The sequence below is a fragment of the Diabrotica undecimpunctata genome, chromosome 7, assembly GCF_040954645.1.
Source record: "Diabrotica undecimpunctata isolate CICGRU chromosome 7, icDiaUnde3, whole genome shotgun sequence".
Classification (NCBI taxonomy): Eukaryota; Metazoa; Arthropoda; class Insecta; order Coleoptera; family Chrysomelidae; genus Diabrotica; species Diabrotica undecimpunctata.
The window spans coordinates 7,049,563-7,193,741 of NC_092809.1; the positions used below are offsets into that span (position 1 = coordinate 7,049,563).

The following is a 144,179-nucleotide window of genomic DNA, read 5'->3' on the forward strand; positions in this document are numbered from 1 at the left end:
CTTTCATGCCAAAAGGTCTTAAATTTATTAAGATGCTTAGCAAATAAGTCTTGGGGATCTGAAGTTCCGATGCTACTAAAAAATACAGAAGTCTTATTCGTTTGAAAATTGTTTACGGATGTGATTCATATACATGTGCTCGCCCTTCAATAATAAAATACCTAGATACTATACTGCGAACTGGGCAAATCATCACTATCTTTCGTACAACAAATTCTCAGTTTATCATAGGCCTCAAGAGTAGCATCGCTTCCATCAATTCCTGTTCACAAAAACACTTTTTGCAATCGTTTCAAATTATTTTTTCAAAATAGCACCTCCCCACCTTCTTTATGTGCCGAGCTCGATTATCGAGCGTTAGCTATCAAATTGGCTATAGTAATTTTGTTGACGGCAGCTCGGAAAAGAGATGCAGAGTATGTGTTAAACCAATCTCTCAGGTTTCTAATCCGTGACGTTCTTCTTCGACCTGGCCCTCTTCTTCCGTCTACCTTGCCTTGTATTATTAAATGGAGTATATTATATCTCTCCTTCCCACCACCTTTTTATATTAGAATTCACCGCTACATATCAACGTTAAATCTCCAAAATTTTCCCAGAACATGGTTAATGAATGAACACAGCATTCCTCTGTGGATTACCAAAACTCCACATGTAACCCTCGAATTAACGCAATATAATAACAAGTGATACCAATCCACATCTTATTTATCAAAATTATAAATCTCTCGGTTCTGGTGTCATCATAAAGATGGATTCCTAAAGTGTGGTCCCAGTAGTATTTGAGTGGCTATTCTATACATAATTCGGTCTATAAGAATCGTTTTCTTTAAATCTCAGTATAGGGGCTACCCCCGAAATATTTATTTCTATCGAAGGGTAACCTGTGATAGCCTCTAAAGGTCCTGTTCCTGTACTATTCAAGGCTCCTGTTACATTTAGGAGAGCTTGTCTTTATAGGGTGGTGAGAGAGATTTCACAAAATTAGAAAGCCGTCTTTTTTCACCAAAGTACCGAACCGTATACCTTCCTCTCCGGGAAATCATGTCACAACCCATAAAATTCCTATCTACCCCTTCTTTTCCTCCCTATCCTACCCAACAAAAATATGAAAATACAAAAATCCGTAAGTTAAAGTGGAAGATATCTTGCTAAAAACTCAGTAATCTCACCTCACGCGGCGTCTAACGATGCTCTTGAGACACTGGGCGATTCCCATTGAATATCAGTCTTGATCCTGTAAGCGGGGCTCTACAAGAATCGACCAAAGGTCCTTAGCTACTCGTGGGAATAAATATGAATACTCACCAATATGCAAGGAAAGCACGGTGTTTAAATGCCAAAAATCCTACCACTGTTAACCAACCATACTCAAAGTGCGCCAACAAGATAAAACTGAACATCGCCACGTATAATACTCGGTGACTCTCTACCTAGGAAAGATTCGAAAAAATGGAGGAAAAACTCTCAAAAGTGAATTGGGATATTGTGGGTGTCAGTGAAGTAAGGAAATAGAGAGAGAATCCTATCACACTCCTATTAAGTCACTTCTAGTACCACAACGAAGAAAAGAAATCGACATTCACAGGCGTCGGTTTTTTTGTTTACAAAAAAATTGGCAAAAACAAGCACAAGATATATCATAAAGATCGTTCAAGTGTACGCCCCTAGCATCGGGCATCCAGGCGAAGAAGTCCGAATATTCTACGATCAAATATTCTGTGCAATCAGGAAAATCAAGAATGTGCACTTTTTAATAATGGGTGGCGATTTCAACGCCAAAATATGCACCAAGGAAGAACACTCCGAAGGGATAGTACTACTACTACTATCGGTTTACAGCGTTCTCCGACGCCTTCCGACTCCTAACCGCCAGTCTTCTCTATTTCACCATAGGCCTGGAGGGATTTCTCTTTCCTCTAGTTCTTTTTTAATTCCCTCTCTCCAGCTTCTTCTCGGCCTTCCTCTTTTTCTTCTTCCTTGTGGTGTCCACGTCAAAATCTGTTTCGGAATACTGTCATCTGGCATTCTCTATACATGACCGTACCATATTAACTGTTTTGTTTCTATGTCATCAACTATTGTATGCTTGACTCCCATCATTTCTCGTATTCTCTCATTTGGTATCCGATCTCTTCTTGATTTGCTTGCTGCTCTTCTCCAGAAGTCCATTTCTGTTGCTAGTAACAGTTTCTCTGTTCTTTGTTTCATTGGCCAAACTTCACTGCCATATGTGATTACACTTTTAAGTATGGTGTTGTATATGAGTTGTTTGTTCGCTTTAGTTATTATTTGGTCCCGCAGAATGCCGTTCATCATGGATATGGCTTTTCTACCCTGTATGTTTCTGTCTTTTATTGCAGCATCGAGTGTTCCATCTTGAGTTATCTTTATACCCAGGTACTTGTATTCATCACAGTGTCTAATTTCTACCCCATCGTCTAATATAATGGACTGCTTTGTCCAATACACATGGTTTCAGTTTTCTTAATGTTGACTTCGAGACCCAATTTGTTATATTCTTCTATTAGCTTCCGAGTCATTAAGAGGAATTCCCATGCCATTACATTTTCTTTTCCACAGCTTGAGTGCTTGTTACAGATAAATTTTAAAAAGGGTAGGCGAAATACAGCAACCCTGCTTTAGTCCTTTCGTGACCCCTAATCCTTCTGTTATCCTTGATCTAGTTTTAATTTTTGCAGTCGTTCCATTATACAGACTTTGGACTGCTTTGATAAGACCATGCTTAATGTTGGTTTGCTGTAGGGTTGACCATAGTTTACTGAGGGGTACACTGTCATATGCTTTTTGTAAATCTACGCGTACACCAGGTGAACTTCTTTATTGACGGCTGTCGAAGCCGTCGAAGGGATAGTAAGACTAAAATAAAGACAAGTAGATAAGAAAAGTTATTGGAATGAAAACTAAGGCAAGACACAGTGGCGCACCCAGAGGGATTTTGGGGGTTAAACCCCCCCCTCGAGTCCTATTCCGACATTGTTATTTACACATTTTATGGACTCAAAAAAAAAATTTCGGTGATCAACCAAACCCCCCCCCCCCCCCCAGAGGCAAAAAAACTAGATTAGCATGGTGTAAGATGGAATTGGAAACACGAGAAAGAGGCCTATGTTCAGCAGTGGACTTTTGGGGCTTTTTTTGTCTTTATAGAGGGGGGCTTTGGAATCTTTCAAAAGACATCTCAGTCTAGGACGCCGCTTGACTGACTTTAGTGCAGTATTCGTTCTTCGTACTCCCGGCGATAGTTCCCGAGGTACTCTAAAATGCCCTCCCGTCTCGCCGAATCTACGCCGAATGCCTACCTGCTAAACTAGATTCTCCTCTGTCATCCATCGATCCGTAAGCGAAATAGCTGCTACAAGGCCGGCATCACTTCTGAAGCACTACCTTCATTCATTCATTATCCATTCATCCACATCCATACTCCATTTATTAGCAAGGAGGCTCCCTGTCTAGTTCCAGGTAGTGCGTAGAAGACTATCATCGCTCCTAGTACAGCATCATTCCCAGACGGGCATTTCCTCCTTCCCCACAGTCTGACTCACGCATTCTAACTCATACAGTCTGATCCACTTTTCTAGCTTCAACTTCCAGCATCTTTTACTCTTACCCTTGCTGTTGGTTCAGCTGTCTTTCTTCCTCTTCTTTTTTCTTGATCACTACACGATATAGTTGTGTATGTTAGTCCAACCTGATTTATTTTCAATCATTTTCTCAATCATTTCTTTCACTGTAACAAAATTCACACCTGTTTCACTTTCCATTATGTTCCTTTCTGCTATCCATCTGTTGCAATCTAACATAGTATGTGTCACAGTGTCCGAGTGTCCACAGTATAGGCATTCATCTGTGTCAGTCTTTCCGAACCTAGAGAGGTAGGCCCTAAAACACCCGTGTCCTGTGAGCATCTGCATCAGGAAATAATCCAGTCGCCTGTGGTCACAGGATTTTTGAGGCTGGATGATGACGACTGAACCATAAGTAACTGTCGGTGTATCACTGATGTGTATAACCAACAGATTACCTTTGGTTTCAATCTCCAGATTTTACCTACAACTCGTCTGCAGTTTCAGAAGGGTCGCGTAGCCCTGTTAGTTATATTGTTAATATGAGTGCTCCAATGCTATTTAGGGTGGCTCCAATGCTATTTAGGGTGGCAGTGAATAAAATTAAGATACCTATGATGGTAACCAACGTTCTGAAAGGACATGGTACATGAAGAAGAAGTGTTCCAATTGAGTTTGAAGTCCAGGGTTACCCCTAGATACATTGGTTCTATCTAGTTCCTCTCCAGATAATTTCAGCTCACTGGGTCCAGTAAGCTTTATCTTATTAGCAAATACTACCAGTTTAGTGTTAGAAGGGTTCAAAGAGAGGTTCTCTTTTAGACACTAATTTTCTATGTAATGGAATTTTGATCTGTTTCGCAACAGTATTGGGAAATCCAGAGCAGCACCATACATAAAAATGTATAAATCTTTCTCTTCTACATCTATCCTATTAATAATTTCCGTTTACAACGTCTACCACAGAACATTGCACATATTTTTTCCTGTGCTTTTAACAGGTAAATCTTCCATTGAATCATTTATAATTTCTCTCGTATTTATTCAGTTTTCTCAAATGGATCTTTACAATACCTAGCACTTCTTTATTAAGTAAAAAGAACATTATAAGCTATCAAGTAAACATTCATCCTTAATATATTTAAGTGATCTTGAAAGGCGCAAACACTTCACACAAACGTTCTTTGTAAGAATAAGTATGACTTATTCCTCAAATAAACTACTTTGCCTGACATTAATAAGATCAAAGAAGGCGCAGTAAAAAAAGTAAGTAAATATAAAAATCAATTTATCGTAATTATCTATTGTGTCACAAATAATTATTGTTCTAATTTCAATCGGCATCGTATATAAAGTTCCAGGTACTTATTGCATGTACTAATTTGAATAAAAAAAATATTTATTGTCTTGCAGCTGATAATTGCGATTTGTATATAAATAGGTGGCGGTGCATTGAATATGGGTTGTAAATCCTAGAAAAATGGGTGACATATTATTGACGAAAACTGTGGTTTTTGTAGTGTTCTTGTTAATACAATTCACCAAAGAAGATGTCCCTACGAGGTTAGTAATATTATGTTCGCTGATACCTGTGGATTACGAATAATACACGAGGTCGAGGCAATAAGAGACCTAAACCTCATTTGAAACATTTTTGGTAATTCACGTTTGAAGTTTTTGACAAAATCCTGAAAACAGATTCTTGTATTTTATAATGTTTACCTTTATTCCTTACGTAATAAATTATTAAATATATTTTTTTTATATATAAAAGGGCGCAAAAGAAAACTGCATTAAAAAAAATATTAAAATAATAAATGTGGCTTATGATCTTTTTGACAATAACAAAACGAATATAAATTTTAAATGTAAGAATATGCCTACACTATTAGTTTTTATCAAAAAGAAAATCGGTTTATTTATCACCGTCTACTTCCTCTGTTTCATCTACTTGGTTATAGTGTTATTTATATTAAGGTAGGTAAATGTACCATAAGAAAAATACAAATTTTGTATATAAACGGCTTATTTATTTGAATAAATAAAAACTTTAATAAAACCTAGCCTAATTCGATACTTTTAAAATAATATGTTTATAATTAGGTTAATGAAAATTATTCAGAAAATAATCAAAACTATGGGGCTGCAGATGTCTCTGTAGTTGATACTAAAACAAATGTTGTGACCGGTGCTTATCAAAATAATCTAGTGGTTGACACTGAAATATTTTTATCCACTACCATCTCATGGCTTGCTCTATTTGGGAAATCAAGCTGTTCTCTTATTTGTTTAAAATCGATGACACTTACATCATCTGAATTTAATTTGAAGCAAGTTCTTTCCATATTACAGCAAATATTCGCTATTATTTCAGCTTCAGTTTTTTAAATAACTTCCTGAATAACATAGACGAATTTATGAACTCTTTTTCCTCCTGGAAATTTAACTAATACATAGTTCCCTTCTTTATAAGTATCTTTAGTTTTTTCAGAATTATTCACTGCATTCCTCAATTTAAAACTTATATCGCTAATATCTTCACCTGATTCTACCCACCGATCATCAAACTCTGAATCAGAGGAAATATCGTACGTTCTTTTTGTGCTTGCATTTTGTTCTATTTTGTTCATTTTTATTAGCTCACGTTCTTCTTTTTTAGTTTGTATTTCTATGGCTCTTTTTTCCTTGTTCTCTTCATGTCCCATTTTAGCTTGGCTCTTTTTGGCTTGTTTTCTTCATGTTCTATTTTAGCTTTTTCCTTGTTCTCATGATACTCCTGCCACTGTTTGGAAGAGGCCACGGATGGTATTTTTCCCTCTTCTGTTTTTTCCTTTTGATAGTTTTGGCTCAGACTCAGGCTACAGAACTTTTTTAAAAGGTGAAGCTATTATAACATTTGAGACATTTGGTGTAGGGGCTTGCGTAGTTCACATTCTTCTTTTTTAGCTTGCTTTCTTACTTACTTAGTCCTAAGCCTTTCTACCGTTAGGTGTAAGGCTGGTGGGGTTAAGATTTGCAAGTTAAGATTAAGAGGAGTTGACAGGATTTGATGTAATAAAGGATATGTACAATAATAATACAAATACGGTGAGAACCAACAACGAGGAATCCGAAGAATTTACTACAAGTCAAGGCGTCAAACAGGGATGCGTGTTGAGCCCACTGCTGTTCTCAGTGGTACTGGATGAAGCAATAAAGAAAGCCAAGAGAAGAATGAGAAAACTAACATTAGGATACTGGCAAATGAAACAGACTCAACTATCAGAGCTTCTATTTGCAGACGACATGGTTTTGATAGCAGAAAACAGAGAAGACCTACAGAACAACCTTGAAATCCTAGAAGAAGAACTGTCAAACATAAATATGAAAATAAATACAGAGAAAACAAAAACAATGATAATTTCAAATAAGAGAAAGACACACGCAATACAATTAAACAGAAAACAACTAGAACAAGTGGAACATTTTAAATACCTAGGAGCAATAATTGAATCAAACGGTAAACAAGACATGGAAATAAATGAGAGAATGGGACGAACAGGAAGCTTATTTAACACTATGAAAACAACATTTTTGGGGAAAAAAGAAATACCGGAGAAGGTAAAAACGGCAGTCGTTAAATCAGTAGTTAGACCTACAATCATCTATAATAGCGAGTCATGGACATTGACTGGGAGACAAAAATCTCGAGTCAATGCTATGGAAATGAGGTTCCTGAGGAAAATAGTAAGTAGAAAGAGGACAGACAAAATACGAAACGAAACAATCAGACAAAACCTAAAACTAGAACCAATAAACGAAAAAATAGTAGAGGGACAACTAAGATGGTTCGGGCACGTGTGTAGAATGTCGAATGAAAGATTAACAAAACGAGTGTTTGAAACGAGAATGCAAGGGAAAAACAAACGAGGAAGACCAAGAGTTAGGTGGGTAGACGAAATCAGAAAAGAAGTTGAGAAGAAAGGATTGACATGGGAAAGTGCACGAAATCTAACACATGACCGGATAGCATGGAAACAATAGTGCAAATCTAGCTTGTTTTCTATGGCTCTTTTTTGCTTTTTCTCTTCATGCTCCATTTTAGCTTTTTCCTTTTCCGATGATACTCCTGCCACTGTTTGGAGGAGGCCACTGATGGTATTTTTCCCTCTTTTGCTTTTTTTTTTCTTTCGGTAGTTTTAGCTCAGGCCAATAGAAAACTTTTTTAGAAGGTGAAGGTATTATAAATCTGAAACATTTGGTGAAAGAGTTTGCGTCTTTACTAACGGGTTGTCAATTTGTGACGTACTTGGTGGAAAAATGTCACGTGAAGTCGAGGAACCTTGAAAGTAAAACGTTGACTGAATTACATTATTATTAAGAATGCTATGATGTTAAATTTAAGGGATCGGTGCTTGAGTCTGTAATTTTTTGACGGGTGTCATATGTACATCTGATGTGATGGTCACGTCATATTCATTTGCAGAATTGTTGGGGATTTCTTCTAGCTGTTTTTTTCTGTTTATCATTTTCTTTACTCTTGCGGTCATCATCTTGTTCAGTTTCTTCTCTCTCCTCTTCTGTTTCCTTGTTTTATAATGTAGTACATTTTGCCTGATTATTATCATAGACAATTGTTTTGAAGACAAAAAAAGTGACACATATTCTTTATCTCCATTCCATTCTTGAGTCTCTCTAAACTGTAAAAGTTTTTTGAATATTCTCTTCAATATTTCTTAAAGTTCGATTTGAAGTGCCATCAGAAAGTTAACTCCTTGATTTTGTCTCACCTGTTATGGTAATTTCCTGAGAATTCCAAGGCACTAACTTGGATGAACTACAATTTTTTCTTCTCTTGTTCCAGATCCACTCTCATTCTTCGACGTCGTGGCGTAATTCCTTCAACCTTATATTTCAGAGTGGCACGAGAAACTTCGCATCTTTGCTGCCCTTGCAACGACCTCACCGAGTTCGTTAGCTCCTTGGTTGCGTTAATAAAAAAGATTTTATTCTGCAAAATATTGGCGGATATTAATTTAAATAGTGAATTAATTCAAAATGTCAATAACTTCGCAGCATATCAGACACATTACACAAGAGCTAAAAATCCTAACCGTAAATATTTATTATCAACAACTTATGCAATCACTCTTATCTATAATTTGTACAAGAAATTCCTGTTGCGACAGATTTTTTGTTGCCTATTTTTATCGACAATTATTATCGTAGGACATTTAACAATGAATTTAATCTCCATTTCCATGTACCACATACCTGTAGTAAATTTGATAGCTACAAAATCAGAAAATCTATCTTGACCGACGAGGAACATTGCATTATCCTTATTAAAGATAGTACTTAGTTACACCAATCAGGCCGACTCAACTGATCTAAAGTTTATAGTGAATGGTCATTCATACCTACCCAACGATGCAGACTTTGAATCAATAGAGAATTACTCCAGAGAAAAGGAAATTTATGTCCCAAACGATTGGTATCGTAATGAAGTCACGAAGACATGAATCGTTCCACTTCACAGATGGTTAGCGGAGATTTTAAAAGCGCCTGCAACCTCAAAAAAGCACTCACAAAAACTTCACTTCAGAAAACACTTTAAATTATATTAAAAAGAAACACTAAATAAAGAATGGGACTTTTCCAGCGAGTAAAGGCCAAGCTCAGAACTAGAATCTCAACACAAACAACAGACAAACAGATGAAGATCGAAAGATGGAATGTGTCTAAATTGGAAGAAGAAGAGGGAAAGAGACAATACCAACTAGAATTGAGAAACAGATTCCAGGTGTTGGAAACGAAAGAAAATGAAAGAGAAAACATAGACCAGAAATGGCACTCCATTAAAACGATCATTACAGAAACAGCAGAGAAGTGTATAGGTCGGAAGAGAAAAGCAAAAAGAAATAAATGGTTTGATGAAGAATGCGAAGATACCTTAAAAGAAGCAAACGAAAGAAGAATCGACTACCTAGCAAACCCGACGGATGAAAAGCGTGAAGAATACAATAGAGGGAGAGCCATAGCCAGAAGAACAGTAAGGAGAAAAAAGAGACAACATTTACAACAACAAATTGAAAAAGTAGAACGTGAACACAGAAGCAAGCAAAATAAAAAATTCTACAAAGAAGTAAGACAACATAAGAAAGGTGCATATAAAAGAACACCGAACTATGTGAGAGATAAAAATGAGCAAATGATTACAGCTGAAAATAAAATAATCGAAAGATGGGCTGAATACTTTGAAAGTCTTCTAAATGTCCAGGTAGACGCGGATGGAAATAAAGCAAATTGTGAGTACCAAACGGCCGAAAAGAAAACCACCAAAAAGAAATAATGCCAAAAGAATGGAGTGGCTGTATTATCGTGCCAATACATAAAAAAGGCAGAAAGGATACATGTGGCAACTACAGGGGAATCTCACTAATCGGTATTACATATAAGATATTAGCTTCAGTTGTACTAAAACGATTACTGCCATATACAGAGGAAATTATTGGCGATTGTCAATGTGGCTTTAGGCCTGGAAGATCAACAATCGACCAAATATTTACTATCAGACAAATGCTAGAAAAGTATTGGGAATATAATAAAGAAGTACACCAGATCTTCATAGATTTCAAACAAGCATATGATTCTATAGATCGCTTAAAAATGTGTGTCAACAATTCCTTTGCACAAGTTAGAATAGGAGGCAAAACTTCAAAGGCTTTCGGCATAAGCACCGGACTCAGACAGGGAGACCCGCTGCCCCCATTACTATTTAACCTAGCATTGGAATATGCAATGCGAAAAATCTATACCAGAGTCAAATCAGACATAACTGCCAGAGGAGCAAAGATTATTCTCGCATTTGCAGATGATGTAGATGCAGTAGCACAGACAACACTGGAAGTTAAGGATATAGTATCGAACTTTGAAGAAGCAACACTAAGCGTAGGCCTGAAAATAAACGAATAAAAAACTAAATACATGGTCGTATCAAAAAAGGAACAACTGCGAATAAGACAAAACATTACCATAAACGATCATAATTTTGAGGTGGTCAAAGAATTCAAATACCTAGGAGCAACAATTACCAGTGAAAACACAGGAGAACGGGAGGTTGAAATACGAATACTGGCGGGGAATAAATCATTCTTTGCCATTCAACATCTAATGAGGTCAAAGCTTCTCTCAAGGCGTGCCAAAATCCAAATGTACAAAACCATAATACGACCAGCAGTGACATATGGAAGTGAAACATGGACATTGAGAAAGAAAGAAATCAATAAGCTATTAGTATGGGAACGCAAAATCCTGCGAATTATATATGGTCCTTGCAGGGACAGCGTGACAAATGAATGGAGGAGCAGATACAACAATGAAATAGAGACTCTCTTCGGGAAAGGAAACATCGTAAGATACATAAAAGCCAATAGATTAAGATGGGCAGGCCACGTGGTACGGAGTGATGACGACAGACTGATTAGCAATGTGTTTTGGGAAAGACCAGATGGTAGAAGATCGACAGGAAGGCCTAGAAAAAGGTGGAAAGACGCAGTCAGGGAAGACCTGGAGATAGAAGTAAGGCCATGGGAAATAATAGCACAGGATCGGAATCAATGAAAGGCAATAGTAAACGCGGCAAAAATTCACGAAGAGTTGTAAAAGCCAATGATGATGATGATGACTTTTTCAGCATAAGCATTCTGACAAGCACAAAAAACGGAGGACCGAGATTATTGAAAAACATTCTACAAGACCGACTTTATAACAGTCCTCGACCAGTGATTATTCTGAAAAAAAAACGAGATATGTCTGACTTATACTGTCACTTATCTAACCTGTACATTATAGTTATTTCAATAATCTTATTACATATGAATCTCTTGCACGCGTTAGTGATTCAGGAGCACTGACAGATAATGAGTTTCCAGCGAGTAATGAACCTGGTGCATAAATCGTGCAATGTTGTTTATAAATGATATTGATTTGATTTTCTGTATCTTTTTCTATCCAATAAACTATTTTATAATTTTTTAAGTCATTTCAATTCTTTTTCGAAATCATCTCTGTATAAATTAGTTCAATATACCTCCATCAAGAGGTTCACGTACCCATTACTGATACTGACATATGTAAGGGATCTTCTTCCTATGCCGTCCCCATTAACGGAGGTTGGCGACCACATTTATAAAAGCTTCTCTGTCTTTTGCAACGTGGAATAATTCGTCTACAGTCATGTTTGTCCAGTCTCGAATATTTCGCAGCCATGACTTCCTCTTTCTACCTATTCCCTTTTTGCCATCGACTCTACCCTGCATGATGACCTGCAGAAGACTATATTTATTATTTCTTAGTATGTGTCCAAGGTATGCAGTCTTGCGTACTTTTATCGTTCTCAATAATTTTTTGTCTCCACCCATCCTTCTCAGCACTTCCTCATTGGTGACCCTGGCAGTCCATGGGATTCTCAACATTCTCCGGTATATCCAAAGTTCAAAGGCTTCAATCTTTTTAACTATTTGCGCTTTTAGTGTCCATGTTTCTACCCCGTACAATAGTTGCGACCAGACGTAACATTCAACAAACCTAAGTCTCAGCGCAGTATTCAGATTTTTGTCACAGAACAATTGTTTGAATTTTAAGAACGCTGCCCTTGGCATTTCTATTCGTACCCGGATCTCTTGGTCTGGATCTAATTCTGTGTTGATGCAAGCTCCCAGATATTTATATTTTGTCACTCTCTCTATTTGCTGTCCACCAAGAGTTAGTTGTTCATTATTTATTGGACTCCTTGATACTATCATAAATTTGGTCTAAATCTGTGTTGATGTCAAGTCCCATTTGAATGCATTTACTATTTATTGCATCTAGTAAAGTTTGTAGTTCTTCTATACTCTCAGCCATAATTACCGTGTCATCTGCAAATCTCATGGTGTTTATGATTTCTCCACCAATTCTTATTCCCTCTTTTCTTTCCCATAAGGCTTTTCTGAATATGACCTGTGAGTACACGTTGAAAAGCGTCGGAGACAAGACGCATCCTTGCCTAACCCCTCTCGCAATCAGTATATTATTTGTTTCTATATCGTTCACCTTTACTACTGCTTTCTGGTTCCAGTATATAGGTAGCCTTAATAAACTCAATGTAAGGGATAATTAATATGATTTGTTTGTAGTGAATTTAAAGTGATCTTAGTAAAAGCTTCTGTTTCTGAAAATGATGTTAAACTGACATACACCACTGTTATTATAACCGCCTCATATCATAATGATGGTAAAATCAATATAGCGTGACAGAAAACAATAAAATATCGTTAAATCAACATTTTAAACTTTACAAAATCCCTCGAGCTAGAAATATGTATTATTCCGAAACTAAACTGTTTACACATTAAAGTTTTACATATTATTATAATCTTTTCAATAAAAATCAAGATATGATGCACCTTATATTTTTGCCAAGAATGTGGCATTGATTCAAATATATCCTAAAAATACGAACTAATCGATGTTTTTCCAATAGTCTAGACGAGTTTAAACAAAAGAAAATCCGGAAGAATTATTGTAATTCACTCACACGCAGCGGCAAAAAAATGATAAAAATTGGATTATTTCCAGTGTTAGACTCGAAATCCGTGACGCAACAGACGGAAAATGGTGCCAAGATTAAAAACTAGTGCAATAATATTAAAGTAAATTAAAAATAAACATTTTAAAATGACGTAGGCAAAAGAATTACAAAATGCCAATCTTACAGTTTCTAACAAAGATTTGGCTATGTCGTGCATTGTTAAAATACAACTTTACAATTTGTTGTGTCTTATATTTTAGCAGAAATATTCGGCTGGAGCCCCCATTACATGCGAAAAGCAGCAGACAGCGAATAAAAGCATACTGGAACATTCCAACCTTCCAATGTGATACTTATAAGTTGAATTTTACTACGCTAGCCCAGAAATATGGAATAATTCAAAATGAAGATGACAGGTTTAGGGGAAAATTTATTAACATTTTGTATGATCCTGGTAGTTTTCCCGCAATTTTAAAGAACAGCAATACGACTTTGTTGAGAAATGGTGGAGTGCCTCAACAGGGAAATTTGACGTTGCATTTAAGTATTTTTGAGAATATTCTGAATCAGCTAATCCCGAACAAAGGATTCTCAGGTATGTTTTATGATAAAAAATAGTATCCGTATTATCCAATGGGCCAACATTCAAAATCTTTTTATATAATGCATCTTAGAGTGAAGTGGTTGTATGTTACTTAAATTTTAAAAAGGCTTTATTAAAAGTAATTAAGTATTATACCTATAGGAATTGGTTATTTTTCGTTGCACGCTAACCACTACGGTGGTGAAGCTTTAGGAGACATTCGTTGGACTTTCTGAGTTTGAATTTGTATCAGCCCAAGTGTCTGATGAGGCCGGGATAGGCCGAAATGATTCTTAACACATTATTGATACCAATTCGAGCACGGGAAGTTTAACGAATTTGTCCTCCTAGGCCATATATTTGGCCATTTAATTCAACAAAGGGATAGCAGCTTTCGCTAGAAGATTTAATATTTTATAATTTATATATATATATATATATATATATATATATATATATATTTATATATATTTATATATATATATATATATATATATATATATATATAAATACGTTCGAATTATCGGGTAAAGTGGTCTGTAATGAAAATCTTTCTTTTGTCTGAGATACTCAATATTTCGCTATTTATTTAATAGCTTCCTCAGGAGTAAACTAAAACAATTTGAACATTCCAAAAAATGGCGTACAAATACATTTTAAAACACTCACAGAAATTAAAAGATTTCGTAAATAAAAACTGACATTGAAGTATTCGAAATATTGAATGTCAAGATTAAATTGTCTTAAGCACGTTCGTTACAGCTATACGATAAAAAATTAAAATTATTTCAAATGTAAAAATAAAAATAACAATAAAAGAAACATTCTTCTTCTTCTTCTTCTTTTGGCATCATAACCCAGGGTGGGTCTTTGCCTGTCTGGCTATGTCCTTCCATTCAGATCTCTCTTGTGCCCTTCTTCTCCATTGTATTATGTTCATTGTTTTCAGGTCGTCTTCCACGTCATCCAACCATCTCGTTCTGGGCCTTCCTTTTTTTCGCATTCCTATGGGCTTCCATTGTAACATTTTCTTTGTTGTTTTTGCATCGTTTTGTCTCTGCACATGTCCCAGCCATGACAGTCTTTGACTTTTCACAAATCTTACAATGTCATAACCTTCATTTAACTCATTAACCTCGTCGTTTCTCCTGATTCTCCATGTGCCATCTTCCTCTTGTACCGGGCCATATACTTTCCTCAGTATTTTTCTCTCGAATGTCCTGAGTTGGGCTTCATCTTTTTTCGTCATTACCCAAGTTTCACATCCATAGGTTACTACGGGTCTAATCAGTGTTCTGTAGATAGTCATTTTGGTTCTTTTGTCTAATAATTTCGATGTCATCAATCTTTTATTGGCCTAGTATGTACGATTCCCGCTGGAAATACGTGCATTAATTTCGCTACTTACGGAGTTATTCTGATTGATTTATGTGCCGAGATATGTAAAGGCATCCACTCGTTCGATAGTATAGTTGTCTATTGTGATATTATTTTCATTGTCAGTTATTCTTTTGACTGTCATATACTTCGTTTTTGCTTCGTTTATTTTGAGACCTCTTTTTCTTGCTTCAGGATCAATTTGTTTGAACACTTCCATTAGTCGTGGCTTATTCCTACTAATGATGGCTACATCGTCTGCATATGCAGTAATTTGTACTGATTTGGTGTTTATATGGCCGGTTATATTGGTTTTTCTGATGACTGCCTCAAGAACTAGGTTGAATAGCATGGTTGATAGGGCATCTCCCTGTCTTACTCCCATGTTGATGTTAAACAAGGGAGTCAGTTCCCTATCTACTCTGACTGCGGCTTTTAAACCCTGCAATGTCATTTTTATGAGGCTGATGTATTTCTTAGGTATACCTAGATTACAAAGGTCTTCCAGCATTTTGTCTCTTTTCACACTATCAAAAGCTTGTTTAAAGTCTATATACATATTATATAGGTTCATGTCGTATTCATAAGCTTTTTCTTGTATCGTTCTTAGTATGAATATGTTATCTGTAGTGGCTCTATTTGGTCTGAATCCATTTTGATAATCACCAATTATATTTTCAGAGTATTCTAATAATCTATTGTAGATTATACCAGAAAGAATTTTGTATATTACATTTAGCGATGTAATTGGCCTATAATTCTGGCATTCCCTCTTATCTCCTTTTTTATATATTGGCTGTATGAGGCCAACTGTCCATTCCTCTGGCATTTGCTCCTTCGTCCGTATTAATGTTATTAGGTAATGGATTCTTTCCCAGAGTTCGGATCCTCCATGCTTTAATAATTCTGCCGAAATTCCGTCCGTTCCTGGTGCTTTATTATTTTTTAGTTTATTTATTATCTGAACTACTTCTTCATAACTTGGATTTTCGATGTGCGGCTCCGCCGTATAATATATTGTCTCGTCCTGATCATTTTCGTTCTCTGCATTTAGATTTTCTTCGAAATATTGTTTCCACCTCATTATAATTTTTTGCTTCTCTGTTAGTAGATCTCCGTCCTTGTCTTTGCATATCGTTAGTTTTGGTCTAAATGACTGTGTGCTTTCTTTTATGCATTTATAGAATTTTCTGCTTTCGCGTCTGTTGTTATGCTTTACGATTTCTTGTACTTGTTTTTTCTTTCTTCTGCATATTCTAGTCGCTTGTATTCTTTTCTCGCTATAAATCTCACTGCTATTTCTTGTATTTCTTTGAAGTTGGTTAAGCCTAGCTTGCCTTTTTTCCTCTACTGCAGTTCTGCATTCATCATCATACCAATCCGCATTTCTTTGCCTTTTGGCTTTTCCGACAGTTTCCTCTGCTGACTCCGTTATAATTGTTTTTAATTGTCTCCATTCCTTCTCTGCAGTATCTTCCTCTCTAGTTCGGTTGAGTTTTATTTGGAGAGCATTTCTGTAATCTTGTCTTTTTGTTGCGCTTTTGAATCCTTCGACATTCCATTTTTTGATTTGAATATTTTTCCCTTTTGCTACTGTCGCTATTTTCTGCCGTAATTTTGCCCCTACAGGGCAAAAAAAGAAACGTTAGAAGAATGATATTTCTTTGATGAATTATTAAGGTTTGTTGTTATTAAGATGAATGTTGGCTATTTTGAATATTTATAAATTTTGTTCAATATGTTACAATATATGTTACTTAACTGTCCAGTGTCCGTTTTATAATTTAAAGTGTTTTTATTTTTGTTAATGTAATACATCTCAAGAAATAATCTACTTTTGTAGTTATCAGTCTGTGCCAAAATGTGAGCTTTGTTATAATAACAAATAATAATTAATAATAATTAATAATTAATAATTCATCAAAGTTATATCATTCTTCTAACGTCTGTTTTATAGTTATTTTTATTTTTACATTTGAAATAATTTTAATTTTTTATCGTATAGCTGTAACGAACGTGCTTAAGACAATTTAATCCTGACATTCAATATTTCGAATACTTCAATGTAAGTTTTTATTTGCGAAATCTTTTAATTTCTGTGAGTCTTTTAAAATGTATTTGTACGCCATTTTTTGTAATGTTCAAATTGTTTTAGTTTACTCCTGAGGAAGCTATTAAATAAATAGCGAAATATTGAGTATCTCAGAAAAAAGAAAGATTTTCATTACATACCACTTTACCCGATAATTCGAACGTATTTATAAATTATTTTTTGGTCGAAATATATATATATATATATATATATATATATATATATATATATATATATATATATACATATATATATATATATATATATATATATATATATATATATATATCGCTCATCCGGAAGAACAGTGTCACAAGTAAAAAAACATCATTTTTCAGGAGAAACAAAAATAGATTTTTTCGATCATAATTTAGATGTCTGTTTTAAACTTTAATTGCTAAAATTTTCAAATCAAAAACGATGAATATGGATAAGTGAATGTTTCTAATTGTGTAAGAAGCAAAATCAAAAAAAATATGATATCTGATTTAACAAAGAAAAAAAGATGAAAATTTTGACTTATGTCACTTTTCTTTCAAAATGTTGGTCACTTTTTTAAAAATTAATGAAAATAATAACTTGAGAAATGAAATATTATTTACAATATGAAAATTATCTTACTAGTATAAAAAAATAATATTAAACATATAAAAGAAAATAAAGCATCATAGCATGTAATTCGTCTTTAAAAATACAAATATATGCCATGATGACAGTAAAATTCTCCTGTTAGTGATTCCATAGTAAATTATGAGGGATAAACAAGGAAAAAAACCTCATAATACTATTCCGACATGGTAAGTATTTGTTCATGCATTTAGTTTACCTTCAATAAACACCAAATTCTGATTTTATATGTTTGTTATTTAAAAAACATAAATGATGTGTCCTCTATATGTTACTGATTTACCAATACTGGTATTTTCCTTTTAATAACTTCCTCTTTCAATATGGGTAACCAGATCCTACTACATTCTGCTGAGGAATTCGCGACACATTTGGTCTCATTTAACATAATTTATGATTTTTTCTGACGGATATTCTCAAGTTAAAGTTGATTTCATGTAATCGAATGAACTATCTTATAAGTAAAGTCGTCCCAGGACCGCAACTCAACAATATTGACAATATCATTTTAAAGTCGTCTACTTTAAAATCTATAATGTATGTCTGAATTGTCAATAAAAATGAGTCAGATAAAATTAAATTATTAGAAGAATTTTTGACTAAATAACAAAAAAAAACAAAATTTGTTTAATTTACTATTTGTATTTTGAGAACGATTTCCGAAGTGGAAATTGAAACGTCAATAAACGCACTTTAACCTTTAATTGTGGCTTATTCCCATTTAAATAGTAATTACTTTAAAATGCCACAAGAAAATAGCTTCAGAACAATATTAAGATATATATATATATATATATATATATATATATATATATATATTATATATATATATATATATATGTATATATATATATATATATAATATGTATAATATGTCGTATAAAAGCAATACTTGAAGCAACCGGTTATTTTCAATGTCAGGTACGCGCGCGAAATCAATTTTAAATAAAATTTATATCAATTCGACTGTGAAAATTCGATATATTTTGATCAGAGTGTCCTATCGACAAAACAAAATGCATTTTAAAGGTGAAGAAAGCAGCAATTTTGGTATTCTTTTTTTTTAATTTTTTAATACTACCATTGTACATTTAATGCGGATATAAATTGTTTAATTGTTTGTGGATTCAGTGCTGTATAAGTGTATTAATGGAAAAATGATTATTTTAGGTATAGGTATAATAGACTTCGAAAGTTGGAGGCCTATTTTCAGACAGAACTTTGGAACCCTGCTAGAATACAAAACTCTCTCGATTTCCATAGAAAAATCGAAACATCCTTTATGGAATCAAAGCCAATTGACTACAGAAGCTACCAGGAGATTCGAGAAGGCGGCAAAAATTTTTATGGCTAGGACGTTAATACTAGCCCAGAAAGTGAGACCTAAAGCTACTTGGGGCTATTATGCGTACCCTTATTGTTTCAATATGTCTCCAAATAACATGAAGAGTCTTTGTCCTTCAGAAGTAAGGGTAGAAAACGATAGGTAAAAATTTACAGTAACGCCATTTTAACAGAACATAGATCTTAATATACTTATCAGATACTCGTCGACTGATTTTAAAATAAGTAAATCTAGAATACAACACATTATCTTTTATCTTTTGGTATCTTTTGGTTTGACAAAGAAAAAGAGAGGAATTATAATCTGCATGACAGCGGCAAAACACTAAATACAATGTCATGAATACAACACTAAACGTTGAAATTAAATTTTATTTACTATATTTACATGAGCTCTAATATATTCGTTAAAATTCAGTCGGGTTAGAAAAAAAAAAAGGCCCAACTTTGCATGGCGAGCTGTCCCAAATTTTATTATTCTAACCTTTAGGGAGATCAATAGGAATGTAAATTTAAAATCGCGACTGAATCCAACCGTTGCGTTAGCGGCCATCTTGAATTTCCATTTTTCATCCTATAATGCTCTTTTGTAGTCCTATTTTCCTTATTTCTTTAATTTTGCCCTACACTTTAAGTTTATGTTGAAAAAATTTATTCACCCCATCTTTAAGTATCTTTTATTTTCCGAATCTAGATCAAAGACAGTTATTACCAGATTATTCTTAATTCTTTCGTTCTCTTTTCGCTACTTTTTTGCTTAAGTCCATATTTCTGCCCTTTTCTTTTTCCATTTTATCCATATAGTTGTTTAAGCTCCTATCTAAACTGGTTCTGTTCACCTTTTATTTCTTGGACTTCTATAGTTATTTTTGTTACATTGGCAGTCAGTTTTTCTAACATTTTTAATGCTAGATCCATTTATTTTCTTTTAGATTGTTTTCACTTCACCCCACTATTAGCTTAAATTAAATTTAGAAAATGGCGTTGGAAAAGACTTGGCGAGACGTTTCTTATAAAAGAATTAAAAAATTTGAATTACAGGTAGTGGTTCCTGAGATACAACTGGTCAAAGTTGACCCGCATTTGACACCAAGTTACAAACAATAGGATGGTAATCTTTACCATTACCTTTTTCTTTCGGAACTCTTTCTCGATAAATATTTTCATATCTCCAAGGTATTTATAACATAGTATAGTATAATAATAAAAACCATCGGTATTGCACGTGAAAAATACCAAAAAAATTAGGTTGAAGAAATTGAATTTCAAATATCAAAATCGGTACCTATACGTAAAAAAATATATTTTCTTGGCTTCTAATAAAGCAATTTTTGACTTAATTTTTCTTAATCCGGCGTAAATCCAATAGAGCCATGTAAAAAACGCGTTATCAAATGCCAGACATGCTTTAGTTTAGTTATAAATAATTTTATTTATTTATACCTAGAAAGAATAGAAAAGGCTAGAGCAAATTTCAACAAAATGAGAAGAGTTCTATGTACCAGGGATTTAAAACTGGAACTAAGAGTTAGTTTGGCGAGGTGCTATGTTTTTTCGACTTTATTTTATGGAATGGAATCTTGGACCTTGAATGCGACATCAATGAAAAAACTGGAATCATTTGAGCTGTGGGTGTACAGAAGAATTCTGACAATATCATGGACAGAACACGTCACAAACAAATAGGTTCTGGGAAGGATGAACAAGGAAAGAGAAGCATAGGGAGGCGTAGAATGTCATGGCTGCGCAACCTGAGAGAGTGGTACGGATGTACATCAAATGAACTTTTCAGAGCAGCCGTCTCGAAAGTCCGAATAGCTATGATGATTGCCGACCTCCGCCGCGGAGATGGCACTTGAAGAAGAAGATTTATACCTACTCCAGTCGTCAGAGACGAAAATGCCACTGACGCGAGCGGTTCGAATTTATATAAATATATTTATTTATAAGTTTACAGTTCGGTAATGTCTTATCAACTAACTCAAGTCATAACAGCGTTGCATATATATAAAACTTATTATATACTAGAATTTTCTGGAGTAGTCCACCTCTAATTCGCCTCTTTGACGGGTCGATCTCTCCCGCGCTCGATATCGCTGGAAGCTTCTAGTCGCTTTCGAGATGCAACCGTTACATGGGCCACGCCGTATGCATGTTCGTAACAATACGAACAAGCTGAATTTTTCTACGAATATTAATTTTAAACCGCAAAAAATACGCACAAATATTTTTGTGTAGAATAAACCGTTGTCTCAAAAATATCGCTTAAAGGGACCGGTGATGTCGAATGTCTGTCTGTTACGCGCGCGAAATCAATTTTAAATAAAATTTCTATCAATTCGACGGTAAAAATTCGATATCTTTTGATTAGAATGTACATCAGCAAAAATCAAAAAGCATTTCAAAGGTGATGAGTGCAACTAGCATATATTTCGCATCTTTTTGTTTTATGTTTCGTCAATTGTTTTTTACATGTACCTACATGTTGACAGTCAATTAAAGGCTATTCATTTCTTGGTATTGTTTATAGTTCTCTATGTTTGTTTGATCATATTTTTAATTTTTTCTTTTTTAACTACTAATCTACATGTTGACAGTCAAGCTAATCCCATTCATTTCTTGATATTTTTTATAGTTGTCTATGTTTGTTTGGTCTTATTTTTAATTTTTTCTTTTCTGATTTGTTAATTTACCTTACATTACGATTTAAATCTTATCCAACTCCCAACTCAGTTTTTCTTGGTACTCCTATCAGTAATGCTTTCAATAAGTTTGTTTATAGTTTAATTTTCAGTATTTTGTAAAACACACATGTTGCTTAATTATTATGTTGTTTTATTTTAAGAAATTTCATACATCTCGAAGATGTCAAATTCTTCGATGTGATAAATCAAAATATATGGTCAGAAAGTGAGTGAAAATCAAAACTAAATTCCATTTTCTAATGCTATTTTTATGTGTTTGTACTTTTTTATTAATGTGTCTGTTCCTTGTACATAGTTTCCTGTCTTATAGAATTTCCGTATTATGCTAATGCAAGCCATCTGTACCCTAATCCTAATCACATTTTTACGGTTTCATTTTTTATAAATCAAACTAACATTTGTAAATATTCATTTCTGTCAAATTGTAGCTGTTTACTTTATAAATATATGTTTCGTCCTACTAGGACTCATAGAATTTGTTTTATTTGCTTTATTCTACAGAAGAACTAAAACTTACAATTGACAGTTGACAATCGGAATCACTCACGACATTGTGAACTAGTGTTGCCAAGTAGTTACAAAATTCCAATAGGTATTCCTTATAATATTACAATTCAAATAACAGTTTATTAGTCAAAGTATCAGCTAAAATTAAGTCCTTTAAAAAATGTTTTTTTATATCTATGTTTTGCCCTTTTGGAATTTTCATTACTCTTAGACATTAAAATCGTACTTTTATTATCACACCATAATATTTCTTATAATAATTCTTTTGACAATTATATACATGAAAATTCCCCAGTATACCCTTGATATTGATTAAGTCTTGAGCTGTTTGTGCTGCTGCAATGTACTCAGTTTCATCTGAGTTGATAATGCCACGAAGTTCTGCTTCTTTGAAAATTACAATACTGGTTTACTAGCATGACACATCAAATCAAACGACGTGAGACGTATAGTACATACATATAATGTAGGTATATATCGTACCATCAATATGTATATATATATATATATATATATATATATATATATATATATATTAATGTGATATTAAAAGTCTGAGGTGCGCCAAGCAATTAATTAGCTAATTAATTAATTATTTAAACTTATTTAAATGATACAATTATGATTCTATCACACTATTTAATTTTCTTATCTCAGGGTTATACTCGTGCTTCAATATCTATGCTTTACATATGATAGGTAAGGTCCAAAGAATACCGGAATAATAAACAAATATATGATACATTATATATTGAAAAAAAATTCACACTCAAATATCTTCAATAAAAAAATATCTCATATAATGATTATCAAAATTTTGTTCTACGTACGTGAACCTTCAAAAATTAATGGTATTTATTTAAGTAAATTAAAATTTCAAGTCAAAATTGTTGTTCTAAATCTCCTCATCAAAATATTCCTATCTTTTCTACTAAAGCAATTGTTAAAAAATGTGTTGTTAATAAAGAAAAACTGACAAATGGTAAAAACTATCTCTCTGATGATGAGTTGTCCAAATCCTTGTTCCTTGTAGCCTACACTATCTATTCTTAGCAGTCCCCTAGGTAATCAGCAATCTTACAACAAATTATTGCGAACCTATCGTCTTTAATGATCTTCAAATGCAAGTATCGTTCAAATGATGCTAGCCTCCTCTCCTCTCGATAAACTGAATCTCTCTTTCCGTCCTGAACAGTGACTCTTGGAATATAAGTAGAATAATATACCTTACAATATTTTACTGGATAAGCTTCCGTCAGATACACTTACTCCAAGAAAACTCACAAACATTCACTTCTACTGCTTACTACCTATGGAGAACCACCAGAGAACAACGACTGTTCGCCTTGAACCCTTGGAAAAACAACTGATTATCTTTTCTCCCTCAAAAATCTAGCTAAACTCTCATTCCTACATACCTATCCCACTTTTTTCAATCTCCTCCAATCAAAGTTCGTCACACTTATCCCCATCTACCATTTAGATAACAAACAACAATTTTACCTACAATTATACATTTCCTAAAAACTATTAACATGCTAATCGGTTTCTACAAATTCTTAAGAACTAACGGAGAATTATATTTTCTAAATATTTCTATTCTATTGTCTTATTCACTGTTTATCGACGTACAAGTCTATTTGGAAAACCCGCTCGCATTGTTTACGATTTCACTAAGCTCACTCACGTCACGCGAATATATTTTACAAAGAAAATAATTTATGCATATCTTTAAATTTTGTGTACTACAGGTAATCCAGGATAATGGACTTTCACTGAATATTTTTAGTTTAATAACACTAATACGTCGCCAAAAAGAACTTTGTTTATATAAACGTTGACTTAAAACCTACAAATTAAAGGAGTAACGCAGAAAACACAAAAAATCGCACATTTAACTTAATTATCCTAGGAATTTTAACTGTTAATGGTCAATAGTGTCAAAGTTTCCTAATTTACTGGAGTAAACTTGCCTGCGGTTGCATCAATTACAAAAAGCATTACAGCGCGGTAAATTTGAATTACTCCTCCAGTTTAAAAACGAGTTATAGTCACATTTTATCTCGAATAATCGTAGGAATTTTCATTTCAATACCAGACATGATTTTTTAATATTGTCGTAAATTCTTATGTATTTTCTCTTCCAAATCAATTTTCATCTACAACTAACTTACTGTAAGATTATATTATTAATTATGTTGCAGACTTAAATGGCTGTTTCAACTGTCAGATAATTATTATCCATCCATTTATATAGGAAATTCATCACTTACTGCAACTCAAAAAGTACAAATGATCGAGGGAAGAATAGAGGAGTCCCTTAGAATAATGAAAACCCTAAATATTAGGAAAAATATAATAATCTACTTTTGGTATAAATATCAAGATACAAATAAATTTCTGACAAAGGTAAGCTTATATTATACGAGGGCCATTCGTTATACGGTTACGTCGTCATAAGGTTACCATGAGTTTTAAAAATAGAGTGGTTTATTTTTGTTCTTAGCCTTATACATAATTTTAAAACTTAAAACGTAAGCTACATGTGCTAGTTTGAAGGCTAGATTGTGCTAGGTCAGTGGTTCCCAACCTTTTTCCCATGATCGCCCCCTTAGACAAGTTTCACCAGTTATGAATACTACAATCGCCCCCCCCCCCGCCCCAACACCCAATTAAATTGAAACAAATAATAAGTCTATACAAAAGGTAAGTATCCATATTTATTTATTTTTACATTTCGTAAAATGATAAATGGTTATATGTGTGTAAAAGAATTGTTAATGGCTTCCTTGGGCCTGGTGTCCCTCACATAATCTCTTTATGTCTGGCTCAATGTTGTTTAATAACAACCTCAAATCCCCTCTTTCTATTATGTCGAGCCTATTTCTTTGTCTGTTTTTCAATATACACACAGAACTAAAACCTTTCTCCACTAGATATGTAGTGGGGAATGCCAATAATAATAATTTGATTGCATTCAACAAGATTGGATACACTTCTTTTATCCGCGGCCAAAATCTTTCGTACCCACACTCCCGAAACAAACTTTCAATTTCAATATCTTGTCTCAAATCAATTAAGTTTTCTTGAAGAGAAGGACATACCGTTGAAACTTCCACGCTGAAAGGATTGATAAACCAAGTTGGCACTTTCAGACTAGTCAAATCTTGGAATCGGGACTGCAGATCTTCTTTCAGTGTTTGAAGGTGGAGGCAGTATGTTTGAAGATCCTCAGAATCACCACAAGAAGATTTCAAGTTGGGGAATTTGGTCAGATCTCTTCTCTGCATATTTTCTTCAAAAATAGATAGTTTGTCAATGAATGCTCCGACTACTCCCTTCGCTTTGGCCATATTTATGTTCTTCCCCTGTAGTTGCAGGTTCATTTCATTTAATTTTTGAAAAAAATCTGATAAATAAGCGATGTCATTTCGCTTCTCTTGTAGTTATGTACTCAGTGTGGGGTCAGTAGTATTAAGAAATTCAATAACAGTATCGATGAGACTGAAGAACCGCCTTAAGCAATTGCCTTTAGAAAGCCAGCGGACTTCCGTATGTAGTAGTAATGTATTAAATATCACATCATTTTCTTCACAAAGTGTACGAAATATTCGATCATTCTTTGGTTTTGCTTTAATTTTATTTACCGCATCTATGACAAGTCGAAGAGAATCGTGTAACCTCCCACTCAAATTCTTGGCAGCCAAATGCTCTCTGTGAATGACGCAGTGAACACACAAAATTCCAGGTACTGCTTGTTTCAGATGTGCAATAAATCCCCGATGGCGTCCTGTCATCGGCCATTTCTCCATTGTCGTCAATGAATCGGACATATGACAGCAGCAAAGCTGTGCTCTCAGGGTACTCTCGTCAAGTTGCACAGTAAACTCTCTGCTTTTCAATTTGTTGCAGAGAACATCTTCACCGTCCTCTTCAAGTGATCCATAAGCCCAGACGGCTTCACGGCTTCGTTTGACAAAGATTTTGCACAAATGAGACACAATGGTAGATTCTTATTTCCTGGCAATTCAATGAATCCATATTTTAAATACTCCGTTGAGTACTGCCGGCACTTTTTTTTAGGTGCTGACATTTTGGGAGCAAAACAAAAGAGTAATTAATTACACCTTATTGAGAAGGCAAAGAATAAAAACACTATCTCGCAATTCTCAATAAATGATTATATTGCAACGCGTCGACGTCTCTGTCCGAATTCTAACATTGTGACTAATAATGATTCTAATATTGTGACGCCTTGTGTTCGATAAGATAAGTGGTTATGTCCGAATTGAAAGACAGACTTAACAGTTTCACAAATAAATCACAGTATCTTTATTAAAATAACAATTCACTGAACACAATGACTGTCAGTTGAAACAAAACAACTTTATATACCACACTACAAAACTAGGGAACGAAAGAGTCCACATTTGAAGTGACGACAACCGACAAACGTACTTCTCATCATTCTTATTTCACTTCTCTCTCTTTCTCTTTTGAGCGGATGATCGCACAATACGAAAGCTCGATCAAAGGAGAATGCAGAATTCGTTATAATGTATAATTATAACGATAATGTATAGAATTAAATTGTAATATGATTCATAGCTCTCTGTGACTAGACGAGATGTTTGTGTTATTATTACCTGCATTGGTATACATATATTTACTTTTTATTATCCTATGGATATCCGATCGAAAGTATTGTATTTTTCTTCTCTTTTCTTATTTTTCTCAATTACCCATTTCTCGTTTTCCGGATGCTAAACGCCCCCCTTATCGCCCCCTTCGCTCTATCGCCCCTTGAATATCTCAAGCCGCCCCCCGGAGGGCGATCGCCCCCAGGTTGGGAATCACTGTGCTAGGTTGTATGCGGGGTGGGGCACAACAGTCCAGGCATCACACCACTTGACAATCGTACTTGCCGGTGGTTTTGGATCGCGCATCTTTGTCTTTTTAATGTCTAGCGATAGCTGTCAGAGTTAACTATTGTTCCAGAAGGCTAAAAGTGGGCCAATCCTGGCCCAAAAGACGGTTACTATGACTTTATTTTTATAAATAAATCTTAGTTAGATACAGATATTCCTTTAATATTTATTGAAGTGGTTACTATCGTTAGTTTCACACGAAACCGTTGATTATTCATCAGTCTCGTTTTTTCTGTTATTCGGGTGGCCTATTTTTATATATATTTGTATAATAAAATAAAACTTACTTTGATATTTATTTTTTAGTCAGATGTATTCAACATATTTACTGTCCTAGCTAGCGCCAATATTGACGGAGTAATACTATGGGGTAGCAGCAATGATGTAAATACTCGAAGCAAGTGTGTAGAATTATATAATTATATCGATGATATACTAGGGCCAGCTTTAGTTTATAATTTTTCTTAAATATTTATATATGTTAGGTACTACTTCAAAAAGCTACATTACGATGATTTTAAGAAAATTATTAAAGCACTTACTTTTTATAAGTTTGTTCAGACAATTTTTTGTTAAATATATAACTCAACAACATATAACATTTTAATTTTATAATGATTTCCTCAGTCTGACGCTTCTAAGAAATGAAACGAAATCAAGAATGAAAATTAAAAAGAAATAGTAGAGAAAAATTTATAATATTTCAAGTAGAACTATTAGCAATAGATTTATGTGCTGAAAAAACTTCCAAATTAGGCCAAAATATGTATTACCTCTTATAACCAACTTCATCGGTGACACTGACAGTCAGTAACAGCTTGGAACTGCAAACAGTCCCTTAAACAGCTGACGAAGCACAATAATATTGCTGATATTATTACTAATGAAAGAGCTAGTATTAATAACAATCATAATACTAACAGATCTATTTAATAGATGTCTCCTTAATACCAAATCACTAAAAACTGAAACGAAAGTCTAGTAATACTTCTACACAAAAAAGGGACAAATTTGACCTAATGATTTATAGACCTGTACCGTTGCTCAGTCAAGTATAAAAACTGTTTATAAGAATTATTAATAACCGGATGACTTACAAAATGGACGTGTAGGTTTTTGGTATAAGCCATTCCACACTTACTGACCAACGGCTTCGGGCGGATGAGTTGGTAAGTGGAAGGGCACTCTTATGTCCTGGCGATAAGAAATTGGCACCGAAGACGAATGAATCAAGTAAATGGTCAACGACATAAGGATGCAGAAGTCAAGGAGAAACCACAGCATTAAAGATCCAATTGGATATCTCTAGTACAATTATCATGGCAATGAGTACTAAAAGAAAAAAAAGAAACAGATCATGGGAATCGGAGCCCAAGATCCGACAGGGGAGGAACAGACAATAACTTCCAGTTCGTTAACCGGCGAAACTCTTGTCAAACATCGAAACAAGACAAAGTAAAATTACCAAAAGCAAAAATAGGTAGGTGGAACGTCAAAAGCATGTATCAACCTGGTAAAATGCATAACATCCTTCAAGAAATGAGAAGAATGAATATAAATATATTAGGTGTAAGCGAAACATGGTGGCCTAACTCAGGATACTTTTCGACAGAAACCGGTACCTTATATTACTCGAAAAACATTGACAATCAGCATAGAAGTGGAGTAGCAATTATTGTCGATACAGAGGTCAAAAGTCGGCAAGGGAAGAGCTGGAGCAATAATGGGAGATCAAGGTCTAGGAGACGGTTATATACATGGCGCTCACCAGCAGATAACCCGGAAAAAGTGGTAAGAAACCAAATCGATTATATAATGAATAAAGAAAGATATCGTAACACCATCAAATCAGTTAAAACAATGGCAGGGTGCAAAAAAGAAACCACAACATAACTCTTTTAGATAAAAATTGAAATATATGATAACGACTGATGAAAAGCTAAAACGATGGAAAGAATATATGGAAGAGCTCTTCGACTACGCAAGAGGAAACCTACAAGACATATCTTTGGAGGACAGAGAAACAAGTATAGAAATTACAAAGAAAGAAATATTGTAAAAACCATCAAAACACGAAAGCTGCAATACCCGGGGCATGGTATGCAATATTAATGAAAGATACAACATACTTCAATTAATTATACAAGGGAAAATCCAGGGCAAGAGAAGTGTAGGAAGGAGAAGAATCTGATGGTTGCGTAACTTGAGGGAATGGTACGGATGCACATCAATCGAACTATTCAGAGCGGTAGCATCTAAGATCAGAATAGCCATGATGATTGCCAGCCTCAGTCGCGGAGATGCCACGTAAAGAAGGTTTGCGGTGGCTTCCCCTATTCTTAAAAAATTTTGTACTGACAATAGTGACAATATACCATTGAAAATAATCCTGGAAATAAGCCTCTCAGCACAACTCCTTTTATTATCAATGTCAAGAGTTCGCACTTACCATTTCTTTCGTCAAAATACTCATGTTAAATTTTTAACAGTAACTAAAACTATAAGTTTTTTATTTCTTCAGAGGACAATAATACTAGTTGTCAGTGCGGTCCTGTTTTATTGTACTTCTTCATGGGTTGTTTTTAATTTGAGAATTTGTTGTGCAAATCGATTGTAGAAATTACTATTCTAATATTAATTTTATATAAGAAAACACTGCTTTGTAACTAGAAAAATGTTTAATATTTACCTTTTTTACAAACCTGTTATGTACAAATTGATAATAAATATTTTACAAATATAACTAGTAAATTTTATAGAGAAATTACCTATAAAAATGTTTATGAATGTAAAGAATTCTGAATGTCACCTTCTTTTTAATTTGCGAAAGAAAATATTTAAAAGGAAAGCTGGGAAATCGCTACAGGAAAATAAAAATAAATTTGGAGAATCGGCAGTTTTCTTTAAAAAAGTTGCTAATGGTACAAGATGCTGTTTGGTTGTAATAAAAAATTACGTCCAGGCCCGATCACAACAGAGAAATAAAAGTAGACATATTATTTTCCTAGGGTACCTAGATACCCTATCTAGGTGGTTTAATTAGAATAGAAGATTGTAAAACTGATAAACTAGTTCTCAATTGTTTATAGAGTTAGATATAGGGGGGCAAAAAAATTGTAGAAAATGTAGACAAAGATGGATCTTATACTAAAATGATGATTTTTATCTAAAAAGTCTATATAAAGCACTGAATACGAAAATACTGAAACATGGTTTATAATACAGTGTAGGGTTAGGTATGTAAGATAACAACTGATAAAATTCTATAACTTTTTTATGAATAAAAATTTGATCAGATTAAATCCTTACTTAAAATCAAAAATTTATTCACGATATGCTGATTTCAATCATTACTTTTAACCTCCACTTGTTCATTAATTCCGTGTGACATTCAGGTTTTAAACTTCGTAGGTTAAAAATGAACATTTCTTGTTGTTGTCCTCCAAGTCATCTATTTGATTTATTGCATAACATGATCAATTGCTGTACAAAATCATTTCGATGTCATGATGAACTATCGGAGCTGTTGGAACTTTCTGATTCAGACTTCTTATGACGTTTTTTCGATTTCTTTTTTGATTTAGATTCGTAGCGACTTTTTGAGTGTTTTCTGAAAAAAAAAAGATAGAGTATACATCAATAGATGAAGGAAGACAATAGAATACAACATAATGTACAGTTTGAGTCCACAGCATCTAGTGTATTGGTAAAAATCAAACGGGCACAACTAACTCTAATGGTTTATAAATACACTAGTGTAACAAACCAGGTTAAAACTCATCATAATTTCATCTAGTGTACTATCTTTAGTTATATGTCACAAGAAACAATATAGGCCAGGGAAATAAGCTAAACAAAGTTCCCTGTTTGTGACACTTAACCGGCCAGGCAAACGACAGTTGTTTTGAGTAGGGATGGTGACCTGATCCCGTACCAGTTACTTTGGAACAGGTATTTTATTTATACTTGTGGAACTGATCCCTAAACACCAATATAAACGAGTACGCGTACGCGTACATTGTACTCGCTCTGGCTGGACTTGTGACTTTGGACGGGATCGGTATCAATATCAATACTTAAACCTATTCGATATCTATTTAACCAACTCAGCTGTACGGGTGGACGATAAAACAGTACTCGGACTCGGACGCGTACCTACATTTACGAATGTACTCATACTCATACTTGGATGTTGGAAGTGATGCAGGACTTGGATTTGATCGATGTGGATAATAGATTTATATATATATATATATATATATATATATATATATATATATATATATATATAATGTACTTAGCACCTCGGTATATATTTTTAAGAGAACTCGCGGTAGGTGAAATATGTACTTGGTTTTTTTTTGTTACTGAACGTGGTAAAATAACTTATTAATCATTTTTGTAGATGTATGCATCCGGATGAAGTTTAAATTTATCTTAGCTGAATGTAATATGATAGACGGCATTTACCAAATAAATATTCTAAATTGAATTGCATAAAGATCGTTTTATGGCAAATTTGAACAAAAATGTATATATATATACATTTTAATGCAACACAAATAATGTTCTAGTTATTCCCACAAAATCATGGGAATGCTACAAACAAGTTGACGTTGCCAAATTCATTCATCCATATCTATAAAACCACCGTTGTCAAAAATTATCATTAAATATATAAAATTTTATTTGCAAATATTTATTTTTATGTGTTCATGTAGTACTTCTAAAATTTATTATAATCATATTATGCGTTTTCATTTGTTGTTATTCATATTAATCAGGAAATTGCATAAGCTTGTTGATCAGTGGACTATTCGACAAATATACATAAAAAATAAATAGCAATTTAATTGTTTCATTGCATTTGTCCATATTTTTCTCGTGCATACTTACAATTGTGCACTCGTTCATACGCTTACAAAGCTTTAGAGAAATACCAACAGATGGCAATTGGCGTGAAGTAGACAAGACTATCGCCATTTTTTATAAATTTTTTATGCAATCCCTCAATAACAGTAATTTAAGTATGTGTAGTCAAACAGTCATTTTAATAACTATAAAGAAATCTAATAAAATACAAATAATGATATGGTTATGCTTAGATGTCTATTAAACGAATGATAACAAACTGATTTCCAAACCAGTATTTTTTAACAGGTTTCTTAATATTGTTCTTTTTTTTTAACAGGTATTTGGAACAGGTATTTTTGTTTACGCGTATCAGTTTGACCTGATCCACAAAAATACTTGGATCAACCACCTCATGGACTTCTGTAATAAAAAACCTATATGTTTCCTGCAGTCGATTTTAAACGGTTAATTTTCAGTTTTCGTCTGTGAGCAAAAAGTGGAGCATTTGAAACAAAAAATAATAATAAACTTAGTGATATAAAAACCTTCAAAATGGCGTTTTTTTAAATGTTTTTATCCTTATTTGTTGCTTAGAAAATTACAAAACAAGTCAGAAATTTCGGTGTTTTATAAATGTTAATAACTTTTTTAAGAATGAGCTTACTACCTTATTACTACAGGAACATTTTTTTACAAATTTAAGAGAGGAAAAAGCTGTCCTAGGACAATTTGGAACGACGTTAGTCCTTTTTTTTAATTGATAGCAGATTTGTTTAGAATAGTTAAGAGATCTTATTAGTGCCATTTAAAAGAACATATTTTAAAATTTTTATTGGCAAAATTCGAAAAAGATTGCCTTTTAATAGAATCAACCACAAAGCTTCAAAATGTGGTCCTCAAAATCGGCCTAAAAAAGGTTGTTATATGACATATATTTATTAGTCTCAAATTTGTTTCAAATGATTCACTTTTTGCTGATAGACGAAAAAAGTGAAAATTTACCGTTTTTTTACCTAAATTTGTTAATAACTAATTATGTCAAAAAAACCAACTGCAGGAAACATATAGGTTCTTGTTATAGAGGTTCATACTACTCAAAACAAATATCGTTTGCCTGGACGGATCAGTGTCACGAAAAAAAAAAAGAAAAAAGATAATTTCCCTGGGCTAATAGTAAATATAAATTGACCAGAAGTACTTTATCGATTATTTATACGGTATTATTCTAACAGTAGTTTTTCCATTTAGTGTTTATATACATAACTATTGTTCAACTAACGGAACTTACACTCACAGGCGTAGAGAGTGTAGTCAGAATCCAAAACGACTTTTCCAGACCCTTCCATTGTAAAAATGGACTGAAACAGGGAGATGGACTGTCGTGTCTCTTATTTAACCTTGCACTAGAAAAAGTAATTCGAGAGTGCCATATTAATACGAATGGCACCATCTTTAATAAATCTGTACAAGTGGTCGGATATGCAGATGACATAGACATTATTGCTAGGTCCACAGAATCTCTGATCGAAGCATTTCGATCACTAGAATCTGCGTCTGCACTTAGAATGGGATTAAAAATAAACGCACAGAAAACCAAGTATATGTATTGTACTAGATCAGGCAACTAGATAGCTTGACTATTAATTGATGATCTGGAACTGGAAGGTGTGGACACCTTCGTCTACCTGGGCTCACTGCTGACCAAAGACAACAATGTCAGCGAAGAAATTAAAAGAAGAATAGTGCTTGCCAATAAGTGCTATTATGGCTTGAGGAAACATATGGCCCCAAAACTACCCAGAAAAATTAAAGTTACCATATATAAAACACTAATAAGGCAAGTGTTAACATACGGGTCTGAAACGTGGTCACTTACACAGAACTACCAAAAATTGCTTAAACGTTTCGAGAGAAAAATTCTAAGGAAAATATATGGAGGAATCCAAGAACAGTAGGCGCTACAACTTTGAGTTATATAGAAGTTTTGGGGAAACCTGACGTTGTAAAATGTATTAACTTAGCACGCCTTCGATGGATAGGACATGTAATTAGGCGAGATGAAGATGCAACGATCAGAAAAATTTTCGACCGAAGAGGACCAATGGGAAGACGAGCCAGAGGAAGACCAAAACTTAGGTATCAAGATAACATACAGGATGATTTAAAAACCATCTGAGTTAAATCATGGAGAAGAGTTGCCAGAGACAGGGGCGAATGGAAGATTGTTCTGAAGAAGGCTTTGGCTTATAACGAGCTGTATTGCCACTGATCATGATGTTTATATACATAACATTAATGCTTTTATCCGTTTATAATTTTGTATAGACTCTAAAGATGTACAAAAAGCTAAATAAAATAAAACATTTTTTAAGGATTTAAATGGAACCATTAATAGTCTCAATTCTTAAATTATTTTAACAACAAATTTTAATCTTTATTTACCTTTTATGGGATTTTTTCCTCTTTTTCTTCCTCTTTTTGTTTTCGTCCTCCTCGTCATCACTCTCACTTCGCCTTTTATCCCGGTTTTTGTGTTTCTTCTTTTCTTTTTTGTGATCTCTTTCTCTAGACCTCGATCTACTTTCATCCCGATCTTTGGTCTTATCCTTCTTGTGCTTCTTTTTCTTGGGCGGAGAATCTTCAGAATCCAACTCTATCACTTCTATACAGTCAGAATCCCTACGCAGCGGGGATTTTTCTTTCTCTGTTCTTTCGGGAGTTTTCTCGCCGGGGTGGTGATTCGTTTCTGCCGACTTAAGTTTTAAAAAGGCCGCAGCCTTTTTCTTTCGTTCCAGCTGAAGAGCTTTATCTTTTGTCGCGGCAACAGACAATTTGTCTCTAACCGCGGCTAATTTGTCCTTGGTCTTATCTTCAGCTAAAAACAGTTCAAAATTTAAACAAGATATATTTTAGGAGATTTAAGTATTAAAATGTCAGTGCATATGATAAATAGTATTGCCCCATTGATCGAGTTAGTATATCCAATGAAAATGTGTGAAATGTGGTTACTATAAACTTTATTAATTTTTTTTTATTTATTTTTACGTGTCTCGACAGCGTAGATCACTGACACAGGTACAATGTTATTACATTACATTACAAGAATATACCGAGGGCTGAGAACCATAGGGTTCCAAGCGACAGTTTGTACAAAACTCGTTTTTTAACAGAAATCTATTGTTTTTTAAATTCTGCATAGAATGGTATTGAAAGTTCTGCGATTCGTTGACAGATAGCGCCACAATCAACAGTGAAATCTAGTTCCAAGCGCACGAAATGGTTTAAAGTTAGAACCATATGGTTCCATGTACTATAGTGAGAGTATTGGTGAAAGTTACATGTGAGTTTTATCAGTTAAAATTATCATTTTCTTGTTTACAATGTCCTCTGTGTCCGAAAATGAATCTTGGGAGGATTATTGTAGCTCCGGTTCTGAATATCTTCCAGAAAAAGCCCATATATACTGTGCATTTACAGAAGAGTGATTCGGGCACACCACACTCTGATAAAAGAGGGAAAGGGGCCAAAGATCTTATTTCAAGCAAAGAAAATAATTTTCAATTTTCCATATGTAGAAGCGCATTATTTCAAGAAAGATTCAAAAAAACGATATCTAGACCCAACACTTAACGTACAAAAAATGTATGAATTGTACATTGAAATGTGCAATGCAAACAATATACCTCCACAAAAGCTGTCGTTGTATAGACACATTTTTAATTTTGAGTATAATCTAGAGTTCTTGCAACCGAAACCGGATAGGTGTGACGTCTGCGAAGACTATAGATTGACCAAAAAAGAGAAGAGGGTGCAGGCAGAAGAGCAACAGGCATATAATTCCCATATTAGAAAGAAATTAATAATGCGCCAAGAACGTGAAAATAACAAAAAAACAGAGAATTCAAACTGTGCCATTATATGTTTTGATCTGGAAAATGTCATAGATCTACCTAAATCTGAAGTCTATGTGCTGTTTTACAAACAGAAATTAAACGTATACAATCTGACAGCTCAGTTCTGTTAATTCAGAAGTTTACTGTGCAGTATGGCCAGAAACATTATGTGGGAGATCAGGCAATGATTTGTCTAGTGCCCTAATACAAATTTTAGAGAAAGTAGTTTTAAACATCCAGAAATAAACAACAAATAGTTGTGGTCCTCAGAACAGGAACTCCCTGATTTTAGTAGCAATCACTGACTTCCTGAACAGACATCCTAATATCCAAATGGCAACTATGAAATACTCCATACCTGGTCATTCGTGTATACAGGTTGTCGATAATATCCACTCTCGCATAGAAAAAGTTATGAAGGTTACGAATATTTGGTCTCCACTAGCGTTTATTAGACTATTGTTAAAAGTCAACAAACGAAAGCCATTCTGTGTGATTAATATGAAACCAATACCCTTTAAAAACTTTAAAAAAACAGCATCAATATACCAATATAATAAAATACCTTACACTAAATTATGTCAACTACGTTTTGTGCAAGGAGACATGTTTACTTTTCAGTATAAGCTGAATGATCACAGCGCTGAATTTTCTACAGTCAATGTTAGTAAAGTTACCAGCAGTATTAGGAAGAAACAGAGAGTAGTTCCCATAAATAATTCCACTGCTAACTTTGTAGTAGCTTCAGCCGATAACACAAAACCCAAATCTCTGACTGCGAAACAGTTTATAAAAATAAAAGTTAATTTTCTACTCTTCGTTAATTTTCTTCTTCCTTTGATCCTTCCAACGTCATGGTATAGGCTATTATTGTTAAAGGCAATAAAGTCTACAATGATGACATAATATGTCATAATATGACATTTTTTAAACTTCAAATTTATTTAGGGACACAAAGTTCCAAGTACAGCTGTTACAGTGCCCTAAGGTTCCAAGTACAAGTGTAACATTTTGAAAAAACCATGAAATTTGCATTTTATACCACAACGACAACATTGTTTTAAGAATCACTGTATTACCAAATCCTTAAACAATAATATATAACATATTTGACAAAGTACAATATTGTCGAAATCGTTTTATTTGACAGCAAACTTTAAAATACGTCTCCTGAAAATTTTTGTAAATGTCGCTTGGAACCCTATGGTTTTCAGCCCTCGATACAGTACAGTAACATTGAAAAAGTAACACTGAATATACCAGTTCTCGTTCGATCACCAATGTCAAGCAGTGCCGGTTGCGGTTAGTTCATCCCAAACATTTATTTTTTTTACTTTTTAAAGAAATTTTTTTTTTATTTTATGTTTTTATGATGTGGCATTAAACAATAGATACAGCCCTTAATTTTCACCCTTTTATCACCAACCCCTATTTTTTAATAGCAAGATTAGTGTGACAGATTTAGTAGTGTCACAGAATTGGCCACACTCGCTCCTTCGAAACGGCTTGACCGATTTTTATAAAATTTTATATGTATATTCGGTTCAATATACTACTCTGAAGTTCCTTCCAGGAAAGTTGTTTTTGTCCACTGGGCTCAGAGATATAGCCCTTTAAATATAGGGTAAAAAGGGCTATGTTTGACTCTTTCGAGATGCATATCTTACGCCTAGAGACCCCTAGAGGGCTAAAAAATAGCTTTAGGCTACTATAGAATTAAAACATGGAAGAAAAAATGTGTGATATAAGAGACGTAGAAGAAACTTACCTTTTTTAGCACCATGCTTTTCTACACCATCCAGAAATTCCATCATTTCGAAAATGGGATCTTCTTCGTTAACATTAACAATTTTCTTTCCTATTTCCTTTGGGTTCTTAATTTCTTCAGTAGGTTTAAGTTTAGCTTCTTCATTTTGCGAAACAGTCTCTTGAACTTCTACAGGTGGAATCACCGGTTTCTGTACATCACCAATCCTCCACAAAATATTTTTCAATAAATGAGGCGCTGCAGGAGTAGGAGATTTTTGTGTTTCCGTATTTTCAGATGGTGCCGCCTGTTCCTCTTCGTCACTACTTTCCTCGATAGGTAAAGCACTTTTTATCTCTTTGGGGAGTTCTTCTTTGGCTTTTTTAATAGAAAAGCTTACGGGTGCTAAAAAATTATTTAATAGGTTACAATCTTGCAGTCAATATCATAGGCGATATCGTAAGGATCACAACTGTCCTCAGCTCAGTAATGACTGATCTGTCTATACCACGTTCAATAAACCCCGAAAATAATCTACTGTTTTTTTAATAAAATGAATGTATTTTTTAAACTTACTTTAATTCCCCATACAATTAGACAAATATAGTATTTTTTTAATGAATATCTTGATTAAACTCACCTATAACTTTCCTTTCCTTTTTTTCTTTTGGTGGCTTCTTCACCTCTTTTTCTTTATTGCTTTCTTGTTTTTCTTGTCCGTTTTTATTGTTTTCGTCCATAAACCGCTTTAGAGTTTCTTTATAATACTTATAAAACTTATGGCTTGGTTGCAAAAACTCAAATCTCGAATCATTTTTAGCATTAACAATATCTTCAAATTGTTCTCCATTTTTGGAAACGTACAGCGCCATCTTGTCTATGACAATTTTGGTTTCATCAGTCGGTGCTGCTGCGGATTCAATTTTCGTAACAGTTCGTACTTCTCTGTCGTCGCTTTCTGTGCTATCATCAGAATCACTGTCTGAGCCGGATCCATAAGCAGCGAGGGAAAGGAGAGGTTTATTCACTTCTATTTTCTTCCGTTCACCAACAATTGTGACTGTTCTTTCATCTTCTTGATTTTTAACCGTTTCCGGTAACTGAGGTAGTTGAGGTACATTTGCTATGTAGGGATTTGTTTCCTTATTTACATTTGATACGATTTGTGCGTATGAATTGTTTGATTGTTGAAATTGTTGCAGGTACTGTGAGTACGCCATTTGTTGGATATAATGTTGCAGAGTCGGATCCAAGCTTTGGAAATCTGCCGGTGGTACGAATTGACCTTTAAAAAATATTATATTACATTTCTTATAACCAAACTAAGGGTATAAAATTCTGTTTAAATGTTTTTGTTGACTTTTTTACAATTTGTAAAAACTATACGTCAAACATTATGCACAAAATATGAACAGCTGTTTAATATTATAATTAAATACAAAAAGTACTAGAAGAATGGGTAAAAGATTAAATCAATCCTGTCAACTATCGTGTAATGATCTTGTTAAGCACCTAACTAAAATAGTTTACAAATATTCTTACTGAAACAAAAAGTCAACAGAGCCAACGCAAATAAACCGAAGACGCCACTTGTTTTTCATATACCTATTCATTTGTCACTCTGTCAATCTACATGGGATTTCGAAAGCTTGAAGTTTATTTAAAAGAAATTCAGTGAGCGTCCAGCTTTCAACTACTTACAATAATGTCGACAAGATGTAACATTTGACAAGTCTTATTTTCAGGTTATTATTCCATTCCGTCCACATAATACTTTTGACTACCATCTATTTAGTTTTTACTAAAGATAGTACAGATTAAAAAGTAGTACTGACCAGATATACCCGTGTCTAACCCCAGGGATAATTTCAATTAATTCGGAAGTATCTAGTCCAATTCTGACATTTGTTTGCTGGTGATAGTATAGAATGCTTCTTCAAAGTCTATAAAGCACATGTACATAGGATGATTGACATCTCTACACCTCTGAACCTGTACTTGCACAGTAAATAGTACCTCACTTGTTCTTAGATTATTACGGAAACCAATTTCCATATCAGTAATTTCTCCTTCAATTCTACCATAAATTCTGAATTATCCGAATAAAGATTATTAAAACGTGGGTCATAAGACTGATTCTTCTATAGTTGGAGCACTTCTTAGTATTGTCTTATTTGAAAGCCACAAATAGAAAGTTGAGCAAAATTTCATTAAAAAATAAATAAATTACAAGTACGAAAAATGTTATAAAGTGTAACAATTACAGTACATTCAACCAACTTACACAAAAACTTTCTAGGAGCATTAACTTACCTGATGGAGAAAAATTCCGAGGAATTCGCGACACAATTGTAGTAGGATCTGGTTACCCATATTGAAAGAGGAAGTTATTAAAAGAAAAATACCAGTATTGGTAAGCCAGTAACATATAGAGAATACATCATTTATGTTTTTTAAATAACAAACATATAAAATCGGAATTTGGTGTTTATTGAAGGTAAACTAAATGCACGATCAAATACTTACCATGTCGGGATAGTATTATGAGGTTTTTTCCTGGTTTTTCCCTCATAATTTACTATGGAATCACTAACAGGAGAATTTTACTGTAATCATGGCATGTATTTGTCTTTTTAAAGACGAATTACATGTTATGATCTTTTCTGACGGATATTCTCAAGTTAAAGTTGATTTCATGTAATCGAATGAACTATCTTATAAGTAAAGTCGTCCCAGGAACGCAACTCAACAATATTGGCAATATCATTTTAAAGTCGTCTACTTTAAAATGTATAATGTATGTCTGAATTGTCAATATAGATGAGTCAGATAAAATTAAATTATTAGAAGAATTTTTAACTAAGTAACAAAAAACAAAATTTGTTTAATTTACTAATGTTTGTATTTTGAGAACGATTTCCGAAGTGGAAATTGAAACGTCAATAAACGTATTTTAACCTTTAATTGTGGCTTATTACCATTTAAATGGTAGTTAATTTAAAATGCCACAAGAAAATAGTTTAAGAACAATATTTAAAATTCCATTTGAATTTTTGCTCCTCATTTTATACAAATTAACTCTAACTGATAATACAGGCAAAAATATTCTAAACAAAGTAATTAAAAAGATTATGGAGAACTCCAGTGCAGTTTTACTACAACAAAAGGTTTTCTGCGACTTCCATTATTCGTTTAGAGATGTATGTTGGTTGAATGTACTGTAGTTTTAAATTATGTAATTTCTATTTTCAACGTTTTATTACAACAGAAAAATAGAAAATTGAAACAATTCAACATTCTGATCGTCGGAAAACTTACCTGGATTTCCAGCCTGGCCTTGATAATGTAGCGCCAGCTGCTTGTAGTACTCCAGATACTGTTGGACGTAGTAGTACTGGTAGTATTGTTGCTGCTCATAGGTCATCTGCTCGTACTCCGGTATTTTCTGCGTCTCTTGGTTCTCCGCCTGGTTACCCTGGATTCGATTGACCAGTTGACTGTAAGCGCAGTTCACTGACGGCTTGTACGGTATCTGCGGGATCGATATGGCAGTGGTACCCGCCTGTTTGACAATAAATTAAGTTACTTTTGAACGACAACGTAGTGTATGGGATGTATAAGCGATGGTTGGTTTTTTTCTTCAACGATTTCACGTATATTTATTACCACACATTTAAATTTTACGTAAGTGTTAGCTAGTTTACGCTAGTTAGTTAACACAAGGGAAAATTAGTAACAAAATATTTTTATGTTACTACTTTTAAAAAATACTCCACTGGAGAGAATCTCAACCATCTCTGAGGCACTAAGAATAAGGCCTTAATATCCATAATTTAATACAGGGATGCCATATATAATGCTACACCTAAACTATAGAAATTTATAATGTATTAACGGTAATTTATTAAGAGCAGCATGGTAGTAGGTAAAGATATTGTTGATCAAGTCGAGATCAATCGAGAAATAAGTCTGTATCAGGACGATTCGGAACGAAAACTCAAAGGTATGATATTTGCACAATCCAAAGACGTGGGATTGGCTAAGCTTAGCTCAAAAGGGACGACTTCTGACGATAGATGATATCAAAACACTAAATTAAACATACAATTTAATAAGTGGATATAAAAAAGCTGGCACGAAACAATGTAAAGCGATATTTTAGAAAAAAAAAAAATAAAAATTGTCACGAAAGCCTAGGGTTATGACCTAGGGAATTATTCTAAAAAAAGTAGAGGGTGGTCAACTCCATATTACATGTAGGGCTCACGAAATGTGGCGCCACTTGTATTTAAGACAACGCCACCTAGTTTTCCATATCTGATATAGTGTAATAATGGTGAAAAATAACCAATCAAACTGTAACCACTAACTGCTATCAACTACCGTGAAAGTCATACCAATAACCTTTATAATCTCCTAAAGGAAAATAACCTATATAAGACTATTCTAGATGTATAAAGATCATATCAAACACATATTTTTTATGAATTCTTTTATCAAAACTGAGCTACTGTGGCACATTATAAATAATCGTGCATTTTCTGTTTGCCTACTTTAAAAAGTATGTAATGAACAGTTATTTTCACTTCAAATAAGACACCTGTTTCGAATGCAATAACTCCCAAGTATGTCAATAAATACATAAAACCGAAGCATTCATTTCTGTTTCGCCAGAAAATAACAAGTGTAAATTTCACAAAAACTGTTGATCTAACTTATAATTTATTGAAAGAAATAAATGGAAATGAGCGTTTATGGCATGCGCATGTTTTTGTTTGAGTAATTCAGCATTTTGTGAATCAAACATTAATTCAGAAATGCCTCGATCACCAGAAAAAAATATGTGTCTCCTTCCACGATTACCAGAAGGCTTTTGACAGAGTCCAGCATGCATTAACTGTTGAAACCTTAAAATATTCCAACCATTCTATTAAAAGCATCCATTATAAAGAGGTATCTGACAAAGTGTCAATCTGTGTCAATAAAATACAAAGAGGTGTCCCCGTTGCTTTTCAACTTCTACTCTGAATGCAAATTCAAGCACTCTAGACGATGCCGAAATTGGTATAAAAATAAACGGTAAATGTATTCACAATATCAGGTATGCAGATATATCGTCCTATAGCAGGGAAAATATATTCAACAGAGTTAATAATGCAAATGAAACAATGTGACTAACAATACTTAACCATCTATCAAAGATGTGTGTTATTATTGGAATTTATCAATAACACGTAGATCAAATTTTACATAATAATTTAAACAAAACATGCAAAAATTCCGCACATATATTAAGAAGTTTCTAGCCAAGTGATCCATTCCGGTGTTGAAGCATCCACCATATTCGCCGGATCTTGCACCATACGACTTATCGGTCAAATCTGCATTAAAAATATTTCGAGTCCATTGAAGCTGTACAAGAAAAAACGGTATGCGTCCCGAGGGAACTAACAGAAAAAGATTTCCAAAATTGTTTCGAACGATGGAAGATTCGCATGGAGCGTTTTTAGATAGGGGAGGAGTGTCAGTCTCGTTATTTAATAGCTACACATCGTATCTTGCTAAAAATTTTGCGGAAGTGGATAAAAGAAAAATGAAAAAATAATCGTAGTTCAAAATAATTAAATGTAATATCTGATTGTTTCCAATTCCCCATAATTAAGAAAATGTTACCATTTGAAGAATTGGAACAAAATAAGATACAAGCAGATATCCTATAAAGAAAACTAAATAACAAAAAATACAACTACGTATCTATATAACTGAGTAACTTTCCCATAATTGAATAGATTTTTTATGAATTTTGAATTATACTACCTCTATATCCTGTATAATTTGATTCTTTAACACAAAGTATCGTTAATTAAGGTTTTGAATTGTAACATGTATTAATGTATCTAAAAACTTCAAGAGCCCTGAGAATTACATTCCTGGCATCAGTTATAGAACAAGCAGTTAAGGAAACTATTGAAAAAAAAGGACACGCCCAAAAAGGGAAATGGTTTGACAAACAATGCGAGGAAATGCTGGAAATAAAAACTCAGAAAAGATTGAAAGTGTTACAAAACCTTACAGATTAGAACAAAGCAGATTTTCTCAGAACAAGAGCACAGATAGCAAGGAAACTACGCAGAACTAAAAAGAGGACCTACATAAAATGACAAATACGAAGATCGAGGATCAAAACTATTGTTAAAAAAAAACTTTTATATAAAAAATATTTTATAAAAGGTATATTTATTCCAAAATTGCCCTTTCGGGTTACATCACAGAAGGTTTTCGGACTAATCAATGCAGTTATCAGGTAAACATAAGGAAAGCCACTAAATATGAAGGTGAAAATCCTTTAAATGATGTTAACTTTGTTAATACACATTTGTAGTAAAATTTAAATGATGTAGTTTTAAACAGATTTACATCATGGCAAAGCAAGACTCCCAGGGGGTTGCCAAACCAAGAGAAGGTATCTCTATGGGTCCTCAATAGCAACTGATTAGGATCAGGATCTTTGGCCCTCAAAGAGAAGAATTGACAGGAGGGTGGAGGAGGCGCCCCAATGCTGAATTGGTAACTCTGTATGGTACTAAAAACATCATCAGAAATATAAAAACTAACCGAATGAGATGGTCAGGTGCCAAAGCCATTAAAAAAAAAAAAAAGATGGTCAGGTCATGTGGTATGATCAAATGAAGACAGAGTGCTAGAGACAGTGTTTTTTGAGAGACCAAACGGCAGAAGATCAGTAGGCCGTCTCAGAAAAAGAGAAGGATGATGTTAAAGCCGATTGGTCTAGAATTGGGGAACAAAAATGGGAAATGGAAGCTCAAGATCAAGAGAAGACTCGTCCCGAGTTGTCAAGCCAGTCAAGAAGAAGAAACACATTAGAGCATGCCAAGACATAAAATATTGCCGAACCCATAATAGTGATTTATAATACAATATACAATACAGGAATCAGCAATGAAAATGGCTCTACTTTCATTGTATTTCCCAAAAAATCAAACGATAAAGAATACCAAAGCCACCGAACAATAATTTTAATCTCAGGATCAAAGAAGAATTATCTTATCTACAGACTCAATAAACAGATATTTCCTTCATCTTGGTACCGTCCCATATGGGAATAAGTAGCAATGAGGAAGTGGACTCCCTGGCAAGCAATGCAATAACAGACCAAAATATTGTCATAATAAATAAAATACCTTTAGCTGATCACAAAGTAAACATAAGAGGTCATATCTACGGAGTGTGGCAGACGAATTGGGATCACACTGCACCAAACTCAAAGAATACCTAGGTCAAGTAGGCACCACACTCATCTTACCAAGTAATAGAAAAGACCAAGTCATCATCAACCGACTTCGAATAGGACATACTCTACTTACGCACAAACACATTTTCAACAAGGAGGCTGCTCCGATGTGTACCAAGTTCAACAATCAATTATAATGATCGAGTGTCCAGTATACAAGATAGAAAGACTCGCGTGTACTATGAGTATAAATTTTTAAAATGTGCTGACTTCAAATTTAACATATTTATTAAATTATCTCAAAACAACCAAACTATATACCAAATTGTAAAGTATTTTTATGTAATAATATATATCTTTGTAGTGGGCAGACTTGGAGAGGATGAACAAAACGATAACGGAGAACGTCTGATTGAATTATGCGAACTAAACAACCTAAAAATCATCAACGGATTCTTCAGACATAAAAATATTCATAAATATACATGGACGCAAGAAACACGAAAGCTAAAATCGATAATAGACTACGTAATTGTCAAACAAGATACCACAATAAAGATAAAAGATGTAAAAGTCAGAAGAGGAGCAGAATGTGGAACTGACCATAAACTACTGACAGCAAAAATGGGCATTAATTGAAAACATAACAAGACCCCCTCTACTGAAGAACCTTTGAACACTATAAGAGAACAACAATACAATATAGAACTACTCCAAGAACAATCAATAAGAGAACTATACAAATAACGTCTAGACCAAAAATTAATAGAATTCAGATACGGCAACATCGAAGAAATATACGAGCATATAAACGCGAGTATAAAACAAGCAGCATTCGAAACTCTTGGAGAGAAAGAAAATTGGATTATAAACAAGAAAAACAGCAGTAAGATAGTAGCAACAGAGATGGAATGCCTGCAAAGATGCTGCAGAGTAACAAGAATGGATAGAAGAAATGAAGAAATAAATCAAAGAACATCAATAGAAACAGACATACCAACATATATAGAACAAAACAGACTAAAGTGGTATGGACATGTAAGAAGAACTAGCGACAGCAGATGGATAAAGAGAATAACCGAATAGAGGCCCATAGGAAGGAGGAAAAGAGGACGACCCCGAAGATCCTGAAGGCGAGGGAAGGCAGTGGATACTGTACTTTTTTATTTTTGTTCTCCAGTTAGTTATCTTCACTCTTTTGATATCTTCTCTGGCCTGATCTTCCCATCTGCACTTTGCTCTCCCTTTAGGTCTTGTATTTGTAAGTTTCCACTTTAATATTTTCTTTACTAATGCATCTTCTCTTCGTTTTAGTAGATGCCCAGGCCATCTCAATTTTGGAGTTTTAAAATGCATGACTTATCTTCTCCATTTATCTGATTATTTATCTAGTTCTATTATAATCGTGTAAACTCTCCGTCAATTTTTTTGGTCCAAGAATTCTTCTAAGGATCTTCCTTAGTATTATTCTTAGCTTCTCTTTGACTCTATTAGTCAGGCACATTCATGTCTAGGTAATAACAGGTCTAACTGCGGTTTTATATATTTTCATTTTGGTGTTTTTGCTAATATTTCTGTCTTTTAGCAGTTTTTGGTATTTCCAATATGCTCTTTGAGCTGTCTATTGTTACACCAGATATTTAAATCTCTTTACTTTTTGAAATATAAATTGTTCCATCATTATATTATGTGTTACAGTTTTTCCTTGAAATTAGTATATAATTCGTCTATTCTTCATTTTATTTAGTCCTCAAGTTTCGCTTCTTCTATAGATTCATCAGTCAGTATTCTAAGCTTTTTTTCTTTTGTGGCTATTACACATTGTGGAATTTAAAAGAAATAATACAGAAACCTTCCTGACAGTCACGGGCAACATGGAGTAGAAAACTACTACAACAAAGACACATTTTTTTGTGATCAAACAAAAAGCACAACGTCAAGGAAACTTTAAAATGCATTCAAAAAAATTAAAAAGGTACTGTATAGTAGACATCATAATGAACTTGACTGCTTAGGTGCTATGTTTCATCAGGGTTATTCTACGGAATGGAAGCTCGACACTAAAAAAAGACTGGAAACATTTTAACTATGGGCTTACAAAAAAAATACGGAGAACATAATGACTGGAGCTAGTCACAATTATCGAGAAAATGGAAATAGAAATTTTGAACAAAATTACAATATCTAGGACGGGTCATGAGAGCCGAACCTTAATTTCAAATTTTGTAACGGCTAAGCAAATAAAGGAGTATTTGGGTATTTCCTGGTGGAACAATTTGAATAACTCGTTTAAATGTTTTTCTGTAAACATTTTTAGGAAAACGGCATCAAACATTCGAATTCCCGTGATGATTGCCAACGTTCTTAGATGAGATGGCATATCAAGAAGACAAGAATCAATTGGTACTATGACAACGCTTCTAATAATATGATATCCAGTTATGATTATTGTAAGAAAAATAAAATAAAACCTAGTATCACTTACAAGTTAAGAAATGTTTCAAATGTTATTATTATAATGTTAAATATGTTGCTAAATATAGCGCAAAAAATCGTTATAAAACTATTATTCTTATAAAGATATCCAAATATGTATATCAATATCTTAACACATTAAAGAACTACCTGAAGAGGGAATCCCACCAATTACTTACCTAGACACAAAATAACTTTAAAAGTCTTGACTACGTCTTCACTTGACAAGGGCTTACATTGCAATTAATAAAAAGTGTCATACCCACGTAAAATGATATAAAAAAAACCTTTTGAAAGTTATCTCAGTATCATAACATAAAAAGTTGCTTAAAGGGTTATGTCTGTATATATTTAAAATGTAGTATCCATTATTTTTTAAATTATTTCATTTAAAAATGGCTATAATATCCTTTATTCCATCAAATATATTATATTTACAACTGCTAAGCTGGAAAAGTTTTGGATCATTCCATAATCACATAGTAAAAATTCTACAAGCAAGTTAAATATCTTGCATATATACTGCCTTTATACCTTAAAATTCTTCGAGGTGGTTACTTCCTTGTAACCACCCCGAATAGAGTTTCTAATCCCCTTTAGTCTTCTTGTTCAAGTGGTTAATAGACGAATGATCCCTTATGTAGGAGGTACCGGGCAACATTAGTGAGCGGATAGATACTTATCACAATAGTATCCGTCTTCATCAAGCGTGCTGTGCAAGAAATAACCTAATCAAATGCTTATATTTAATTCAAATATAAATAAAAGTATAACAATATAACAGACAGAAACAAGAAAAAATATATGACAACAATTTTGGAGTATGATTTAGTACAAATGAAAAAAAAATCCAACACATTACCATAATCAAAAAAATACAATATCATATGTCATGTAATAAAGTTGCCTAGCTGGTACTGAAAAGGACAAAATAAAAGCTTTTGTTAAAAAACCGGTTTTCGCCTGATCTAAAGGCGATAATTAGTCGAGGCTGTACGCGGTTCCCCGTGTTTCGTATGACGTAAAAAGATCTTGGCAAAAAAAAAAGAACAAATGCCGAGTGGCAGCTGGATTCTCCCTCCTACAGCCGGCAAGATTTTACACAATGAACTTCATTGTGATACGTCAACAGACGTTCGTTACCAAAACCTAGTGTATTATTGTAGCATAAAATGGATAATTATCCAGAATTATTTTAAATAATTCTGGAATCATTGACACGCATTTTCAGTTTAGGCTTGACAGCCGGCTCAGCAAATACCGGTCGTTAACAAGAGTGCTAAGTGAATAAATGTAATAAAGTAAATTAAGTTTATGACAATATCCAAATTAAAATTATGGAAGAATTATGGATATTACGAATGGACTTATGACACCGGGAAAGTCTTTGGACGTCATCTTTAAACGTGTTGACAGCTTCACATAACTTGGCTCTTCGCTAACTCCCAACAAAATAAGCGAAGAAATTAAAAGACGAATAAACCTCATAAATAGATCATACTATAGACTCTAAAAACAATTCCATCCAAGAAATATCCAAAGAACTAAAATTATTATATACGGTGTGAAAAAAAAAAGCAGGAGTGCCGAATATTTCACGAAATTTACATCTGATAAAGCTGAAATACACGTGTTCAATATTTTTGAAGTTATACTTCTATACGCGTGCTCCACGTTGGAAATTTGTATGGGAGTGAATCTGTGAAATCATTACATATGTAAGATAATGAGTAAGAGAGAGACAGAAGATATATTTTCTCTCTCTTCCCTCCTGTCGAATATAAAATGTTCCTTTTGTATATATATTTAATAATATATATATATATATATATATATATATATATATATATATATATATATATATATATTATATATACATATATTATATATAATAAAATATTTATTAATATTATTATTTATGTGATATGTTTTGTATTATTTATTAAATGTTCATAATTATATTAGTCTTTTGTATTTCACAATAATAATCTCAATAAATCACTGTATGACCCAGAACTGTCAATTTTGAAATAAGTTTCTGTCAGTCCTCGGTAGAATAGTAGTCAGTATCCCCGCCTGTCACGCGGGAGACCGGGGTTCGATTCCCAGTCGGGGAGGACTTTTTTATTAATATTATTACATATTGCATTTTAATTTGTATTGTATTATTATATTGAATTATGTTGCACTGTATCTGTAGTGTATTTTTTATGTATATTATTGTCATTTTTAAATACTTATGAATATTGCATTTCAATTTGTATTATATTATTATATTGAATTATGTTGCAGTGTATTGTATTGTATTTTTATATTAATAACAAAATAAACAATGAATTTTAATGCAGAGTATGTGTAAAAAAATGTTTGCATTCAACTCCTTTCATACATATATGAAAATAAAAATATACATTTTCATCAAAATATTGATTCAATCCTTCATTTATATATATTATACTCCTATTACAGGTCAAATGTTGTTTATTAATTGTTAGTAAGTTGGTATTAATTCTGTTTCTCTTTCTGCTATGCCTTACCTATAGCATTACATATGTAATGATTGTGCAGATTGACTCCCAAATAAATTTGTAACAGCGAATGCGTGTACAGAAGTGTAACTTCTACCGGCAGTCCCACTGGACTGCCACACCCGTTTTTTTATAAATCTATCAAATAACACCAAGCAATACCTCTCATCTCGACCCCTAGGGGGGTGGGGCTGGAGACAACTTTAAAATCTTAAATAGGAACCCCCATTTTTTTATAACAGATTTGGATTCCCTATGCAAAAATAAGTATCTAACTTTTATTTGGGATATTTATTCTGATACCCTAAGAAAATTATAGAAACGGTCTAATATCTCGAGAAATACACTGCTACATGAAAAACCAAAAAACATGTATTTAAAATGTTTCAAAAACATATCGAATGAGACCTAACACGGCAAGAAGTTGTGAAGGGGGACAAATATAAACCCCCATTTTTAATTCTTCAAAAATTCGTAAAAAACTGTATTAACTACCATAAAAATTTGTTTGCAGACTTCTGATCTGTACTTGTTTCATGGGGGATGAAAGAGTAACTTGAATGTATCTCTATGACTACAAAGAAAGTAATAATAAAAGAGGCACTGCTAACTTTTTATACTAAAAGAATGTGGTTATGAATTATATCATTAGATTCAATTGATGAGATCTTAGAACATATATTGTTACAAGCGTAATTGATATCAAATATGCAAATATCGACAATCAAATATAGACAACAAAATTAATGCAACTTTAATTAAAATACCAGTTTGTTTCAGATGTTCCAAGACTGAGAAAATGAAGAATCGAAGGAGTCCTTAATTAAAAATTGAACATTTAGAACTTTATAGACAGATGATCACACAATCATATAATAACACAATATGGCAGAGAATCAGATAACGGAATAATACATTACTACATGTACACAGTCAGTTCGATGGCTAAATGAGCTGGCGGACTCACCTAAATGTGAGTAGTCTATCAGTTTAAGATTCGAAACAGACTCCAGTCAAAAAAATATTATTTCAAGCGTAGAAGTATAAAATCCATGTGGATGATGATATAAATGGATCTACAGCTTTGAATTGGAATTGGATCATGGTGAGCAAAAAGGTTTCGCAGCTCACACAATGATTCCTACCGGAAGGCGTTAAGATGTTAAAAAACCGCAATATATGCACCACCTATACAAGTATATTTCTACACAGGTTCCAGATATTTTAGCCCTTTTTTTTTTCACCCGATAAGTAACATAGCTTTAGAAGAAAATCAATAAAATAATCAGAAGCTGTAGAATAATTAAGGAAATTTAGTAAAGATATTTTAATGAAGTCAATTGGTAGTTACAGAAAATATTTGGTGTGAAACACCACCTCCTTTAGTTATCATAATAAAAGAAAGCCAAAATGTATAAAATCATGAGTTGTTGGTACATGATTTTAATGTTTGGAAAGGCTTCCTCGATTAGTAGTATCAAACTTATGACCAATATTAATGTTATTATACAAATTAACATTAAACTCACTCCGTTTTCTGGTTAGACAGCGTTGAATATGGCTAACATTGCAATGTATACTGAGGGAGAGTCGGAAGCACCCGAATAGGGACTGAAGAAGACTCCAGATAGGGAGTCGAAAACTTGGCATAGCCAAATTCAACGTAGTTCAACTAAGAAACTGTGTTAGTTAATATTAACTTCAAATATATTTAATATTATATTGGGATTCTCAAATCTTCTTGGTATTTCTATAGAGAAACTGTTTCCCTCCCAAAGTGTGACTTCGTTTTTACAATTTATAATTGGTTCATTTTTAACAGTCAATATGATTTTCTGTTGTATTTTTATTAAGAGCGGGCTTATAAGTCGTATATTCATTCAGTTAGTAATGCAAGTATTAAAATATTTTCATATGAGATGGCAAATATTAAAATGACTTACCGATTCATTCAATTTCTTTCTGATCATTGTGTTATTTTTAATTATGCTTAGGTCTTGATATTTAATATACATTCATACTGCTAACGCCAATTATGTTGAGTTGCACGAATGACGTATTTTCACCACACCAGACTACTCCTACAGGCGATACAAAATGGAAGCTGGCCGTTCATTCAACAATAGAATATAATTCCCTAATTCAGGTTCTGTTCTTGATGTGAGAAAAATTAACACAAACATTAAACATTAACACAAAGATCTAACATTTATGAATTTTTTTTCTGTCACAGCTAAAGAAGAGACCAGTCAAAGATATACCACAATGTCATCCACACAGCATTCGACAAATAGTTTACAATTTGTAAATGGTGGCACTTGAGGATTGCCGAGAAAAGTGAATACTTCTGATAGCGCGTTATTACTTTATGTGGGTTTAATAGTTATTTATGTACCAATGGTATTAAATGGATGTTTATGCCCAGAGGGCGATGATGTTACAAACCCGAGGGCGTCTGGTTACTGAATTCTGTAAATACCATCTTGGAAACTTAAAATTATTCAGACAGATTTACAGGTGTCACTGTTTCATTCCCACGATTTAATATGGTGTGTTTAATACCTACGCGGCGAAACCTCGTCATAATTGACGTTTCCTATACTCGATGTACATACTTTTCTTATTTCATGAAAACAATTTTTAAAAATCCATTCAAACTACGTAACGAACAAAGTGAACGAATTAACTCCGTTTGACATGACGAAAATATTGACTAAAACTTATTTAAAACACCTTTAAACACTCAAGAATACAACACAGAAGAAGAGAATTACTACGGGCTTTAGTAACAAAATTTTGTTTTTTTTTTAAACTTGTATTACCACTGAATGAATAATTGTACTTAGCCGAAGTTGAAAATATAATTTTAATCAACCTAAAAGAACAAAAAATGATTCCAATGGGAAGTATACAATACTCATCCTCCTGTAGACTATCCTAATGCTCTGTAAATGAAAAAATGAAAACTCATGTCTCAAGTCACCTGCAAACAGAAAAACTAGATCATTAGTAAATCCAAACAAGTAAAAAAGACAACTTAATTCTAATAAAAAAAATTTATTCAAACCCCTTTTGATGTACACAAACTCACTTGTTTTTATTACTACAATAAAAATGTCTTTGTTATATAGAAGTATAACACGGGTTACACCTACCGGTTCAGCTGTTGAAGATGATACTAGACTTGGATGCAAATAATGTGAGTTGGAGTCTTGGTCCTGGTTTTCTGATATGCTCTCTAAAATCACATTTAAGCTGTCATTACTATTTGATCCACATAATTCAAGAGATATTGCATAGCAATACTGTAGTCTCAAAATTGTAAGCCCTAAGTTATCAAATGAAACTTTTTGCAGTCGATTCATATGAGCGTCAGGAAACTTTTTGAACAAAAATGATGATGTGGAGATAAAAATTGCATTATTTAACAAGGAAAATGCATTTTCCAAAGTGTATTTTGAAGTAATAAAGAATAATAAATTTGTAATTTGAAAATAATTGATGAAAATGACGTCAATATCACTACTCAGGGGTTTTTGGGGTCAGTGAACAAGAATATCATGACAGCGATGTTGTCCGGACAACTGAGCCTCGTTTCTGTATTTAGATATTTTTTATTCGGTTATTAATGTCGAAAACATAAACTTATAACAAGATTTGTGATCCTGGAAAACGGGCATACCAGGGGACTGTGTTTTGAGGTGTATAAGGTACAATTATTTAATAATATATCATTATTGATACAAAAAACTTGAAAATTTCCAACCAATGAAAGAAAGAATAATTATGATGCCTATCAGGAATAGCTCAAAATTGACATTAAAACTCCAATCAATATACCAATGCTTCTATGTGATATTAATCATAACATTATTAAAATCCTTCTTAGATTCCTGCAGCTCAACCATATAAAATTATAACTTGCATAATAACCTATCCAATATTAATTTAACAAAACAAATGTACTGGCTGATCGTTCAAGAGAATAAAAGCCAATAGAAAAGAAGAACAAACCATCACAAAACAAATTTTATGATAAATGCAAGCAACCAAAAAGAAAAATTAACAAATGACATGAATGGAAAAGAACATTTATATAATTTAATAGATATAAAAAATATAGGTTTTATTTTTATCAAATTTTATGGTTTATGTGAAATTAAGTAAGTGTATGAAACATAAAAATTATACCAAAGGATAAATTAAAACTACTCACCGTTTTTACTTTTTGTATGGGCTTCATATCCTTGGTACCTTCCATTTTTAAAAGCTGAGAGAATGTGTCTATAAAATTTATACAGCTTTCCATCTTGATTTAAAAAGGAAAACTGTGGGTTGTCTGCCTGCTTTGCTTTTAGAAGGATTTCCATTTGTGGTCCTTGTTTGCAAACAAACGATGCTGTCTTCTCTATTCTTGCATTTTCCTTCACTGTTTTTGGCTGAAAATACAAACTGGCATATAAAAATGCAAATAATTATTTAAAATTTATGTTATGACTAGACTTATGCAAAATATTTATATATTTATGCAAATTTTTTATATATTTATACAAAAAAATTGCATAAAATGCATTTTTTGCAATGCAAAACTTTATTAGGACAATTAGAAACTAGATCACATGTATCTATTGTTAACATGTGTGTCTTGTTTCATAACACTTAAATTTAGCCTTGTAGATTCAGCACTTTTATATAAACATTATTTGGACTAATAAACGATATCTTATATAATTAAAGTTGAGTTCAGTTATTGAGTAATTCATTTGTAGTCAGTATTCGTAATTTAAGATGTAAACACGTAATCATTTAAATAAGTAATGTCATCAAGTATAAAATTTCCTGTTGTAAGAACTTAATATATTCATCAATCCTCCTCTCCAAAGTAATCAAGATGTAGTTGCTTAAGAAGTATCGCCAATCCATTTAGACATTCATATAGAGGTAATAAGATATATAACACCTTTTGTTTATATTATATCAAATTTATGTGACTCTTTACCCATTCGATATCTACTGGTAGATCTAGAATTGGTGGAGGAACATATTCTTCTTCCGCTTCAGGAACTGTAGGAATACCTTCTTGAATATCTGGATTTTGAGGCACATCATAACTATACTGGAACATATTTGTCTTCTGTCTCTTCAACTCCTCTTCTAAAATAAAAAAAGATTACTTAAGTAAGTTACTCATTACTCCTCATATAGATAATTTACCTTTATACATTTGTTCTTCTTCTTCATTAATAATAAGGGAATGGTATCTTTCCTTATCACACAATTCTTCAACATTTCTTTCTTTTTCACTTAATCCCAACCATCTAGTAGCATCATATCCTTCTCTACTAGCCTCATATTGCCTTAAGTCAGATAAAGTACCACGGCCATCATATCTATAAAAAATAAAATAGCTTGGTATATTGATAATTTAATGGCACATGGCCTCACGCCACCAACAAAATGACTTATAATAAAACTAATAATAACTTCATAAAGCACTGACGATTATGATTCTTAAATTTTACCATGCCATACATCTATGTCACTTGGGAACTAGAAATTCTCAGTGTTCCATTTGAGTATGTTTCGTTAATGGACTGTAATTCAAGGAACAGCAACCCCTTAAAAGGGAAAAGCTGAGGCGGAAGAATTGCATACATAAATATCTTCCCAAAAGCCTTCCTCATCTTTTATACTGGGTTTGAAATTTTCGCAATAAGCATGTACACTTCATTTATAGTAACATGGAATAGAATAAGCCAGCAATCATGAAATTTATAGATCTTGATAAAACTTTTATTAATATTCAAATTAACTACATCATCCACTTCCTATATGAAAGACAAATCCCATAGTCTCATTAAAACAATAAAAAACATTAAATAAAACAAAACTGTTGTCAACATTATCTGTAATTTGCTGTGACCTATTGTTTACAGATGATTACAAACAACAGATAATACTCCACATGTGCGTACTATATTGTACTACTTTCTATTATATCTCAAATTAGCTTCCAAACCACAATACAATCTCAACAACTGTTGTAAAAGGTTCCCCCTGAATATCGCCTTGATGAAAAACATTATACACTGCCGATGATCATAATTACCTATCAATCTTCAGCGTATCATCACCCATCCATGGTATTAAATGCTTGCCCTGATCAATGAAAAGGGCTTTTTCATCATCCCTGAAAAGTTTACAAGCATATCCAAACACAAGCAGATCATCGAAATTTTCTGTTTGATTTGTTTTTCTTAAAATTCCAGTTTCTGTAGAACCGTTCCAAGTCGCCATTATTATTATAATTATACCATAATATATATAATATAATAAAATACTTTTCTTCAAATCAACTTTTATAAATTAGATGCTCAGCTCAATGCTTAGCAAAATATTTAACCATAATGTCATTGTCATTACTGTCAACGTCAACGTCAACATCAAAATTGAAACAGGAAGCAATAATCGATATGATGTCGTTTGGTCATCAATATTAAAGGGTATCTTACACGCATGTTAATTATTTCTCAAACAAATCTATGTTCTGTGATTACCACCACCGCTAAAGGGTATACGTAGTTCTAAATCGTATCATCTTGATATCTTACATGTAGTCCTAAAGTGTATCTTACACATATTTCAAAAGGGTGCCTAACAAGCATGTTAATTATTTCTCAAAACAAATTTATGTTCTGTGGTTACCAACGCTAAAGTGTATCTTACACGTACTTAAAAGGGCGTCTCACAAGCATGTCGATTATTTTTAAGAGCAGATTACCCATACTAAATGGTATCTTACACGTAATTCCAAAAAGGATCTACACGTAGTTGAAACGGTTCTCTTACAGATCTTTCAATTTTTTCTAAAATCCTTGTCCATGATTATTAACGCTAAAAGCACATGTCATACAAAAGGTTTCTTCCAAACAACTAGTAGTTCTATGAATATCAGTCTTACTCTACTTTAGACAAGGAAAGTTCCTCTACTGTCAATTATTTCTCATAAATTGAGAAATAATTGACAGTAATTAAAATTAATATAAGACACGTAACAGAGTTGCTAAGAAACCAAGGGGCTCTAACGAGCAGACTAGGTCATAAAGCACCATGACAGAAGTATTTAGAATGGAAGTAAAGTGTATGTAGTGTAAAGGCAGCTTTACATCTAGGCTATGCAAGTCTCATGCTATGCAAGTCCGTCTTGCATGGCACATCTCTTGCCTAGCTTGACCTTTTTACATCAGAGATATTTCTGTGCAATTTTAGATCCCACTTTCATTGTTGCCAACAGAGAAAATATTTATCAATTTGAGGTTATTTTATTTTAAATAAATATAATTAAGTACTAAAATAAATAATATAATAAATAAATATACACTATTTATGGTTATTAAAAGAGTGAAGGATGTCAACCAAAGAAAAGAAAACATTGTTATTGTTGAATATTGCTGTTGTAGCAACAATCATGAAAAATAATAAAAAAAGAAAACCTAGAAAATGCTGGGTCAAACCTTGGTTGAATGCAGGACTGGGAAATTTGAAGTTACCCCAAGAGTTCTTGGATGCTAGAGACCTTCAAAGTTTTAAAAACTTTCTTCGAATGAACGAGTCCACTTTCCTTAAGCTCCTTAAAAAAATTAATCCCTTAATTCAGAAAAGAGATACCAATTTTCGCCAGTGCATTCCATCAAGGACAAAATTAATTATAACTTTAAGGTATCTGGCAACTGGTGAAACGTTTCGATCTCTAATGTACAATTTTAGAGTATCAGAATCAGCTATATCTCAATTTATTCCCATTGTGTGTGTAGTGCAATTTATGATATACGCAAAAGATAGAGATAAGGTTATGTTTTATTCTGTAATCTATTATAAATTGTTATGTTGGCAACATGAATTTTAACGATAAATTGCAAGAAAATAGCATGAAAAATAGAACATGTTCTAATTTTTCGTCTAGCACAGGAATTGCATGGAAATAGCCCGTGGGCATGCGCAGTTCCATGATCTGTCTTGCATGGCTTTGCCTAGCATGAAAATAGCATAATGTAAAACTGTCTTAAGATGCTCTTTAGAACCACGTGTAAAATACCCTTTAGCATTGGTTAGTCTGCATGTCATCTAAATGTTCTGAGAAATAATTGACATGCGTGTGAGACACACTTTTGAAGTAAGTGTAAGATACGCTTTAGAACTATGTGTAAGATTCCCTTTAGCGGTGGTAATCACAAAACATAGATTTGTTTGAGAAATATTTAACATGCGTGTAACCGTGTAAACGTGTTGACCATGATCAAAGGACATGTTTTGGTATATATAAATTTAATCATTGATCATTGAAAAGAGTAAAACGTTGACTTTAATTAAATTGTTATTTAAAGAATAGGTACTATAATCCATAATACTCATCTTACAATTTGGAAGAACTATTAAAAAATGTAGCTAGTTTAACTGGCGCAAATGATGAAGAACTAGAGCTGTTATATATTTTTTGTTCTTTTGGCAACATTGTATATAATTAAATTGACAGTGACACTAGTGACAGCAACAGGCAACAAATAACCAAAAAATCAACTTATCATCTTAAAAAATATTTTTTATGTAGATATAATTTAGCAATTCTAAGAGTTATATTGATTTTTCGAAATGTCTAAAGAATTTAAGCTAAGCGCCTCACTTTTCGGCCATTCAATGGACATTCGAGCTTTAGCTGTAACCGCTAGTAATGACATTATTAGCGGCTCAAGAGATAGAACAGCAAAATATTGGAGATACAACCCGTATGTTGTCTTAAATTACATTTAAACTATTTCTAGAAACAGTAAATAATAAGCGTTTAATTTGTAACCGACCGTACTGACATTAATGTTTATTTTCAGGAATCAGAATGTTTATCAAGATGTAATGACTTATAAGAGCCATGAAAATTTTGTTGGAAGTGTACTATATTTGGAGCCTAGCAGTGAATATCCTGATGGCCTGGTTATTACAGGTGGTTATGACAAGGCTATTTTTATTCATAAACCTGGAGAACCATTTCATACCTATGCCATAAAAGGAGAACATACAAACACAGGTAAACATCAGTAAAAGGATTAAATAAGAATAGCACTCTGGATCTTAAAGATTGTTTAAATAGTTTTTTCTTTTCCATTCTTATATGTACAATGTGTATAAAGAGATATGTATGTAGGCTAATATTAATCTAATTATGAACAAGTAAAATAATGCCATCTTATTAACAATTATCATATATATTATATATTGTTTAAATTACAAGTTAAAACCTATGTGCCACTCTTAATAATGTGTGCTTCTAAACACACCTTCACTGAAAACATACTTTATCTAAAAGCATATTTAAATGAACCCATGAATAGTGATTTTGAGTTTTTAAGATGATTTTATTTTTTATAATATTTGAATACTTTTAGTATGTGCCCTTACAAAAGGTATTGAACCCAATACATTCTTCAGTGCTTCTTGGGATAACACAGCTAAATACTGGTCTTTATCTACATCTACTTCAAAGCCAGTACAGACATTTTCTGGGCATACAGCAGCTGTATGGTATGTCAAACAAATTAGTAACGGAAATGTGGTCACTGCATCAGCTGATAAAACTATAGGAGTATGGTCATTAGATGGTCAAAGACTGCAATCAATATCAGGTAAATATAAAGTTTTTTTTCCTTTCCTTATTTGGTTTAAAGATCAGAAAATTATACATAGGTTGGTCTATTCACTAGAACTAGAAGTAGTTTCAACACAATTAGTTAAGATATCTGTAGATCAGAAGCTTCTACAAAAAGGTATTTTAGAGAATGTAATTTAATTTACTTAATATTACTGGACATCTAACAATACTGCATTGAATACAATCAAGTTCACTATATCTTATTGAATTATTTTTTTTTAATCCTTTATAGAAGGTATATTTATATAAAAGACCCTTTCTGGCAGCATCACAAAATGTTTTTGGAATAACTATTCCATCATCAGTGCTTTAAATGATTGTTTAGTAAAAACCCTTTAAATGTTGTTAAATTAGTTTGAATTTACATTCTTGCTGATAAAATTATAGGATCTTTAAGTTTTAAACAGAATTTTCTTCATGAGCCTGAGATATAGTCTCTATAAGGACCTGTAGGTAGCCAGTGTAAATCTTATTAGTAAACTCATACATTCTATATATAAAGCTTATATGTTTTGGTCAATAAACATTGTTGTTTTACTATTAGGTCATAATGATGCTGTTAGATGTTTAGAAGATTTTCCAGAAATGAAGTATTTTATAAGTGTGTCGAATGATGCATCCATAAAGATCTGGAACTACCACGGAGAAAATATGAATACACTTTATGGGCATACTAGTTTTATATACAGGTAAAGTTAAGTAAAAAATCTTTTTTATATTCTGATATTTATATCTGATATAATAAAATCACTAATAGCTATATTTCTTACTATGTATTAGTATAGCAAGATGTAGACCTCATGGCATGGATAGTTTTGTAACTTCAGATGAGGATAGAAGTGTTAGGTTTTGGCAAAATAATGAGAATAAAGGCTTTATTGAACTTCCAGCTCAATCTGTGTGGGCTGTAGATTGTTTACCTAATGGAGATATTGTAACAGGTTCAAGGTAAGCTATTGCATTCTAGAGCTTCTCTAACCATTTATAGAAATTAAGGTATAAGTGTTGCTTTTTAAATAAGGAAATTTGTGATTTACTAGGTGGTACCTTTTTGGCTTATCTTCATTTTTTTTTAATTAATTTAGTGATGGAATAGTTAGAATATTTACCAAAGATGATTCAAGAGTAGCAGATGAGGTTAATTTAACTAAATTTACAGAAGAGGTGAATGCACTGAAGCGACAAGCTGTTCAAGAAATAGGGGGAGTTAAAGTATCAGAGTGAGTATTGCAGAATTGACATAGCTCTATGATTAACTAAAGGAATTAACTATTTCTGTAGGAATATGTTCAATGTGACTATTTGTAGTATGCTGTATGTTAGATAACTTTTCTGCTTGCAGTACTAGTATGTACAGTGGAAATGATATCAAATTAACAGTCGTTAGGGTCTTAGCTTTTTTCTGTCTGGTTTTGCCAAGTTTAGGTATAAAAACTACTCTTATGAGCCTCCATGCTTTTAGTATATACCCCAGTCTTTGAAAACCAACCTTCGAATCTTTGAGCATCCATTTCCTCATGGTAATCATTGATTTTCTTGGATTCGAATTGTAACAAACCATTGTCCAAAAAAACCCAAATCGCTGCATATATATGTGTTATTATAAGCCTCCATCCTTTACCTACTGGTGTTTTTAAACCTTTTGAAAACCCTTCATTTTCATGTCGATACTCTAGGATTTTTTGTAAGTAATATTTCCTCTACAAGATAATTACATTTTTTTCTATAAGAACACTGTTCCTGGTTCTTTTCATATATTTGATCTTCATTTGCCCTAATGTTCGCAATAAAACACGTCGATATTTTGGATATTTAATCATCAGAATTTATTTCGACCTCAACTTTCTTTAAGGTTGGAATTTCATTCTGAAAAAAGAAAGTGTGGAATTTCCTCCAAATAGCATATTCGGCTTCAAAATGGATGCGTTTTATACCTCTGGTTTCAATGTTTTCAAGAGATACATTATTCAATTTGCCTTCACTTTGTTTAAACTTTTTTAGAATTCCTAAACAATATTCTAAGTTTGTTTAAAATGTTTCCTAGTCTGTTTTACAAGCTTTACGATGTTTCCTCGATAAGCTCATTACCTGTTATCTCAAAGCCTTTGTGTCTATGGTCTGAACACAACGTCTCATCTGACCCATGCCATTTTAACATCAGTGCTCATTATTGAATAATAAAATCGTCTTATGCAGCTTACCTGGCAAAGAAGCTCTTTACGATCCAGGAAAAAGAAATGGGCAAATGAAAATGGTCAGAGATGGTACCAGTGTAGTAGCCTATACGTGGGTAGAAGATGGTGAAAACAGTCATTGGGATAAAGTTGGGGAAGTACTTGGAGGCACTGATAAAAATGACAGTGGCAAAACGATGTATGAAGGTCAGGTAAGATTTCAGCGAAAAATTGTCATTGTGTACTATTAAGAAATTTAAATTTTAGCATTATGATTATGTATTTTCTGTGGATGTTGAAGATGGTAAACCTCCATTAAAATTACCGTTCAATAAAGGAGATGATCCATACCAAGCAGCTCATAAATTTTTAGCTAAGAATATGTTGCCAGCAGATTATTTAGAACAGGTAATTATTTTTAAGGGAATTAATGAAATATTCAGATTATGAGCAATTCACTTTTTTAATTTGATCTTTACCTTACAACTCATATAAAGTTAGCTGATGAATATTCAATGTTAGTGTTATGGATTTAATGTTTGTTTTAGGTAGTAGATTTCATACTGAAAAATAGTAAAGAGCAATATGTACCCCAAGTTAGTATGGAATATCAGGATCCGTTTACAGGAGGCTCAAGGTATACTCCAAGCTATGGCTCTTCTAATCAAGGACAAACAGGAATGAATCTGGATCCCTTTACTGGTACGTTGATGATCAATGTAGATAAATCAAATATTTTACTTCAAACATTGTATTCAAACAGGTTTTTCATCTGTATTAATAAAATTCTCTTTTATTTATTTTTTCTTTGAACGCGAAACATCTTACTGAGTGGATCAATTGTTTTATTGCAGGTGGTAGCAGTTATTCAACATCCGGAACTAGATCTCAACCGCCTGCTGCCTCCGCCGGTCAAAACAGCGACCCATTTACCGGCAGCTCTAGCTATACGACGGTAAATGCGGAATCAGGATCAGGTTTCTTTCCCGTTAAGACCTATCATAGTTTCGATGTGGGAGACGCTAGTGTAATTTTAAAGAAACTTAAAGAATTCAATGAAAAATCTGGAGATTGTAACGATAAAATTGAAGAAAAAGATCTAGAACAAGTGGTCAAATTATGTTCTAGCCCACCTACAGACGGATATGCTGTTGATATTTTATTTAAGTTGTTGGAATGGCCAGATTGTAAGTAGACAATTTATAATTTCTACAGTAACATTAAATATTTTTTATTTTTTAAAGCTTAATAGTTGATTTATGTCAAAGTTGCCAATTTTAAATTGCCTTAATAATTCATGAGCCTTCTAACAGAGCACTCGTTGATTATCGATAACCATATACAACCTGGGTAATAATCTATCGTCAGTATGGACCTTACGTGAGATTGAGTGAGAAACACCTGTTTAAAAAGAGAGAGGTATATTAGGTCCGCCTTTTATATCGTCGAAAATGCATTAGTGGAAATAATAAAAGGGGGGAAGCCCAACGTTGCCAAACTTATTGGTTTTATTTGACCTGTTGTCTTTTTAGCATTTGAACAATGTTCTAAAATAATCAAATTTGTGCGAATTGATTTAAAGGACAGCTTACTGTTTTTTATTGGGAATATGCCACAATTTTACTTTACAATAAGTTTAATTTAACATTTTGATTTCCACTTAATGCGATAAAAATAATAAACTGCATTATGACGCCACAATAAAAATGCTTCATACAAAATTATTTGGCAACGTCGCGTCATCAAAGTAACGACATTTTAAGCATAACAAATAAAGACAGTACTAGTAAAGCATTAGGAAGAAGTAGATGTATTATTAAATTTAAACTGAACGAAAAATTACGTCTTTTAATTAAAAATAAGATTTTGCTATTCTCCAAATAATATCGTTGAAACCATATTTTCGTTTAGATTTTTTGGAGGTAGTAGGTGTGAAAATAAAAATGTTACATCACTACTGTTTAAATTAACAATAATTCCAAACAATTAGAAATTCTAAACCAAATCAAATTCTTAGGTAATTAAATGTTTAAACAGGCCACCAAATTGTAACGAACAGTAACCAAATCTATTATACAACGCATTTCTCATGGCAATGAGTTCATCTGCCGATATATTTTGGCTAAGTTGGATTATCTTTTCCTTCAGTTCCTACAAGTTGGTGGCTCGTTCGAACTCATGCCTGTACAATTTCGTTTTAGTATCCCCCAAAAATAAAAATCTAGAGGGGCTAAGTCGGGTGACCGAGGGGGCCATTTTATTGTATCGTCTGTACTAATGACACGTTCAGCAAAAATTAACGCTAAATAGTCTCTAACGGCTTTTGCATTATGTGCAGGATAGCCGTCTTATTGAAACCGAATTTCGTTGAAGTTAATTTGAAGACGTTGAAGTGCAGGAATAATTTGATTTTGAAGTAATTGGAGATATTTGACTGCGTTTAAATTGCCTCCCAAAAGTCCAGTCCAAACATTCAACTTTTGTGGATACTGCGTACGCACAGACTCACTCAAATGCTTATTCTCCAGACTAGACCAATAACGTACAACGGATGGATTATGTTTCTTGTGAATTGTGACGGAGGACTCATCTGTAAACAAAATATTTTTCAAAAAATTATTATTTGCATGGCATCTCTCCATCATAATTTCACAAAATTGCATCCGTTTAAATTGATCATCAGGAAAGATTTCTTGAGTTGTCTGCTCTTTATAACAATGGTAGTTGTTTCTTTTCAAAATGTTCTTCGCTGTTTTTGCATTCAACTTCAACGGTAGTGTGTTTACTAGAACACGGCGTCACTTCAGCCAATGCACAAACTTGAATTTCTCTAATTTTTCGTTCTTGAGAAATTTTTTTTTTTTCGCGAGGTTGATTTGATGGGCAGCATTTCTTACATCTGCCATTAATACAGCCAAATTTTTCAAATTGATGAATAATGGCCAATACTGTTGTTTCTATAGGTATTGGCCTATTTTCAAAAGCCATAATAAATAAATTAATAGTTTCTTGTACTGAATTGTCCCCAAAGTACCATTTTTTTATTTGTACCTATTCTTTTGTTGTATAAATAGTCGACATATCAAATTTTTATCTTCACAGTTACGCGGTTACATCCAAAAAGAAAGACATAGCATAGCCTTCGGCCTGTCTAGTATTTAGTTTACGATTGAAGAAAATGGACGAATGGCGGTGTTGCCAAAATTATCTTGTTTTATTGGAAATTAGGTTACAATTTCGTCAAATAAAAATGCGGGTCTGTAAATTTTCGTATGGATTTGAGAAATTTTGTACCAGTATTTGTGTCAATTAGTGTTTCATTTTTAATATCATCATCCAGTTTTGAATGGCAATATAACCGCGCCACTGATCGCCAATTTTTTGAATAAATTCCGTGTTTTAATTCAAATATATAATAAGACAACTCTACTGCTGTTTCTTACGTATAAGCTGGATCGGAAATAATCGTCTGATGTTCACTAATGGGCGTGCATGAGGAACGTGGAGGGGAGACCAAGGGGAAATAGGATTGTTATCTTTGTCTACTCGCTGAAAATATGATTTTATATCTGTGTTAGATATCCTGTTAAATTCTACTATACCGACCATAAACTTACCTACACCGTATATGGTCGCTTTTGGTATAAAATTTGTCCAGTACCGTCGGTGCATATGTTCTTGTTATTGGAAGAAAGTATTTAGGCAAGAAGGTTTTTGTTTTATTTAGGTAATTATATAACACTGCGTTTCTGTTCCACTCCAAAGTCGACCGATGTAATGCCTATCCCTCTTCTTTACTTCAATTATTGCTTTGAAATCTCCTGTAACTTATAAAAAGTGCGCCTTTTATTGATTAATAAATTATAAATCAACATCAAACCATATCTCCCTGTGAGTCCCTAACCTACTGAATCCATTTGAAGCACGTTTCAATATATTTTAATCATGTTGTATTCATCCTTTCAGTACCGCTTTTTTTTCAGCAAACGAAAAATTATTTTTTGCCTAAAATGTACTTAAAAAAAACAGTTCATATAACACTTTTTGAATGTAAAAAATATATAACATGTATATATAAAAAAAATTATTATGGGTTCATTTGTACCCAAAAGTACATATAGTGGAGTTCCTGGAGCATTCAAAACAGTAAAACCTCGGATTAGAGTTACAGTGAATGAATTAATATGATCGATGTGGAATATTGTTTTTAAAACTATAAATTGCAATGTTTACCCAAAATTTTTTTGTGCACTCTATTTTTTTTATTGTTAAAACAAATTATTATAAAAAATTAATGTTTGACCATATATTTTCACTTTAAACATTTTTTTTTATTTATGTGTTAAATCTTACCTGAGTAGACATATAGGAATATTTTTCAAAGATACCTGTGTATAAAAATAGCAGTAGGGATGTCGAACAGATAGAAAAACGTGGAGGGGAGAGCGAAGCGACAGCTGCTATGTACAATGGAATGTCTCAGCTAGTTTAGTTGCAAGTAACACGTGTTCTGTGAATATTGTGCTTTTATAACAGTGAAAATTTGGTTTTTTAGTGAAAAATTCTTGTATATTTTTGTACTGGAAGGTGTATTGAAGACGACGTTTTTATATTGAACTATTACAAATTATTTCGTATTGCTTAATTTGGTAAGTGATTAGATTGATAACTACAGTTTATTATTGAATTAATTAAATAATAAATAAATCGAAAATTAAAGATCAGTTTCAATAAAAAAAGAAATATATGATAATAATGAATCAAATGCAATTAATTAGATATTATTTTTTTTTAGATTTCGAACAATGGATAAACCAACGGCTAGCAGCATGGCTGATGAAAATAGCTGCATAATATGTATACACCTGGGTTCATCTTCCAAAACATATTTAAATTTAGGTGAAATTATAAAAATTTGTAGAGGAGTAACCTCTTTAAAAGCTGCTTCAACCGAACGGCAAGATGGATTGTTACCTCACCTACAAACTGAATTTGTTTATGCTCATTCAAGTTGTCGACAAAAATATATTAATAAAAAGTATATTGGAGTGTCTAAAAATTGGTACAATCAAAAATATAATAGTAAAGAAAAAGAAGAAGAATTTCATATTCTGAAAGCGGCGTGCGAAATTATTCGGAGAGATATACGAGCCCAAGTGTACGATAATGAAAATTATACGCCAAGTGACAAAATGCTTCAAGATGTTGATGAATCAATTCCAACATCTTTAAATTTGTTACTATCTGAAATGATATTAAAAGATAAGAAAAATAATGCAGAAACAATTCCGAGATATGAGAAGAAATGTAAATCGATAGCTCATGCAATTATATCAGCTGTACGACCAAGATCTTTTTTATCGCCACTTCATATTACTTTGGCTGTGATGTTTCATAGGAAATTTGGCTCTAAAAAAGAAATAAATATATGTCATTCTTTAGGCTTCTGTGCTTCGTACAAAGAGGCTACATTATACGAAGCATCAGCAACTTTTACAGCTCCACCAGAAATAAAACCTGGCACTTTCGTTCAATTTGTGCATGATAATGCTGATTTCAATATCAACACTATTGATGGTAACGGAACGTTCCATTATATGGGAAGCATTGAAATAGTTACTCCAAGAGATGGTATACAACCTCGATGGCCTATCAAGCGTCTGAAGATACTACCACCAGAATCTGAATTTATTAAACACGGAAATATCCCTCTGCAAATATATCCAGCTTCTACAGGTTTAGGATTTTCAAAGATAGTAGTTAAGTTAAAATTTTGAGAAACGGATTGATTTACACGATTCAGTAAAAGTATTCAAAAATATCAATGAAGACCCCAACAATATATTGCAAGCAGGTGTAGCATGTATTTTGAGTTTATATGGCGCTCCGTCTAAAACTCATGATTTAAATACATTGAGGTTCAATTCTTTTATAAAAGCAACAGCCAAAAATACGAGTGTTCTTTTGTCATCACTGCCTCCAACAACTGATGCAGCGTTTGAGTACCTTAAAAGAGTGTACCTACAAATTCAGATATGACTAGGAAATGACGTAGTTATTGAAAATTAGGGATGGAAGTATTCCAATAACATGTACATCCCAATAACAATGAATCAATTACCAGCTCCGGATAATTTATTGCAAATGTTATTTTGTAATTGCAAAAAGGGATGTGGAGCTGCGTGTGGATGCCGAAAAAGTGGTTTATACTGCAGTGTAGCATGTTTACAGTGGAGCGGAAATAGTTGTTCCAACTCTTCACCTATTATACAGAGAGATGAAGTAGAAGAAAATATTATTTGATGTAGACAACAATGTTGTATATTTAAATAAACAGATTTTGTACTAATAATTTTCTTTTCTTTTCATTATTCGTAATTAATTACCTTATTTTTTTAAATGTACACAATAGAGTACGTTTCATTTATAATTAAACTATAAACTGGCCGAGAAATTCCATTGTACATAGCAGCTGTCGCTCCGTTCTCCCCTCCAGGTTTTCCTACCTGTTCGAGATCCCTACTGCTATTTTTATACAGGTATCTTTGAAAAATTTTCCTATATGTCTACTCAGGTAAGATTTAACATATAAATAAAAAAAAATACTGTTTAAAGTGAAAATATAATGTCAAACATTAATTTTTTATAATAATTTGTTTAAACAATAAAAAAATAGAGTGCACAAAAAATTTTTGGGTAAACATTGCAATTTATAGTTTTAAAAACAATATCCCACATCGATCATATTAATTCATTCACTGTAACTCTAATCCGAGGTGAAAACCCCCAGGCGCTCCACTAATAACAAATCTAAAAAAACTAACGCATATGAAACATAAAAAACCAATTTTTTTCCTTTTGAAGGCACAAATGGACATTGCACTTCTGACATTTTCATCTTGATTTTGCTGTACAACCAAGGTTTTTGCATCTTAAAGGTAAAGACAGCTGTGGATGCTCTGGAAACTGGGGACTAGATGTATCGCTCGAAGGTCTTCCCCGTTTTCGGTTATTGAAAGAGTTGACTTTTATAAGGGCTTCACCAACTTTCATCCTAAAGTGTAGAAGGTCCATGATATCTTTTCTTGAACGGTATACAACGTAATAGGCATTTTATTAATTATTTATTTATTCTTTCAGAACTTCGTTTGAAATTTTTAATGTCAATGTGACCATTATGACAATACGTAAGTACTGTGAAATGAATATAGAGGTGGAAACGTGTAACATGTCACAGCGATTGTCATTGTGTTGTATGGTCAATAAAACATGTCGTGATCTGTCCTCCTTCATGTCATTCTTTCCTTTCAGACAGAGAGTAACCGGTAGCGCACTTTATTTGGTCTGACCATCGGAGTGGCGATCTTCCTCGGGTTCTTTTACCATCTACCTTGCCTTCAACCACCAACTTCTCCATGCCTTCCATCCGTCTGGTAATGTGCCCAAAGTACCTCAATATATTTTGGTTGATGATTGTGGTAAGCTTAGTATTGATGTCGAGTTCTGTCAATATTGAGACATTTGTGCGATGTGCTGTCCAGGGTATGCGCATCATTCTACGATATACCCACATTTCAAAGGCCATTATACGTCGTGAGTTGGACTTTTTAATGGTCCACCATTTTAATGGTGATCTGTATATGCATTCAAAGTAATGGGTACAATTATACCCAACATGACCAAAAGGGTCCATATATTTTTAGTTAAAGTCTCCCCCGAATTCTGGTGCATTCTCATAGTTCTGGTTGTATAAAATGTTCCTACTGTTCGACTGGAAGTCATCTCCATTTTAGTTTTAATCTGCCTCAACTTCTTGTCTAACCTCAATGATGCATTGAATTTTACATAAATTAAATCATTTAAAATTTACTTTAATTGCCTATTACATATACATACTTATTACTAGTTATATTTTGTATTAATATGTTTATTTAACATTTTTAGCAATCGTATTTCCTGTTTTGGACGTCGTCAGATTAGCTGTAAGGCATAAAAAGAACAATGAAGTAATATCATCTGTTAATAATGGTATTATATTTGAAAAAATCAAAACGTACATTAGCTGCGATTGTACAATTGTCAATAATATGGTCATTGCCCTTAGAACTATTACCAATTTATGTTTGCATGAAGCGGGCGAGAGTCTCGTGTACAATAATCGTTTTGATATTTTGGAGAATTTTACCTCATTTAGCAATTTGAACAAAAACTGTCAAGTAAGTTTTATGTATCGTTTTACTTTAACCCTCTCATGCATTGAGTCCACTCCAGTGGACAAACTCCAAAAAATATATTTTAATTCTATGAAACTTGTGCAAAATGCATGACATCCCTTTCAGTGGACTCTAATCAAGTAACTACTACCGCCATCTACAATGTTTATTTTGAAAGTCAAAGTTTGTTTATGTTAGTATCTATAAATCACCTGACCGCGATGGCCACCTGTGAATTGCCTGAAATAAGTGCCCATAGTTTCTATGGAAAAGCAAAAAAATGTAAGAAAATATTTTTCTTATAGAATTATGTATTTTACACAATTAGCCTTTGCTATAATTTCAAAATAATTGAAAAACTCACTGAAAATATCATCTTGAAGTCATGTCCACTAGAATGGACATCATGTAATATGTAACTTAGAATTTCATCCTTGTGGTATGTTTTATGAGTATAATTTTCAGAGGAGTGGTAGGTTTCTTGTTCACATATTTTTTGTTATTTTCTTGTCAAAGATTTATTATTTATTTAGGGATTTTCGAGGGCATTTTTTTATGTACTTACCTATATTATTTTAGTGGAAATAAATAAATTTTATTTATTGACATAATATTACTTCTTCAATGGGAAATTTTATTCTATTTCAGAAAGTACTTTTTGCCAATGAAGACGATAATAGCGATGAAACACCTTTATGCTTACCAGAAAATGAAGAATTTATAGGTATAATGATGACCTTATTTATGATTTACCAGAAGGTTCAGATTTCGAATCTTATTACAATGACGAAGAAACGTATTCGCTCGAACATGTAACGGCTGAAGACCAAATTGTTGAAAGTGACAGAAGAAATACAGCCAGAAAACAGTGACGATGATATGAGTGAAGATGACATTCCATTAGCTCAGCGTATTTTGGCATTTTCATTAAAGCATAAAAATCAAAAAAGGCTGAGAAAAAAGACCGGAAATGGTGCAATAATAACAGCATGTGTGACCAATTTATTTGCTGGCCAAAACAATAAATTAAATTTTGGTTTTACAAAATATGAGTATTATGCTTTCTTGGGCATAAATTTAGTGATAGCGTACATCAGATATCCCAGAATACAGCTTTACTGATCAAGTGATAATATCCTGAGGATGGACCTTATTGGAGATGCTATGCCTGTTAATAGATTTGAATCTATTTTGAGGTTTTTACATTACAGGTAAATAATGATAATGTAAATCAAAATACCACGGACAAATTGCAAACAATCCGACCATTTTTGGATAAAATTCAGAGAAACTTCTTAGGTGCCACAGATCCAGAGGAATACCAATCAGTTAATGAGCAAATTCAAGTCCATAAGAATAAATGCAAGGAACAACACGCTATTTACTATCGACAATATGCAGATTGAAAATGTGGAAAACTTTACGTATCTTGCAAGTGTTATAACAGAAAACGGAGGTACAGAAGACGATATTCGTATGAGGATACGAAAAGCCCAACAAGCTTTCAGTACGCTCAACCCTGTTTGGAGATCTGGCGAGTATACTACAAGGACAAAGATCCGAATATTCCGATCAAATGTCATGTCTGCTCTACTCTACGGATGTGAAACCTGGAAAGTGACAAACACCCTCACAGACAAACTGCAGGTCTTTGTTAACAAATGTCTACGAAGAATTGTTCGTATATTCTGGCCTAACACCATCAGCAACGAAGATCTGCTACACCTGACCGAACAAAAGAGGGTACAAAATGAAATTAAGTCCAGAAAGTGGGGTTGGATCGGTCACACACTCCGAAAAAATAGTTCCAGTATCGCAAAGACTGCCCTAGAGTGGAATCCCCAAGGGAAAAGAAAAAGAGGTCGCCCAGTACAAACTTGGAGAAGATCCATCATGGACGAGATAAGAGGCCAAGGAAAGTCTTGGAATGAGGTGAAGGCCTTAGCGCAAAATAGAACCCGATGGCGCGTTTTCACGGAAGCTCTATGCTCCACTTAGGAGTTCAAGAACCTTATATATATAATGAGCAAATCATTCTACTAAAAGGAAAATTAGATATAAAGAAATACTTACCAAAAAAACCTGAAAAGTGGGGAGTCAAAGTTTGTATAAGAGCTGGAATTAGTGGATATATGTATTGTTTTGAGGTTTACCAAGGAGCTTCGGGAGACAGAAGTCAAATTAATAAACTTGGAGGATGCGCTGATGTAGTTTTGCGTCTAACTGACGACTTAGAGAGAATCAATCATAAAGTATTTTTGATAATTTATTTTGCTCACTTTGACTTATCGAAGAACTGCATAAAAGAGGTATATGGGCAACAGGAACTCTCCGATTCGACTACAACCTTATCTAAAATTCTTTGTAGATCTGTAATATTTTCAGCTAGTAGTATTAATAGTAGTTGTAGTAATATTTTCTTGCAGTTGCCAGTACTGAAGGTGGCAATATAATTGTTTCTAAATGGCTAGACAACAAAACTATTTACATTGTTTCTAATTGTGCTGGAATAGAACCTCAGAATAAAACATAACGCTGGTGTAAATCTATTAAGACTACTATAGAAGTGAACAGACCATTTTCTGTTCAGTTTTATAACAAAAACATGGGAGAAGTGGAGCTGATGGACCAGTTGTTGGCCCTGTACCCTCTAAGGAGAAGAAACAAGCGCTGGTACATAAGAGTTTTTATACATTTTGTGGATGTTCTTGTTGTAAATGCATGGATTTTGTACAAGAAAAACGGAAATCCAAAAAAAGATCTGCTTGAATTTAAATCAAGTATTGCTAGATCATTAATAAAATTGGAAACGCAGAAAGAAAATAAACGAGGTAGACTTTCGTCTGGTACACCACCTCCCATTTTGAAAAAGAAGAAACCGAATCATTATGCACTCTCTGACATTAGACAAAGTAATTGGGGCACTGGCTACAACTAATTGGCATACCAAATGCTCGAAGATGCCACTGTAGAGCTTGCAAAAGAAAAACAAAATAAATCTGCAAAAGGTGCAACGAGCCGCTGTGTCCATCGTGCTTTGAACATTTTCATACCAGTAACTGACGCTTCCGCGATTCCGCAGGTGCATAGTGACCACTAGAGTGGACGGACTATTTTTTAGGTTTTAAGAAAAAAATTTCACGTTTTTACACTTACTAGACTATTGTCTAATTTTAATTTTGAATATTTCGCAATAAAATAATTTTTCTAAGAAAAAATAAATTTTTCCTTAAAATTATGGATGAGAGGGTTAACGACTGTTTTTATTTTGATTAATACTACAGGAGCTACTAAATAATTAACATTAATTTGTTTTAGGTGGCCTTAGCAACGTCCTTATTAAATCTTACTATACTTACGCTAAAACACAACGATGAAATAGGAATTACAGTCTTAGCTCAAGTAATACCAGATTTAATTACGAAACTAACGGAAGCAGAAGCCCATTTTAGAGCTTATGTGGCTTTGGGAACTTTGATTACGTCTTCAAGTATACACAAACCGATGATTAAAGCGAAAGTTCAAGAAAATACCAACTTTATTTCTACGTTGCAACTCCATTCGTTTGCAAGCCAAACTGATGTAGATAATAAACGAATGAAGTGTGTAAAAGAATTACTTAATATTTTGTAGCTTTTTTACCAATTTTTTACAGGTTTTAAGTTATTTTGGTGTGAATAAAAATGAATATTGCGCTTTTAATGTTTTTATTATTTTAAATTTAATTGAATAAGTTAATTTAACACTTTAACACAATAAGTTTTTTTACACGGAAGCCCTGTGTTGTAAACCGATCGTATTGCAGCTATTTTATTGCCTTTCTTCATGATATCCATTCCTGGATTGTGATACCCTCTACTATTATCTGTCTACCGAAAAGACGGAGTAATAAAAATGCATGATCTGCACGTGATCGTTGTCAAATTACTTTCTTCGCAGAAGTTGTATGGGTCAGTTATCGGTATTGTACACAAGGGCGTACGTTAAGATATTTTGAAGAAATATTATGCTTTGTATTGTGTTATTGTGTTAATTGTATTTATTTTATATGTTAAGATTTATATTGTGTATTGTACATTTTTGTGTTTTGTAAAGAAATTAGGTAAGTACATATACCAATACAGATATTGGTCAAAAAAGTATTGTGGATGTAATCACGAAGTATAAATATGTATAAATTATTTTATAAGAAACAGGGACGCGCCAAGTAACTTCCAGTAAAATTACCAGCGTAGAACTATTATAATCAATCACTCCTTCACATTTCAACGTGGAAAACTATGAAATTTTTTCTACATCTACCTAGATTTTTTTAAGGAACAATCAGTACACAGTACACTTAAAAAATACTACATTAAACACTAAAACTCCACTAAAATCTCACGTTTCACCGGGAAAAGACCCAGATTTCGACGGCATTCACCACGAATACATACTCAATTGCATTCAGAATCCCACGGAAATTTAAACATTCAAAATTCATAGCAATACTAAAACCAGATAAACCAGCTGATCACCCAAAAAGCTATCGACCAATTTCTTATAATATAAATCTTATAGTATAAACTACTTAAAACAGTAATGTTTAAAAGAATCAGCCCAATGATCTGCAGCTTTCAACACAGTCTTACCAGAAGGAATGATTTATAGACTCTTACGTACTCTGCCTTGCAAATTCACCGCTAGACTAATAGAAAATATGCTCACCGACAAAGTATTTCAAGTAACTATGGGATACGAAATAAGCAAACAACATCAACAAAGTTTGGCTATGCTGATGACTGGGCTTTATTAACAACAAGAAAATCACAAAAGAAGCTGAAGAGATTCTGACGGAAGACCTAGCAATTATGGAACGTTACTTTCAAAAATGGAGACTTTGCCCCAATGCCTCTAAAACTGAAGTAACCTACTTTCACCTAAACAGCAATCTGGAGTCCAGAATACTACTTAACGTTATTTTGATAACACATGACTCAACCACAATAAACATCCAAAATACCTAGGCGTGGTTTTGGGAAGAACGGTAAGCTTTAGAAAACATTTAAGTACAGTTGCTAAAAAACTAAAAACCAAAAATAACATAATTCAGAAGCTCTGCGGCACAAAATGGAGGCATCGTTATCCAGACTCACGTCTTCAGGCTTAGCTCTTGTTTATTCTATAGCTAAATATTGCATACCAATATGGATCAACAGTACTTACGTTCAAAAGATTGATATCCAGCTCAATAACAGCATGAGAATGATAGCTGGAGTAAACAAACCTAAACCAACCCATTGGCTACCAATCTGCTGACCAAAGAATATACGAAGATCCTTAGCAACATGGCGCAGCCGATTCATAACTATATAAAAGATGCAAACCAAGGTCGACTGCGCTCCAGAAAATCTCCAATACAAACCGCAGAATTAGCTGCAACTACCGAGTTCAACATGATCACCAAATGGATCCATGAATGGTCGGAACCTCAACCAAATACAGTTATACCTTGCATCACAGAGACACCTCCTGGATTTGACCTACCACGTAAGACCTGGCACTTAAGACACTTAAAAGCATCAGAACTCAACATGGTCGATGTTGCGTAGTTGCGTATATGTTGTACAAACGGGGTAAGCTACCATGACCTACACATTAACATTTACATGTGTATAATGTCCACATTGCCTAAAGTTAGCCTATAGTATTTTGATTCCCATTTCTCCCCATTTGTTAAAGACACTTCCAGGTTTTATTATTTACTTTTTAAGGAACTTCTATTATTTTTGTATTGCATTAAAATTTTTATAGTGTCAGATATAGTGTCAGATTGAGGTTATATTTTAAAGTTATATTTTAAATATGAATTGTCCACTTCTACGCCAAATGTTAAAAATTGTTTAAAATTACCGCTATATATATTTCCCGTACAGTCAAGCTTGCGTTACTTACATTTTAGCGGTATCTCTCTTTTATAACGCTCCCAATTAATCCTATTGAAATTTACGTTTTTTTTATTACGATGTACATAACATGTTTTTATAAAATAATCGTTCATTTCAATTTTTGTCTGTATAACAACTTTTTATTTTATTTTTCTGGTACGTCACTGGTTTAATGCGAACATGGCAGTATCAATAGGTTTCTTCGAACAAGCGGCCAAACCGTCCGAAACTATGAACGAATAGTCGACCAGCGCGAGTAGGGAGGATAGCACTAATGGCAGTATTCTTGTTCTCTCACTGATCAACTGTTTGCCACGAATTCTGACTAGTTTGACTGTTTGTAGGAATGATTATAATATTTCATGAGTTCACATGGTATTCACGTGATAACTCCGTCTGTTGGGTAGACGGAGTATAGCTTGTGTTACTAGCACGTGCTCTTATCGAGAACTAATGCGCATCGCCCTGCTTTGAAATCCTTTTAACACGTTAACTGCCGATCTATTCTGGGTAGGTTTTCACCGAGAGAATCTTACTGTTTTTGATACATAGACGTGTATTTACTAGTTTTTGGAAAAGTTCGAATAAAGTAAGTATTTTTAAACTAAATGCACATATATACAATAAGGGTTAGTGGTGAACGCGCCAGAGCGTTACTGGCGCTCGGCTCTAGTATTTGTATAGAGACGCCGTACGACGCGCTGGTGCGTTTTGTAAATAATATTGATAAAAATCAGTTTTAATAGAAACATTTATTTACTAATACAAAATAAAACAACAAATACAAAATAACATACAATATAGATATATAAAACAAAGCTAAGGTTTAAATAGTATAAAGGATATTTGACAGCAATCCAGACAAAATCCAGGGGTATCGGACCATGTTTTACTGCAAGACACCACTTCGTCAACAAGAGTTAGTTAGTGTCCCCCTTGGAGTTTCGTGATTTTGACCTTCTGGGGTCTCCTTTTGGTTTGTAATTTAGTTGATTTTCATCCATTCTGTTTATGTTCTTTCTCTGGTTGCATTTAGGTCTCTGTGTACAGACTTGTTATGTATGTATTGTATGTTCACTGCTTTCTTATGCATTTATTTGCGACTCGCTGGATGCTCTTTCTGTTTATCTTTCAGGTATATTCCCAAGTATGTCAGAATCGGGGCTGCGATGTTTTTAATCAGTCCTATCTTCCTTTTGGACTTAATTGCAGTTGTGATCTTCCTACCCTGCTGGATCTTAGATTCCGAAGTCCACGATCAATAAATGTATGTGTAGTTTCCTTGCCTGTCGTAGAAAAGTGAGTGTTCTACTACTCACCACCTCATCCGCTTGTCAGTAAATGAAGGATGGCTTATACAGGCAATCATTCGGTGAGAAGTAGTTACAGAAGAAGTGATACAAATAGAAAATAGTGACCTGTCTGACCTCGGAAACCTAATAGCAATTCGGGTCGAAAACAGTAAGAATTGACCAAGTCATGGAAAGGTGGTCAAGCTATAGGAAAGATTAAATATATTTTACTCAAACAAAGTTGAACAAGAATAAAATGTGAAGACTTCATTACTCCACTCAATCTCTGTATTGAATATTTTTGCTAGAGTGTTCGGTGCTATCTTTCTCTATCTAATCTCAGGATTAAAGGTCATATTTCATTGTACGCACCATTTTTCTCATTAAATACAGATATCCGACAGCTATCCTGGGGTTCCAGCTTCTTGTCGCTATGGCTGTGTCATCTTCGTAGAGGCTGAGGTGTGTCTCTGCTGTTGTTGTGATGTCTACTGTCTATATTCTACATCAAGGGTGACAAGAGTTGTTCTATCTAAACCCTAAATTTCCGTTTGGCTACAACAAATAAAGAATAGTTTCTCTACTTAGAAATTGATCAAGGATTCTTAGAAAGATGTTTCTAATGAATACAGTGTCGGAAGAAAGACTGACGGCGCTTTCCGTGTTGTCCACCGAAAAAACTTAGTTGGAGAAATATCTGATTTTAAGAAAAATGTGAAAAAAAGGTTCATATTTGATAAAAACAGAAGGATTGTTTCATTTTAAGAATTAGGTTTTTGGTAAATATCTATTTGTAATCTCGAATCAGCGCCCCAATGAACAGTGAATGAAAAAACAATTAATCATTTTAAATTTGACTAACAACCTTTTCTGATTGATTTTGGTGATTGCTGATGTGGTTGCCTTAACATAGGAAATTTTATTATAGAAAATAAAATACTATTAACATAATGGTTTATTAAGACATATTGACAAATAAATTTACTACTTATGTACAAATTACATTTTTATTCATCTCCCGCTGATTGATTCTTTTGTTGCAATACTCTCAATCTTCGTTCACGTTCATATTCTTTCATCCTGATAACAAAACTGAAAACAAATAAAATATGTTATAAATAACTATACGACACTAATTATCAGTTATTGATTGTAATTAACTAATATAATGTAACGATGGTGTCTTGTTAGACACCAAACTGTGTTTCTCAAGCCACATCAATCAAGTAACGAACAGGACGCTGACACTATTGGGACTTATGCAATGCATATCTGTAGATCTGTCTTTGTTTACATTTAGAAGACTTTATTGTGGTCTCGTTAGGCCCATTATAGAGTATAGATCAGTTGTATGGTCCCCATCATACAACTGTTACATTGAACAGATTGAAAGGGTCCAAAATAAATTTTTGAGGATAGCAGTTTTTAGGATTGGATACAGGAGAGAGGAATATGACTAATGGTGGGTAAGAGACAGCATTGATTTACTAACACTTAAGTCAAAGAGGACATTAGATTTATGTTTACTGTCATTAATGCTATTATAAAAATGCTTACCTGACCAACTAGAACATTTGTAGAGAATTGCCAGAGAAGGAAAGAAAAGAGGATACATAAAAGAAAGAAACAAAACCGGCTAAATAGGGTAAATATATAGAAAACCTTAATAGAGTGAAATAATTGAGAATATTCCATAAGAAAGTTAACAGCAACAGAAAAGAATTCAAGGCAACTACAAACCCATGCAGAAGACTGAACAGTGATCTACTAACAACAAGGAAAGATGTATTGAATTGACAAGAGAACAAGAGAAAAAAGGAATAACAATTCTTGCACACTCAAAGAGAGTGTCTTTCAAATAAAAATATGCATTTTCAAAGAAAATTTGTTTGGATTTATGTAACGAACATCAACAACAAACACAATTTTATTATAAAGCAGCTGGTGGAAAAATACAGTAGGTACCTACCTAAAGTTCTCTCATCAAATATTTTCTGAACTATAAAACAGATTAAAAATTTGGCAAAAGTACACTAAAACTTTTCAGCCATGAAAAGCAGAACTAATACTAAAATAAAGTTGAACTGACAATGGTTCAGATTTAACAAAACATCATCTGATCAAACACCAATAGAGATATTAAAATTAGTATAAGAAAACCAAATTAGAATACTGGTCAACTTATAGAACACAAATATAACAATATACAGTACAGGAAGGCTCGAGCTGCTTTTGTTAATATGAAGAACATTCTGGGAAGTCGTGACATTAACTTAAACCTGAAAATGAGATTGGTTAGATGCTACATCTTCTCGATACTGCTGTACGGAGTAGAGACTTGGACTTGAAACAAGAGGAATACCGATAAACTAGAGGCCTTCGAAATGTGGATATACAGAAGAATTTTGAAAATATGTTGGACAGACAAAGTAACAAATAGTGTAGTTCTTCGGAGAATGAACAAAGAACAGGAGCTGTTGATCTCCATCAAGAGAAGAAAGTTGGAATATCTTGGTCATGTGATGAGAGGGAAAAAGTACCGATTGCTCCAGTTAATTATCCAAGGAAAACTTCAGGGCCAACGAAGCGTGGGGAGACGACGCAATTTAAGAGACTGGTTCCAGTGCACATCTAACCAATTATTTAGAGCAACAGCTTCAAAGATACGAATAGCAATGATGATTGCCAAACTCTGTAGAGGAGAGGGCACTTGAAGAAGAAGAAGTACAGGAATTAAGGATTTGCTTTCATTGCATTGCCCAAAAAACTATATGCAAGATAAGGTCACGATGACAAAACCAATTCGTTGAATTAGTCATACATTCAAAATATTCCTTAAAGTCATACATTGAAGAATATATCAAACAATTAAAGAGGATATTAGCAAAACACAGTTTGGATTCAGGAAAGCAATGGGGATGAGAAAAGCTGTCGTTTTCACAAACTTCCTTAGCCATGGGAATTTTTATGTTGTATTAAGTTATTTTTTTGTTTTAAGTTAAGTATTTATTGAATACATAAAATAACTATAATTAACCCTCCAGTTATCATATCAAGTTTAAGAGACCTAATGAGAATTTGTTGCTCAACTTCTTATATATATTATTACGATTTATATTTGATAAACGAAATCAGAAAAGGAAAATAAACAATAATTTTTACTGATCAGTTACAAAAACGGAAAATGTGGTACAGATTTTCTGGAGAAATTGAGAATTTACCTAAGAAACCTGTTTTTTAATATAACAAAAACCCTTTATAATTCCTTTAAACTTTGATACAAGAGGTGTCAACGAGGTCATAGAGAATTAATATAATAAGCAATATGATAGTAATTTTTACAATTTAATTTATTTATCAGTTTTTGCACATGTACTTAAATCATAATATATACTTACTCTTCATATTTACAGTCTAAAAATTCATGCTTCTCATGATGGCAATTGACCACAAAAGGCCAATTTTCTTTTCTACAAGCTCGAAATTTGAGTAACAAATGTGCACAGTAATCTCGATCTTCCAAAGGCAATTTGGCAGATCTCATTTCATCTTCTGTGGCAATCATAACTAAAATGAAATTCTATTATAGTCTTATACTTTTATAATAAAAATAACACGAATTAACTGGACTTTTTTAAATCAATAGACGCTCTGAAACTGAAATAGAGTGCATCTTTTTATACTAAATTAAATGTAGAGTCTGAGCTGACAGTATCAATGTCAAAAACTAAGTCAAGATTAAGAATTAAGTTTGTACATCTCAAAAATAATAATTCTAATTATATCTATGTAGAATGGCATGACTTTTGTGTACAGTTCATTAGAAATGTTATAAAATACCTCTCTTTTTTCGACCATTTTGGAATCCTTCTAATGGGTCAAATGTTGGATCTTCGAGGGGACTAGGTGTAATTTCTGGGTGGAAATATAAATCAAAGCCGTTATTTATTGTGTGACCAAATGCTTGACCCATTTTATAAATAGGATAAATTTATAATTTGAACGTTTCTCCTAGATTAAAAGTTTGGTTATATTATTATGTAATGACATTGACATTTGATATGCTTTTGACATTTCATATCATGATTTGATTTAGCAACAGTTTATAAGTATTTTACTTAGACAACAAACATTACTTACAGTAAACTTGTTTCAAGGTTTTTTAAATCTCCATTGAATTTATAACTTAATTAATTTTATTTGAAAATTTTCAATTTTTTTATATTTCTGTGTTATCGAGAAAACCAATTCTAGAAATTTACATCTGTTATCTATTGATTAATTTCACTTTTTATATCTACCCATCTACTTATGTACTTTTTGATCAGTCAATCTGATTACCTTTTTAACAGCATCTTTAAATATTAGTGGCCGTTACGTCAAGTATAAACGAAATCAGAAAAGGAAAATAATTATTATGATCGTATGATTATCATGATCGTATTTTTATTTTACGTAAATAATGTACAATATTCATCTATAAATTTTATTTACAATTTTGAATTATTTCTTCTAGCATGTTCAAGAGATTCCTTCAAAACCGTGAGAAAAAAATCGATGGTTTGAGGTTTGGCGTTATATCCCATAATTCCAATTCGTAAAATTTTTCCTGCAGTAGGTCCTAGTCCACCTGCTATCTCAACATTATATCTAAAAATAAACCATTATATTTTCTTGAAACTTTAAGTGTACAGGCCGATGTCCTTTCTAGTAACAAATAAGCATAGTACACCCAAATACTTACTTGTTCATGGCATAATTCACTAGTTTTTTCCAATCAAAATCTGTGACAACAATAGATGTAACCGTTTTCAACCTTTTATTTTCATCTTTAACAAAGAATTCTAATCCTAGATTTTCAATTCCCTTCCTTAGTCTTTGGTAGCATTCATCATGTTTCCTCTGCCACTCTGTCAATCCTTCTTCGGCTATTATAGATAAACTTTCTCTTAGACTACATAGAAGACTGGAACTAGTTGTATGGTGGTACCTTAAAGTATAAATTTCTATGTTACAATATAAAAACATTAAAATTAAAATACCTACGGTCGAACATTATTGTAGCAGTTCCACTGTTGGCCTAGAACTTTCATATCCCAGTAATATACTTTGATTGGAGTGTTTCTCCCAAATATAACTTTTCTAAAAAACATTTTGATCATTTAGAAAGTAAGCAAATTGATATAGAATATCAGCAAAAATTGTAATAAATAATAAATGTTAGTGGGGTCTCTGCTATAAAAGTCTAGGAACAATACTAAAGATCCAAGGAGTGGTTCAATGAAGAATGTAATGATCTAGCAAATCCAAAATCCAAAGCAAGACAGGCAATGTTATCCAATCATAATGAAGCTAACAAACAGGACTAAATTGAAAAACGAAGTGAGTTTAAGAAGAGATGCAGAGCGCTAAAAAGAAAATACAAAGCAAGAAAAACTCAATACAAAGCAAGAAAAATCCAAGATGTCCAAGGAAAGTTCCAAAATAAAGAAATCAAGTGGAAGACGTATACTCCGTTATTGAAGACACAATAAGAAATATTTCATCTAAAGAACCACTCATGATCATGGGCGATTTTAACGCTAAGGTAGGAGAAACAACTAATGATAACATCCAAAATGTAGGAAACTATGGGTTAGGTATCAGAAACAGCCGAGGCGAACGTTTAATAGAATTTACAACCGAAATAATTTGGTCATTGTAAATACAATGTTCAAACATCATGTCGTTTCTCGACGTGGACCAGCCCAAATGGAGAATACAAGAACCAAATCGACTACATATTGATTAGAAACAGATGGGAGACATGTTTTACAAACGTAAAAACTAGACCAAGAGCTGCATGTGGATCCGATCATAAATTGTTATGGGCTTGCTTCAAGATGAAGCTAAAAAGAACAATGCCCCACCAAAATCAAAACAGGCTGGAGATTTCAAATCCGAAAACATTTAAAGATGCATTAAAGGAAACTAGTATGTTAAACACACAAGACAACCCAGAAGAAATGTGGAAAGGTTTCAGAAATGCCATAGAAACCTCTGTAGAAAGAACCAGAACCGAAAAAAAAAAACATCAAGAGAAAACACTGGATGACAGACAGATCGGTGCAACTTCTCGAAGAGCGAAGGAGAAACAAATCTCTCATATATCAAAACGACAGCAACAAAAACGAATTAGCAAGGTTAAATAGAAAAATTAAAAGAGCATGATAAAAATAAACATATAAATGAAGAATGCGAAGAACTAGAGAGACATGCAAAGCGGTATGAATCCCATGAGTTATATAACAAAGTCCGATATCTATCCACGGAATTTAAACCAATCACACAAACAATAATGGATCAAAACCAACATATTATAAATGACGAGAAAGGGATTGCGGAGGTGTGGAGAAAATATTGTCAAAGTCTATATGCAGATGATCCCCAGAATGCAAATCAAAAGTAGAAAAAGCAATCAAAAAGTTAAAAAATAGAAAATCTCCTGGCGCAGACCAGATCACCGCAGAAGTTTTAAAAGAGACTGGAGATGTTGGAGTAAATGTTATGCATATGATATGCAAAAAGATTTGGGAAACCGGAGAGTGGCCCAACGACTGGACAACATCCACGTTTCATCCCTATATTCAAAAAAGGAACATTGCTAGAAGAACATTGCTATGGAAAAACTGATAGTCGAGGGTAGAGTGGAAGGAAAGAGACCTAGGGGAAGATCTCCAAGCCGTTGGGTAGATCAAACAAAAATATTGATTAACCAAGGGTTACATGAAGCCGAACATCTAGCCCAGGACAGGGAAGGATGGAAGGAAATCGTGAAAAAACTGTAAAGGCCTGATGGTGTCACCACATCCCAAAAGGGATTAGGACTGAGGAGGAGCATAAAGTAAGGCACATCATGTAATCTACGAATGGAAAAGTTTCTCCAATGAGTTGTTAAATGGAAAATACGCCAGAAATTATGGAAAGAAGTAAAAGACTAAAACGTTGCAGATGCCTAGTTTACTGGAAATCATAAAGGATCAGAAAGTAAACATTCAAGTAATACCTTTAAAGTTTAAATTGTTGTAATATTACCTGCAGTTATTCAACCTAGAGTATTTGGTCCTACATTAAATAGATTGAGCCAATATAATGGACCAGGGGCAGTTGGATGTATAGGGAAAATTGTATATGGAAGTAATCATTTTATAGTTGAAATTGTTGTACTATTGTTTGCAGTCATTCCTCCTGGAGTAGTTGATTCTACATTAAATAGCTTGTAAAAATATAACAGACCATAAGAAAATCGAAGAGGTAGTTAGATGCAAGGTGAAAATTATATACGTAAGTAGTAATTTTCTAGTTTAAATTATTGTACGATTGTTTGCAATAATTTCGCCTGCAGTAGTTGCGGCAATGTTGGAGGTAAGGAAGTATATCATTAGTTTGAATAATTACTCTAGCAGGGTAAAAAAGATCTTTACAAAACCTCACTTTGGAATAAAATTAAAATAATTCCTGTTGTGTAATGCCTTATTGAAACTGTGGTGTATGTAGTTGTAATTATGTATCGCTTTATTTTGCAAATTAAGAATGGATACAAAATTATGAACTGTAACAAAAGTAGCAGGTCGATTCCTAACATACAGTTAAAGTCAAAATATTATATCTTAGAAATAAATAAATATATAATAAATCAATAAATATCATTCCCTTAGATCCCTCTTTTCAGATCTTTAATTGTTCAAAATATTAGTATCACTACTTAACATTAGACAATATAATGTGATTTCTACTTGTTGTAATTAGCTTCAATTTCGCCTTGTAGTAGAAATATATTTAAAGGAATATAAACTTACTGTGCTCTAGGACTAAACGAAACAATCGTTAAGCCTGGTGGAGCTCCTATAGCCTTCTGCACGCCAGCGTAAACCGCATCTACACCCCATTTATCCATGAAAAATGGTACTCCCGCAACTGCAGCTACTGTATCTACGCCAAGAAGACAGTTGTATCTAACAGAAACAACCATGTTAATTTGTAAAAAACACAAAAGCAATTTTCTTACTTGTGACAAAGATCACCAAGTCCTTCTATTGGTTGGTGTACTCCAGTAGAGGTTTCTCCCTGGACTGTGAAAAGTAATTTGGGACGATATTTCTTTAAATTATGTTCGATTTCAGTAAAACTGAAATTGTCACCTGCTACGGTAGACATTTTAATTGGTACAGCACCTAAAATAAAATAATATTTTGTAATAGTTCTAGAATATTTTGGTGGCAATAATTTAATCTGTAAAATCTACAGCAGACCATGATTTTTAATTACAGTATAACCTGCCACATCCGGATCAATGTGGCGACCGACCGATCCGGATGTCAAGACTATTTAAAAATATGTAGCTGTAAACGGCCTGAAATTTTTACAATACATAGTTTATAGCGTTTTAGGTATTTAATATCAGGACTAAAATACAATACATACGTACATTACATAGATACGAAAGGTAAAATAAAAACCTAAATATTATAGAGTTTTTAAGCTGTATTTCTGTTCTTATAAACAAATATTAAACGTTTATAAACTTTTAAAAAAATTGGTTATTTTCTGCTGCTTTCCATACTGTACACGTTTTTTTGAAGCCATGTCTCTCGTCCTTTTTAAGAGCTTCACGTCACTTGCACAAGTATCTTCTTGAGTTTCAACGTAGCAGTCGTAGCACAACAGAGCCTCGAACGACTTGAATGCTTCGAAGTGGCTCATTAAAACCGGATTTTTGTCAGTGCTTTCATCCCCTTCGTTGTCTGAGTTTATATGATCATTATAGCACACCATGTTCAATATATCGCAGTCTGTTCGTCTGCACTCAACCACTTGTTAACATCGTCTTCTTTCAATTTTTCACATCCCCGCAGGTTCTTTGCCAGTTCGGCGATCTCTTCTTCGTTGATAGTTTCATTGGTACCTTCCTCTGGTTTTTCTCCGACTCATCAGATGTTTTGTGGTCTAACAGCTTCCTTCATGACCTTACCATTGTTGTTGGTTTTATGTCAGCCCATGCTTGTGCCACCCACATCCAACATGTCCACTTTTTTTAGAATCTGTAACGTTTTCTCGTTTATCCATTCCAGCAATCAATGCCGTTAGTAACTTTCGTCGATAGAAAAGTTTTATAGATTCTATAACACCTTAATCCATAGGCTGACAGAGGGATGTCATATTTCCGGGCAAAAAAAGACATTTTATTTCGCCATCTTTTAGTTCTTCTGGATCGGGATGAGAGGGTGCGTTGTCCAACAGCAGGACTGCTTTTCTCGGTAGATTATTTTTTGCTAAATGTTTTTCAACTTTTGGTACAAATTGATTGTGAAACCACTCTTTGAATAGAAGACTGTTCATTCAAGCACTCTTTTAATGACGGTACCAAACTGGCAGGGAAGAAAAGTCTCTAAATTTTTGAAATCCCTAGGTTTTTTTGACTTTCCGATAAATCCTAGAGAGAGTTTGTGAGATCCTGTAGCGTTGCTGTAAACTAAAATTGTCACTCTTTCCTTTATCTTCTTGAATCCTGGTGCAGGTCGGCAGTATTTTATAATAATTGATACCTGTTTCATCAAAATTGTAAAGCTGGTCTCCGGTAATTCCTTCTCCTTTTAAGTAGAGTCGACAATGGAAGAGGCTTTAAACATGATGTCAACTTACTACAAACAAAACTCATTAAAGCCAAACCCGACTAAAACCCAAGTATGTGCATTCCATCTCAACAACCAACTGGCGCATGTAAAACTGAATGTTTCTTGGAAGGGACAACGCTTGAAACATACTGATAGGCCCAAATATCTTGGAGTAATACTAGACCGGTCACTAACGTATAACTTCCTCTGTCAGAGCAAGACAAAAGGTTTCTACGAGAAACAACCTTCTCCGGAAACTTGTAGAGAGCAAGTGGGGTGCAAACCCCCAGGTCTTGAAGACAACAGCTGAGGCCTTATGTTTCTCAACAGGGGAATATGTTTGTCCCGTTTGGGGTGGATCTAGACACGCCCAATAAGTCACCACGGCGTTAAATGAAACATGTAGAATAATTACCGGTTGTATGAAGCCTACCCCGGGGGATAAAGGGGTAGAATGCGAATACATGGAGTTGATTCCAGTTTACTCCAACTAGCCTCTTCTACTCAAATCCGACTCTCACCTTCACGCTGGTGTCCCCTGTTAACCGAGCAACCCAGCTGGAGATCTGGTATCCAACCCGGGTGGAAAGTTGGGTCGGGAACTGACGAGAGTGGGTGAAATGGCCCTCCGAAAAGGGGGTTTGGCGTTGGGTTAACTACCCAACCCGGTAAAACCTAATAGTTACGAAATCGAAAGTCAAAAATGCCGGACGGAAATCTCGACGACGACCTATGCAACGAAATAAGGACCTGAATAATGGAAATAATGATCTTAAAGTATTTACCTGGAACGTTCGCACACTTAACGAACCTGGAAACATCCGCAAACTGTGTGACATATTAGCACAATATAATGCTGATATTACTGCAATACAAGAAGTACGATGGACAGGTCATGGCATAATCCAAAAAGCAAACTACAATATATACTATAGTTGCCATAGAACCAGACATGAATTTGGGACAGCCTTTATAGTCAATAATAAAGTCAAGCACTTGGTTATAGATTTTAAGCCGATAAATCCGCGAATGAGCTGCTTAAGGATCAGGGGCAAGTTTTTTAATATTAGCCTTATTAATGTACATGCCCCAACAGAGGACAAGCAAGACGAAGAAAAAGACAATTTCTATGATGAATTAGAAAGAACATATGACAATTGTCCCAGAAATGACATTAAAATAATAATCGGTGATCTGAACGCAAAAATCGGAAGGGAAGAAATATATCTACCGCACATTGGTAAATATAGTCTCCATAATAATACTAATTCGAATGGACACCGAGCAGTCACCTTCGCAGCCTCAAAGAACATGATCGTAGGAAGCACATGTTTTCTACACAAAAAAATACATATGGGGACTTGGACCTCGCCTGATGGATTAACGAACAACCAAATTGATCATGTGATCATAGATGCTAGACACTTCTCCAACCTTATGGATGTCCGCACCTATCGAGGCGCCAATATTGATTCAGATCATTTTCTAGTTGGCACAAGAATTCGGGCTAGAATCTCAAATGCGAAGAAGGAGAGAAGTACCAAAACAAGGCGCCTTAATATTGAACTCCTCAAAAACCCGCAAACGGTAGAAAGGTTTCAAAACTATATCGAAACTAAATACATAACTAAAGAGAATCTAACAATTAGTGAACAATGGGAAATGTGTAAAAATTACATTAAAGACGCAGCAAATAACATTCTAGGGCCGCAAAGACCACCACCACGCAATGAGTGGTTCGATGCTGAGTGCGAGGACATTACAAGAAGAAAGAACAATGCATATAAACTGATGCAGCAAAGAAGAACCCGAGAAAAAGAACAAAAATATAAAGATCTCAGAAGAGAAGAGAAGTACATCCATCGGAGAAAAAAGCGAACTTATGAAAATAGAATATTGGAAGAACTTGAGGCATTAAAAAAGGAAAATCAAACAAGAAAATTCTATAAAAATCTAAATAAAGCAAGAAAAGAATTTAAACCAAGGATCGGACTATGTAAGGATAAGGAGGGGCATATACTCAATACAAAAGAAGAAGTATTGAAAAGGTGGGTGGAACACTATAAAGAACTGCTTACTATCGAAGTAGAAGATCCAAATCAACCACCCCCAGGAGCAAACAACAATACACCATTGGAGCCTCCATCAATTCAGGAAGTACGGGATGCAATAAAACACCTAAAAAATAATAAATCTCCAGGAAGTGATGGTATACCCGCGGAACTTATTAAATGTGGAGGTGCTACTCTGACTAATCATATATATAAAATCATACTGAGAGCCTGGAATGAAGAACAAATCCCAGAAGAGTGGTGTATTGGGATCGTTTGCCCGCTACACAAAAAGGGCGATGAATTAGAATGTAGAAACTATAGGGGAATAACCCTCCTTAATACAGCATACAAAATATTTTCGAGTATTTTATATGGTCGCCTGAGTGAATATTCAGAGGAGCTTCTTGGCGAATATCAAAATGGTTTTAGGCCTGGTCGATCAACAACAGACCAGATCTTTGTGCTAAGGCAAATACTGGAAAAAACCAATGAATTTAATATCGACACATACCATCTTTTCGTAGATTTTAAATCGGCCTATGATAGTGTCCTAAGAAATAAATTGTATGAAGCCATGGATGAATTCCACATCCCCGATAAACTGATAAGATTGGTTAAGGCTACAATGCGTAAAGTTGTTTGCAAAGTCCAAATACAGGGCGAACAATCACAGGCATTTGAAACGCATGTTGGGTTGCGACAGGGAGATGCGCTGGCGTGTCTCCTTTTCAACATAGCTTTGGAAAAGGCGGTCAGGGATGCCCAAATAGACAGCAGAGGAAACATTTTTAATAAATCATCCCAAATTTTGGCATATGCAGATGATGTTGATCTAGTTGCCCGCACAACACGCAAGCTAGAAGAAATGTATACCACCTTGTCACACGCCTCAAAAAATATGGGCCTGCAAGTAAATGAAAATAAAACTAAGATAATGGCATCAACACCCAACAATAGAGCCAGAAACATCGGCCACCAACTCACGGTTGATAATTCTACCTTTGAAGTGGTGGACAAATTCACATACTTGGGCTCCCTGATCACCAAGGAGAACGTCATGACTGAAGAAATCAAGCGAAGAATAATCCTAGCAAACAAATGCTATTTTGGACTGAGTAGACATATGAGAAGCAGAAACTTAAGCCAAAAAACAAAAATAACCATATACAAAACCCTTATACAGCCAGTGTTGACATATGGGTCTGAGGCATGGACCATTTCCAAGGCAGATGAAAATCTCCTGCTTATATTTGAACGAAGGATCCTGAGAAGAATATTTGGTGGCATCTGTGAAAATGGTGTTTGGAGAAGGAGGTACAACTACGAGATATATCACAGATATAAACATATATTTGGTGGTAAAGACGTAGTATCCTTTATAAAAATAGGAAGACTAAGATGGGCAGGACATCTGGCAAGATCACAGCAGAACAACCCTCCTAGAAGAATCCTTATGTCACAACCTGTGGGAAGTAGAAAAAGGGGTAGACCAAAACTCAGATGGAGGGATGGTGTAGATGAGGATGGTAGACAAATAGGCGCAGCAAACTGGCAACAGTTGGCAATGGATAGAACTGACTGGCGTAATAGACTTGGGAAGGTCGAGGCTCTTTTATAGGGCTGTAGCACCAATGATGATGATGATGATGAAGCCTACCCCTACTGTACCGGGTAGCTGGATTCGCATCACCAGACGACCGTAGATGCGCCTCACAATATGTGGAGAAGTTCAGGCAAACTTTCGATGAAAGGCACCAATTATACGGGTTTGACGAACCGCCAGGAATCAGCTGACTTAAATCAAAGAAAAGGTTTATGAGAAATGTCAGCGTCGAACCACCCGAACTGTTCCCCCTACATCCAGAACGACCTAATGGAATGAACCTGGACTGGAGAACCTGGCGGACACTCAATCGCATAAGCACAGGTGTTGCCAATGTAAAACAGAACCTCATTAAATGGGGCATCAAGACAGACAGCGACGCACTTTGTGAATGTGGGGAAATACAGAACGTGGAGCACCTGAGAGTATGCAGACTTTGCCCATCACAGTATTTATGGCTCGCAAACACAAAGGGTGTAGACGTAGCCCGATATTGGACAGAAAAACTGTAGTCGGATCCAGACACGAAAAAGTAAAGTAAGTTACTAAATCGTTTTCGTTTTCTGTCTAGGAGTCTAAGGCTAAGGTGTCAGATTGGATCGGAGAATTACAATTAACTCGAACGAGGCAATGTTGCCGATTTTAGCGCTTTATGTAGTTTGCAATATCTAATCCAAAATTTAACGTACTGTATTTAGTTTTTTTCTAGTTTACAACAAGTGGAATGAAAATTTGTCAAAATAAAAGAAGTTTTATGAGAATTTTTGGACTGAATGGTATAATTCACATTGCAAGAAAACTGCTCAACGAGAAAGGATGAAGATTACAAGATATATAAAAAATTAAATTGAGATGTAAAAAGAGAAGTAGAGTTGGGCAAGTCTGGAAGTCTCAAGATGATAAAGTCTCTCCGGAGGGAAGGAAAATCTAACTTACAGTTAATAGATCTGAAACAGTGGAAACACCATTATGGATAGATGTAAATTCCAAGAGATCGTAATGGAAGAAATATCCTAACATACACAAATACTTGAGATAACAACCGGAGAGTTAAGCGATGTGCTCAAGATAGAAAAACGGTAAAGCAGCAGGACCTCTAGACATCCCAATTGAGTTGGTAAAGTATGAACCAAAAATATTACATGAGATGTTGGTTCAACTATGTAACAAATACTTAAAAGGACAAAATATCCCTGATGATTGGAATGTTGGATACATCAGCTCAATATTCAAGAAAGGGGATAAACGCAAATGTACTAATTATAGGGGAATAACTGTTATAAGCTCAGTGGGGAGGTTGTACGGTCGAATTATAAAAGAAAGATTAGAATCAGAATACGAAGACATAGAAGAACAAAATAGATTTCGTGCAGGAAGATCGTGCACTGATGGTATATTCGTTCTGCAGCAGGTAATCGAAAAATGGAAGGCAAGAAATCTATATACCCACCTATTGTTTGTAGATTTGTAGAAAGCATACGATACGGTATCTTTAAAAAAACGGTTTCAAACATTGACGAAAGTAGGTCTCAGTAGAGAGTATGTGGATGCTATCGCAGATATATACAAAATGCAATAAGTGTCGTTAAAGAAGGAAACTTTATATCTGAATCATTTCCAATATCAAAGGGTCTTAAACAAGGATGTTGTCTATCGCCGACCTTATTTAAAATATATATTCAATCATCGCTAGAGCAGTGGAGGAAACAAGTATCCGGAATGGAAATAAACATAGGCGGTGGTAAATGTCTAACAACTTTATTTTTCGCAGATGATCAAGTAGTCGTAGCGAATGATGAGGAAGACATGGACTACATGTTTAGAAAACTAAAGAAAGAATATGAAAAATGGGGCCTCAATATGAATATGTCAAAGACAGAGTATCTTAAAATAGGAGATGATGAAGAAGATCCAGAGTTAGAAATTAGAAACACAAAAACATGCAATGAATATAAATATCTCGGATCTATAATATCTAAAGAAGGTACTACCAAAAGAGACATCGAAAACAGAACGCAGCCGGGAAAAAAGCGGTAAACATTCTAAACTCTCTACTATGGTCTAAAGATATTAGACAAGAAACGAAATTGACAATCTATCGAACCTTGGTAGAGCCTATTATGATTTATGGCTCAGAAGTTTGGCAGATCACGAAAAAACATAGAAAAAGAATAGAAGCACTAGAAATGAATTTTCTAAGGAGAGTGTGTGGTGTATCCAAAAAAGATCATATCAGGAATGAAGATATTAGAAGGAGGACAAATACTGTATATTCCAGTTTAGACAGAATTGAAACGACACAATTAGTGTGGTATGGTCACGTGTAGCGAATGAATGAAGATAGATGGCCAAAGAAAGCTTTAAATTACATACCACAACAAAGAAGAAGGAGAAGGTATTTGATCTCTTGAGAAGAAAATGTAAGGCGCATAATGAGAGATAGAGCCATCAAAGAAGACAAATGTTATAACTTATTATGATATAACTTTTCAATGAATATAATTATATATCGTTAAATAACAAAATGTTACAATGAATGTACAAAAATGTCATAAAAAAAACATACAAAATTAAAATATATTACAATGTGGCCCAAAAGTTTTGAAAACCTTTAGAGAATATGAAGACAACTTATACACGTTATTTACAATATATTTACTTATATCTTTTCAAATAAAAATAATAATAAAATATAATATACACCATGTATGTTACAATTTCAAAACTTAATTATAAAAAAATCAAAACAAATCTAGAACAAACCTAAAATGGAACGACAAGCCAGAGGGCTGATGGGATTTATATATTTTTAAATAAAAATATTAATAAAAAATACATTATGTATGTACAATTAATTACAATTTCAAAAAGTTAATTATAAAAAAATCAAAACAAACCTAAAATGCAACAGTGGAAAGGATTTTTGAGATGGGACGATGAGCCAGAGGGCTGATGGGACAATGAGCCAGAGGTGAGATGTCACTGATATTGATAAAGCTACAAATTGTTCCAAAAGTCATCAAACCCGTCAAATGATTTAAATATCTTAAAATATTCTAATTTTACTTCGCCTTTTTTGCCTTTTGCCATTTCTTGCACACTCTGCTTGATTACCTCCATTGTTTCTATGTTTAGTTGTAGAGGGACATTGGAATCTAAAAAAAAAGATGTAAAGTAACTGAGCTTTTTAATAAAACAATCTCTTACCAATTGGGGTATCAGTTGATACAGATGACTCTTGTATTGGGAAATCAATTGTATCTAAACAAAAGTAATTAAGTAACTCAGCTTTCTAACAAAATAATCTCTTACCAATTGGTGTAGCAATTGAAGATGATGAACCAGGTTGATTTTCCTTTTTTTCTGAAAAATATTTTACACTATAATGAACCATCATCATCAACCATCAATGAAATTTATACCTTGCAAATCAAAAGTATCCATAATCTGTGGATCTCCAAGATGAATTTTAGAAATGAGTTGCAAAAGTTGCTCCTCAATTTCAGTTAATGGCTTATGGGTATTTGCCCATTCCCCACTGGCGCCAATTTGAGCAGCAATTTTTCTACTCTTTCTTTTTACATTCATCTTCCATTCATTGAACACCTAAAAAGCAAACATTTAGTAAATGTTTAAAGAGAAATTACAGTTTTCTTACATGTCTCCATTGTTCCCCTGTTTTGTTAGGGCCATCATCAATGGTATTAACGGCCATAGCAAATTTCTGCCATAAATAAGCAACTTTGTTTGCCTGTGTTGGCTTTGTTTTGCCATTCAGTACTATCTTGTTACTTTTTAAGAAGTTTAACATAAATTCCAATTGTTTCCTGGTTGTTTTCTTTTTAATAATTGAAGTCATTATTTATTTTATTCTAATAATTATTATTATAAAAAAATGCACTAAAAAATTAAACACTAGACAACTCATTAAACTAGAAAATTAAACACTAAACAACTATAATGTATGTAATTAAATGTACTTTATATGTAATCAAACTAAAAAAATCAGAAAAAAATAGAACGCTAACACACTAGAGAAGTGACGATATAACAGGAACTGTTATTAATAACTGGTTACTGACAAATAACAGTGACTAATAGTTATCCAATAAATAAGTTACCAGTTATTCAGTTATTTTTTATATCAAGTCAGTTACTTGAGTAAACGATTATTCTGTTAATAGTATTGCAACATACCAAGCTCAGTCCGGTATTACTCGCTTCTTATGCCTACTTTCCCCATTTTAACTGCCTGAATAACCGTCTACCAGTGAATAACCGTATACCAGAGAATAACAGTCAATATTTTAACGCTAATGTACGTTACTGGAGTAACTACTAAGTAAGTTACTGGAAAGATTAACGTTAGCATTAAAAAAATAGCCAGTTATTCTGATAGACGGTTAATCTGGTACACGGTTATTCAGACAGTTAAAATGCGAAATCACGTTTTAGAAGCGAGAGTAAGAAATATCCGTAGATGTAGATACCTATGACATAATACGTAGTAATTATTTAGTGACCACTTATTTATCTTTTTGGGAGTATGTATGTACCTAACCTAAATACTGTTAATATCAAACTAAAATAGGTATATATTAATCTTAAGCATCGAGCAAAAAGACAAATTGATGATCTTAAGACAGCAGAATTTCAATTATTCTGCACTTTTTAACATTATTGAAATTTGAATATTTAGACATAAATAAAAAACATTAAAAATTTTTTTCGTTATCAATTGCAAAGATACATTGCAAAAGGTAGAATTCTGAACAATTTCCGGATTCAGAATGTAATTCAAGGAAGGATTTTATTATCCTTTTCTTATTTCGAAATCAAAATTAATGTCAACAAAAAATGCAAATTCATTGTATTGTTATATGATGTCAATAATAGAAATAAGGAGAATAACAGGCAATGGATAAATGGATTAACGTGTGTAAACACGTGTCAAGGATTCAATTATAGTTATATCTAAAATTTTATAAATATTTTTACCTAGAGGTATAAAAATAGACAAATTTTGTTTTATAACCCTTATTCAAGGACAAACTCTAAGCCGGTTATATAAATATTGGGACTTCCAAGAAGAACTTGGTCAGATTTTGACTTGAATAACTTAAATAACTGATAACTGTTTAAAATAACAGTTATCCGAAAATAACTTCCACGGTTATAACGGTTATTTAAAAATAACTTCTAAGCACATCACTATAACACACAAACAACGTGTTTTACCAAATAACATAACATATATACCTAACCTAACCTAACTAAGGCGAAAACTGCATTTTAGACAGATTATTAAATTTTACGTTTACGTAAGGTAAATTACATGCCAAGATAGGCAACCCATTATACTTAGATGATAGGTCATACCGATTTAAACATTTTTATGTAAATGTGTTAATTTGTGCTTGCACCATGTAACTATTTCACATAAACAATATATTATAGCACCAATATTAAAGAGGAGACACGTTAACGCATCTCCCTTACTTAGAAAATTATTAATACAGTTAATATTAAAGAACGTAGAGTTTTCATCTCGAATTATAACGAACGAGATTACGTTTTGCATTAGTCGTTTTTTCAATTTAACTAACTTGTAGGCGGGATCCCACAGTCTACCATTACATTATCGGTATTTGTTTACATTAGTAAGGGTCCCTAAAAATGCGAATTTTTTTGGACTTTGCTGAAAAATAGAAAAATGGCATAATTTTCATATTTTCAGTTATATGAATCCCTTAGAAACAGGAAACGGAAATGATACTCATTATCATTATTCCTTTATGATGGTAGGTACTTGATAATTAATATTTTCACAATAAACAATATATTTGAAAAGTGTGGCAATATTGGATCAAGAAGTATGTACTACGTACTACTAGAGCACAGTGTATTGCCAAATAATTCTTTTAGCATTAAACTGTGATCAGGACCAGACATATCCCTTTGTGGTATATACTTTGTGTACTACACACACGCACATCATTGGCAGCAGCTGTAATGACGGCGGTATCTTAAAGTTAATGTCAAAATATCAGTTTTTTGAATGCGAAATACAGAAAACTATAGCTCAGCGTAAAAAAATGTATAGATTGTAAAGTGAATAAAAACTAAAACATAATCCACTGTTCGAATGTCAGACTAATCCGACTAGCTTTACTAATGTAAGTAATTACCGCATTATCTACTGCAGTTCTTTAACACTATCATATGCTGCTTTGAAGTCGACAAATGGTGTGTATCTATATTATATTCTTGCGACTTTTTTAAGGTTTGCCTATGTGCGTGTATTTGGAGTATAATTGACTTTTGGTAATGTCCAATATTATCCTTTGTAAAGAGTTTAAGTCTCTCATAAAGTACGCTGTCGAATATTTTATATACAGATACTACTCACTGACAAAAAAAAAAATAATAAATTTTGTAGAAGTTTTGAAAACAAAAGTTTTCAATGTTTTATTGTTAGATAAAATGAATTTCCATCAAGTACCATCTATCAAGTTTCAGTAAGAAACATTACTGCAGGTAATCACATAGATCAATAGTTAAAGCTCAAACTATAGTTTTGGATTTATGCTTACCATATCTTTCAGCCATGTCTGCTGCTCTTAAACCCCAAAGTCCATTAACAGCTATTAAAACTCTATCTCCAGGTTCCAAAAGATTGCACAAAATAGCCTCCATGCCGGTGTGTCCGCTGGCACTGATTGCCAACGATAGCTCGTTTTTAGTTTGAAAAACGTATTTAATACCCTCTTTTATTTCGTCCATGATCTGAAATTTAACTTTTCTTGAAAGAAAATCGAAAAACAATACAAGGAAACATATGTTTACTATATTTTTTTTATTTCAAATGGGTTCGCGAACTAATAATTTTTTATTTCAAACTCTTTATAACACTAATTCATTACGTTAAAAAAATAGTCAAAATTTTGGAGTATTTATTAGGTATTGTTATTTGGATGATTTCTAATCGAAACTAGTACCAGATAATCGAGAAAAAAGTTATAATTAATGTAGGCCATACAATTTAAATGTTTTCCACTCACTTCTCGAGAATACATCTATTTTTTGTAATGACGTTTTCATCGCAAGGAAATTGTATAACCCCGAAGTGAAACAAATTATAAATACCTAATCATCGCTTTCATGATATCAACCTTGTATTCTGGAATTGAATACCATCACTTGCCATTTACTTTTAGATATAGGTATATCAAAATAAATCTTATAACATTCGAAACAAATATTAATAAAACTCTATTCTTACTTGAAACGTTTCTGCATGCATGTGACCTAAAACACCATGACTCATTGCATGCAGAACTCTGGGAGACAAATTTGCAGGTCCAGCTCCCATCAGTAGTTTATTGGGTACTACTAATGGTGTCTTCAAAGATTCTGGTGCTGGAATTTCCATTATGTTAATTTACTATCTAGAAAAAATAAAAACAATACCCATAAGATGCAATAGTAGAGAATATCGAAAAAATGGACCTAAATGCGAATCTATTAAAAGCTTGTTAAAAATAAAGTCCTTAGGGACATTAATAGGTTGAATCATATATTTATATGAATGAATCTAAGAATGCAGTAGGTTAACTCTAATAGCCCCAGAATTATGGGTCGAATATTATGAACAAATGCTGACAGAAGATCGAACAGAATTCCAAGATATTGGCTACCAAAAATATGATATTTCCTACCGCGAAGAAACTGAAATAACACCAGAAGAAATTAAAAAACAAGCCAACGCTATGAAAAATGGAAAGGCTCCAGGACCGGGGGGAGTACCCATTGAACTGATTAAATATGGCCCTGACAAACTATTTCAGCTATTGGCTTATACTTTTAATTTATTCTTGAGAGGAGAAGAGCTACCCCCAGAATGGAAAACTGCATAACTGCATATATCAGCAATCTATACAAAAATAAAGGCGACAGAAAAGATTGTAAGAACTACCGAGGGCTTAGTGTAACTAACTCAATCTGTAGAGTCTATACTACGGGAAGATAATCAAAAGCCGAATTGAAGATTGCTGGGAAGACGCTGAAGATCAGAGTGGCTTTCGTACTGGTCGTTCTTGTATAGACAATGTGTTCTGCCTAAAACAAACAATAGAAAAGCGTTTGGAACATAATATGGAGACACATATGGTATTTATTGATCTTCAAAAAGCGTATGACAGTGTCCCATTAGCCAAGCTATGGCAGGTGCTAGAAGACAAGAATATTCCACCGATTTACATTAATGCTGTAAGGGAGTTGTACGATGATATGACGAGTGTAATAAAGATTGGACAAAAAGTGACAAAAAAGATAAAAGTGACCAAAGGACTTCGCCAAGGCTGCTGCATTGCACCTACACTTTTTAAGATTTATTTGGAGGGGGTTTTGGATATTTCTAAAAGAAAATGTGAACCTATGGGTGTTAAAATTGGAGACCATACACTGTACAGCTTGCATTTTGCTGATGACCAAGTAATACTTGCAGAAGATCAAGATGATATCCACTACATGTTACGAAAAATAGATGAAGAATATACTAAGTGGGGCTTATCAATTAATCCATCAAAAACAGAGTACGTAGTAGTGGGAGGTGAAGGAAAGCACTTAGAACTAGGAAGCAAACAAATTCAAAATACTGATAGCTATAAATATCTCGGTGTAAACATTACAAACAATGGTCGGAATACAAAAGAAATAGCTACTAGAATTGGTCAAGGAAATTCAGCAATACGTCAACTGAATAGTATACTTTGGAATAACCACATCACCCGAAACACAAAAATTAGGATATACAAAAGTATCATAGAAAGCATTGCTACATATGGTTCAGAGCTTTGGGTAATAAATAAAAATGACGCATCCAAAATAAAAGCAATGGAAATGAATTATTGGAGAAGATGTTGCCAACTCACTAGAAAAAATAGAGTAAGGAATACTTAAATCAGAGAGCGAATGGGCATAGACATTGACGTCCTGGAAACTATAGATTGCAAAAGGCTGAAATGGTATGGCCATGTAGAAAGGATGAATGATCAACGATGGCCAAAGAGAATGTTACAGTGGATCCCCACCAACCGCAGGAAAAAGGGAAGACCAAGAAGATCGTGGAGACAAGAAGTAAAAGGTGCGATGGAAGATAGGGGTCTACAAGTAGATGACTGGAACGATCGCAAGCGTTGGAAGCTAGGTTGCGAGAAAGGGCGGCAGCTGTAATAAACTCATATATATATATATATATATATATATATATATATATATATATATATATACATATATATATTATTGTGATATTTAAAGTCTTGGTGCGCCAAGCAATAATTAACTAATTAATTTTTTTGATTAATTAAAATTATTTAAATGATATGATTATGACTCTATCACAATATTTAATTCTTTTATCTCAGGGTTAAATTCGTGCTTCAATATCTATGCTATTACATGTGAAAGGTAAGGTCCAGAGAATACCGGAATAATAAAAAACACATATGATCTAACACTATATATTGAAATAAAAATAATGAAATAATTCACACTCAAAAGTTTTCAATAAACAAATCTCATATAAGGATTCTCAAAATTTTGTTCTCCGTACGTGAACAATCAAAATTAATGGTACAAACAATATTAATTGAAAACTCAAATTCCCAAACTATTCTAACTCTCCTAATCAAAATATTTATATCCTTTCTAAATTACGTGTAAAAATTGTGTTATCAATAAAAGAAAAAAAACTGCAGAAAACAAAAATATCTCTCTCTGATGATGAGTGGTCCAAATCCTTGTTCCTTGTAGACTGTATTATCTCCTCTCAACCGCTCCCTATGTAATCAGCAATCTTACAACAGATTGTTGCAAGTATATCGTCCTTAATGATCTCCTTCAAAAGCAACAATCATTCAAATTATGATAGCCTTTCTCCTCTCGATAAACTGAATCTCTCGTTGGCCCGAGTGAAAAATTGACTCTTGGAATATCTTCTCTTTACGATAAACTGAATCTCTCGTTGGCCTGAACAGTGACTCTTGGAATATAAGTAGGAAAATATGACTTACAATATTTTGCTGCTTCAGCTTCTGTCAGATACACTAACTCCACAAAAACTCACTAACATTCAACACTACTGCTTGCTACATCTCGGGAACAGCCAGAGAACAATCACTGTTCGTCTTACAGACTTGGAAACCAACTGATTATCCTTTCTCTCTCCTCAATCTCGCTAAACTTTTTCCTACATACTTATCCCACCTTTTTCAATCTCCGCCAATCAAAACTCGTCACAATTCCCCCATTTTTTCATTTCAATAACAAACAAATTTTTACCTATAATTATAAAATTTCCTAAAACTTATTTACAAATAATATTTTCTATAATTCTTAAAAACTAACAAAAACCTCTTTCTAAAATCTCTTCTATTTGTCTCTAATCACTGCATTAATGTATTTTGGAAAACCCGTTTCAATTGTCGTTGGATTTCACTTAAAATTATGCGGGTCACTCAAGTATAACAAAGAAATAATTTATGTATAGCTTACATTTTGTTTAGTACAGGTAATCCAAGAATTTAATAACTTTCCTTCTTTGAAATGTTTGTTGTTTATTATCTTACTTATCTGAATTATTTTAATGTTTTTGAACTTTGAAATATTTTAATCAACCCAATATTTTTCTCGATTTTACATATCATAACAATATATATATATATATATATATATATATATATATATATATATATATATATATATATATCATATATTTATCCTTGTAATAATTCTGGGTACAGATGGGCGATGTTTTATGATTTAATATTAACAGATCTGTTGATGTTTTACTCATAATATTAATATCATCGGCATAAGCGGCCAGTTGAACCGTTCGGTTGGTGAGTGGGTTTCCTCGTCCAGTTTGCATTTGCCTAACCGCATACTCCAGAGCCAGGTTAAACAAAATTGGAGCCAGCCCATCTCCCTGCGAAATTTTGAAAAAGTCTGCCCGGTGGTTTTGTATTCCTACACATGCCTGAGTTTCATTCAACTTCTCTTTACGTTCCTGAATCTTCAGTTTTTCCAGGTCCAGTTTGTTTGTTCTTTGTTCATATATATGTTACGAGCAATGTCCGAAATTGGACAATCCCAGCATTGTACAGAAAATCTTGTCCACTTCTAGCATTGTACCCCTTTACTGTACAATCTCCGAATATATATATATATATATATATATATATATATATATATATATATATATATATATATATATATATATATATATATAATCGTCGGACTTTGTATAAAGAATTGCTGTACAATGTTCGAATTTCAATAAATAGACATGCATCAAAGTTTGAAATAATATATCAGATATCGATTCATATCGATTTTTACGATTATTCCCCATTTGTTATTAACGGCAAACAAACATCAATTGAGGTTATAAATCCATAATTAACCAGCGTTTTTGACTTTTGGATTCATAGAATTAAATTATTTTAAATTATCATACATATCTCTTTTACAAACATCTTCCCTATATTATAGTGATGTATCTATCTCTTGACGCTTTGAAATGTTTCACTAACAATATCTCTATTGTAGAACAATTTATTTTTCGATTCGATTTTTCAATTTTTGATTTGGTGTGTCGCTTGCAGAGATATGTAAGAGAGGTCGCTTGTCAATAATAATCGATTCGAACCGATAAGCGTGTCGACAATTATTTTGATTATTTCGGACATTGTACAGTTTGAGGGTACAATGCTACAAGTGTACAATAATTTGTGTACAATGTTAGGATTGTTCAATTTCGGGCTTTGCTCGTAACATATACATACAGATGAGTGGCGGTGCGTGGTGAGTTGTCTACGAACTACCTACATCAAAGCAAAGCTAAAAGAAGGCAACAACTGTGTTCAAATTTTTCGACGTGCGAAAAATTCACTCACTTAAGTTGATTATAAAATGAAAAATATTAAATATAAAAGTTGGTTATAAAATGAAGGAAAACGACGAAATACGATGTTTGACATTTTACAGATTTTTAAATGTTGCGTTTTTTTTTAACTTTAATTTAGTTCGTCAACAACTCACCACGTACCGTACCGCCACTTAACAGAGCAAATTTATTTACATTGTATACATTATTTGTGTTTTCTATCAATGTGATAAATAATCACAAAAACTATTCCTGGCAAGAAATCAATATTTAAACCATTGGCGTACTTATCGGCGATAATTCTATTGTCTTATCTAGCAACTATTCAAATCCAAGTATTTTCCATGGGATGGAATACACAGAAACTGCAACAATTAAACTTTTCCTTCATCAACCTTAACATTGATTCAATTAAATATGAAGTAAGCAGCTCCACGTTGTTTAAATTTTAGTTTGTTCCTTTAAAACAATATCTAACAGCTCACCCCAATCTGTAAGTACCTATGGATCTACTTAAAAGCTACTTTATAAAATACCTGTTCGAGAACTGGAACAGTACATGGAAATTCACTCTATCAAAGCTTCAGGAGATAAAAATAAGATTGGACAATGGCAACCACCCGAGATATCTAGACGAAAGCAAATAATTATTTCTCGTTTGCGATTTGAACAGACACAGATTTCTCATGAACATTTGTTTAAAAAGAAGAAAACCCAACTTGTCATGAGTGTGGTTCACACCTTATCTACAAAAACATTTTTTGTTTTTAAAAAACTTTAATTTACCAAGCAAAGTATAATTAACTGTCACCGTTTTGCTAATAACCTTATTAGGTTGAAGCGGGTTTTTTTTGTAAATATTAAAAAAATCTAACAGCGTTTACAACCGCTTCAATAATATAAAAAAACAGTGTATTCAATTTTTTTAAAGTTGAGATGTATAAAGTATAAATATCTATGAAACAAACATATCTTTACTTACGAAACTATTAAAAGGTATTTTTAAGAAATTAACACTGAGTCTACAACTTCTAATTTATGGTGGTAATACACTGGAAGTCAAAAATTTATTGAAACTTTTCAACAATGTTAATAAATGTTAACACCAATTTTAAAGAACTTATCATTAATCCTTTCGGTTTATAAATATGATACATTAACTCTAATCAGAAGATCTAACCTTTGAGTTGTTTATAGTGCAATATTGGAATTTTTTAATCCCCTTTGACTTGCAAGATTTTGTTAAGCTAGTTATTTTAAAATATGTAATGAAAATTTAGTTTTTAAAAAATTACACATTAATTAACAAATAAACTAAAAACGTGCGAACTATGAAAATATATGTAAATTTTAAATAAAGCAATTTTATTTCAGTTATTTAACAATGGTGATTAATAGGCTTTTTGGGTAACTAATCTATTCACTCATAGGTGACGCTACCAACTAGAGTAGGAAATATAAAAGTGGGGCGATTGGGGTAATTTTTTAGAATAAGCATAATTTTTAATATTTACATGATTTATAAACTATATAGTAATATATATATATATTTATGTAATAATTAAAAGGTAGTATTAGAATTATAGAACGAAACGTAATTCAACGTACATATCGCAATATGACACAAATAAACCATAACTCTGCCTGTGGGTTATGAGCGTGAGGACTGGGTGGATTGAGTAGCTCAGAAGCCGCGTTCATGCCCACAGCCTGTCCCAAACCCGGATAAAAGAGGAGGATTGATCCCACAAAAGTCCTAACCAACAAAATCAATAAACTAACAATTTTATCAGATGAACAACAAGGATTCAGATCCGGAAGATCCTGCGTAGACGCCGTATTTGTACTAAGACAAATCACAGAAAAGGCCATCGGGTATCATAAACCAGCATATCTATGTTTTATAAACCTGACCAAGAGTTTAGAAAATATACTTATTCAAAATATACTTGACTACATGGAAAAGAGAATGCGAAGAGATGGTAGTGGCGAAGAATACCGGTACGGAACGAATACCTATATATGTTAAGCTTTGCAGACGATCAAGTAGTGATTGCACAAGACCAAGACGACCTCAGCTACATGATGACGAAACTACAAGAAGAATATACCAAGACTGACCTGGATATTAACCTCGCGAAAACAAAATTCCTATCTACAAGTGAAGAAGACATAGAAGATCTACAGATTGATGACAACGTAACAGTCAAAGGAAAGGATAAATACAAATACTTGGGGTTTATAATCACGAAAAAAGCAACAACAGAAGAAGAAATTACACAAAGATTAGGACAAACAAGAACAGCAATCCGACAACTTAACTCAGTATGGTGGGATAGACACCTAAATATGAAGACAAAAACACAGATTTATAAAATATTAGAGCGAAGTATTATGACATATGGGGCTGAAAATTGGATCATAAACAAGAAAACAGCAGTTAGATAGTAGCAACAGAGATGGAATGCCTGCGAAGATGCTGCAGAGTAACAAGAATGGATAGGAGAAGTAATGACGAAATAAAGCAAGGGACATAAATAGAAACAGATATACTAACATATATAGAACAAAAAAGACTAAAGTGGTATGGACATGTAAGAAGAACTAGCGACAGCAGATGGAAAAAGAGAATAACCGAATGGAGCCTCATACAAAGGAAGAAAAGAGGACGACCCCGAAAATCCTGGAGGAACGAAGTAGACGACGCCATGAGTAAGAGAGGCCTAAACGATGGAGAATGGGACAACAGAGAGAGATGGAAACAGTTGAGCAAGGGAAGGCAGTGAATACTGTAGAATCCCTGAAAATATATATATATATATATATTATATATATATATATATATATATATATATATATATATATATATATATATATACAAAGGCTGTCGATCGCATCCAAGTCGAAGAGTCTTACACTTACTGTATAAAACAAGCATACCAATCAATATTATACAAACCATACAAAACATCTACTACGAAAACTAACACAGTGTTTACCAGTACAAAGTGGAGTCAGACAGGGTGAATCGTTAAGCCCACTACTCTTTAATATAATAATGAAAGAAATAATAAAAGCAGTACGTAAACTTCATGATTACAGAATGGGGAAAAAAGAAATCCAAATATCACACATCTTCAATACAACAGCCAAGAAATACAATTTGATAATATCACTACGATGTAAAATCGAAATTGATGGAAAATTAATAAAGCAGGAAGCAAGGTTTAGATATCTGGGAATAAATATAGCTAGATACGGAGATGTTGAAGAAGAAGTACAACAAAGCTTAAAAGCAAGTAAAGCGGCGGAATCTCTTAATGACACAATCTGGAAGAATAAACACCTAAGACAAGACACAAAAACAAGAATTTATAAAGCAGCAATTAGACCTATATTAACATACACGGCAATGACAAGACCTGGCTACTAGAAACAACAGAGATGAAAATACTTCGACGAATATCAGGGAAAAGTCTGTTAGATAGGAAGAGAAGCGAAAACATAAGAAGAGCATGCAATATAAAAGAAATAAATGGATGGGTGACAAAACGGAAACAGGAGTGGATCTAACACATTAGTAGAATAACAGAGGATAGAATAGTACGATTAGCACGAGACAAGTCACCGAATGGACGAAGAAGAATTGGCAGACCAAGAAAAAGATGGTGCAATAATTTAAAAAATTTAGGAGGCTAATATTGAAGAAGAAACATGCTTTAAAGCCTACATGCAAGAAGGAAGAAGACGAAGCAATTAATACCATGTTAAATCTTACATGTTTAGATTTTTTGGGTTACTACTCTGTACATCTATTTCAACCAAACAGCGAACAAGATTAAAACCATAAAGTACAACAATAACACAAAGTCGAATAACGATAAAACTCGTCTTTAAAAATAACGGCTCTCATAATTGCCATTCCGATTTTAAAAACTACAGTTCCACAGCCGATAATAAAAATTTACGAGTGTAGAATCCGGCTCGGTCAAATCTAAAAAAGGGCAATAAAAATAGACATCTCACACTTTAGAGATCTCACCTGCTTAACACTGCCACCTGTTGCTACTATTCCCAATTTAGCGAAATCGTCTCAGTTTTTGGCACGAAGATTTATCCCCGTTGTCTCCTTTGGGACATTTATTGATGTATTTCGGCAAACTTACTAATTTACACCAGAAACGAGACAACTTGGGGTCAATAGGAGAGAGGAATTTATCAGTGTAGCTATATGAAGTAAGAGTAACGATGTAACGATGGAAATCTGTATAAAATTAATGGTATTGCTTTACAACAGTAATATATTTATGATAAATGTTTAGAATAATTTTAATAAAGAATTGGCCAAAGAATGAGGTGTCTAGAATAATATTTTTTTATGTCTGTTAGAGTAATAAATAAGTTTCAGCAGTGGCGGCTCATGGCCTAAAAAAGTGGGGAAGATGAGGAAATCCTGCCGCCCAAATCTGATTAAAAATTCGTTAAAAAAAGTTCCTCAATTTGTTGTTATTTGAATTACATCTCAGTATTTACTTTTTGTACAAATCTTCTTACTTCTTTTTCTTTCAATTTATTTACATCCTATTTTGTCTGTGCTTTTTGCCTTTCATTCTTCGTTGTTTTTATTTTACATTTTGTAATCACTAGCATATGGTCCGTATTGATGTTGGCCCCTCTGTGAGATCTAACGTGATGTATCGATTGTTTGTGTGTCTTTTTAATCAGTACATGGTCTATTTAATTTCCCTTCGGACTTCCTGGTCTCATCTATGTTATTTTGTGTATGTCTTTGTGTTTATATCTCGTGCTACTTATGTACGTGTCTAATGCCGCTGCTAAATTACATAGTTTTTCTCCATTATTGCTTGTTGTGTCATGTCTTGAGTTTTCACCTGCAACATCTCTGAAGCAATTTTCTTTGCCTGTTTGAGCATTTAAATCTCCTATAATGATTACTATATCTTCTCCCGGGATTTTCTTGGCATTTTCTTCTAGTGTTTCATAGAACTGATGTTTTGTCAAGCCATGTGCACTGTTTTTTGTGGGTGCATAGACATTTATTATGAACAACTTGTTTGGTTTGCTGTTTTCTTTTATGTATTGTATTCTTTTACTTAGGGTTTTTTTTTTAATTTATTAGATGGCTTTGGTAAAGACCAATTAGCCAGACGATTTTTTCTCTAACTATAATAATTAAAAAAAATAAACAAAAAAAGGAAAAAAACTTTACAGAAATTTAAAGAAAACTCATCCTTCTTCACGATAACAATGCTTAAAGTATTAGTAGTGTAAAAGTTAGTTAGTGAGCAGTGTATGTTTTTTTTTAACTTTTATTTTCTATTTTTTTGTGTTATTATTATTTTTTTTTATAATTTTTTCGTCGCCCACTTACAAAATCTAACTAGTTACAGAATTGCTAACAAAGAGATGGTTAGTAATTTACAATTTCATTTTGCACGTTTTGGCGTGATTATATAAGCAGTACAATATATTAATATTCTTATTAAAAATTATACAATTTAAATCTATGGGTAAGCAAATTTGGTTATTAACAACTTCATTATAAAATTTATCTGTGCTTTGACTATTTACTGAACAACTAAGTAGAATGTGTGTTAAGTCTCCAAGTTCATAACATAAACATGAGGAATCATCAATTAAACCAATTTTACATTTATAGCTTGGTGACATTGCATGACTTGCTCTTATTCTGTTTAAGGTAATAATAAGGTTCCTGTTGTTTTGGTTGTGGAACCATCTTATTATTGGGATTTGGACTTGACATGATTTATAATTTAATCCTATTTGTTTGCTGTCATATAGTTCTTGCCATTTAGTCCTAAGTTGAACTTTAAGTGTGGAATTCAAATCTGTATATGGAATACACTGGTTAATAGAATCTCTGTGTAAGTCTGAGGCGAATTTTGCAAACTTATCAGCAATTTCGTTTTCTTGTATACCCGAATGCCCTTTGATCCAAACTATTAGCACCTCCCGTTGCGAGCTAAGTATTTCGTGATTGGTCTGTAGTATTTCTACTTCTAGATGACTTAAGTTCTTGGCCGCACTTATATTTTTTAGTCTCTCTATGACACCTCTACAATCCGTAAATATGACACTTTTGAGTCTATACGTCCTAAGTATATATTTTAGAGCTTCACTTATTGCAAACATTTCTGCTGTATATATCGTTGCCTCATCTGGTAATCTGAACTCTTCATGATATTTTGAGGTGTGACCGTAAAAAGTGGAACCTGTACGAATTTTTTCTGATCCATCGGTGTAAATCTGATAATATTCAGGCCATCGTTGATTGACCGTTTCGAGGAAGTGGTCGTTTTTGTCAATCTGAAACGGTACCGACCTGAATTGGGAAAGAGTGGTATAACTTTCACAAATTAGCGGAATTTTCTTTCTTAGCCAATAAGACTGTGTGAGTACTTATGGGTTTAAATTCTATAACTTTATGTCGCATTTCCCCTATCACCATAAAAGCCGTTCCTCCATATCACTGTTTTTCTTCTTCTGCATACCATACTGTATAATTTTCCTTTTTGATTTTTCTATATCCCCCATCTGGTTTCCTGAATTCCTGCAATATCCAAACTCATATTTTTCTCAATAATTTTTATTTATTGATAATTTACTGTACGAAAAGTTGCCTATGGACCTTGTTTGACCTTGTTTGACGGTGACAGTTGTTATGTAAGCTAATAACAGTCTTGTTTTAACAATAATTTGTATTAAACTTCGTTTTAGACTAAAAGTGAGTTAAACTTTTTATAAAAAGTGCCGATTAAAGCAAAGTGCTTGTGAGAAACAAGCTTTTTATTGTGATATTTTTCATCACATGCATGTTTAGAAGTTCATTTGAATAAAAATCAAATAAAAAAATGAACCGCCAAAGAAATTTGTCAATGGAGTAGGCAGTGGCTCGACAGGTCATTGGCTACCTAAATGATGTTAATATTCCATTATTAGAGTGGCCACCTAACAGTCCGGACATGAATCCTATAGAGCATCTATGGGACTATCTCAAAAAAAGATTCGAAGTCGTAGACCCTCTATTGCCAATCACAACCAACTCATTAAGGCCGTTATTGAAGAATGGGAGAATATTCCGCAGGCTTTTGTTGAACATTTGATATCAAGCATGCCTCGACGCATAAATGCAGCCATAAGAAGTAGAGGAGGGCCTACACGGTATTAGTGTTGACCCAGATGCATTTTATTGGGTTAGTTTACTGATTTTTTTCTTTTTGCAATTTGGAGTTATGCTAGCTTATTTACGCATTTAGGTCATGATAAAGTCATGTTGGACTTATTTGTAGGTGCTTATGATTATTTCAATGTAACTTAGTTTTATTTTGTGTTCATAATGTAAATATTTAGAATAATTAAAGTGGTGTATTAATTTTGTCCAGTAGTTTATATTGCATTGTTTTAACTGTGTTGCTATTTCTTTCATTTTTCCTGTTTTCAGCAACGTCCCCACTTTCCATGTTCCAATGTTTTTTGTCATTCTCTTAATTCTGTTTCTCTTTTTTTGTATTTTTTTATTATTCTGAATATACCTTGACTCATTTTCCTCTTCGTTTGCATTGTCTGTTTCCTTTTCATCAATCCATTCTTCTTTTTCTAGTTTTTTGGAGCATTTTCAATTTCTGTGAGTTTACTTTCTTTTGCATTCCATTTCAGAACCTTCTCATCTATTTCTAATTTCTGGTATCTGATTTTTACTTTTGCTCCTTTTCTTCTTTCCTGTTTTGCTATGTCTCTGATTGTTTGTGTTTTTGATTCAGTGGGCTTTAGCGCTGCATTTGTATATATTTATCTACCGTCTCTTGTGCATCTGAGTTTACCTTTTTCTTGCAGTATTTTCTGTTTGTCTTCCCAGATCTTTGTTTCTATTATAAATTTCTTGTATTTTATCTTAAACGCATTTTTAATTTCAACGCAATTTAAAAAAAAATAGTTTAAAAAAATTTTAACTTTTCGCCTGAGCGACCCCTTGAATCTTATTTTGGGGTATCTAATGAAAGTGATTATGCAAAAGAATCTCATTTTCTTCCTTTCCTTTCAATATAAAATTATCAAGTTTCGTTGTTCTTTATTCTTTTTGATTGTGTTATTATCATTAATATTGTATATACGTATTAATTAAGCGTCCAATATAAAAATCGCTTAAATTAGGTTAATCTTTTAGCCAGTCATTCGAATCAATGAATAAATATAACCATTTGATCATTTTAAATCCGCAGACTTATTACAGGCGTAATGTCACGGTACGGATTGCATTTCTCCCTTTGGCTCTTACTTCAAATAACCATAATTGGCAATTCGCATTGAGGTGGCCACGTAATCGACAAACTACAGGACCAATTAAAATTTCATTTTCACTTTGTTCCCAGTTTAATTGGGAAATTTTTAAAGCAATCCCGACCACTAATTATCCGAAAACTCTGAATTTTAACAGAAAGGGTATAATTGAATCCCTGACACAACTGGATCTGTTCGTTTTCATTAATTGAAATTTCGATTATTAATCGATTGTAATTTGCGAAGGGTGGGGCTGTTATCACGGTAGCTAGATGAAGAACAGACCCAATAATAATATACGAAAGGCTTAAAGCTAAGTAATTACAAGTAAAAACATTGAAGGAAACTCACGAATAAAATAGAAAATCACTAGTAAATTTAAATAATTATGTAGAAAATTAATTATATTTTCTACAATAGTTTGTCCTTCTAGAATAATTTTAATAATGATTGTTATTCTCACTAATATATCTCACTAATTTTAAGACATTCAATCAGCATGACACGCCTTCTTTCTGCTGCATTGTATCTTCTGCGCCTGTCAGTTCTTAAGATTCAAAATATTCAAACCCAACTACCCTTAACATCACTTCGTCTTTGCCTTCTCAAATAGAAGCACGCAAGTCAAACTTACTTTTTCAGCTTCTCAAATAGAAGCAAGTAATAGTTCTTCTCACGCTTCTTAAATAGAAGCAGTTTTCAAGTGTAACTTATTTTATTAAATAGTTAACTATAGTAAATTCAGTGTCTGTGCATCTAATATGTAAGTACCTGAAATTATTCTTTCATAAAGAAGAAAATCGACAGTTTATGTGCCAACATTTCATAAATGCCGGTCCGACAAATTACAGGGTTGCCGGATATTCAACAAACTATAAACTTTCTTGTTCTATAAATCGCATGTATTGTATTTAGCTTTAAGAACAATTATTAATATAAACAGTTGTGCGGTTTGAGAACATTTTATATGAACATTTATGTTTTTATTATTATTAAAAAGGGTGATTTGTTGGCAATCCCGATTCTACTATTTATGCATGTAAATAATACAATAAAAATACTTCTAGCTTAATTCTTATTTTAATTATTCTACTTTTAACTTTATTATCCACTATATTATTACTAATCCGCAATTTTGCGACCTAATGGTCGCTGGTCCTTCGAGGTTTTATTTATTTATTTTTTATCTACCAAATGTAGGAAGGTGGGACTATAATTTTTCAAATATTTACTTTTAAAACATCGAACCAGCTACCTCATCCTTTCCCCTACAAATTACATTAATAAGAATACAAATAAATTAATAATAATAAAAACTTAATTAACAAAATTGTTTGAGAAAGGAGTTAACAAAAAAATGTGATGATAGTCTTTTGTGACATCAGTAGCCCTAACTGACACTTGGACTTCGCTTCGCCAGTTGTTCCTGTCCATTGCCAATTTGCCATGCCAGCTTTCTTATGTACACCATCCTTGTACGTCAGTCTTGGCATACTCTTACTTATATTTCCAACAGGAAGCGATAATAGGGTCCGATTTGGAGGATAGTTTATATTTCATTTTGACAGAAAGGAGTTTTGCTCATTTTAACTTATCTATTTGTATTTGGGATATACCGCTTTCGCAGATTGCACCAAATATCCTTCTTAAGGTTTTTTCTTTCGAATATGCGTAGATGAGGCGTCTATTTTAAAAATGTTCATTGTCTTTGGCCCATATGTCACATAGGTCAATGTCTACATAAACAATTTGTTTAATCTTCTTCTTCCTTCTTGTATGTAGGCTTTAAAGCCTGTTTCTTATCCAATATTAGCAACAATATATTAAATTATCGCACCATCTTTTTCTTAGTCTACCAATACGCATTTCCAATTTCGATGGCCTTTTCTGTGATTTGTTTTAGTACAAATACGGCGTCTACGCAGGATCTTCCGGATCTGAATCCTTGTTGTTCATCTGATAAAGTTGTTAGTTTATTGATTTTGTTGGTTAGGACTTTTGTGGTAAACTTAAGTGCGGTATTGAGTTGATTTATACCTCTATAATTGTTGAGGTCTTCTTTATCTCCTTTCTTGAACATTGGTATCATTATGCTGTTTCTCCCTTCGTCTGGTATCTTGCAATATTAGTTTTTCAGTTACCGAAAACGACGTTTTCTTTGACACAAAGGAAGAAGGTATTGATGATGCAGCTACTCCTTATTCAGACACGACTGTCTTGTTTGGCAGATACAACTACTTTGCTTGAAAAAAGGCGGTTGGTTATCGAATTGTTTATATCAAGTTGACGCCATGTGTGGGCGATAATTACCCAAGTAATCTACAATTTAGGGCGACTCATTTCTGTATGATTCTTTGTTCAAAACAATATATAAATCAACACTTTTTGTTTGCAAATCAACACCCTTTAATTGTTCAATAGTATCTGGGTTTTTGTAAGCGAAATCTTGGCTAACTGTACGGGGGGAATCAAAATTAGCAAAAAGCCTGGTAATATTCTAACAACGGTTATATTATATAGTTGCCAAACTGTAATAGCTACCTCCGGCCCAAAAGAAGAAACTATGAACAAAACCATACAGAGTAGACACAAAAAAGCGAGAAGAAAATTATATATATCCTAGCCATCGAGAAAGCGTTTTAACAATTACCACAATAAATAGTAGTTGTGTATCTTTTGTATTTTACTTTCATTTAAAAACTTTACCTTTTATAAACACATAATTTGTTTCTGAACTTTAGTGTATGACTCCTTTCTTATGAGCCAAACACAATATATTATATGTACTCGTATAAGCTACAAATAAACTCGTCTTTAGATTTTAGGGACAAGCTGTACAATACAAGTTTTCTCGTAGATGACACCTTTGTATAGACCACTTTAGCATGGTTGTGATTAATATTCGTTCTCTAAGATATAAAACAGATGAATTATTTTTGTTTCTAAAAGAATTAGGACTTTTCCCGATAGTTGCGGTTACCGAGCACTGGCTTGAAGTCAACGAGCCTTTTTTGTAGAAAAATATACCATAATTGCTAGGTTGATCTTCCAAGTTCCAAGCTCATGGTGGCACCCTAATTCTTTCTACAAATAATGATTTCTTTCCTATAAGAAAATATGAGTTTCTGTTGAATGCTAAAATGAATGAATGAATGTCAAAACAGCTAAAAAAATGTACTATGAGAATCGTCTGGGAAGCTCTAAAAATGTTGCAAGGGAAACATGGTCCATAATAAACGATCTTCGAAATAAAACTAACATAGCTCAAACATTTTCTCTTACAAACTCTGAAAATGTAGTGAATACTTCGTTAATGTGACAAATATAACATTAACTATTTTGTCACAACAAGATCCTATTTCATATATCCCCAATTCAATCAAGGTCTCGAATTCATTCTTTATAAGACCAGTTGATAAATCTGAACTGATCCAAACAATCAGTAGTATCAAAAGCAAATCTTCCTGTAGTACTGATGGACTATCCATAAAAATTTTCTTTAATCTCCCAAATAATGTGTTGGAAGTCCTGGTCCCACTAATTAACGATTCCTTTGAAAAAGGTCTATTTCCAGAGTGCCAAAGACAGCCATTATTATTCCTTCTCATAAGGGTGGTGAAAAATCTAATGTCTGCAACTATAGAACTATTGTCTTACTACCTATCCTATCCAAAATTATTGAGAGACTTATAAAAGCCCGACTTATGTCCTCTCTCGTTGAAAACAACATTTTATCACAAAGTCAGTTCGGCTTTTTATCTAATAAATGTACTAGTGATGCTATGTTTTCTGTACTACATCAGGTCTATCAAGCACTAAACAATAATCTTTATACTGCCACTGTTTTTTGTGACTATGCCAAAGCTTTTGATTGTGTAAATCACGACATTTTGATAAAAAAACTAAATTTCTACGGAATTCGAGGTATTTCTTTGAATTGGTTCCAATCTTCCTCCAAAGTTTCAGTACTGGGTCCTCTACTTTTCCTTATATTTATAAATGGCATCACTAACTTAAAAATGTTACTTTTTGATGATGATACCAGTATTACGTGGAAGAACTCTAATATTGCAACTCTCCATGCAATTATAACTTCTGATCTACATAAAATAAAAACCTGGTCCGACTCTAATTTACTCTCTTTTAACGTGGATAAGATAGTAGCATTATCCTATTCATTATATATTTTTCTTTGTTCGAGTCTCATCTTCGATATGACCTTTCTTTTTAAGATTCTAGTACAGCTGCTCAATCTGATGTTATTTTTCAATTACAAAAAAGAGCAGCACGGTATTTTTTTGGCCTCAGTAGAATAACACATTGCAGAAGCTACTTCAAAAGTCAAGGGATTTTAACTCTTCCCTCTTTATATATTCTAGAAACTGTTTGCTTAATTCGTAAACACCTACGCGTTTTTCCAGCAAGATCTAATCATGACTACTCTACCAGAAATTCTATCTTTGATGAGTATTTACCGATCCCGTCCACTGAGTTGGTAAAGAAATCTATATTATATTCGGCAAAAAAATTATACAACCATCTCCCTTTGCAACTTAAATCTACAACTTCTTTCCTGAAGTTCCGTAAAGTGACAAAAACCTATCTATCTGAAAGACCATATTATTCTATCAAAATGTAGTAGTAGTAGTACTATCGTTTTTACCTTGTTTAGGCTTTACGTTTCTTCAAGGATGGAGATTTATGATTTGGTGCAGTTTGCGTGTTTGGTTCGGTTGACTAAGACCGGGTGCCGCCGCTGTAGGCAGAAGTATCAGAAGAACTATAACCGCCTTAAGGAGCTGTGTGGACCAAGCCTGCTACTAAGTACAAGTTCCTTGGAAACGGTTCCTTTCAGATTATTGGCCATTGTTTGTTTGTTTGGAAAACGCGTGGAGGATAGCTGTGGCTGTATCCTCACCTAGGATCAGGTATCGTTGTGCAATGATATTGGGGAGCCACAGAGAACCAATCTCCCCCTGTCCTTGTGATATTTAATTCGACTCTTAAGAAGTGTGTGGTGCTCACTGTTTACTGTTTTGGTGTTGTGTAGTGGAAGAATTCCTTAACGAATAACTAAGAAATTATAGTACGTTTAGGTACAAGCAACTAAAGTATTGTTATATATATTTGGGTATCACATGCAGCAACTAAAACTTCCTAAGGTTTTATTATGCAATGTGCAGTTTATTTAAATTTTGCAATGGATTGTATATTTTATTATCTTTTATTTTTCGATATTGGCGATTTATGTAATTTTAGTAAATTTTAATTGTTATTGTTATTTTTTTAGCTTTTTGTAAGCTTTGTCCATAAAATGTACAATTTTCAGTGACAATAAAGCATATTTTCTATTCTATTCTATTTTCAACTACGAAACAACCCATTGTTGGTTTTGAATTTGTGAAATAAATATATTTTGTCTTATTATTTCTTGATACTTTCGCATTCTCATTCAATTTTATCATGCCTTCTAGAAGGGCACGTGCCAGAGGTTCAAAAGTGTTGTTATCCGAATTATAAATGCATGTTTTCATAAAAAAAATTTTTATATCTGCATATTGCATGTAGTATATTTTAGCAATTTTTTTCATATTTACTATTCTTCATTAAAGATGTTAGTTTGTTGTGGTTTATTTTACCACATTTTATTTTCGTGAAATCATTATCTACTGAACAGTAAACATTGCAACTAATATTATAAGAATAAATGTACACCAAACAAAAATTTGATCCAGCAGAAATATTCGTTCGTCATAAATTAAAAACTCAGATTTCGGCGATTGGATTCGGATATTCGACCAGGAGCAATTTTTACAGCTTGTTATTACACGTTTTCTAACTGAAAATTATAACCCGAGCCTTAATTTAACGATGTTGGCGTGTTCGTACATACAAACTTTGGGTGGTCGTTTTTTGTGTCGAGTGCACGTTGCAGTAGCAGAAAATGAACATGGGGCACTCAAACTTAGATTATAGCGCCTTGGGGATCTGAATAATGTAAAAGTTAAGCGAGCCATTGCTGTTCATGTTTGCTTAGTTCTAGCGAAAGCCTTAATGTGGTTAGTGAATTTTTATTGAACTTTTTAGATAAAAGTGTTATAACTTTATTTATTTTCTATAAATTTTCAATTGTACTTGTAAAATCCATTTTGTATCTATTAATATCTTTAGTGAAATCTCCACGGCAATACCAGTTCAATCCTATACAATTCTTTCGATTTTATGTAGTCATAAAAATCTTAAAAAGATAGAACAAGAGCCTAGACACGCCTGATCGTCTCAATATATCTTCTTCTAAATGTGCCTATCTTCTAGAGATGTTGGCGACCACATTGACCCATATTATTCTATTCACAGCAGCTCGAACTAGATCAGTTGACGTTAGACCAGTCCACTTCGGACTGAGGTATCTGACCAGATCTTCGGTAATAAGTACTATATCGTCGGCAAAACGAAGATAATTGAGCATTTCCCCGTCTATTTTTATTCCTCTATTTTCCCACTCTAGCATTTTAAAGGCGTATTCGAGGACCGTTATAAATAATTTAGGTGAGAGAGTGTCGCCCTGTCTCACACCTCGCTTTATATGAATTTCTCTGGTGGTATCATGTAGTTTTCTCTTTGAATTGTGTATAGTTCTTGATAGAAGTCTTCAACTATGTGTAGTAATTCTTCTCTATTTGATATGGGGACACTTTCTTTGTTATTTAGTTTGTGCACTTCACATTTTCCATTTGTTTAGTCGTCTTCTCAGGACTTTAAGAATTTTATTCTCTTCTATAGTTTGGTGGACCTTTTCATTCTTAAATTTTCTTAAATCTTTCCTTATCGTTTTTGATACTTCTTTATTTATTTTTCGTAGTTTTTCTTCGTCAATGCTTTCGTTTCCTTTGATTTCTCTCCTAGTTTCCATTAGTTGCTTTGTTTCAATGGCTATTTTTTCGTCTTGGCGTCTTTTAGGGCAGAATTTTACTTGAGCCTCTCGAATAGCTTCTACGATATTTTCTTTTAGGGTATTTATTTATGCATTCATTTTGTTGTAGGATTTTATTGATATTGTCTTGGTATTCATTTAAATTCGTTATGTCGTTCCATATCGGGTTGGCTTCCTTCCTAATCATTTTGGATCTTTCTGTTATTAAGTCTAATTTTAGTTTGGCTCTTATTATTGTATGATTGCTGCCTGTAATAAAGCTATTAAGTACTGTGACGTCGTTGAATATATGTTTTTTGTCACTGATTATGTAGTATATCTCGTTTCTGATCTTGCCATCTGGGCTTTTCCACGTCCATCTTCTGTGGTCTTTTTTAGAGAAGAAACTATTCAGTTGGTATAGATTTTGTTGTAATAGAAATTCTAGTAGTGTTTGTCCATGCTCGTTTCTGCCTTAGGATCCAAATTTACCTAGTGATGTTTCCTGTTTGTCCTGCTTTAGACAGATCTTTGCGTCAAAGTCTCCGCATATAATCGTGTAGTGTGTTGGTGTTTCTTTCAGTGCCGTTGAGATATCATCGTAGAATTCTGTAACATTTTTTTAATTTATATATTTAATTATTTTTAATTCCTTTTGTCGTGTTTACGATCAGAAATTTTTATTGGGAAACTACCGAAATATGACTGAAGAATCTACCTACGTATTTATTTAAAGACGCCGGTTTGGCTAATTCTTAGTTAATCCTTTTCCGGGTTCTTTTTCATAAATTCGGTAATTGTCGTCGAACGCCCGTTGTAATGTTTTTCGGGAAAAACCTAATCTAGCAGATTTATATTTCATCACGTTTGTAGCTAGAAGGGTACCGTTATGTTCGATATTAGTTAGAACTTTTTACCTTCTCAGAAATACATACAACTGGCCTATGATTTTTGAGTGGGAGATATCCCTTCTTCCTTTTTTTGTAGTTGGGTAAATTTTTGCAAGAAAGATTTACTTCTGGTGGGACAGTCCTTACATAAGGACTAGATCTTACTGTATCTCTATTATCGTACCGTTCTCTGTGCATTTTCTTTATAAGTGTGTATACACTTGTTTATTTGGGTTTTTTGATCTTATACTATATTAGATTAAATATAGCCATAAAGCACCTTTAATGTTAATTAAATTCAGTGTTTAATACAAGTATAGTATTAACTTCAGTGAATTAATGCAGGAGTCGTCAGGAATTACTGTAAGTTACCATAATTTTGGTATCTTCACTTATCTGGTCGAGTAATATGGTATGGTATCATATCATCTTCCATTATCTGGATGTATCTAAAGTTCATACATGTCTTCAAATGTAGTTGAGAGTAACTACTGAATTTTGCATTCAATTTAAAGAACAGTCAATATTTTGTTACGAACCAAATTCCATCAGCTAATAAGAAATTTCAATAAGTAATAATTATGAACATTTAAGTCTTAGTTTATCATTAAATAATAGTGCGAGATAGCTAATCGACTTAACCAAGTGCGGTTTGGTTAAATTTTTATGTTTTCATTTCTCTAACCTTTCAGTATTTTTGTAAATTTATATTTTATTAATTTTTGTTATCTTTTGTGTTTGTTATAATTTTTATTCATTTTTTTTTGCTGTAATATCTCGAGATACGCCAAAACTTTATTTGTGCATGATTGTATTATATATCTTTGTAAAGGTATTTTCTAATTATAGTACTGCTTATTTTTATATGTATACCCCCATTTCATAGTTGATGGTGTATTTTTATCTTGTGTGTACATTCAGCTACCGATATCATTTTGTCGTTGAATATATTGTTTTTGTTTTATGAATGAATTTTATTTGTCGACTCCTAACAAGTTTCCTGATATAACCATAACTTTGACTATTTACTTATTATATTAAATTATTATTATACTTTCGACCAGAAGAAAGATCAGGCTGATTAAGTTTCGTAGGTAGTAGGTATAATACCTAATATACTTATTATTTGTTTATGCAGAGTGTTAACCAAATTTATTTAATACTTAACTGTTGATATCTTTTCTTGGGTTTGATCTCTGAACCTAAATATCTTTCCTTATCTCTTTCCTTTTCTAAGATTTCTTAATTTTCTCCTTAAACCCCAAAAAATTAAGTGGCGCCCTGTTCCCTATCTTATCTTATCTTTGGTAATTTTACCCATCTATCTTTTTGTTTATTTCTGTATCTTTTCCAATATCTCTTATCGTATCTTTACTTATTTCGTCCGTTGGACCCATTCCTCGTTCCAAAAGCTAGTTTCAAACCCACGACTCGCTCTCCACCAACCATCTGGCTGCCCTCCGCAGTGTCTCCATTGGTGACCTTTCTAGCACCATCCAAAAAAGGTTTCCGAGGTTACAATTCTTCAATCTGCTCGGAAAACATAATTTTCAAAACATATCTGCACGGAAATCATTGAAAGAATCGGCTTTCAAACAACTTGGAGAAGCACTTTCCAAGAGGTTTCTGCTGAAAAGATCCGAGGGCGTACCCAGTACTAGGCCAACGTGTGCTAAACAAACGAAGATTTTTCACGAACACTTTAAAAATCAAAGATTAGGTCATAGGTTGCCCTATTAGGGCAACCAGTGGTTGATTACATCAATTCAAAAAACGTAACAGGATTCGTAAGATTACCATTCAAGGCGAAAGTTGATTGCAGACGGAGAAACAGTGGTGGAATTTTGCTATGAACTGGAGAACATAATTTTACAAAAAATAATCTGCAACTTTCTCAAATTGATACCGCTGACGAAACAGGAGATCAATACCTACAAAAACCTTAGTTGCAAGTAATGAGATAAATGCACTGGTTATAACAGAAGTAAAGAGCGGATAACAGTTATTGTTTTGTGTCAATGCGTCCGACAGCCATGTACTGCAGTTGACTGATTGGAAAGTTAAAAATCCTTGCGCTTTTAACAACATGCAATTGGTGGAAACATGAAAAACTGGTGACATCTTCCATGGTTCCATAAAATGTTCATTCCTTAAATTAGTGAAAATGATCTTAGTAAGAACATTCGACCTGTAAACCGTTCAACCATCTCTTTCTCTCCGAGTACTTTCTCTTTCCGCTCTCTGCGCAGATGGGCAAAATTTCGAAAGCCATTCTCAGACTCTATTATTTATTTTTCATCGCATTTTTCCTTTCCTTTTTTCTTTCCCGATTTTGCTCCGTTTCTGACGACAGTCCCTATGTTCCAGAATTTTTCCATACAATACTTCACTCTAAAATAATAGTAAAATTTTGCGATATACGTTATTGTTACCTTTTTGTTTTAACAACTGTTGTTAATATTGACAAATGGGAAATACGACAAATTGTGGTAGCATCGAGTCGGCTTTGTGGATAGAGATGCACATATGGAAATGATTAGTTTCCAGTTAATTGATGATTAATTTGAGTTCCAGCAAAGTTGAGTCATAAATTACGACCACTAAATTAAAGTGCAACATGCACATGGTAATCACACTCGAAAATCAAATTTATATCCGATAGATTGGACAAAATCGTGCAGGTTTTAATGGTAAACGCACCTTTCCCGAGTTTTGAGCAATAAAGCATTACACTGCAGTGGTTATATCAATACACAGCGTGTTTTACTAAAATAATAAAGACAGCTAAAAAAAAAATATTACTCATATTGTGGTTGTAGCTTGAACGACTTTTGGCATAGAAGCTGGTCGGCAGAAAAAAATGATGTTTAAACGTGATAATGAGGAAAAAGTGATTTCAGTTTACAAATGATAAAAAATGCGATTTCCGAAAACTGGCTATTTTTAAACAGCTGTAAGCAGAGGATGGGGCAGATCCTTTGATGCGAGGTGTGCAGTTGTGGCAGGTGGCAGGTGTGACAGGTGAGCGTGGGAACTTTCTTATCGGCGGCATCCTTTGATGTTTACCGCTGCCCCGCTCCTCCAATGGAAACGAATCACTGACGCCACAAGATGGCGGCTTTTAACTGTCATGCCAAACGTCAAACAAAATTGTAGTACAATTTTTTACCAGTTCCTGGTAAATTTGAACCTATTTGAAATGGACTTACACAAGCAACACATTCATGATTTATACAATAATATATCTAATAAAATTTGGTAAAAAACAAAAAACAAAATAGCTATATACGACGATCTTGTAGACTTTGTAGAGGATGAAGCGATCATCACGGGCACCAGTTCTTCGTTGGAGACCGGTTCCAGGTCGTCTAGTGTAAGCTCCGGTTGCCAAGAAACGTGTAAAAATGCAGTGCACAGTACTATTGGAAATTTGATCTTTTGAGCAACATATCGCTCACTTCTTCCGTCTTGAAGCAAAGCAACAATAGCAGTCGCTGTTTCGGAATTTGTAACCATAATTCTTGAGATAAAATCAATGCAATACAACTTCTATTTGTGTTTGATACTTGATTCCATTTGACAGTTTATTCACGTCAACACGGACAAAAGAATAACAATAGAATACCAACAGCTATCTTTGTACTTTTAAAAGTGATAAGAATAGTGTATTCTTTATTTCTGATTTTTTATGCATTTTTTTCGGATAAGCACTTAAGTTTTATTAGAAATTACTTAAAACAGTTTGTTTTATTTGTGTTTACGTTAGTATGACAATAAAAGATTAAAGACAAATAAAATTTATTTTAATTTATTTTAAAAATTCAAGCGCTCCGTTTTTCGTGCCGGTGAATATATATATATATATATATATATATATATATATATATATATATATATATATACTTTTACATAAATACATAAAATATATATTCCTTCCCAAAAACACATCACAAACCGTCTACGATTTCAATTCTCGAGAATTTTTAAAAAGATACGGGACACTGGTGCGAATACTAAGTAAACAAAGATCGAAAACGTACTCTGGAGATAACTTCTTTTGAGTTTTCTTCACGTAAATATTTACTCTAACGTTGAGTATCGACAGGACTTGAACTTTCTAAAGTTAAAAACGTTGTCGAGTACAAGTTGCAGTTTGGCTCTAACTTTAGAAAGTTCATTTCCCATTAAAGCAATTAAAGTACAATGTTGATTAAGGAAATTGGATAATCAACTCGTCGGTTTTTCTTTTTCTCATTAAAAAAGGGAGCATTGTTAAATCTAAACCTAGCAATTCTAAAAATCTTTGCACTTAACATTGTTCAGTATTTAGCGTAATTATACGTGTATACGTAGAAGTAATTGTCACTAATACTAGTTTTTATATTATCTATTACTGACGAGTACAATGTTAATACGTTTCTTTTTACGAGTCCTTTGACTTGGAATATTTAATTTACAATATTTTTTAAAAAAGAAGTTAATTTTTTATTAGATTATTTTGAAAGCGGTATATTTGAAGAGATTAATGCAAAGCATAAGTCTTCTGTCATAAGTCTATCTGAAATTTCTTTTCGCATGCAACCTGTGATAGATTTTTAAATATAAATAAAAATAACTACCGTTAGAACCGATTTCTTTATAATCTTATACTAAAGGCATCAATAAAAGAAATTTCATTGAAGTAACTGCACGATTATTGCATGGCAGTCACTGAAATTTCAGCAAATTCATTAAATTGAATTTACAAATTTTTTATGGCAGAAAAAAATAAAGTACCAACTACATCAAAAGCTCAATTTCTGCAAAACTTTGACAATAACTTTAAGATTCTTATTTATTTCAAGCCTTCTCTTTTATTAAACAATAATAATTTTAATAAAATATTAAGTACATATTTAGAATGCACTAGAATTTGTTTTTTATACAAACACGGTTAAATCATATTGGATGATCTAGGAAGCTTATTTACGGAATCGCTGGATCAGGATAAGAAAACAAAGTATTACGTTGAATATGCTTCAACTTCGTACATGAAAATAAACTCGATCCTCTGTAACAACAACCCAGTTGCATAACTTTAAGACAAAGTGCAAAGTTAAATGCTACATTTAAAGTAAGTGTATTTAAATTTACATTTATTTTTTTTGATGTGTGATGTTTGGATTTTATCTTATAATATGTACTTTGGTTATCGTTTTTTGCGTTGCAAATATATACAGGGTGGACCAAAAGTCTGGAAACGCCTAATTAAACCTTGAATGGATGCTTTGAATTGTACAAAAACCAGAATGCGTCTATTCTGCAATATTTAGATTTCTAATTTGCTGCTTGCGATGTTGCCAGATTTACCATTTTTCTAATAGATAGATAGATAGATAGAACGTTTATTGACCACTTTACATAAAGTTTGAAGTCCGTATAAAAAATACAATAAAAGATATAATAATGTAAACTTAAAATTAACTTAACCATATTGGCTAAAGTAATATACATATGTAAGTATTAGCAGAAGAATTAAAATTAAAAATTTAAGATAAAAAAATCTCTAACCAAAAAAAAAAAAAAACAAACCTAAACTGTCACATAAAAAATTTTTGAAATATGGAAGTAACAAAAATGTGCAAATAATTAAGAATATTCCCGAATCGATGACTAAATAAACTAATACATAAAACTTAGTACATTTTAATAGCAATAATACAATGTGATATGTAGATAGTAAATCGACAGTATTCTGACCAAACTGGGTACACGTTATAAAGGTGTATTGAGGTATTCTGTCTTTGAGTAAAAACAATATGTTAAAAAATGCTTTCTGATCCTATTTTTAAACAGTGGTGGAGACAGAATTTTTATTTCGTTAGGCAGATAGTTATACAAGTGAATATCAATTGAAATCTTTGTGCTCTTTGATAGTCTGAATCGTTGTGACCTAATTAAATCCCTCGATCTTGTTAGATGATCATGTAATTGGGAGTTTATAGTAAACTTATTTTTATTATCGTGAATTTCCAACAGTGTTGCATACATATAAAGCGAAGGTAGAGGCATAATACCCATGTTCAAAAATAATGGTTTACAATGATCCCTTAAATCCGCTCCAGCAAGTATCCTCACCACCTTCTTTTGTAATTTAAATATTCTGTCGGCATGACCAGAGTTGCCCCAAACAGCTATTCCATATTGTATATGACTATGAAACAATGAAAAGTAACACATTTTAAGGGTACTTTTAGGTACCAAATAAACCAGGTTACGCATTACAAATATTGTACTGGCGAGTTTAGAACTTAAGTTGTATATATGGATGCCCCAATCTAAGTTGTCATCCATAAAAATCCCTAACAATTTGATGCTATATCCAAAAATGTGTCTTCGATCTGAACTGAAAACTATATTTTGACTTTTATCCTCGTTTAGTTTTAGTTTATTATGTGTAAACCAGTTTTTAATTTTTTAATATCATTGGTTACTTTGGTTGTTTAAATATAACACTCTGTATATTGTATTTTTATTGTTCCTCAGTTCTTCAGTTCAATACGAGTTCAACCATATATAAGACTTTGTATTTTGTCTAAGTATCAAGGTTTTTAATAAATAAAACTTCTCAGTGCCAAATAGTTTTGAAGTAATTCAGTAAATGAAGGATGCTGTGATTTTGACATTAATTCATAACATTAACAATAACTTGAAGTTTATTTAAAAGTTTTGTAAAATAGATTGTGTTCTTGGATCTAAGTACATCTAGGAACTTATACCTTATACAATTGAGGAGTTTATTAAGACACTACATCAAAATATTGACATAACAACTAACGAAGTGCCAACTCGAAAAAAAAAAAATCAAAAAATAAAAAACCTTAAATCAACTGAGAAATATTAAATGCTATTGAGGAAAAAAATAATTTGTATAAAAAATCTAAGAAACACCCCAGTGACATGAATATCTCAGCAGATATATGAAAATTATCTTAACAGATTATTAACAAAAGCAAAAAAGAAATATTTTAATAACTTAATTGATAAAAATATTTGCACTTCAAAGGCTCTTTGGACATGTTTTATTTAATAAATTGTATAGTGGAACAGTAGTTAAACCAGAATTTAAGCAGATAAAGACAGACGATAATTTAATAACAGATCATTTAACAACAGGAAAAATTGCAGATCTATTTAATAACTACTTCAGTGACTTGGGAAAAAATATGCTGAGTAAATTAATACACCTCTCAATTATGTCGAAGAGATTAAGTATGTAAAAAATACCATATAATTTCCAACAAATGAACATAAAGTCATATATACTATACACACACTGTGGCTAATTAAACAAACAATGGTTAATTATTACGAGATAATTAATAATAATTAAATGAATATCTACTATATTTTTGTCGATAACCCTGGTGAGATAATTTAGCTTTAACTTATAGGTGCAAACAGTAATTCAATTATAAATAGTTGCAATAAACAATCAAAACATTGTAAAGGTGTAAGATAAAAGCAGGTTAGACTTACCGGTAGATTCAATGGTGTTTTTATACTATTTTACAAAAACAAAGAACAAGCGAATTGGAGATGTGTATTGGTCGAAATTCTAGTTGCGTCTGGTCCATCTCGCGCTGTCGATATCGAAAATACAGTAACAGAAATATAAAATGTATCAATTAATTTACACAACCATATTTGAATTTAAGCAAGCCCTCTTTAAATGCCATAATTTCATTAGAGGCAAAAATAATGCTAAATGAAGGGTACAGGGAAAAAAAGGAGGAATGTTAGTTTTTAGTTTTTCAGGAGAGCACTTTCAAAGTTATAAGACTAATATTAATGATATATTTTGTTATATATGGTAATTTTTTTTAAATTATACATTTGGTATGTTTACACTGTGGTTTAAAAATTTTCATGTAATTTGGATAGCGGTAGAGCACCACATTGTAAGAAATACACTTTCACTGATTAACAAGGGGGGTTGTCGCTTGTTTTAATACATATGTAGTGAATTTAAGTTAAGAAAAGCAATAAAAATAAAAGAATAGTACAATTTTGCTTAGTCCGTAGAATAATAATCTCTTCTTTGAATCAAACCAACCAACAGAATACTTAGTTCTCAATACTACTATATTAATTTACTACTACATACCGCTCTGAGGAGACCTAAAGAGGTCGAAATACGTATAAGCGGCTGTCACTGCCTTGTATCAAAACAAAAATCTAATACCGTCATTATGTTTTATTATTTTACTTCGGTTGGAGTATCAGAAACTGAATTCACTACGAATTTTGACCATGATGAACGACATGTGGAATGCAATTTTAGATTCCCTTGCCGAGTAATTTATCAAGCTGTTTGCTTCGCAAGTTTTAGGAAGCACAGTGGTAAAAATTTGAATTCGGTTTCGCCAGGTAGAAATCGTTTGATTTCTCTTTTTGTTTTAATTTACTACTATTTCATACCTTCATAAAGATAGACTTGTAGTTCAAACTCATTGTCTTGCAAGGAGTGCTTTGATATTGGACGGCGGTTTGCGATTACTGCAGACTCAACTTAGAACGTATTAAAGATTTATACATAAGAAGTAAAGTGGATTGGTCTGACCCCAGGTTTTGTTACAAAGAGATCTTAACACATTTAATCTTTTCTTACAGGAAAGGATGAGTTGTGAGATGTGATCTTTCCATGTAAGCTTTGAATCAAAGATTAAACCCAAGAATTTGTGATGATCTTTAAGCTTCAGCTGTTTCTCATAGATTCTTAAGGTTGGGGGGTTGTGGCAAGAAGCTTGAAGAGAATACAACTCCTATTGATTTTTCTATTGAAAATTGAAAACCTGTAAGGTGGGACCAATTTTCGAGAGTATCTAAAAAGTTTTGAAGAATTAAGGAGATATTTTTGCCTTTAATAGATACCATTAGGTCGTCAGCGTATAAACAGGCTTGTAAGGGTGCTTGAATAGTTTTGATTTTATCATTTATTACCACTAGAAGTAATGTTGGACTGAGCATGGATCCTTGGGGTGTACCATATAATGATGTTAGTGTTGTGTCTATATCTTCGGAAAAAATGTACCTGCATGTATTTGTTAATTAATTTTTGGAATTATTAATAAATTTTGTTTTGACGAAAATCGAATTCACCTCTGACAGCTTATGAACTGGTTATAATTAGCGAAATTGTTGTGTATAGGCTACACATGGACTATAAGTTACATGGTTTATTCTCATATCCTTCGTTTTGAACTTATAAACACTATATTAAGTAAGTTATACGAGAGAGTAATTTATTCCATCCAACGTTTACGTAGTTCTATTCCAAATGGCACTTTTAAAGATATTTCTTATCAAAGTAATATCGGATATTTAACGGTTAGACCCTTTACAAATTAATATTAAAGCAAACTCAGTCCTAAAAGCGGGATTGTTGTTACAAGAAAAAGTTCGCTTGGATCTCTTGAAAGTTCCGAACGACGGGAATCGAATTTTGCATTGACTTCGCCAACTAGGATGAGATAAAACTTTGAAAATTATCTATAACCCAGGGACGAATTAGACGAGTTAGAAAGTGGAGCTTGTTTAAAATTCGGATTTCTTTCAAAACTGTAATACTTGTGCTAGTTAAACTAGATGTAACCTAGGATTTATAACATCGGAAACGAGTGATATTCGGAAAATATGTAAAATAGCTGATTCTAGAAATTCAGTAATAATGAAAAATCATACAGAGATATAATTTTTATTTGCAGTTTATTTCAATCTTGCTACTTGATTTGAAAAATCTAAAAAAGAATTATTTTAACATATTCAAACATTATTTCTTTTCCTTTCTGATAATATACCTATTTAGCATCGTTCTTTTTTTCACTATAGTTTAAGTATTATTTGTGGTAAACGTCAATGTTTGGCAACTAGGTAAAACGTTTTGACTCAAAACACTTGATAATTGAAACAACATTACGAAATAATTATAAAAGTAGGTGTATACATTTGTTCATTTACTTAGTTGAGGTACCTATTCAATATTTTCATAATCTTGATAATTAAAAATGGATTAATTAACCTTTTTCAGAGATATTGGTGCTATTGAGTACCTAGGCTGTCAGATTATTTTAATAACTATTAAACACATTCAATTATATATAAAAAAGACTCAGAGTAAGTATAAAAAATATCCAAGGCGTAGTAGGAAATTTTCAAAACTTTCAATAAATCTTCTATAATGGGTGGTCCTTAAGTAATTGTACAAAAAGAAATAGTAGATTCTACACTTTAAAATATTACGATTTAAGCCAAATTTCTTTAATAAAATGTTGATATTAAGAAAGATACAGGGTGTTAAAGTGCAAATTTAAAATTTTATTTTTCGCTATAACTTTCATGTTTGTAAACATTTATATATAAAAATTTCCAGCTGGGTACTTTTAAATTTGAGAAATTATAATTTGATGCACACTTTGATGTAACTGATAGAGGGCGCCACATATGCCACATATGTGGTATACATTTGCACTTAACTTTTTTGCTCTTTAAGTTACCTGTATTTGGGATAAAAGATATTAAAGATACATTATTTTAACAAAAAAAAAGGTATACTTGTTAATAACTTCAAAACTCAACAGTTTTCGATATAATCGCATTTTACCAATTAGCTGCACAATTCTGATTTAAGGCAATTACTCCAGGCAACAAAGAAAAAATAGACAAAAACATGAATACTTCTAAATTTTGGTATAAAATACCTTTAACTAAAGTTAATAGTTAACGAAATATTAAATAAAATAAATATATCAGCAGGATAATTAATAATAGGATTTGACAAAATAACAGAATAATAGGATTTTACATAACACATTTTACTTTTTATGTTAAATTAAAGTCATAATCAAAACATTTTGTTTACAAACCAAATTAAGAAATAGTTAAACTAAATAACATAACTTTTTGTCAAAGTAAGTGTTCGATATGTCCACCATTCTCTTTAATTCATTTGTCAATATATTCCATAAAAAATCATCTTATATTAAATAGCATCATTGGTTCTAAAGAAACTACTGCAGTATTATTTATTTCTTCCCATAGTTGGTTGTGAATGTTTAAGCGATTCTTATAGGCACGTTGTTGTAATGCGCCCCATATACCAAAATCAAGCGGATTAAATTCTGGGCTACGTGGTGGCTATAATGCATAATGGATGAATATATTCTTTTGGATACATATCCAAATCTTATGGTATATTATGGAACTACATCTTATTTGTCGCAGAGGTTAAATAATGTATTAAACTGTGATGTATCTCGTTCATTGGTTACTTATATACACACGGAATAGCCTACAGATGACATTACTTATTTATATAATTACGTTACAGCTTACGAGTAACTATAATTACATCTCAAACAAATGGACTATTATGATTTACTAACGAACTAATATTATGCTGAACTAAATTGCCTGTGTGTTTACTATATTTATAACAATATCGGTTATTAGGCGATGATGTTTTTGTAAAAATGAGTTTTTAAGGTTAGATTTGTGTTATTTAATACCTGTGCTCTAGTTTCTATTTGTCCTAATAAAAATGGGTCAACAATTTACGTAATGAATAATAAATATTCTTTTCGGATTTTTATGAATTAAATAATTAAATCAATATCTCACCACATTGCCAAGGAATATGACTACCACGACCAATCCAACGTTTAGAAAAGTTGTATTTAAGTATGTTCTAACTGCCTTCTCTCTAGAATGTGGTGGTGTACCATCTTGCATAAACCACATATTTTGAGTTTTCATCATTTTACAATAGAGAAAAAGTAATAGAACGTCATTATAGAAACCTAAGAAGCGATAGAAAAGGGGAAATAGTAAACATGATGACGGCCAACGTCTGAATACGGACACGGCACCTAAAGAAGAAGATGAAGAATCTTCTCTCCACTAAGACATTTAGCACCCATAACCAGGCATTTTGTGATGTTACATTATCATCTTTGAGTTGTTTTATTAAGAATAAACTATGAATTATGCTTATCTACAGGTATTCAGTGCTTTACCGCACAAATATCAAACTTAGAATTATTATGCAGCTGACTTATAAAATGCGATTATCTCGAAAACGGTTTAATTTTCAGGTTACTAACAGGTATACCTTTTCTTTGTAAAAATAATGTATCTTTAATATTTTTTAACACAAATAGAACTAACTGAAAGAGAAAAAAAGTTAAGCCCAAATTTATGCCACACATGTGGCATAAGTGGCGCCCTCTTTTAGTTACATTAAAGTATGTATAAAATTATAATTTATCCTACTCAAAAGCATCCAACTGTAAATTTTTGTCCAAAAATATTTACAAACGTAAAAGTTATAGCGAAAAATAAAATTGTAAATTTCCACTTTAACACCCTGTATCTTTCTTAATATCAATATTTTATAAAAGCAAGTTGGCTTAAATCGTAATATTTTAAAGTGCAGAATCTACGGTTTCTGTTTGTACAATTACTTAAGGACCACCATGGACTATTGATTTTAAATTCTGACAATTTCGTGATACTTTTTGGACATGTTTTTCTAGTTAGGTATAAATAATTATGTATTCTTGATAAGAAGTTTAAATGGAGATAATAGAAATGAGTTCTTTTTATGTATATAAGAGAAAGAAAAACAAGTAGTAACATATAAAAATTGTACGACGTTTTAAAAAGCAACAATACACTTCCAGAACTTGCAGTGGCAATAAATAAATCAAAATCACTCGTAGGTTTTTTTAAACAACTCAAACTTAAACAAAACTCTCCAAATTTTTAAAACATTCAAAATGTATATGTAGAGATTTAGAATATACTAATTAAAAGGGACTGAGAACGAAATCCGTAGACTAGGTGGTTCAAACCTTGTCACACTGAAATCTTTAGCCAATTTTTAAATCTGTTTAGATAATATTTTGATACTTTAAGTTTAGTTTTACATCCCTCCTTCAACAGATATTTTTTATGACAGGAACAACTTAACAAGCATTGCCAAGCGAACCCTAAAAATATAGATTTTATTATCAGATTTTAATAAAATTTCTTATTGAGGCAAGACAGATGAAAGTTAAGGAATCAATAAATTATTTGCAAGAAACTATTTTAGAATCACAATCTACGAACAAAGATTGTTAGGATTAAAACAGACCAAGAAAATGTGAGCGACTTAGGAACCCTTTGCTTCCACAATCTTCAATCCACAATCAGTGGACTGTCTGTCTTTAAACAATTTATGGCAGTCACATATAATTTTGCTAATATATTTGAAAACAAAAAAAGCAAACATCACATAGTTTCGCGTCCATAAACTTTAAATGCTTGAGAAAAATTTTTGTGCAGTATTTAAAAGTTCCATTATAACATAAATTGCTTTTAATTTACTCTGGACTAGTTCCACTGCAGTTCGTTTCATTTTTCCCAAAAAAAGCCTAATAATGTCAGATTTGCGGCAATGCACCCACGATTTTCTCGGGGAATTTATTGAATTGTATAAAAGTTTTTAAGTATTTATGTTTTAAAACCAAGTAGATTGCATTACAGGTTTCAGGAATTATTTGGCTTAACGCTGGTTTGGATATTGTGATTGTGAACTCCAAGTCCTTGACGCTGCGTCCTGTTGTAAGATATCTGAGAGTTGCTGTGAGTCTTTCATGGGGTGTAATGGCTTTTCTCATGAGGTGTCTTATTTCAATATGCATGGTGTTACCAACTCTAGCAATTGACAATAGGCTGAGGTGTCCATTCGCAAATAATTGCGCCAGTCATCTGTTTCGCCTCTTTTAGTAACGAGACGTGGAAATACTGGCTTCTTTTAAGAAGCTCACTCTCTTGACCATCTTGTCTTTTCCCTCTTCATCCCCTTTTTCCTCAGTCGTAGTATCCTTATAGTTTAAAAAATAAAAGAAAGCAGCAGTATTTCCTCCATAATAAAAAAAAACACTAAACAAACTTCACACAACTCAAGACTCAAGAATTAGAAATGAGGTAGAAAACGGAAGGAAAAACGTAGTGTGTATACACTGGACAAAACGTACATTTTGTCGTACGTTTTGTATGACCCACAAAACGTACAATAAGACGTAGTGTGAAAACGGGCCTTAAACCTGTTTTCTGCCATTATAAATATATTTTTTAATCAAATGTTTGATTACTGTAAAAAATTTTAGAAATAACAAATATCAATACCTTCATTTTATTACATCGGAAACAACTTTTTGCATTGAAAACAAATTAAATTGCCGTTATGAAACCTATAAAAAGGCCAACTTAACTGCTAACCGGTGTAAAACATGGAGTAAACTAAACTATTTTTATAAATTTCATCATCTTTTCTTCTTGCACTTATTGCATTAGATCCGCTTTGTCACAAATTCCACCGTGACAAAATTATTTTGACACTATCGCCTCTGAATCTAGGAAGGGAATCATCTTTATCCGCTATACTACGAAAAATTGTAGTTAGAACCTTTCAACAACTTTTCAACGGCTTTGAATGTTGGAACGGCCGAATTGATTCCACCAAATTTATTGAACATTCAGATGTACAGAATTTGACCAATCAAGTTAGTAAAAAATAAACCTTTTATCGTCACAATAGTATTCCTTATGTGCAAGTTCCGAAGAGCGACACCTAGTGGCATAAATCAGCGAAGGTGTTAGCACAATTAATATTTTGGCTTAATTACTTTTATTAAAACTAAACAACCTAAAAATCACTCAAGGATTCTTCAGACATAAAAATATTCATAAATATACATGGACGCAAGAAACACGAAAGCTGAAATCGATAATAAACTACATAATAATCAAACAAGATACCACAATAAAGATCAAAGATGTGCGAGTCAGAAGAGGAGCAGAATGTGGAACGGATCATAAACTACTGATAGCAAAAATGGGCATTAATTGGAAATATAACAAGACCTCCTCTACAGAAGAACTGTTGAATACTATAAGAGAAAAACAATACAATATAGAACTACTCCAAGAACAATCAATAAGAGAACTATACCAACAACGTCTAGACCAAAAATTAATAGAATTTAGATACGGCAACATCGAAGAAATATACGAGCATAATGAGGCGAGTATAAAACAAGCAGCATTCGAAGCCCTTGGAGAAAAAGAACATATAACAAATAAACAGCACTATTATGAAATGAACCAACAAAAAGAATAATTGAAGAAAAAAAGCAACTACACAGAAAATTACTGACTACAAACAACGATGAAGTTTATAAGGAATATAGAAAAAAAGATAGAGAAGTGAAAAAACAAAAGAATGAAGAATGGGAAAGAACCTGCTTAAATATTGAAACATACATAGGAAGTACAAGAACTTCGGAGTCATGGAAAGTACTGAGAGGATTGAAACAAAACTCAAAAGAAAAATTAAATTGGGAAATATACAGGACAAAGAATTGAAGGACTATTACAAGGAACTGTTAACAGAACAAAGACTACAATTCATTGGAAAAGAAAACAGGCGAAGACGAAGCAGATACCCACAACAAGAGATAGAAATAACAGATAGGGAAATGAGAACGGCCATAAAAGCAATCAAAAATAAGAAAGCACCCGAACCTGGAGGTATCTAACCTGAGCTTATAAAATATAGATCAAAAAAATTACACCGGATGATACAATGGATATTTCAGAAAGCCATAAATGAAGAACAGCTCCCAAAGGAATGGACGGAGGCATATATGACATCTATATTTAAGAAAGGAGATAGAAAACGATGCGAAAACTACAGAGGAATAAGCGTAATATCATCAATAGGAACATTATATGGGAAGATACTGCGAGAAAAGGCAAAATCGGGAAGATCAGGCAGGCTTCAGGCAGGAAGATCATGCATAGACCACATATACACACTGGAATAACTGTTGGAAAAGAAAAAAGCAAAAAATAGAGATATACATTTGCCATTTGTGGACCTAAGAAAGGCGTATGACTCTGTACCAAGGTCAGAACTATGGGAGGCAATGTACAAATTAGAAATACAGAAGGAACTTACAGAAGCTACAAAAGCTCTGTATAAAGAAAATAAAATGTCCATTAAAATGGGAACAAAAATCATAGGCGACTTCACCACAACAAAAGGGCTCCTGTAGGGTTGTTCCACATCTCCAACCCTATTCAAAATATTCTTAGAGAAAGCCTTGACTACATGGAAAAGAAAATGCGAAGGCATGGGACTACCGGTACGGAACGAATACCTATATACGTTAAGCTTTGCATACGATCAAGTAGTGATTGCACAAGACCAAGACGACCTCAGCTACATGATGAAGAAACTACACGAAGAATATACCAAGGCTGGGCTAGATATTAACCTCTCGAAAACAGAGTACCTATCTACAAGTGAAGAAGACAGAAGATCTACAGATTGATGACAACGTAACAATCAAAGGAAATAAAAGGATAAATTCAAATACTTGGGCTTCATAATCACGAAAAAGTCAACAACAGAGGAAGAAATTACACAAAGATTATAACAAACAAGAACAGCAATACGACAACTTAACTCAGTATGGTGGGATAGACACCTAAATATGAAGACAAAAACACAGATTTATAATATATTAGTACGAAGTATTATGACATATGGGGCTGAAAATTGGATCACAAATAAGAAAAACAACATTAAGATAGTAGCAACAGAGATGGAATGTCTGCGAAGATGCTGAAGAGTAACAAGAATGGATAGGAGAAGTAATGACGAAATAAAACAAAGAACATCAAGAGAAATAGACATACTAACATATATAGAACAAAAAAGACTAAAGTGATATGGACATGTAAAAAGAACTAGTGACAGCAGATGGATAAAGAGAATAACCGAATAGAGCCCCATAGGAAGTAGGAAAAGAGGACGACCCCGAAAATCCTGGAGGAACGAAGTAGACGACGCCATAAGTAAGAGAGGCCTAAACGATGTAGAATGGGACAACAGAGAGAGATGGAAACGGTTGAGCGAGGGAAGGCAGTGAATACTGTAGAATCACTATGTGAATACTGTTTAAGTACCGTTATTGATCTTTAAACTATAAATAACAAATATAAAATATACAATAAACAGATTTAGTAAACAATTACATAACAAAAGTCGATGTTACAGTGCTCATTCACCAAAAAATTTACATATGCATTTTTAATTTTATAGGATCTTAAAGGCTTCTACTTGGTTATTAATTTGGTTGGAAAGTTCAAAACTCTATGTTATTGTATAACAATAGACTGTTTAGCTCATTGTCAAGTAAATTTAAAAAATATATATTGTCTTGTGGGAATTTATTAAGACATACGAATTAAGTCCGCATTAGGAGGTCTGTTCTACTAAACAGATGCTGTCGGTGGGTGGACGTTACTATTTATTGTGCTTTTAAATTTAATCAAGAATTTTCCATAGCGAAGAAAGTACCTATAAGCGGATTATGTGTAGCAACCTCATATGAATATTGATAACACCTCGGTAATTTGGACTTCCCGGTAGCATGAAACACAAATACCCAGTCTATCTCGGATTTGGATTACAAGTTAATAAATATTCTAAAAAACAAAGGAAAACGGAAACATTTGCATTTGATATTTATTAGGGTAGGAACGGGTAGAACGAATCGGTTGTGATAGAATAAAAATCTTTTTAAAACTGAACAAAATATACCAAAGTAAAACCAATTTTTTTATATGTTGAACGTGAACTATATAATATGTATTTATCAATAAAAAATATATAATTATGTTAATATATCTATATTACTGATTTTTTTTATTAATAAATATATTCATCAGAAAATTTTTAAAAGTTTTTTGAGAAAAATCATTAATATTCATTTGATAATTTTACTATGAAGTGCTTTTTGTTTATAACTACATTGGTTTTCAATTTAACATTTAAATAGACACCTGCTTTGAGTGTCGGTGTCATTAATTTTGTTTAAATCTTCAAATAATTGCCAGGCGACTTATTTCCAAGTTTCATTTAGCACTTTAGGCTAGTTTTTCAACTATACTTGTTTAAATCTTTTATAAATGGTTTAGTCAATACGATTGCCAATACGATTACACTATGTGAATAAGTCGCATTTTACATTCTTATCTCTTTTCACTCAACATTAGAGGTTACTTTTTGGCTTACTCTTTTAATTTAAAAAACTTCACAAATCCTTCTAAAAGAGTGTTACTCTTGCAGATTTGGACTGATGCTGTTTGGAAGTATAAAACAAAACGTTTCCGCTTGTTACGTCCCTCCACACATATTCTTAGTTTTTATTAATAATTTTTATTATTTTATTTTTATATTTAATTCTTTAATTAACGTGTGTGTATGTCTTATAATCGTGAATTAATACTAACCTGTACAGTCCGCCCCCCTAAAAGTCTTAAGGGAGCAAAGCTACGAGACGACACGCACCTCAGACAGTCTTGAGTCTTGTATAGATCAGCGCGATAAACACTCCAGTAATTTTTTTGTGTTAACCTGACGACGCGGCTTTAAGAAGATTCTGCCACCTGAGTCAACCCCAGTGCACTGTGGAAGAAGAAGAAGTGTTAGGTCAACATCACAGGTACCGTAATTTGATTGCATACACACACAATATTTATATTAATTGATAAATTTACATATAACTTATTTTCGCATAAAAATAATACCAGCACCTAAGTAAATATTTATGAGCGAGTGTTTCTCTTATAGAATTTACAGTTGTTCACCGCTAATATACGGAATAGTTAACATCTATACAGTGTGAACGGGATTCCACTCCTTTCCATTGTTTTATCACTGCTTATATACAGAGTGGCCCAAAAAAATTATTGAGACAATTAGGCGTTGCCAGACTTCTGTTTTATGTATTTAAGACCTTCCAGACTATATAAAATAATAAGTGTTACGTATCGTATGGTATTAAATAGATACTAGCAAGATCAGTTGAGTTCTTGGTACTGTACAAGAGACAGAAGAATCAACATTGTCACTCGTTGGCACACTAGTTACAGCATTGACGTGTTGACCGATAAGTTCTGCATTGGAGGCAACAGGATCAACCTCGCCGGATGGTGCACTAGCGAGAGTGTGCGCCAATACTTGGACAATGGGCACTGCACCGGAGAAATCGGGCTCTAGGTAGGCGTAGGCTAGTATTACAGACATATCTAGAGGGACTATGCCACAAGCTTGAAATCCACTCACACCGTTTTGTACACCTGCAGCTTTGGTCCATGCAGAGTTGAGAAGTTTTCCAAACTGCAGACGATTGATCTTTCTGGTTGGATTGTTTGTAATGTAATAATTACAAACACTATAAAAGTAGGACTTAAGTGATTTGAAAAAGGATCGGTCCAAAGGTTGTAGCCAGTGCGAAGTATGGAGTGGAATGCTCATCAAAATGATTTCTTCTTGCTCCGTGTACACTAGAACTTCCAAAGAACTGGTGTGTGAAGTGTGACCATCAAGTAAGAGAAGTACTTTCCCGGCTGGTTTTCTAGGTTGGAAATGACTTTTTAACCAGAGCAGAAAAATTTCACTAATGACATAAGAAGATTTTTGTGACATTTTTACAACTGAGCCAGGAGGCATACCGTCCATGAACTCAACTTTCAAATTCTTGCCCTTCATTATGCAGTATGGGGAAGAAATGTACCTTCAGCGCTAGCACAAGCTAGAACAGAAACGGTTTCACCCTTTTCCCCTGACGTAATGGAAGTTACATTTTTGGAACCTTTAATGGCAACCACATTTCCTGGCTTGTTGTTAAGTTGAAGCCCGGTTTCGTCCATGTTAAAAATGTGTCCAGGCTTTTCAACCAAATTGTTGTCCAAAATAACACTTTCGAGTAACTTAAAGTACCCTTCCACATACCTCGTGTTCATTCCCTTAGCTCGGGATACAGATACCCCTTCTGATTTTCTAATAGTAAGAGTAGGATTTCTTGAAAGAAAAGAGTTTAGCCAATCATAACCAGCTTTTCTAGTTTCCTTCAAAGGCCATGCTTCTTACTGAATCCTTGCAAGTAGTAAACCCATGAGCTTGTAGTGGTCTACAATCTTCTGTTCATTTACTCTTCCTAAAATGGAGGAAAACCCTAGGCTCTCCTTCGTAAACTTTTGTTTTTAAATCCTTCTTTTAAGAGTGGTCTTAGGAATTTGATAAGCTTTAGCAGCAGCATTGACACCCATTTCTTTATTTTTCACCGCATTAACCGCTTGTATTAATGCATCTTCCGTCTACGCCCCTCTACTGGTATCCTTTCTTACGTAGTTACTTGGCACTTTTCTGAAACAGAAAAATACCAGCTACTTAGTTAGTAATTACACTATAAGTCGTTTTAATAAAAATAACATTTAAATACATTAGTACTGGTCCATCTCTCCAGTATTGAAATACGTGGCCCATCTCTACCAAAACATACTGGTCCATCTCTCCCAAAAGTCCGGGTGAGATGGGTCATAATTCGCATTTTTAACGTACACATGGCGGCCTTTTTACGTTATGTTACTACCTATATGTTTATTGACATCGCTACAAGAATCCTACGTCGATATCACGTAAACTTAAACTGAAAACTAAAACTATGTTACTATGTTAAAAAACTTTTGAACTTACCAAAACAGACAATGACGTTTTTCTCGACAAATATTAACAACACCACACAACTAACAGCATGTCTTCACTGTAACTGAAGCATACTCACAACAAACGATGGTAGCGCTCGAGCGTCACAGTTCGTAAATAATGGACTGGTCCATCTATATATATATATATATATATATATATATATATATATATATATATATATATATATATATATATATATATATATATATAGAACGAAGACAGTGCTCCTGGATTAAAAACATACGAGATTGGAAGGGCTTGAATTTGCTGAAAAAGACTCAAAATAGAGAGAAATATTTCACAATTATTGCCAATCTTTGATAGTAGAAGGCAGTCGAAGAAGAAGTGTTATTTAAAATCACCGAATTTTGTTTAAAATTTTTTTGCGATTTTTGAGAAACATGAAAAATTGTATATATTTTATACACAATCATTAAACATTTTTATGCCATTATTTGTCTCTATTAAACCAACTAGTTGTGAACAAGAAATTTTAAATGGACATTTTGTTTTAATATTTATGAAGTACATTACTTACCAGTAATATTAACACCACACACAGTGTTTATATGAAATGAGATAATAATTACAACTACCCGTTTGAAAACAATCATCTCAATAATTTATTTTAATTCAGTTTAATTGTAGCCATTTTCTCACATGAAGAAAGCAGTTGTGATTGTCCACATGCCATATTATTTCTCAATTCATCATCTAAATTGCCTCGTCAGATTATTAGTTGGGGCATTTTTCAGATTTGACGTTAGATTATGAAGTTCATCTCAGGGTATAATTGTGGACTGTTTGCTTAATTAAATATCAGTAAGTATATTGACAGGTTTGGACTCATAGTTGCATATGAAGACAATATTAAAAATACTGCTTTTATATGTAAAACACGAAAAGAGTTAAAATACTGAAAGAGACATATAATTCGTCGTTGTCTTTGTGAAAGAATGCACTAGTATTTCATGCAGATTAGAAGAAAGGTGAAAACAGCGTATATTCCGTAATTAACAAATTGAGATACAGCCAATTAAAAGTAAATTCCTTAAGAAAATAGTACATTGGTCGTCCAGAAAGTAAAGAAGGTTGGCACAAAAAATTAAAAACAAAATATATCAACACAAAATTGTAGGCTATTTGTCAATGTCAACCTTGGCTGTCAAAACATTTACTGTATCGTGGAATAAGTTTTTTACTACCGGTGTTGTAGTCTTCCATCGCCAAACCTCTGAGCCACGATACCACTTCACCTTTGAGCTTTTGTTTCCAAAATCTTTTCCACCAAAGAATGTCTTCGATTTCGGGAGCAGATGATCGGAAGACGTGCGTTCTGGGCTTTGGGGAGGGTACTCAAAAATTTCCCATTGTACACGTTAAAGTTCTTGCTGAGTTTTTGTCGATGCTTGGGGACGATCATTGTCGTGAATCAGAAACACCTTCGTCGACAAGATGCCACGTTGTTTATTCTGTATTGCACGTTTTAGGCTTTGAAGGGTTTTTCAATAGGCTTCTGAATTTATTGTTTCACTCCTAGGTTTAAACTCTACGTGGAATAATTCTTTACGGTCCTAAGAAAAAGTTGCTGTCAGTTTTCTTGTGTTCAGATTCTGTTTTTCTTTTTTGGGTTTTGAGGGTGAGTTTGCAGGATGCCACTCCATGGATCGTCGCTTTGTTTCAGGAGTTTTGTAATAAACCCAAGTTTCGTCCCCCGTTACAATGCATTCAAGAAATATTTAGATCACGGCTCTGCAAATGTGACAATTACTTGGCACGTAGTTTGCCAGAAATAGGTAGCTGATATCTAGAGCGAATTAGCTTTTTCCAAACGCCGATTTTGCTGATTTTAGTTATATCTGCTTCTAGGTGAGTGTTGTGTTCACCTTGTCACTCAAATTCATCCTACTACTGACCTCCAGATTGGTAGAGCTGAGATGCTATATTCATTAGATTAGAAATACGAGCACTTTTTAGAGTATGTACTTAGATTCGACGAATAACGAACGCTGATTGTACAGGGTGTACCTGATTAAAAGTGTGTACCATATTCAAGCTCTGGTTCCCTTTGGGACCCTTGAGTCGCACACCAGTGTAGTTACTATCAAGTCTCGAACTCCTTAAGACTACACATCGTTCCAGTGTCCTGGAAGCTTAGTTTCAGAATAAGCGTAGTTTCCCAAAACTTCAGAGGTGAGTGAGTATTATTTCCCACTCATCCAGCTACTTTCACTCCATCAATTGAGATGATTATCTGTGTCTGTGGCACTAGCTTTGCCACGCAAGCCGGTATGTACATACACATAAGTAGGCTACACTACCGAGGGTCCAGACAATAAGACGACAACGTCTGCAACATATGTGATAGTGCTTTCAAGTCTCACTTGAAAGTACGTCGCCACATGCACCATGCATATCTAGATGTGTACAATATGAAGCTTGAGCGGAAGAACGAGAATCCCGGCAGGCTGTCAAGGTTCACTGATGAGGATCTCATCCATATAGGTCCAGTACTGAGGCCGATTTATTCTGTAGCACTTGCTAAAGTTTTTTTACGGTAAAACGGAGGATCAAATAAGGCGTGTATGGGAAAACTTGATTACAATGAACTCCTTGAATATCTCAGGGAGGAAAAACGACGAAGCTCACCATCTGGCCCAGTCGCTGGACCGTCGGATGGATCGAAAGAAGAAAACTCTTGAAAGAAGAAAAAGAAGAAAAAAAAAAAAAACAGATTAGCACGATGAACATGTGTTCGCTGATGTCCTGAACCCCGAAGTTGATGAGTTCGTTCGGTTGGGAAATCGTAAGACGATTGCCTCATGACTACTTCGAAGAGCGACGGAGTGACGAACGCCAGTGATGTAGCACAGATCTTCATCAAGAGGGAGTTAGAGAACTACTATAGTATATTACCGCGAAATTACTTTCTGTGAGTACCGGGAAGTGCAAGAACGAGGGTAAAATGGGAAGTCAAAAACAAAATTTGATTGCTTCAATGTATATCAGGTAAAGAAATCAAGGGCTCAATTCATTTGGTCTTATGGACTTATGTCAGTATCTTTGGTACCAAAAATGGTATCCATTTTTTTTTTAGTCAATATGCCGAGTCCCTATTTTATGTAATAGGGATCAAGAAGTTTGCCGAAGAGGGCCATGCAATGTGGTTAAAGTAAATCACGGGTTTTTATAAATTTTGTCATCAAATTTTTCCAACTCCTCCATTGCCTCCCAGTCTGTTCTTTATCACGCTTACTGGTTCTTTCTTGGTTGAACATAATGCACCATTTCCTCACTAAAGATTCTTTTACTACATTTTTATCATTAACAGCCTTTGTTTGGGTATAAATGTCGATATTGTTTAAAACTTTTTGAGACACACTGCATATATAGAAACGGATAGGATTTTTATTACTTAAAATGATTTTATTTTAAATTTTAAGGATTTTAGGTGATCAACAATTATTGTGTACTTATCGTTAGTAAATAAATGACAATATACGATTTTTCAAAGTCAAAACGTTGCACGTCACATATTATATAAAGTGACGTCACTTATATTTAAAATTTCCAGAACGTCAACCTTAGACTTCAAATTTTCCTAACACAGTAAATAATACGAAACCCATACGGAACTGCTCGATATTTCACAGGCGTCAACATGGTATAATAATCAGAAAAATTTAATAATCATTATATTGGGAATTTTAGAATTATATTGATTAAATAACCAAACATAGTTTTATTATTAATAATATAAATTTTATGAAATAACTCTTTAAGTCTAATATTCCACAAAATAATAATTTTAATTAAATAGATTATACAATTGTACGCAACTTATAGGGGAATACTTCAAATTTTAATGACAGTTCAGCGTGTAGCAAAATTGTTTAAAGTGTTGCCGCTTTTTTAGAGTAATAATTTTGTTTATGTTTTGATTTCTTATACAATTTGATCATAATATATTATATATTAATAAATTGTATTTATAAATACATATTAAATTTAAATTAATAGCTTTAAAAATTATTTATTGTTCTGTATTGTGATTGTGCTATGCCAAAACAACTAAATAGTCTGTAGAAAGTTGATAAGCTTTCATATAAGATAGATTATTTTGAACAAGAAATAATGGCGGAAAGTTTTTATCATTAATGCTCTAAAAGAGGTAAGTTTAAAATTTAGAATATATAATTTTGTAATAAAATGTTTTCTTATGTATTTTAGTGTCTTGCAGTAGTCTTAAAACTACTGAAAAATATTTAACATTTTAAAAATTCCTCACTTACTAACTATTCTGATGTTTTGGCAACGCTGTGGGGTTCTGACGTCGTAAATCTTGAATGACGTGCAATCATTTTTATATGAAAAATTCTATATTAATAGTTATTATTGGACGTGATATATTAATGTCCAGCTTGATAAGCATTTTAGGGCCAGTCAAACCCTGATGTTGTGTCGTTGGTTAGCTAAAGAGATGAATATCTCAGAAATAGTTCGGAGACATTCACACCTCATCATCAGAAAAAAATAATCTAGTGCCTAATTTGTAGGTTTAATTTGGAGACCGCCTAATTGGTTCATTATAATTAATTTAGTTACGACAAAACTGGTTTTACCACCTTGGTGAACAATTTGAACTTGTTGAATGATCGTTTTGTATAAAATTCAAATTGGGCAACTGAAAATTTGTGTTGATACCAGGCATTACTATCGCTTTCTCTAAACATTTTGTTTTTGTATTACGTTATACAGGGTGGTGCTAATGAGAGGAGTAGATTAAATATGTCTG

At 33.1% G+C, this 144,179-nt stretch overlaps 5 protein-coding genes across 7 annotated transcripts; 2 read left to right on the forward strand and 3 right to left on the reverse strand.

Annotated features, from left to right (window-relative positions):
• Positions 1-5,019: 5,019 nt before the first annotated feature.
• Positions 5,020-27,914, forward strand: LOC140444940 (hyaluronidase-like). Of its 2 annotated transcripts, XM_072536647.1 has the most exons (5): positions 5,020-5,150; positions 13,401-13,735; positions 18,990-19,305; positions 24,580-24,784; positions 27,610-27,914. In XM_072536647.1, the coding sequence occupies exons 1-5, from the start codon at positions 5,068-5,070 to the stop codon at positions 27,769-27,771; spliced, it is 1,101 nt and encodes a 366-aa protein (XP_072392748.1). In that variant the 5' UTR covers positions 5,020-5,067; the 3' UTR covers positions 27,772-27,914. The 2 variants fall into 2 exon arrangements, with proteins under 2 accessions (XP_072392748.1, XP_072392747.1); XM_072536646.1 differs by lacking the exon at positions 5,020-5,150 and having other exon boundaries at positions 13,132-13,735.
• Positions 27,915-29,962: 2,048 nt separating this feature from the next.
• On the reverse strand, positions 29,963-56,476 carry su(w[a]) (suppressor of white-apricot). The gene is made up of 10 exons (XM_072536645.1): positions 56,162-56,476; positions 55,267-55,442; positions 55,052-55,206; positions 54,269-54,491; positions 53,208-53,290; positions 41,116-41,359; positions 38,438-39,082; positions 37,819-38,202; positions 34,600-35,032; positions 29,963-30,913 (listed from the first exon to the last, which is right to left on the reverse strand). Exons 1-10 carry the CDS (start codon positions 56,347-56,349, stop codon positions 30,808-30,810), a joined length of 2,637 nt encoding a protein of 878 aa, XP_072392746.1. The 5' UTR covers positions 56,350-56,476; the 3' UTR covers positions 29,963-30,807.
• Positions 56,477-58,570: 2,094 nt separating this feature from the next.
• Positions 58,571-73,841, forward strand: Plap (phospholipase A2 activator protein). Its single transcript, XM_072536649.1, has 12 exons — positions 58,571-58,835; positions 58,935-59,131; positions 59,490-59,726; positions 60,297-60,441; positions 60,533-60,700; positions 60,838-60,972; positions 61,949-62,138; positions 62,194-62,334; positions 62,475-62,628; positions 62,781-63,113; positions 69,871-70,142; positions 73,458-73,841. Exons 1-12 carry the CDS (start codon positions 58,702-58,704, stop codon positions 73,770-73,772), a joined length of 2,421 nt encoding a protein of 806 aa, XP_072392750.1. The 5' UTR covers positions 58,571-58,701; the 3' UTR covers positions 73,773-73,841.
• Positions 73,842-78,295: 4,454 nt separating this feature from the next.
• Positions 78,296-81,420, reverse strand: ND-B18 (NADH dehydrogenase (ubiquinone) B18 subunit). Its single transcript, XM_072538708.1, has 3 exons — positions 81,199-81,420; positions 80,757-80,925; positions 78,296-78,450 (listed from the first exon to the last, which is right to left on the reverse strand). The coding sequence occupies exons 1-3, from the start codon at positions 81,329-81,331 to the stop codon at positions 78,366-78,368; spliced, it is 387 nt and encodes a 128-aa protein (XP_072394809.1). The 5' UTR covers positions 81,332-81,420; the 3' UTR covers positions 78,296-78,365.
• Positions 81,421-81,767: 347 nt separating this feature from the next.
• Agxt (Alanine-glyoxylate aminotransferase) lies at positions 81,768-103,767 on the reverse strand. Of its 2 annotated transcripts, none has more exons than XM_072536650.1 (8): positions 103,598-103,767; positions 97,951-98,116; positions 97,262-97,454; positions 85,406-85,571; positions 85,197-85,352; positions 82,405-82,500; positions 82,103-82,348; positions 81,768-82,008 (listed from the first exon to the last, which is right to left on the reverse strand). In XM_072536650.1, exons 2-8 carry the CDS (start codon positions 98,098-98,100, stop codon positions 81,849-81,851), a joined length of 1,167 nt encoding a protein of 388 aa, XP_072392751.1. In that variant the 5' UTR covers positions 98,101-98,116; positions 103,598-103,767; the 3' UTR covers positions 81,768-81,848. The 2 variants fall into 2 exon arrangements, with proteins under 2 accessions (XP_072392751.1, XP_072392752.1); XM_072536651.1 differs by lacking the exon at positions 103,598-103,767 and adding an exon at positions 103,152-103,274.
• Positions 103,768-144,179: the final 40,412 nt, after the last annotated feature.

What these genes read in the sequence shown, in the direction of transcription:
- LOC140444940 (XM_072536646.1), top strand. Translation starts at nt 13,312, where the DNA reads ATGCCAATCTTACAGTTTCTAACAAAGATTTGGCTATGTCGTGCATTG. An exon ending in CCCGAACAAAGGATTCTCAG is followed by an intron (nt 13,736 to 18,989) that starts GTATGTTTTATG and finishes TGATTATTTTAG; the next exon opens with GTATAGGTATAATAGACTTC. An exon ending in GTAAGGGTAGAAAACGATAG is followed by an intron (nt 19,306 to 24,579) that starts GTAAAAATTTAC and finishes ATTATGTTGCAG; the next exon opens with ACTTAAATGGCTGTTTCAAC.
- Plap (XM_072536649.1), top strand. Translation starts at nt 58,702, where the DNA reads ATGTCTAAAGAATTTAAGCTAAGCGCCTCACTTTTCGGCCATTCAATG. An exon ending in GAATCTGGATCCCTTTACTG is followed by an intron (nt 62,629 to 62,780) that starts GTACGTTGATGA and finishes GTTTTATTGCAG; the next exon opens with GTGGTAGCAGTTATTCAACA. An exon ending in ATTTGAACAAAAACTGTCAA is followed by an intron (nt 70,143 to 73,457) that starts GTAAGTTTTATG and finishes AATTTGTTTTAG; the next exon opens with GTGGCCTTAGCAACGTCCTT.
- ND-B18 (XM_072538708.1), bottom strand. Translation starts at nt 81,331, where the DNA reads ATGGGTCAAGCATTTGGTCACACAATAAATAACGGCTTTGATTTATAT. An exon ending in AAATGGTCGAAAAAAGAGAG is followed by an intron (nt 80,926 to 81,198) that starts GTATTTTATAAC and finishes ATTTCATTTTAG; the next exon opens with TTATGATTGCCACAGAAGAT. An exon ending in TTAGACTGTAAATATGAAGA is followed by an intron (nt 78,451 to 80,756) that starts GTAAGTATATAT and finishes ATTTGTTTTCAG; the next exon opens with TTTTGTTATCAGGATGAAAG.
- Agxt (XM_072536650.1), bottom strand. Translation starts at nt 98,100, where the DNA reads ATGGAAATTCCAGCACCAGAATCTTTGAAGACACCATTAGTAGTACCC. An exon ending in CTTGGTGATCTTTGTCACAA is followed by an intron (nt 85,353 to 85,405) that starts GTAAGAAAATTG and finishes TGTTTCTGTTAG; the next exon opens with ATACAACTGTCTTCTTGGCG. An exon ending in TCGTTTAGTCCTAGAGCACA is followed by an intron (nt 82,501 to 85,196) that starts GTAAGTTTATAT and finishes AATGTTTTTTAG; the next exon opens with AAAAGTTATATTTGGGAGAA.